General features: G+C 46.6%; 3 protein-coding genes across 3 annotated transcripts; 2 read left to right on the top strand and 1 right to left on the bottom strand.

The window, feature by feature from the left end:
- Positions 1-33,889: 33,889 nt before the first annotated feature.
- Positions 33,890-39,555, top strand: LYG1 (lysozyme g1; the record flags this gene model as incomplete). The annotated part of the gene is made up of 5 exons (XM_084901395.1): positions 33,890-33,932; positions 35,893-35,997; positions 37,129-37,322; positions 39,054-39,186; positions 39,374-39,555. 5 exons carry the CDS (start codon positions 33,890-33,892, stop codon positions 39,490-39,492), a joined length of 594 nt encoding a protein of 197 aa, XP_084757521.1. The 3' UTR covers positions 39,493-39,555.
- Positions 39,556-69,073: 29,518 nt separating this feature from the next.
- LYG2 (lysozyme g2) lies at positions 69,074-80,444 on the top strand (the record flags this gene model as incomplete). Its single annotated transcript, XM_084900369.1, has 5 exons — positions 69,074-69,116; positions 76,147-76,287; positions 77,483-77,679; positions 78,699-78,837; positions 80,117-80,444. The coding sequence occupies 5 exons, from the start codon at positions 69,074-69,076 to the stop codon at positions 80,233-80,235; spliced, it is 639 nt and encodes a 212-aa protein (XP_084756495.1). The 3' UTR covers positions 80,236-80,444.
- A 34,595-nt stretch (positions 80,445-115,039) lies between these two features.
- Positions 115,040-121,750, bottom strand: LOC311630929 (sulfotransferase 1C4-like). Its single transcript, XM_084900547.1, has 7 exons — positions 121,391-121,750; positions 120,607-120,732; positions 120,064-120,161; positions 119,293-119,419; positions 118,791-118,885; positions 116,187-116,367; positions 115,040-115,618 (listed from the first exon to the last, which is right to left on the bottom strand). Exons 1-7 carry the CDS (start codon positions 121,542-121,544, stop codon positions 115,512-115,514), a joined length of 888 nt encoding a protein of 295 aa, XP_084756673.1. The 5' UTR covers positions 121,545-121,750; the 3' UTR covers positions 115,040-115,511.
- Positions 121,751-143,818: the final 22,068 nt, after the last annotated feature.

The raw sequence follows: 143,818 nt of genomic DNA, 5'->3' as shown, positions 1-143,818 counted from the left end.
AAGGCCCAAATTCCTGGGTTAGAACTGCTAGGGCTACCCCATTGTTCTCATGGTCGAAGAGATTAAAGTCCCATGTCACATCTGGTAACCCAAGTGCTGGGGCCTCTAAGCTTTTCCTTTATCCTGCTGGGGGGGGGGGGGGGGGGGGGGCGCATACAATGGGTGCTTTCTCTTCTTCTTTTAAAGCTTCATAGAGGGGCTTGGCCAGATCTGAAAACCCTGGGATCCAGATTTGACAGAACCCTGCTGCTCCCAGGAATTCACAAATCTGCTGCCGGGTGCTAGGGACTGGGATGGCACATATTGCCTGCTTTCTTTCAGTCCCTAGCCTTCGTTTCCCTTGGGTGATTCTGAAACCTAGATACTTGACTTCCTTCTGACAAATCTGTGCCTTTTTCTTGGACACTCTATAACCTCTTTCAGTTAACAGTCCCAGGAGGGCTCGTGTGCCTTCCCAGCACTGAGCTCGTGTGGAACTGGCTAGTAGGAGGTCGTCTACATACTGGAGTAGAACACACCCCAAATCCTGTCCTGGGAACTTAGATAAATCAGATGCCAGTGCTCCAATAAAGAGAGTAGGGGAGTTTTTAAATCCTGTGGGAGTCTGGTCCAGGTGAACTCCTTGGCTCCTGTATTTGGGTTTTCCCACTCAAAAGCAAAAAGCGGCTGGCTGATGGGGGCTAATCAGAGGCAGAAAAAGGCATATTCAGATCTAGGCATGTAACAGCCCGTAAATCCTGCACTGGGCGGTAGTCATTAGTCCCAGGCTTTTTGACAGGCAAGGGGGGAGTATTCCATGGTGACTGGCATCTTTTAGGGAGTCCGCACTGAAGTTTCCGGTCTAAGTGGACCTGGATTCCTAGGCGTGCCTCCCTTGGAATTGGATATTGGCGGATTTTGACAGGCTGTGCCCCAGGCTTTAAGTCAATTAGTATGGGGGGGAGGGGGGGAGGAGACCATGGTCTTTGGCCAGGCCAGGGGGATTTCCTTCTGCCCAGACCAGTGGGAATTCTTCCTCTAATTCAGGCTCTAAAGGTGAGGCCTTTGACTGAGGGTCATAAAGTCTCCATTCTTCCTCCTGGGGCACTGCTAAGGACAGCATCATTGGAGAAGTCTCCCCCCTTAGGCGAAGCTGTGCTGAGCCATTTGGAGCAAAAGTCTGGCAAGTATAGGAATTCATGAGTTACTCAGTGGCTGCCAAGTTGGCATCAGTGAGGCTGGCAGAATGGTCTACGGGTCTGGTTTCCAGTAGCTCAAATAATGGTGACCTCCTTCCCTGAGAGAGGCTCTACTTTCCGAGTGACTACTGAGTGCTCCGCTCCTGTATCAACCATAAAGCCCACATCTAGCCCCCGATTTTCATTCTGACCTTGGGCTTGTGGAGGCCCAACTGAATAGAGCCAGGTCTGTCCTAGTCAGAGTCAGCTGCTGCCAGGCCAATAAGGTCTGCTTCAGGTGGGTCTGGTTGATGATGACTGGGTGGAAAAGGGGACTCTAATTTCTTGCTCTGCCGTTTGGGACATTCATTCTTCCAGTGCCCTGTTTCCTCATAATAGGCACACTGGTCCCGTCTGAGACTTGCTCTCCCTTTCCCTCCTGATCTGTCATCTTGCTTCCCTTTCTGGGCTGTCTGGGGGCCCAAACCTCTGAAAGCCGCTGCTATCACATTGGCCCTTCTTTGCATTCTCTTCTTCCTCTTTTGCTGTCCTGTCTCTGTTGATGAAAACCTTGTTGGCTATCTCCAGCAGTTCACTAGCATTTTTTCCTACAAACCCTTCCAGCTTCTGTAATTTTCTCCTGATATAAGGCTGGGCGTGGCCTACAAAGGCAGCATTTACCATGGTTTGAGTGTCCAGGGCCTCAGGGTTAAAGGGAGTGTAGATTCGGTATGCCTCACACAATCACTCATAGAAAGCTGCTGGGCTTTCGTCAGGCTTCTGGAAGACCTCAGAGATTTTAGCCATATTGGTGGGCTTCTTGGCTCTGGCCCTGACACCCTGGAGGAAAGCCAGCCGGTATCTTTTTAGCCTGGTCTTTCCGTCTTCTGAGTTTGGGGACCAGTTAGGTTCCTCATCGGGGAGGGCCTCCCTTGCCCATCTGTCTGTGTCTAATGTCCCTGCCTGCCTCTCCTTAGTCTGCTCCTGCCTTGCCTGCCTCTTCACTTCTGCTACTAAAACCTTACTCTCTTCCTTCTTGTATACACAGAACTGGACTCAAGGCGGCAAGGTCTGAGCAATTTCTAACCAGCTGTCTCTGTAGGGAAACTGATCTGGGTGTCCAGGATCTCCTGTGACTACATTCCACACCGCCCTGACCAATCCTTCATCTAAAGAGCCTTCTGAGGGCCAGCCAACCCCGAAGGCTGGCCATTCCACTTCACACAATTTCCTCAGTGTTTCAAAATTCATTTTAATTCTATAATCTCCATCAAATCCCTTTTTAAAATTTTTCAACATGCAATTGAGAACAGTGGGTTTACTCTGTCCCAACCCCATGATGATTGGTGGCGCAAGACACACAAGGGAGGGGGTGACCTGTTTTCACAGATCCTCACTCAGGTGCCTGCCTGGCCACGTCCCTTGGGAGCTTAGATTCGTCTTAGCTAAGGTGCACCCGTATAAACCCTGGGCCTGGTCACCTCCACGTGGGGGTGAGTCACCGTTATGCTGAGAGGGCAGGGCGAGGTGAGGATGGGCTCCTGACTCCACTGTGGGGCAGGGCGGAGTTATCCTCCATTCTGTGGCTGGACCCTAGCCTTCACCCAACCAATCAGAGTTATCCGAGGCAGTGACATCACCACCGACCTGAGTAAAACCCCTGGACTGGGCGAAATTCGCTCTCTCTTCCGCCATGCTGCCGGCGTGAGGGGACAGAGCCCATGCTAGCATGGAAAAGGCTCTTTTGTTTATTGCATTGGACTCGGCTCCCTGGTGGTCCTTGGGGATCCCGAAGTCTGGGCGTAACAATGCCATATGATGAATCCTGGATCCGCTGGTTGGGGCCCACTCGGACTGCGTAACCAGACATTCACTCAGAGCTTAAACAACAATCCACCCAATTCCTGATTTGCCTGAGGAAGCCGTGTGGCCTCCAGAGATCAAGCTCCCCCTTCCACTTATTCGAGTGGGCTGAACTGACGGGGCCCCCTACAGATTCTGTCTTCAGGTCCAGAAGTGTCTGTCCGCTCTCTCCAATGCTGCCAGAGTCCTGGGCTGAGGTCCGGGAGCGCCCAGAGTCCCCCGGTTTAATTCTGCTAAATCAGCAGAGAGGCGCCTTCCGGAGGCCTGTCCAATGCGGGCCCCCCCCCCCCCCCCGGCCCCCGCCCCAAACCCTGTCCATCCACCAGAAGCTAAAGGCAAAGCATGTCTTGATTTTCTGGGCCAATGCACCAAATTATGTTAGAGTTCCCAAACAATCAAACAACGCAGGAGGAGAGTTTGGAGATACCCACTTTATTCATCGCGCGATGGGCTTAGAGAAAATGAATTCAAATTCTAAGCAAGGCTATGAGCACAACTTCCCTTTTTATTGAAGAGACAGCCCTATGTGCACTTAGTGGTTATCTCGATACTGGCCTTGAAAACAATACAGTTCTATCCAATTAAAAGTGCACCTGGCATGGCATTGAGATTATGGGCATATCTAGTCTCCGGCCTACAAGGTCAGACAGCTAAGTTTATCTTCATCATTCTTCAAACAGGCTAAAGCAGACTAGAAAGCAACATTTTATCTAAGAAGAACAGCAGAAAATTCAAAACAGCAGTTTTTTACAAAATAGGGGTTTTCCTTCTCAGAGTAACTTGTCTTGCAGTTTGAACAGAGGGGCTGTTTGAATCAGAGGAGCTAACAATCTTGAGGTTTGATTACCAGGTACTTCTCATAAATTGTGGTGGGAGGCTGTAGCAAAGAAAAAGAAAGGCATTTCTGGTTTTGTCCTCAGAAATACCAATGGCGTTTGTTACAGAACTGGAACCAAAAACAAAACAAAACAAACAAAAAAACGCACAAAACCCATAAAATTGTGTCAAGCTACAAAAGATCTCGAAGTGTCAAAGTGAAACAGGAATTTTAGGGGTAAGATAGAACAGGTTTAGGAAATTTTAGAAATTAAGGGGACCATGGAGGAAGCACAGGGCTGCAGAGCAGCAGAAGGTGCATTTCCATAGAATGAGGGAGCTGGGAATAGCAAAAGGTATATATTTACAAAATAAAGAGAAGGATGCCCTTCATTCAAAGGGAGAAGAAGAAAGCCCAAAGGGAATAGGAAAACAATAAGGAAGGAGGGGGTAGAACCTCACATGTCCCATTGAGGTTCAACCTTTGAGCCCAGAGTTTCTATAGTAACCAGTCTAAGAGAACAGTGACCAATCAGTGATACCCAGGCACCAGGATCTGCAGCCTTTATAAGCCTCAGGGAGAAGGAACTCAGTGGGACCTTTTTCCCCTCCCCGCTGTTAGAGAGTGGGGATCTTTGAGCATGCTTTCTCCTAGTCGACTTGGCCATAAATCCCAGCTGCAACTAACAAAATAGCCTTACAAGACAGATCACTGTCAGCTTTCCTGATAACGGGATGCAGTTACTCCACCAGGTGCCAGGACCCTGTAAATGACATGCTGACTTTATCTAAGAAAAACTACTTTGTTTAAATTGTTTTAAAATTGTTTGCTCTGCAAAACAGGAGGTAGTGAATATGGGTTTAAATCCGGTCAGACACAAAGGGTCGGGCTGCTCTCTGGGCTGCATGGAGAGAGAGCAGTCCGCGGGCCGGTTATTAAAGAGCTCCCTAAATTTTTATTTGGTCTGGACTACAGCAGTTGTTTACTCACCTTCACTCCACACCCACGTGGGAGTCCATTCTCTTTCCCTCTCCCTATGTGGGAGTCTGCACTTGTTCTTCAATAAATTTCCACCTTTGCTATACTACTCTCTGTTCGTGGATTCACTCTTTGATTTTGGCGGACAAAGAATCCTGGTTCCAGTTCAAAAATTCTGTATCAAAAGCAATATTGAAAAAAAAGAATAAAGCCAGATGTATCACACTCCACAATTTTAAACTAAATTACAAAGATATCATAATATTAAAAACAGTATGGTATTGGCAGAAAAATAGACACATAGACCAATGAAAAAGAATAGAGAGCCCAGAAATAAACTCACACATATGTGTATGGAAAACTAATTTATGAAAAAGGAGCCCAAGAACAGAAAATGGAGAAAGAACAGTATATTCAATAAATGATGTTGAGCCTGGCCAGTGTGTCTCAGTGGTTGAGCATCAACCTATGAACCAGGTCACAGTTCAATTACCAGTTGGGGCAAATGCACAGATTGTGGGCTCGATCCCAGATGTGGGGTGTGCAGAAACAGCCGATCACCCCTAACTGCCCCCCTCTGCCAGCCTAGTCACCCCTAACTATCCTCCCCTGCTGGCCTAATTGCCCCCAACTGTCCTCCCTTTTAGGCCTGGTCCCTCCCAAATGCCCTCCCTGCTGGTCATCTTGTGGTGGCCATCTGTGTCCACATGGGGGTGTGGCCATCTTGTGTGTTGGAGTGACAGTCAATTTGCACATTACCTCTTTATTATATAGGATCATCTGTTTTGTTGCAGCAGTAAATCCTTCATGTTTGCCATGCCTCAGTTTGTTCCATATTTAAACTCCCTAGTCTATTTTTCCTACTTAGAAATTGACTCCTTTGCTTTTATTATAGAACTAGAGGCCTGGTGCACGAATTCGTGCACAGTGGGTCCCTCAGCCTGGCCTGGAGGATCAGGCAGAAACTGGCTCTCTGACATCCCCCAAGGGGTCCTGGATTGCGAGAGGGCACAGGCCAGGCCTAGGACCCCACCAGTGCATGAGAGGGCTCCAGGGCATATCCATCCTGTTTCACTCAGTCTGGATCGGCTGGACCCCAGCAGCAAGCTAACCTACTGGTCAAAGAGTCTTCCCCTGGTGGTCAGTGCACATCATAGTGAGCAGCTTTAGCATATTATTAACATATTATGCTTTGATTGGTTGAATGGCCAATTGGACAACTGTACACTTAGCATATTAGGCTTTTATTATATAGGATTTTATTCTATGTGAATACATAGTATTTCCATTTTGCTTCCTGGTAATTGCACTCAAAGAATATGATGTAATTGACTGTTATTTTAGGTTTGGAGCTTTGCCCTGACCTTTTTTTTTTTTTTTTTTTTTTTTTTTAATTTTTGATTTATTTCAGAAAGAGAGAGAGAGGACAGGGGAGAGAGAGAGAAACACCAATTTGTTGTTCCATCTATTTATGGATTCATTGGTTGATTATTTTTTTTTAAAGGTTTCTAATGATTTTTTAGAGAGAGAAGAAAGGAGAGGGAGAGAGAGGAACATTGATGAGAGAGAAACATCAGTCGGTTGCCTCCAGCACACACCCTACTGGGGATCAAGCCTGCAACCAGGGCATGTGCACTGAGAAGGAATTAAACCCATGACCTTTCAGTGCATGGACTATGTCCAACCAACTGAGCCACACCGGCTAAGACCATTGGTTGATTCTCGTATGTGCTCTACCTAGGATCGAACCTGAAACCTTGGTTTATCAGGACAACACTCAAACCAACTGAGCTATCCGGCCAGACAGGCCTCTCAACCAGTTCAGGAGCCAATGTTGCTCCTCAGTGTGGTCAGAGGCAGGCAGCACTGGCACCACTTGGGAGCTTGTGTGACGTGCAAATTCTGAAGCCCCAGCACAGACCAACTGAATCCGAACTTCAGAGGTGCAGCAAGCTGTGTTTCCACAAGGCTTCTGGGAGAGTCTTGTACCTGCCAGAGTGTGACTTACCCAACTGTGGAAGGACTTAGCCCTTTACTAAGAAAAGAATACCTACACTTTCAAAATGACAGTTTATATCATTTAAAAAAATCTCACCCTGGCCAGTGTGAGTCAGTGGTAAGAACATTGGCCCATGTACTGAAAGGTCAAGGGAACGTACCTGGGTTGCAGGTTTGATCCGTGGCCCTGGTTTGGGTGTGAGCTAGAGGCAACCAATCGATATGTCTCTCTTTCTCACACTGATGTCTCTCTCTCTCTCTCTCTCTCTCTCTTCTCTCTCTCTCTCTCTCTCTCTCTCTCTCTCTCTCTCTCTCTTTCTCTCGCTCTTTCTGTTTCTCTCTCTGTCTCTCTCTTTCTTCCCTCCTCCCCTCCCACTGTCTCTAAAAACCAATTGAAGTGTTTTTTCTGCTCGAGGCATTTTTTTCCCCTCACAGTAACTAGAAATTGACAGCTTTATCCAGATGTAAGTCACAAAGCACCTATTTAAAGTGTGTTTTCAATGGTTTTTAATATAGTCACAGGTATGTAAGCATGTGCAAGCATCTCCACAGCCAATCACCTCCAGTTGGTAGGAGCAGTTGGCTAGAGCATGGTGTTAAGAGTCAGAGGTCGTATCCAATCTTGACCAGAAAGAGTGTCAGGACTGATTCCCCCAGCCTGCCATGGTTATGAGGTGAAGAACTGTAGTGCTTGGGACATGTGTTTGCACAACTGCACATAACACTTATCTCGAATGCATTCAGAGAGCAGCAGAATTTGGTTGGGTGAAAACAACAAACAAATAACAAACAAAACTGCCTTCAAGCCACAAAAGGACACCAGCCCCCAATGTTGAAGGTTCCGGAGGGGGTCACAGAGGTGACTGAGCTGGTTAGAACCACAGATATTTACATTATGATTCATTAACAGTAGCAAAGTTACAGTTATGAAGTAGCAACGAGAATAATGTTATGGTTGGGGGTCACCACAACATGAGGAGCTGTATGAAAGGGTCGGGCATTAGGAAGGCTGAGGGCCACTGGTTTAGGCCCTTGCTTCTCTGGTCCTCATGATGAGCATCCACTACATCTGCCTGTCATTCAAGGAAGGCAACTTTGCTGATGTAATTCCTTGAACTTGGCTCATTTTGGACCGTACAGATATGGGCTAGCCTCCCATTTAAGATTACTATGATAAAATGAATGTTCTACAACAACATAGAAGATTATATATTTTTTTTTACTTAAGAATGTATGTTCCCTTATACTAAATCAATGAACTTGAGGGTGGGGACTAATTTTTCTCATGTTTTTTATTTCTTACTTTTATATGTAGGCCAATATTTAGAGTAAAAAAAAAAAAAAGAGCTAAAATACGTATTGAATTAGAGTTAAAAGAAAAAAACAGAAAACCTATGTAAATAGTTTTGTGGGGTCGAACCCTAGAGTCAAAAATAAGACAACTGGAGGCTGCTAATTGATTAAAAAAGCAGGCAAGGATTTACTGAGCTGGCGAGTACGGCCAGGAGAGCACCACACGCAGGTGGAGCCCACCCTCACAGGCACCGTCCCAGGTGGAGGCAGTTCTGTTAAAGGTCTAAACCACAAAAATTTTCCTTTGTTCTAAATTCTAAATTCTAAATGCTGGGCATTGGAATGTGGACCTATCTTGCGAAAGCAGATTGTACAAAAGCAGAACTGAGCAGGGTTAATAATCTCTGAAGGTCATCGATAGTCTCAACTCCTGGAGGCACTGAGTCAGTGGGAATCAGTCTACTGTGGTTCTGGTCCGCAGGCGCAGGAAAGTTACCTTTGTGATGTGGTATGGATTAACGAGAGTTTCCAGGTCTCAATCCGGGTGCTGATGTAACTGCCCTATTGTTTAAGCAAGTAAGTGAGTGCAGCAGCCAGAATAGCAGGGTTAAAATTGAAACAGCAGTTTTTACCTAAGTATGGTTGCTTCCAAATACTTCAAATAGTGATCTTCACATTGGCTTGGTATATAGCTGTGTGGTCATGGTCATATGTATATTTATATTTTACAAAGTATGCTCACATAAATTTTCCCACTTGGGCCTCAAAAGAGTGAGGTGATTAGGACAAAAATTATTACCCCATTTTGCAAATGAGGAAACCGAAATGCCAAGGAGTTAAATTATTTTCTCAGCTAGATATCTAGATCTGTACACTGGTCTCTGTAGGGGTGTGCGTTACATGGTCTAGAAGCTTCTTTCCTTTAAGTAGGCTAGGATTCTATTGCAGTCCAATCTTCAAAGCCGCCTGCAGAACAAATTTTACTTGACGCCAGAGCAACCGTGGCCAAAGCCTTCGAACAGCGCTTTAGCTAACGGCCCACTAATTAAACTATTATAGTAAAAGGAGGAGTCTGTTCAAATCAGGATTTTCAACCTCAGCACCACTGAGAGTTTGGAGCGGGTAATTCCCTGTTGCGGAGGCTGTCCTGTGGCTGGTAAGCTAGGTGCTCGGTAGGGTATGGGCCTTAGTTCCCACTCCCTTGGGACCAGGTCAGTAAGTAGAGAGGCTAAAAAAAAAAAAAAAAGCAACGCCCCGCTGAGAATGCAGACAGCTGCCCAGCAAACCTCTCAGACCAGAGCCGGAAAGACTCGCCCAGCCCCTCAACCCACCCCCTCCTCAAGCCCTATCCCTGTCATTTTATAGGAACAGTTTGATCATCTTTGCCAACTGTGGGGACACTGTGTACTGCCATTGAACATACTCCTTCCCAAACTTGTGTGTAAGAACATTACCAAAGTCTCAGGAGACAGACAACCAAAGGACTTTCTCAACCAAACAAAGGCCGAGAGACAGTTCTCGTAATGGCCGGAGCCTAACTGCTCAGTCACAGCCACTGAGACATACCCCGCCATCAGACCCGCAGCCCTGGGCCCTGCAGGGGTCTGAGACGGGCTCTTGGGAAGCTCGTTTTCTTATATTCCTTTCTGCCCAAACCTGTTCTGCCAGTTGACCCAGGTCTTGAATCTTTACATGATTGTTGTTGTTTTTTAAATTTTTTTTATTTATTGGGGTGACATTGGTTAATATAATCATATAAGTTTCAGCTAATATCATACTCTCTGATGAAAAGCTGAGAGCTTTTCCTCTAAGATCATTGTTAAGATGACGGAAAACTCACCTGTCAATTTGATTATTGTTTTTCCACTTACTCTGCTGTCCTCAAGGTGAGCGGCCCCCCTTCTTGGAGTGTGGTTAAGACTGCTCTGCTTTACTGAATGAAAACTCTTGTAGGCAGGACAGTTTGGGACTTTGATCAAAGAGAGAGGGGAGGCACAGCTGCCAGGGAGGGGGACAGAACGAGGGCAGGACCAGAGGAGACGGGAGAAAGCGAGGCTGCGTGAATATTTGGAAAGGGAGCTGGATATAGGGGTTGGTGGGCTGTACTGCTCAGGTGCTGAAGGTGGAAGGAGGTGGGGGGAGACTTGGAAAATACTCCTGCTGAGTGGCTCTCTCTCTTTAACCAAACTAGGAGATTCAGAAAGAAGTGGTAGTGGGATGGGGAGAGAAGAAAATGCATTTTGATGTGCATACACCAGAGGAATGGAAATAAAAAGAAATTAATCATTCACAGAGAAAGAAGAATGTAGACTTATGAAAACTAAGGGAGGAAATCTGGAAAAGAAAGATTTGATTAGCAGCTTTAAATGCTGCAAAGAAGTTAAAGGAGGGAAGAGGTGAAGGGCACTGGCAATCCTTGAGAGCAGGTCCAGCCCAACACGGAAAACCATGATCTGATGATGGGTTTTGATTAACTTATAAACTTACTTATATGAAGAGTCCAAAAGTAAATCACACTTATTTAATGCCTCATCATCATTGAAAAAAACATATATAATATGAAAGGACACCCTGCCAGTGTTGTTCAGTGGTTGTGTATTGACCTATGAACCAAGAGGTCATGGTTCAATTCCAGGTCAGGGCACATGCCTGGGTTTCGGGCTTTATCCCCAGTGGGGGAGTGTAGGAGGCAGCTAATCAATGATTCTCTCTCATCATTGATGTTTCTATCTTTTTTCCCCCCTCTTTCTTCCTTTCTAAAATCATTAAAAATATATATTTAAAAAAAATAGACATATAGATCTAGACTCATAGATCAATGGAATGGAAGAGAGAGCCCAGAAATAAACCCACACATAGACAGTCAACTAATATTTGACATGAAGCCAAAAATAGTTCATGGGGAAAGGATAGTCTCACCAACAAATGTGGGAAAACTGGAAAAACACACGCAGAAAAATAAAATTGTACTCTTATCTTACATCACTCACTAAAATAAACTAAAAATGGATTAAGGGCCTAAACAGAAGATGTGATGCAGTAAAACTTATAGAAAAAAACATAGGGAAGAATCTCCTTGATACTGGGGCAACGTTGTTAAAGGGCACAAACCTGCAGCCAGAAGATAACAAGTTCTGGAGACCCGATGCACAGAGACAGCACACCGGCATCACTTCAAAAATTACTACCAAACTGGGTACTGCCCTGGCCTGTTTGGCTCAGCGGATAGAGTGTGGGCATGCAGACTGAGGGGTCCCGGGTTCGATTCCAGTCAGGGGCACAAGCTCGGGTTGTGGGCTTGATCCCCAGTGTGGGGCGTGCAGGAGACAGCTGATCAACGATTCTCTATCATCATTGATGGTTCTATTTCTCTTTCCCCCTCCCCTCCTCTGAAATCAATGAAAATATATTAAAAAACAAAAACCTATTATAGATCTTGAATGTTCTCACCACAAAAGAGAAATGGTAATGGGATAGAGGTTTTAGCTAACACAAGGGTGATAATTAAATTGTAATACATGAATATATCAAGTCAACATGCACACCTTAAACTTACACAATGTTATGTGCCAATTGCATCTCAACTTCAACAACTTAGAAATACAGCCAAACCTTGCAGACATGCTGGCTTGGTCAAACCACTGCAACAAAGCAAGCCATAATCTGTTTGCTGGCGACGGGTCGTGCCTTCATTTGTGAAAAACACATCTGTGAAGCGTGATGAAGTGACATGCAATGAAAAGAGGTATGCCTGTAAAAAATAAAAATAACAAGAGTGGCAAACGGGGACAAGCCCCTTCCTCTCAGGCAAAGCCATGCTCCTAAAAAGATCTGAGACAAGATTTTGGCAAAAGATGGCCGAGAGCCAACAGAAACTCTGCAGCACTGGTTCTTAATCTCGGCCGCATGTCTCAGTTCCTGTCGCTGCTGTAAAAATGACCACAAGCGTGGTGGCCCCAAACAACCCAAGGGTTATTACCTTCCAGCTCCGGAGGTCAGAGCCTGACACGGGCTCACTGGGCCAACGTCAAAGGATCAGCAGGGCTGCTGTCCTTCCGAGGCTCTCAGAGGACCCATTCCCCTGCCTTTTCAGCTTCTGGCGGCTGCCCATTCCTCGGCTCCTGGCCCCTTCCTCCATCTTCAAAAGCATCAGTGGCAGGTGGAGGCACAGCGTGTCACTCTGCTGTGACTCTTCGGCCTCCCTTTCCACATGTAAAGGCCTGTGATTTCACGGGGCCCACCTGGATGACCCAGGCCAGTGTTTCCCAAACTTCTCTCATGATGAGAATCACCTGGTGGAGTTGTTGAACTACAGATCCCTGAATCCCAACTAAGAAGTGCTAAACTAGAATTTTTGGGAACATATAGGTAAAATTGTATGCTTAGAACACTAATTAAGTATACAATTTTACCTATATGTTCCCCAAAATTCTAGTTTAGCACTTCTTAGTTGGGATTCAGGAATCTGTAGTTCAACAACTCCACCAGGTGATTCTAATCATGAGAGAAGTTTGGGAAACACTGACCCAGGCTATTCTGCCTATTTTAAGGTCAGTTGATTAGCAACCTTAATTCCACCTGCTGACTGATTCCCTTCTGTGTCCCCCCAAATGTATTCACACTTATTATACACTAGAGGCCAGATGCACAAAATTTGTGCATGGGTAGGGTCCCTAGGCCTGGCCAGTGATCAGGGCTGATTTGTGAGGCAACCGGTGGGGCGAGCAGAGGGGCCCCCTGCTGGCACCCACCTTGGCAGACCTGGCATTGTCCGCTTACTGGTTCCACCCCCCGCTGCCGCCAGTCACTTCTCTCTGTGGGGCAACCAGCGGGGTGATCAGGGGCCCCCACTGGCACCCACCTTGGCTGGCCTGGGGCCTGTGGGCAGCTCCTGCGTTGAGTGTCTTCCCCCTGGTGGTCAGTGCATGTCATAGCGACTGGTCGTTCCACCGGTCATTCAACCATTTGGTCGATTTGCATATTAAGCTTTTGTTATATAGGATTATTAACTCCAATGGGTTAAATCTGAAAAGAAAGAAACATCAGTTGAGCTGTTAAAGTGTGCATACATTTTTGGGGACATCCTGTACATGCAGAAAGCAGGTCACAGGTTCTAGGATTTCAAGACGGGGACTGATTTATGAGGCTGTTGTTCTGCCTACCACACCCAGGGAGCTTCAAAAAGTACTGATGCCATGGCCCTGCCCCCAGAGATTCTCCAGGACCTCACTCATGGCTTACTGCAATCTTCATTTAGCTCATGGGCACCCAGGTTCCCCAGCTCCGTCTGTGAGAGCAGAAGGGGGATGCGTGTCTACACCAACACCACCCATGGGGACTGTGCTGTGTGGTCATGGGTCACCTCTAGAGGGCACATGCGTGTGGGGGCTGGGCAAGGAGACTGGTGAACTGGACCTCACACACCTACACTGACAGTGCAGGACAGGGACCGTGCCTGTCACTGGAGATCATCCAAGCCTTGAATGCAGCTACACACAATGTGCATGGGCCCTAGCAATAGAATAATAAGTAAGAAAATAAGCTGTCAATTTCCTGTTGGGAAATAATCTTGATGTGAAAAAAAAATCTTTCAAAAGCAAGGGAATGGAGGACTTTGCCTCCAGGTAGATGGAGACACACATTTCTCCCTCGTCTTCCCCCAAGTACAACAAGAACCTTGGTCCTGTTAACAACAACAAAAAAAAAACACACCGAAACCTGTTAACGAATTTTGTGAGTTTATTTGAGCCAAACTGTCGACATATGCCGGGAAGCAAAACCTCAACAAATTGAGGTAATGCTCTGGAGAATGGGGGGTTACACCTGTATTTATACATTGCAACCAAAGGAAGGGCTGTAGGTGGGTTACATGAAATCCACTGGTGATAGACTAGAGAGGCGGGAGAAAGCAAAGCGGGGAAACCTCTGAGATAGGGTAAAAAGAGAAATGATGAACATATGCTTCTTTTCCATAGATGGATACAGGATATTTAACATCATTAACAGTTGACAATTAACTTGATAACAATAACAATGAGGGATGGTGCCATTTGTTGTGCCCTGTAGGGTCCGGGGTAAAAAGTAAGTTCAAGTTACCCAGCCATTTCACAGATATGTTATTTTAGAGGCAAAAAGACAAATGGGCTCAGTAAAGATCTAAGGTGATCTTTGTCAGGGAAAATACTGGCCTAGGACATGATTACCCACTATAATAAGGTGACCAGACAGTCCCGATTTTTAACAATTTGTCCCGCTTCCCGCTTGGGACAAATTGTTAAAAATCGGGACTGTTCCACCAAAAGTGGGACATCTGGGCTTACACTATAACCTGTTTGTAGTTAAATATTTAATTTTCAGGCCATCTTTTGTGGTTATTTTAGGTCTCTGAGTTTGCACAACTGCCATGCAGGCCTTCCCTTGAACTAGTCAGATTAGCATGTGGTTCCTTTGGCCCACAGACCTTATATATTTTAAAAACATAAGAAACTGAAAGGGAGCGAGGGGAATCCGCCTGCTGGAGGCCTGAAGAATGATGCAGTGGAGAGTTCTCTGGCTTTGGGGTTTGGGGTTTCTGAAGCTGAAGAAGCCAGCAACCTGGAAACACAGGTCCAGACAAAACCTGCAGCAAAAGCCGGCCCTGTCCAACCAACGGATCAGGAAGGGGCAGACTAGCAAGACGGACAACCTACAATTACTGCTGACGCCAGCCAAACCCCTTTAGAAAAAAACTGGGCCTCACTGGCACCAGCAGAGAGGCTAGCCTAGGCTGGATGGAAAGCCTGGACTTCCACCCGGCCAGGCTGTGGCAGGTGCCCCAGTGCCTCCCACGGTGGTGTGTGTGTGTGTGTGTGTGTGTGTGTGTGTGTGTGTGTGTGTGTGTGTGTTGCGGGGCGGGAGCTGGGACTTCACAATGAGGCTAATGTGCTCCCTGCCCTCGCCGCAGGGTCCCTGGAGACTTCACCACCCCTGGCAGGAAGGAGCACCCTCTTTCTGACAGGTGATTCAGAGCAGGTCTAGAGGAGGATCAGGACTTTAACCACCACCCGCTGTAATGAGGCCGCCCCTACCTCAGTGTCAGGGGAGCCGCCGCGGGCACTCTTCCCTGTCCCAGGTAGGGCGATATCCGTGGAGACCGGCTTGGGAATCGGTGCTCCCTCCGCCCCTGCGATACAGCGGAAGTTTGCAGCTCCTTCCCACGGGTGTCTGTGGGGAGCCTGGCCTTTCATCCCCACCCGCTGTCCCCACGCAGCCCCCGCCCCTGTGGCAGCTGTGCCAGAGGAAGCCGCCAAAGGTCTCATAACATGATCCAGCTTTCACCTGAACACCACTCATCACACCAAGACTCCAAACCAACGAAAAGAGACACCAATCGATGCCAATATCCAGATGACAAAGGTGGTAGATTCATCTGACAAAGGTTTCTAAATTACAAGCACACTTGAAACAAATGAAAAAATAGACTCTCAGCAAATAAGAGAAAGTCTCAGCAAAAATATATCAAGCACTAAACGGACATTTTAGACTGGAATAATATAACTACACTGAAACAGGAATTTTGGGGTGAAAAAGACAGGTTTTAGGAAATTTTAGAAATTAGGGGACTGTGGAGGGAGGACGCACAGGGCTGCAGAGCAGCAGAAGGAACATTTCCATAGAATGGGGGAGCTGAAAAGCTGCAACAGGTGCATTTCCATAGAATGAGAGAGCTGGGACAGCAAAAGGTCTATGTTTACAGAATAAAGAGAAGGAAGCCCTTCAGCCAGAAGGAGAGGAAGAAAGCCCAAAGGGAACAGGAAAACAATGGGGAGGAGAACCTCACTTGTCCCATGTGAGGTTCAACCTTTGAGCCCAGGAGTTACTATAGTAACCAGACCAAGGGAATAGTGACCAATCAGAGGGGACATCAAGGCACCAGGATCTGCAGCCTTCATAAGCCGCAGGGAGAAGGAACTCAACGGGACCCTTTTCCCCTCCCCACGTGGGAGTCCATTCTGTGGGACTCTTTCCCTCTCCCCATGTGGAGTCTGTACTTGCTCTTTAATAAATCTCCACCTTTGCTGCACCACCTTCTGTCTGTGGATTCCTTCTTTAACTCTGGCAGACAAAGAATCCGGGTTCCAAAAATTCCACTTCAGCACTCATTTCTGTGCGTCCAGCGGGTCCCATAACACATTACTTTGGGATAACAATATGCATCTTGATCCGAGTGAAAGTTCGTTGAAAGCCAGCAGGTGGGAAGCCCCAGCTAGCCTTGACAGAGACTAGGCGGTTATTCTGACAGAGACTAGGCGGTTATTCCTTTTTCTTTCTTCTTCTTCTTCTTCTTCTTCTTCTTCTTCTTCTTCTTCTTCTTCTTCTTCTTCTTCTTCTTCTTCTTCTTCTTCTTTTTTTAAATATACATTTATTGATTTATTTTGAAAGAATAAAAATGTTTAAAAGCTGTCTGTGTTATCTCAACTACCCAAGGCCCCCCCCCCCGCCAGTGATGGGAACAGGACCCTTAAAGTTGTCTCAGGAAACAGCCCCAAGCAGGGAGTAAAGGGAGCAATGTTTGCTCCAACAAGATAAGAGAAACAGGTTAACAGAGTAAACTTTGCTTTGACAGTTAAGTGAAATAGGGTGTGAGATTACCAGACAGGACTATTGACTTAGCGCAAGCCCTGTCATAGAATATGTTATTAACGAGCCCAGCACCCCTTTTAGAATTCCTTTGTTCCCCTCTTCCCCTCCGTGTGTAACCCCTCCAGATATATGGTTTTTGCCTATATATACTTGTAAGATTTTTTGCTCGGGGCTCGACTCCTCTGCTCCTGCGTGAGTTACGAGTTGAGCCCCAGCGCGCTGGAATAAAAAGCCTCTTGCTGTTTGCATCAAGTGACGCCTCCTGTGGTTGATTGGGGTCGCCGTCTGTCCGTGGGACAGAGTGAGGGTCTCCCTCTGGGGGTCTTTCAATTTACAGAGAGGAAGAGAGAGGGATAGAGAGCTAGAAACATCGATAAGAGAGAATTATCGATCAGCTGCCTCTTGCACACCCCCAACTGGGGATGTGCCTGCAACCAAGGTACATGCCATTGACCTGAATCGAACCTGGGACCCTTCAGTCCACAGGCCAACGCTCTATCCACTGAGCCAAACTGGTTTCGGCTAGGCGGTTATTTCTCAGGGCAGTATCCCAAAGCATAGGACTTCCCTGGACCTGGCATTGGTGTCTCCATGGTCCAGAGTCCCCCCACCCCCACCCTGCCGCCCTGATCTGATTCAGATAATAGCCCCCAGGAGCTCCAGGCTCTTCCAGGGGGCCTCCGCTCTTCTCCATTCCCCAGGGAAAATCCCCAAGCTTGGGACACCTGCTCCCCTGCTCCCTCCCTGACCCGAGCCTCCAAGGGGCACATCATACTCCTGGGATCCCAGGCACCCCCTGAGGACATCACCTCTACACAACCAGCACACCATTGTTCTCCACACAACAACCAGCACACCATTGTTCTCCACACAACGAACAGCCCAGTGGCCTTGATAGGTGCTGGCTCCCCGTCATGGTGCTCCCCAGAGATCTCACTACATGTGAGAGAGGAACTCCGGTCCCTGAGGAATTACAGGACGTAAAATCGAAGGTAAAAAAAAATCTACCTGAGTGGACCATGGACCCCTGGCTGACTTGGTCTCCTAGACAAGTCGTTTCATTACTGAGGGTCATCAGCCTCCTCCTCTGTAAGGTGTGACGAATGATTACGCTCTCCCTCTCCCTCCACCCTCTCCCTCCACATCACAGGGTGTGACAACAGCACAGGTGAAAATGCTTTGTGTCCTGGGAAGTGATCCATAGCTGTGAGGTAGGACTGGATGATCCCCTGGGCGGATTCTCACACTTGGGATATTTTAGACAAATTGTGTGAGTCACAGCATCTGAGAGTTTTATTAGGTCCCAGTCTCACGCTTCCATGCTTGGGGACAATAAAGGATTTACTCAGGGTTTCCTCATCAGCGTGTTGCTGGCTGGCTGATGGATTTGGTGGAGTTTTACTGTCTATGTGTGAACGGTTTGGTGTTGGCTCTGGAGCAGCCAGCAAAGGCATCCCTCAGCCCAAAAGGAATTAGAAAAAATGTCCGCAGATACCCTTTTACTACCCAGAAGTGAGCTTCTTGAGGGCAGGGGCTATGTCTTACTTAACTTTTTATTCTTAGCACAGCCCAGTGGCTGGAGCACTGTGGACACTAAGTAAAACTCACTAATGAATGAAGAGGAATATTTTGGAAGGAATAAAGCTGTTTCTAGCTTCCTGAAATTCCCTTTCTCAATAGCCAGCCTAGGCATTTATTATTTGGTGTTTGTATTGTACTTTTTTGTTACAGGTGTCAATATTTTATTTCACAATTATTGGAGAAAGGGAATCATATGAATATTATTGGAAAATACACAAAAGCACCTATATTAGGTTCATAATTCAAATGCCCAATCATTATTTTTCTTTATATAAATTAGAAGTAATTTGAAACAAATGAAAGAACCACCTTCATTCACAGATGATCTCCCCAAAGTTTTCAGGCAAAAGTAATTTCAGGATCATGTAATTTAAGTTTCATGAAAATTGAAAAGTCTTTCATATATATATATATATATATATATATATATATATATATATTATATTTTTTTAATTTTTAATTTTTAAATTTCTTTATTGATTAAAGTATCACATTTTTGTCCTCAACCCCCCATACCAATCCCCCACCCCTCCCCACGAATGTCCCCACCCCCTCTATTGTCCTTGACCACTGGTTAGGCTCATGTGTGCACATAAGTCCTTTGGTTGATCTCTCCCTTTTATCCCCACCCTCCCTCTGAGGTTCAACAGTCTGACCCATGGCTCCTTATTTCTGGGTCTGTTCTTTCTTTCTTTTTTATTTTTTAAAATATATTTTATTTTCCTTTCTTTTTAAAAATAAATCTGTACGGTTCATATTATTACAAATGTTCCTCATTTCCCCCCCTCCATTGCTCCCCTCCACCAGGTTCCCACCCCACCCTCTGCCCTTTCCCTACTCCCCATTGTCCTCATCCATAGGTGCACAGTTTATGTTCCGTCTCTTCCCCCACCCCCCACTTCCCTTTTCCCCGAGAATCGTCAGTTCACTCCCCTTCCATACCTCATTATACCTCAGATTCTATTATATTCACCAGTTAATACTGTTCATCAGATTTTTTAATTCCCTTGGCTTTTAGATTCACTTGTTGACAGTTACGTATTTGTTGTTCATAATTTTTATCTTTATTTTCTTCCTCTTCCTAAAGAATTCCCTTCAGCAATTCATATAATTCTGGTTTGGCAGTGATGAACTCCTTTAGCTTTTTTTTATTTTTGAAGCTCTTTATTTGGCCTTTGATTCTGAGTGATAGCTTTGCTGGGTAGAGTATTTTTGGCTATAGGTTCTTGCTATTCATCACCTTGAATATTTCTTGCCATTCCCGTCTGGCCTGCATGATTTCTGTTGAGAAATCAGCTGACAATCGTATGGGTGCTCCTTTATAGGTAACTACCTGTTTTTCTCTTGCTGCTTTTAATATTCTCTCTTTGTCTTTTGCTCTTGGCATTTTAATTATGATGTGTCTTGGTGCGGTCCTCTTTGGATTCCTTTTGTTTGGGGTTCTGTGTGCTTCCTGGACTTGTAAGTCTAATTCTTTCACCAGGTGGGGGAAGTTTTCTGTCACTATTTCTTCCAATATGTTCTTGGTCTCTTGCTTTCTCTCTTCTTCTGGCACCCCAATAATTCTGATGTTCATTCACTTGTAGTTATCTCAGAGGTTTCTTACATTATCTTCAACTTTCTGGATTCTCTTTTCTTCTTGCTTCTGCGGAGGAGTGTCCTCTGGCTCTTTGTGTTCCAAATCTTTGACTTGATTCTTGAGATCTTACATTCTGTTTTTAGGATTCTGTATAATATTTTTTTATTTCAGACAATGTATTCTTTATTTCTATTTGATCCTTTTTCATATCCTCATAGGTCTTGTTTATTTTATCATCCTTTTCTAGGAAATTCTTGAAAAACCTTATAATCATGGTTTTGAACTCTATATCCAGTTGCTTTTTGTCCTCCATTTTTTTTTTTTTTTTTTTTTTTTTTTTTTGTGTGTGTGTGTGTGTGTGTGTGTGTGTGTGTGATCTGTTTCCTTGTCTTGGCATTTTCAAAGCTTCTCTGAATTGGTAGGGTGGCTTTGTGCACTACGGTGTTCTATATGGTTCAGTGTGTCAGCCTCCCAGTTACCTGAGGTGGACACTGTTGGTAGACCCCTTTGTGGACTGTGTGTACAGCCTTATAGTAGTTAAGTCTTTATTGTTGTTGTTATCACTGGGAGGAACTGACCTCCAGGCCAATTGGCTGTGAGGATCAGCTGTTTCTATGCTGGGAGACAGCTTTATTCGACTAGACTTGGAAAATTGCAAAAGCCTCTGTGCTCAGCTTGGATGGGGCAGAGTTTCAGGGTGGAGCCTACAGCCTTGTCTTCCTGTTAGCCCTGCCCTATGAGGTTCCTGATTCTCAGTGTTCTTCAGTGTCCTTTGGTACTCGATGCTTTGGTACTCACTAAAAGCACCTCTGAAAGAAAGGTGCCCTCGAGTTTTGCCCACTACCAGACAGTCTAGTCACTCCCCCAATGAGCCTGGAAGTGGGGTTCAGTGCAGTCTGGAGCTTTTGTCTACTTCCTGCTAGGGCAATCCAACGGCACAGTCAATAGTCTGTCCTCTGCACACATTCACATGCGCACCTCCGGGACTCTGCCTTTCGCTGCTCCCCTGAGTTTCCAACTTACAGCCTAGATTACCTCTGTATGAGCCTGGGTCCCCAGGGTCTCACCCAGAACTAGGGTTCAGTGCAGTCGCAACTGGGGTTCATCACAGTCCAGAGCTTTTTATCTCCTTCCCACTAGGGAACTCCAGCTAGGCACTCAGCCGCCCTCTCCTCTCCAATTCCGTCCTCTCCCCATGCATGCACCGTGTCTCCATACCTTAGGCTTTTACAGCTCCTCTGATTTTCCTTCTGGTTTTCTCTTTCCTTCTAGTTGTAGACTTTTCAGTTAGTCAACTTTCCTGTAGTTCTGGATAATGTCCATTTTGTATTTTAGTTGTATGCTTTGAAATTGTTGTGCGAGGCTGCAGTTAGGCATTTACCTATGCCACCATCTTGGTTTCTCTCTTAAAATATATTTTATTGATTTTTTACAGAGAGGAAGAGAGAGGGATAGAGAGTTAGAAACATCGATGAGAGAGAAACATTGATCAACTGCCTCCTGCACACCCCCTACTGGGGATGAGCCTGCAACCAAGGTACATTCCCTTGACCAGAATCAAACCTAGGACCCTTCAGTCCACAGGTCAATTCTCTATCCACTGAGCCAAACTGGTATTGGCTGGGTCTGTTCTTGTTCATCAGTCTATGTTGTTCACCATTTCTCTTAGATGAGTGAAATCATGTCCTACTAAAAATATACTTACAAGAATAAAAAATGAGACAAGTAATAATCATTATGCTGAAAGGCATATGAATCAGTCTGTAATGAGTTTCTTTCTTGGCCAACAGTTCTTTTGACACCCAATTTCAATTTCAAACAGTTCTTTATGTGTGCATGTCAGCAATGATATTTCAGTTCTGGGTGGTGGACAAATAAGGCAGGTCCAATCCTCTCTGGTTTGGTCCTGGGCAACCTGCAGTGATACACAGCTGCTGACTGCTATTATGGCAAGGTGTTGTCAGCATCTTCCATTTCTGGACTGCTTCTCTTCTGTCTTTATGGTTGGAGTAGTCCTGTCAATTCCTCTCTGTTGCCATAATCCACATGATCTCAGAGTTGCTTTCTGAAAATATACAAACATATTTTCGACCAAAAATTAATAAAGGAATATTTTCTATAAATTTGACTTGGGATCCTTTTTCATTTTTTGCCCAAATTATTTTCCTCTGGCTTGTTTTGACACCATGTGTGTTTTGCATGGGTGTCTTGCTATCAGTATTACAATTAATTTTCTAAAGTACAAATTTTCTAGATTTAATTTACTTACAGGATATTTTTCCTTACATGATATTCTTCTACTTTCCTCCTTTTTTTATTTAAATATTAGGAGGCTTTTGAAAATTTTATAATGTAGGCTTGATAGCTTTTAAATTTTAATTTTTTGCACTATAATATGACTGCTTTAGGTTAATTTCCTGTTGTGAGATTTTATCCTGAGATGAACTATCAACAAAAATTTTAGTTAACACTTTAGGAATAGCTTTTTGTTCAGTGCAATTAGTTTTTCTAAATATTCACTTATTTCAATTAACCAATTTAAATTAGCCTGAAAACTTGTCTATTATTTTACTGTCAAATTTATTACTCTAAAACAATCTTATTTTACCATGTAAATATTAGGGGAAAGGATTATTTGCCTTCTTGAGTAGGCTCTGAGCATTCCTGGTGGTAGGCTGGAATTAGATATTAAAAACCCACTTCCCCACAACATGTTTATAAGACAACTCAAACAAGTCTGGTTGTAGTGTGAGGGCAGCTGCTGTCAGCCAAGTATCTGTCTTTTACCTAGGTCCCAATTTGAGCTGGGCATGGGAAGTTAAGCAGCCATTGGGGCAGGAGACTCCCTCATCAGGGGTGAGGTTTCAGGCCCCTGCAAAGTTGGGGGGGGGTGAGGCTCTGGGCCCCACCTCATTGACCCCCAAGTTCTCTCCTGATGGCCCCTCTTCAACTATGCCTGTCTTAGGTTGTTCCTTCCCTGAGGAATCTTACCTGTCACTGGCTAACCAGCCATCCTCTGGGGCCAAGCAGGGTGATGTGAGGTTCAGTTCTGTCTCCTTGGTATCTGATGCCCCCATGGCCTCCATGTCCAGCTCCTGCATTAGTATCCCCTCAACCTGCGAATATATATATTTAATTGATTTATTATAGAGAGGAAGGAAGAGAGATAGTTAGAAACATTGATGAGAGAGAAACATTGATCAGCTGCCTCCTGCACACACCCTACTGGGGATGTGCCTGCAACCAAGGTACATGCCCTTGACCGGAATCAAACCTGGGACCCTTGAGTCTGCAGGCTGACTCTCTTTCCACTGAGCCAAACCAGTTTCGGCTCTCTTGTATATTTTATTAGGCATCAGAGAAAAGCCAATAAAAGACTCTAAGTTGGTATTAAATCATTGGTTTTAACACACAAGAGTGTTTCACAATTTAGGGACATGCCAAGCCAACAATAAAAGTAGGAATGAAAAATAGAGGATGTTTCTCAGAAAATAACAAACAGGTAGAGCCTCTCAATGAACTGGGCTTGGACAACTAAGACAAGTTAACTTCCTTTGAACTCAGAGTTTCTTGTGAGTAACGGTGATCCATCTATTTCTCTTCTTTCATCAACTCTCACAAGAAAAGCAGCACCACTGTGAATTGTCTTGGGAGCAACCAGCAGTATATATAAACCTGGCGCCATTCTCGTAGCCTTCCTTCTTTGACCTCAATGTAAACTGAGAAATGTGGTTTTCCCAATGAGAATGCTTGACTACATGCAGACTGCTCATTTCCAAGGAAGGCATCACACAATATGAAAAGAAATCCATAAATTATGTGTCCAAAGTATATAAAGAAATTGCATAGATTTATTTATTTTTTTTTGAAATATTTTGTTGATTTTTTTACAGAGAGGAAGGGAGAGAGATAGAGAGCTAGAAACGTCGATGAGAGAGAAACATCGACCAGCTGCCTCTTGCATACCCCCTACCGGGGATGTGCCCGCAACCAATGTACATGCCCCTGACCGGAATCGAACCTGGGACCTTTCAGTCCTCAGACCGACACTCTACCATTGAGCCAAACCGGCTTCGGCAAGAAATTGCATAGATTTAATTGTTTCAGGAGTGTCATAATCTGTGGTGAAGAGTGGTGATAAGGTTTATGTGACTGTAGGACTTTTCAAAGGAAAGAAGTTCTATAGGGGCATAGCGAGTGAGGTCCGTTTCTTCCTTTGCTCCCCCCAAAACACTAACAAGATCTTTCCAGGTTATGGAAACAGGAAAGCCCTCGTGAGCCTGCCCACCAAATGCGGGTAGTCACACTCAGGATCCACTGGGCACACACTGTGACACTGCACCCCAAGTCTGAGCTAGGGCCAGCCTCAGGGAGAGCCAGGTGAGCTGCCAAGGTTCTTCCCAGGAAACGTTACCAGATCTGCCCTATCCTGCCATCGAACACAGTGCTGCCAGGAGCATTCCTGGCCTCTGACGTGTGCAGGAGCACAGAACTTGGAACACTGGCACAGCTGACGCTCCTGTGAGCAGTCAGCAGCACTTCTCCAGGGGCCACTGCATGCCTGCGGCACACCCTGGAACTGAGAAATAAAAAACACACTCCCCACATTTCCAAACACTCCTATTTCAAAACAACAAAGCCCATTCCAGTGAGTGAAGTAGGAAAAAGTTTGTTTTGTTCTGTTTTGTTGTTGTTGTTGTTGTTTCACCAAAAGAAAAACTAAGTATAGTCATGAGCCACATAACAACATTTTGGTTAACAATGTACCATGAATATTATGGTGGTCCCATCTATAATAATAAAAGTGTAATATGCTAATTTAGATCAGACAGCCCAATGACCTTCCAAATGTCCTTCTGAATGAGGCAGTTAGGGGCAATCAGGCAGGCAGGCAGAAAGGTTAGGGGCAATCAGGAAAGCAGGCAGGTGAGCAGTTAGGAGCCGAGGGGTCTTGGATTGCCAGAGGTGCAGGCCAGGTTGAGGACTCCCCATCTTCCCCCTCACCCTATGCACAAATGTAATGCACCAGGGCTCTAGTAAGATTATAATGCAGCTGAAAAATCCCTCTTGCCTAGTGATATCATAGCACAAGGCATTACTCAGATGTTTGTAGTTATGCTGGAATAAACAAACCTACTGTGATGCTAGTCCTAGGAAAGGATAGCACATATAATTATGTACAGTACATAATATTTGATAATAAACAACTGCATCTGTTTATGTATTATCTATAATATTCTTTTTATCATTATTTTAGAGTGTATTTTCTTCTTATAAAAAACGTCTGCTGTAAGACAGTATACCATGCTATGCTAGTGGCCTTATACATCTCATCTTTACCCATTTCCTGATCGCATTATTTTCTCCTGTGCTTGATTTAAGCTTGTGTTGTTTTGTACAGTAACATGCTGTGCAGACTTGTATCCCAGGAGCAATAGTCTCTCCCACACAGCCTAGGTGATCAGTAGTCTAGACCAGTGGTCGGCAAACTCATTAGTCAACAGAGCCAAATATCAACAGTACAATGATTGAAATTTCTTCTGAGAGCCAAATTTTTCAACTTAAACTTCTAATGCCACTTCTTTAAAATAGACTCGTGGTATTTTGTGGAAGAGCCACACTCAAGGAGCCAAAGAGCCGCATGTGGCTCGTGAGCCATAGTTTGCCGACCACTGGTCTAGACCATGTAGGTGTGTGTAAGTGCACTCTGTGATGTTCGCGCAATGAAACTGCCTAATGATACATTTCTCGTAATGTAGCCACATTAAGTGGCACATGACTATATGCAAGAATTTTAGTGGTTTCCACAACAAAATATAGCAAATCAGTGGTGTCCAAAGCAAATAGGGATGACTCTTTTTTAGTTTCCTTTTCCTGATTTCTTTCCTTTTGCATGCCTCTTGGCATTTGTGGCCCAAACTGCCCGGGGGCGTTGGTCAAAAATGATTGAGGAATAACAAACATCTTGGTCCCTCTTCACTGGGAGGGCGGCCAGTGCCCTTGTTAGCAAGACGTGGGTAATTGCCACCTCGAAAAGTTCCACAAGAGATTTGTGTAAGAGTCTTGGGTGAGTAATTTGGAGGCTGTTAGATGAAAAAAAAGCATTGCAAATGTAAATTTATATCAGTCCTTTCTCCCTCTCTCCTCCACCCCCTCCCTTTCCTTCAGTGTGTGACTGGGTTCATATGTTTGTCACTGGATTAGAATGAGTTGGTAGAGCTGACTGGAGTTGGAAGGAGGAAGGCTGAAAGAATAGTAGAAATACCACTGAGTCTTTTAGAAGCATTATTTTATTTAATCCTTAAAACCTCCCTGTAAGGTAAGGGCATGATCCCACCTTAACAGCCAAGGAAACAGGCTCAAAGAAATCAACTTGCCCAAATCACCCAGAACCCAAGATTTCATCGTCCATGCTCTCAGTCTCTCTACCTCCCTTCCCCAACCAACCCTTCACATGAACTCAGGACACCACTCCCAGTCACCATTGAGACTTTGCTCCATTTCTTATTCCCTTGATGCATTTTCAAGCTCTTCCTCTGCCAAATCCCTCCCGTTGGTGTTCTTAGATGTTTACATAGTTGGCCTTGTAAAAACAAATAATAAACACCCCTCCCTTTGCCTCTACAGCCATGCACCAATAAACGATAGGGATACGCTTTGAAGAATGCGTCGTTGGGTGATTTTGTCATTGTTGTGCAAACCTCATAGAGAGCATTCACACAATCTACATGGTCCTACTACATGCCTGGGCTGTATGAGATAGCCTGCTGTTCCTGGGCAATAAGCATGTAAAGCAGGTACTGTGCAAAACAGCATGAGATTAAATCAAGCACAAGAGAAAATAATTCGATCAAGAAATGCTGTAAATATGAGATATATGAGGCTGCTGCCACCAAACATGGCAAAATGTTTTACAGCAAACTTATTTTATATGTAGAAAGAATACTCTTTGAGATAACAATAGAAAGTATAGTAAATACATAAACCAGCAACAGTCATTTATTATCAGTATCAAGTATTGTGGACTATACATAATTGCACATGCTATACTTTTATATGACTAGTAGCACACAGTTTTGTTTGTGATGCATCACCACAAACACGTGAGCAATGCATTGTGCTATGCTTTTGGGAAAGCTACAATGTCATTAAGTTATAGGAATTTTCCAGCTTCATTACAATCTTACTATTTGAAATTTGTGCATGAAATTTGTGCACTTGGAGGGGAGGGGCCCCTCAGCCCAGCCTGCACCATCTCACAGTTCAGGAGCCATCAGTTGGGCAGTTTTAGCATTGCCATGGAGGCAGGAGAGGCCCCCACTACTGCCTCTGTGCTTGCCAGCCATGAGCCCAGCTTCTGGTGCACTGACCACCAGGTGGCAGTTCTGAGTTCAGCATCTGGCCCCTGGTGGTCAATGTGCATCACAGTGATGGGTGGCTCTACCTTTTGATTGATTTGCATATTAGCCTTTATTATACAGGATGGGATTATAGTGTATCTTTGGTACCCGAAATCTAACTCCTTCCATTAAAATGTTCTTTACAAGGGTAGGAACCATGGGTGTCTGTTCAGTACTGTATTTTCCATTCCCAGGATCATACTTGACACAGAATATGCTCTCCATGACACTTTTGAATGAATGAATGAATGAATGAATGAACATTGGAAGCTCCAACAGCCCTTTCCCAGACCTTGCCCTCAATGCATCTCTTCTATCTAGTTGCTCTGAGTTATGTCTTTTTACAGTAAACCAATAACCTAGTAAGTGCAATGTTTCTCTGAATTCTGTGAGTTGCTCTAGCAAATTAATCAAACTCACGGAGGGCGTATTTGGAATCTCAGATCTATAGTCAGTTGGTCAGAAGCACGAGTGACAATCTGCTCTTGGGACTGCCATCTGAAGGAGGGGGCAGTCCTGTGGGACCGAGCCCTCAACCTGTGGGATCTGACGCTATCTCCAGGCAGATCCTGTCAGAATTGCTCGGTGCAACCACACTGGACTTGGTGTCGGAACTGTAGGGGCATCTGCCGCTCGTGTGGCTCCTGGGGCACGGCAGGGCATAGTGGTAGTTAGTCTCACTGACTTCCCAACACCTCCCCCAGCTCCCTGCTGGACCTTCACCAGGTCTTTGGAATGAAGGCTGTCCTGTGGGGTCTGACTGAAAAGCCAGAGGGCCTAGCTGGGAGCTGTTGCCAGGCCCTGTGCTGGCAGCCCAGCAGGGAGACCTGCCAGGACGCTGGCACGGGTGGATCAACCCTGGTGACGTGGCAAGTTTGCAGATGTGGCCGGGGCACCCCCAGGTTTCTTCCCACTGCAATACTTTCTAGTTGTCATGGGTGTGCTAGACCATAGTGGAAAATGAGGAGCAAGTGTTCCATTTCCTGGTGGGGATTAGGATTGTGATGCGGTACACCATTTCTCTACTTTTTATCCCAATTCTGCCAACCATAGAGACCAGCATTCTCACACCCACTGGGTCCCAAATGTAAAGTTCAGGCCCCTGGGTCTCCAGTCGGCATCTGCTCACAGGGGCCTCCATGGCCTCAGCGTCTCAGCCACGGGCAGAGAATGTGATGTCAAGTCAGTGACCTCCTACACGTCACGGGTACCCTTTAATTACTAATTAATTAATTCCACAAACACTTACTGAATACCTCTTATGTGCCAGTCAGGAGAAATGGGAAAACAGACTCAGTCCTTGTTCTCACATCATTTTCATACCGGGGGGGGGGGGGGGGGGGAGGGGGAGAGAAGAAAAAAAAAGACAAAAGCAAGTGTCATTGGTGCGGGGATGGAATTATCCTGAGGGCAGCGTGGAACATGAGGAAATCAACTCTACCCTGAACCCAGCGCTGGGAGACGCATCCAAATCCCGCTGGGTGAGGCTATAGAAATTCTTCACGCATTGACTGATCCAACACATGTTTCCTGAATACCCACATCATGCCAGGCGCTGGGCACTCGGTCATACGTGCTCAGGCAAGTTCACCGCTCAGCCTTACATTCCAGCTGTGCCTGGGTGGGGGTGGGGAGGAGGCACGGGGCGGGGAGACGTTATAAGAAGTTACTCATTTATCTCTAGTATGTGTCAGGCAGGGTGTTAGGTGCTGGGCTATAAAGAGGATGAGACACGGTCCCTGTCCCTCAGGGCTTTCGGCCTCAGGAAGAGCCCGTGGGAGGCAGAGAGCAAGAGGAGGGGCTGTGTTGGGGGAACATCCAGCAGGCAGAGTTGGGCTCACAAGTTGTGGTGATAAAGGGGTTCCCTCTTATTGATGAAACTCATCCCTGGGAAATCGGGTCAGGGTCCTTCCTGGAGCCCTCATATAAACCCTCCTGAAGCATTTATTGAGGCAGACAGTTAAGAACAAGCTGTGGCTACTGGGTTACATAAAAGAGCGTCATCCAGCCTCAGGTGTGGCTCCACTTGCCTGAAATACAGACCAAGGATAAGAGTTTCTGACACTCCAATTTCATCTCCCTTTCTCCCACCCACCCTTCCTCCCTCATTCCCTCCCTCTTTCCTTCCTTCTCTTCCTCCCTCCTCCTTTCTCTCTTTTCCCCCTTTCCTCCTTTCCTTCTTCCCTTTCTCCTTCCCTCATTCCCTCCTTCCCTCCTTCCCTCCCCTTCTTACCTAACTCCATTCCCAGAAACTGTTGGTCCTGAAAGTAACAAGGTGAACCTACAATTAGGATCTGCCCTCTGAGGTGTGGTAAGAAACTAATTGGTTAATGTTTGCAAAAACGCCAGGGCATTCTTGAATAGGTCTTCTATAAGTTCAAAGTATTCGTAATTACTACGATCGTTACTATAATTTGTTAGACTTAGCTATAAATCCTTTCACAATAGGATGAAGTCAACACTTAAAAGAGGAAGCAGGGCCGAGACTGTATATAAAGCGCCAGTGCCCTGCCTGCCTCTAAGGGCGAGAGCTAAGCGAAGACAGGTGAGTGTGCAAAGTCTGCAATTTGTGCTCAGGCTTATCTAGGACGGGAGGTCCCTCTAGGGTGATGGATGCATATGATTGTGTCTTTGCTGCTAAGGAAACTAGAAAAGCAGAAGTCAGATAAAACTAAGGAGTTTGCATGGAAAACACAAATTATGAAAGATTATGTGTGATAGCATAATTTTTTCCTGTCCATTACAATATCTATAACAATTTAGATTTGTTTTATGTCAGTATGTACTTTCAGGTTTCTGAGCATCTGCACAACAAAGGCTGGGGGGACGGAAACGTGTGTGCATTTAGCACAGCGGCACAGGCCTCATGGGTGTCTTTTCTGTTGATTCAAAGCCCAGGAGCTTATTGGTTATTTTGCCAGAGGGTCATCTCTCCCCCGCCCTCAGGCTCACTCCTGCGGGGGCGTTAACCCCATAAAGCTGAGGTGGTGGTTCTGTAACAGACTTGTTTTTTCTGGAAGCTGTGAAGGAACGAAGCCCAAGTGTCTAACAGCTTAAGCTTGACAGGGGAAGGGGAAGGACAGGCTCCGGGAGCCTTGGATGGAGCAGAGAGGCGTGGCCTCTTGGCCTTGACCTTTGTTGCCCAAGGGATATTCCGAGGTCAGTCCTGGACCCGGAGAGAAGCCTTCCCGGAGCCCTCAGCCTGGCAGTTGCCCATGGGCAAAGGGAGGAGGCGAGCAGCGGGCACAGGGGCCTCTGGGAGTGGGTGAGGGTGGTGGTGAAGGTCTCTCTCCACGGGGGAGGCTTTGCCTGCAGAGTGAAGAGAAGCAATCAAACCTCTGAGCTCTGGGCCCACGATCCAAGTTCAGTAAATTGTATGTTCACAGACCATGTGACATACAACTCTGCAAAAAGTGCCTTTAAAAGGAGTCTCTATTTTATTTTAAAACGTTAGATTTTTCTCAAGGATATGTGATTCTAGTGGCAGAGACATGTTATATTTGTGACTGTCATTGATATTTTTAATGAAGACTTAAAAGATATTTTAAAATATGTTTTTATTAGTTTTGAGACAGAGAGAGAGAGAGAGAGAGAGAGAGAGAGAGAGAGAGAGAGACAGATCAGTGTGAAAGATTAACATTGACCAGTTACCTCCCACTGCTAGAATGAACTTGCACCTGGGGATGTGCCTTGACTGGGAATCAAACTGGTGACCCTTCAGTGCATGGGACAACGCTCAAACAGCTGAGCCACACCAGCATGACCGTATTAATCTGAGGCCTGTGGTGCCTAGCTGTCTGTGAGGCAGTGGGCCGGGGTGTTGTGTGTGTGAGGAGCGAGCGGAAGGATGGGACGGTGGAAGGTACAGGACTAAGATGTGATAGAAAGGCCTGTCAGCGCACGGTGCGCAAGCAACAAGACAGGCGGCAGCAAACTCCGGCGGCGATGCAATGGCAACGAGGAGCAGGAGACCATGCCCGGTACGGACATCACAGCAGTCCTCAGCTCTGCAGGCTCAAGTGGGGCCACAGTGGGGCACAGCCACCTCATCTCCCAGAACCATGAGCAGGGCATCCCCACAATGCACACTGCAGGCTGCTGAGGCCCCCGCCCCCCGACCACGTGACTGTGGGTCCAGGTTTAGGGCGAAGATCTCGGAGAGAATTCATGGGACAAGAATGAGGGTCTCATGGTGGGGGAACTAAAGACCAAAGACCTTTATTCCTATTTTTCCCAAAACAGTTATTTAATGGAGGAAGAGCTGGTTTGTTATGTCTGACACACATAAATGATGCTGTGGGGGTTGCAGAGGATGAGGTGGAGAGAGCTGTGAACTTCAGCTGTGCCCGAGGGAGGCTCAGGCGTCAGTTTCCAGGGTGCCCAGCCGGCCTGCTGTTCCAGCTTGTTGTCACTGGCACGCTGTTTGTCACTGGTTTGCTCCCCAGGAAGAGAGGACGGGTGCCACGTGGGCACTGTGCTAGGTGGGCATCATGAGCCCTGCTGAGCCTTGGCCAGACATCTCCATACCGGTTTCCAGTGCTGGGAGCCACAGGGGTATTGACAGATTAGTCATAGGTAACTCCCCCAGCGACACCCCACAGTGCCCTGGCAATCCCTTCTCACCACGGATACTTCCCGGCTGCTGAGGAGCGGGGTCATGGAGCTGCTGGTGTCCACATGCCGAGTTCATGCCCACTGCTGCGTTTTGCTTTTTCCTGATGTGATCGGAGAAATGACAGAAAGGGACTCTGTGTTTCTAAGTAATTGTGTATTTACCTAGACTTTTCATTCCAGTGCTTGTTCAACAGACCTCTCCTCAGGCCTGGAGAATGAGGGACTCTCATGTCCCATTCGTCCACGTTGCTTCCCCAGAGGGAGTGCTGTTCTGTTGTTTCCTCTGTTTCCCCCAGAAAAGCAGCAAGCACTTTCTCTGCATGGTTCCTTCCACAAAGCCAGGAGGGACCTCTGTAAAGATGAGCTTTCTCTGAGCTTCTCCTCACAGAGTGGCTTTCTCCATTCTTTCTCCGGGACTGAGTGTCCTCTCTCGGCCAGAGCTGGGGGCTCGTGGTGCTGAATAAATGACTCCCGTTGGGTGATTGAGCAGAGGGTTCCTGCAGACCCAGCCAAAATGTCCAGCTCCCGTACCCTTTTGGGGTTGGGACTCAGCATGACATTCCCTGCTCAACTCCGGGGGGGTGAGGGGGGGTGGGTCAGGCAGAGCGTCTCAGTGTTGTGGGAAGAAGAATGAATGGTGTGTCTGAGGGCACACAACCCCTCCGTGGTAAGAGCCCTTAACTCAAATGTCTTCCTCATACTCCGTCTTTTTGGTTTTGAATTAAAAAAATCTCCCATTGAGCTGGCATTCAATGAGATAGCGTTTTCAGGTGGACAGTAATGGTTGGACTTACTAAGTGATCCTCCCACCAAAAAGTCTAGCACCCACCGCACAGTCTCTCCTTCGTCTTGAGACATAGGACTTAGTAATCTCTCTGGGTGTTTGCAAGGAACCACCCATAAGAACCACCTTGACACAAAAGAGATGAGAAAAGCACGATGAAAGTGACGAATGCCGCGTTTAAATGCACACTCTGACCTATAATGATAGTAATGATTCGAAATGACAGGTAGCCCGGCTCAGCGCCCTGGGGAGGCGATGGAACACCTGTGGTGGGAGGGGACGTGGGGCAGGTGGCTGCTCCGCCAGCACTCCCAGGGTCAGCCGCCACTCCCAGGGTCAGCGGCCACTCCCAGGGTCAGCAGCAAGCTACGCTGCTTGGCATTGGTGTAATTGCTTGGCAGCTGGTGGGGGAACCAGGCTCTGTGGACAGGTGAACGGTGATCAGAGGAAGGTTGGAAAGAAAGAAAGTGCACGAGAGCAAATGGGACGCAAGTGGCTGACGGTGACCAGTGTCAGGTCTCCCCTGCAGTGAGCACTTTGGAGTCCACTCCAGGGCCCTTGCCCAGGACCTGCCTGCAGGGGCTCAGCTTGTCTCTCCATCCCCCCGCCCGGGCTCGCTCCTGCCCGGGAGTTTTACAGAGTGGGAATGGCATCGCGGCTCCAGGTGCCCACGAGGGTCTGAGCCCCCAGGCGGGGCTTAGAGGAGGGTAATGTCTCCCAGCTCCTTCCGACAACCAAAGCAGAGAGTACGTGCCAAAGCTCCGAGGGAGTGCGGCCTTTCCGCTAACCGGAAGGAGGAGCCCAGTGAAGAGAAACACGGACACAGTTCTCTCCTTTCAGTCTTATCTTTGATAATAATGAGGCTATTGGGACCTGGCACGTGCGTCGAAGCTTGCCATTCGGGGTCGGAGGCTGGACACCAGGATCTGGCTGCGACCGAGGCGTCTTGGTCCCTGTGGGCCGAGCAGGGTTCTCGTCGTTTTAAGCCAATTGAGAGGATGGACGGAGCAGCGTCCTGCTGTTGCTTTTTGCATTATGACTCAAGTCATTGGTTTTTAGTTCAGACCTGGGGGAGCTTGCTCTCCTTTCCCCACTCCTTCCCATAGAAATGCTGCGTGCTGTTATGCCGATGGATACTTCCACATCTTCGAGCTAATTTGTATTTTAAAATCACTGTAGGACCTGTGGCGTCAGATCAGCGGTATGTCTGTGCTGTGGCTGCTTCTGGGCCTCCTGGTCCTCACCGGTGAGTGTTTCCTTTTCCCAAATGGCCGTGGAGCCCGGAGGGTCCGCACTGGGAGGGCAGCCGCTCTGGCCGCACAGGAGGCGGGTGGAGGGCTTCTCTGGAAGGTGGGGCGCTTGCCATTGATAAATGCTCATTGTTCCTCAGAAACCCTCCCGCCAAAAGTACTTGTTGAATTAATTAATAGGGCATATATTTCCATGGGAGGGTTGAGGCGGCTTACAACAATAAGACAAATATAACTCAGTCGAAAACCAGCATTGAGGGGGTAAGGGGGTGTGACTAAGCTAACCATCCAGGCAGACATAGTTGCAATGCTTGAATTTCAGATTTGGTCCTGTTTCCCTGTAGCTGGGCAGAAAGGGAAAAGTACATGGTTTTAGAGAAATAAAGGCAGGAAGCATGGTTCCTTAAGAAAAACAATTTCTTTTCTTGGCTCTAAGTCCTACAAATTTCTCAGATGAGTTAGTCTTACATTCATTCACTTACTTGTTGACCTAGACATTCAACACATACTTTTAAATTTCTAGAAGGCATTTTGGGAATACAATATAAGGAACTTGGAGGGACATGTAATGTGGTTAGGGAGCGACTAGGAAGCAGGGAGCAATGAATGACACAACTAGCTATTATGAAGGGTGTTTGACACCAGTTACAAAAGTAGGGTGTCCTTATTAAAAAATAAAAATGGGCACGTTGACTCATTTAGTTTTGAATATACTCACGAAACACCATGTCATTTCATTTTCTCATTTCTCTCAGATTATTCAGCAAACATTTTAAGAGTAGAAGTATGCACTCCAAAATGCTAGTATTCTCAGATTCAACCCCATAAAGGTCTTAAAAGAAAAGAGAACCTTAAACTACATTTAGTAAACATGCAGTACACATGTGATCATAAGCAATAGACCTGCACATCATTAAGATTTAACTATATAAGCTACTTTCAGGAAAGAATAAAACAAATCAAAAAAGAGTGATCTAACAAGAAGCCCTTACAGTAGGGGTGTCGAACTCAATCAGAGAAGGGGCCAAAATCTAAAATCCAGCCTAAATTGCGGGCTGAATGGTTTACTGACAATGTCATAAACTGACAATGTCATAAACTGACAGCGGAGTGCAGTGATGACAGCGCGGTGCGGGCCACATTGCAAGGCCTGGCGGGCTGGATTTGGCCCGTGGGCCTTGTGTTTGACACATGTGCCTTACAGGCTTATTACAGTGGGATGATCTCAAGGGCAATTTCTTGCCAACTGTAGGCATCTTATTACTGGCGTGTGTCTCCTCCTTCTGGTGTGCATGGTGAGCTCTCAGGAATGCCCTTCTCCTGAGTGGTCTTTGTGTAAAATTTCCCCTCCTCTTCAGTGCCGGGAATGAGGGGCAGTTAAACAAAGAGAGAATGAAGGGCTAAGAGAGAGGGAAGTGGAAGGAGGGAGCCCCAGGTGGGGACCAGGCCTCAGACCTCACCACATGCCCTCCCCCTCTGCGCCTTCAGCACCCACACAGGCGTGCACCGAGCGCAGGGAAGCCAGCTCCAAGTCGCACTTACCAGCAGTCCCTTTGCTTGGGGTCTGGGCTCAGGGCCCAGGGAGAACCAGGCTTCATATGTGTTTCTCCAGGACAAACACAGTATCTCACAGACCAACAGTGAGGGGCATGGGAGGGAGCAGCGCTGAGCATTCAGAGAAGAAGAACTAGCTTACAGGGACATTCTGATCTGACCCAAAACACCCACCCACTCAGCAGCTTTGGACAGTCCCTCTGCCTGCAGGCTGTGAGGTGAGGATTTAGTGCCGAGGAGGGTCTGTGATAATGTCCTTGTCACTGTACCTACTGTAAATTGCAGGAGGGTTCCACTGCGGGGTGAAGTTCTTGTTTATTCATGCCGCTGTATTCAGGGGTGGAAGGATGGCTGGAACTGCTCTAGCTCAATGTCTTAGGTTGAAATTCTCTCAATTTGTAGACTCATCTGAAAGTGGCAACTGGGGATGCTACGGAAACATCCGAACCCTCGACACCCCCGGGGCATCTTGTGGGATTGGAAGACGCCGAGGCCTGAACTACTGTGGTAGCTAGAATCTCATTGCCCACCTCACCCTCCTCCTCCTCTTCCTTCCTCTCAGAAAGTGATTCCTTCAGGCGAAGGTGGCTCCTACAGGCCTGCCCCTGCCCTGGTGCCCCACACCTGTGCCCCCATCATTCCCCACAGGTTGTGATCCTCTCAACATACCCTTTTGGTCCCCACTGTTTCCTGCAGTCCCACCCCACGGAGAGGTGGGAAGAGCACTGGACGTGGAGTCCAAAGACGTTGAGCGCTGGCTTGAAGTCCTTTAGTTTCCTGAGCCTCTGCTGAAGTGGGGATGACAGTACCTAATTGACAGTGCTGGTGTGACTCTGGGCAGTCGTGTGCAGGAGAGTGCTTTTGAAACCACAGAGTGCTTAGAGGTTAAGTGGCTGCCGGGGGAAGTGGGATTGGTTTTCACATTGTCCAGGGTTCTTGGCGTTTTTTGGGAGCACTGTAGGGTGGAAAGGAGCTAGGGTGAGCACACCTGTCAGCAAAGCTCTCCAAGGACTTCCGGAAGGGTGTGGGGGAATTCTTCCCTCACATCGTGTGCTTGTCATAGCTGAAGGGCATGCATTTAACCGCACAAGTCTGTTTGGATGCTTAGGATGGGCCAATGGGGCCTGAGCCCACGAGATTCTCCAGGAGGAGGCGAGCTGCCCTGGCTGAGGCGGTGGGGGCCACAAAGGACACTGCCTGAGGGGACGCCAACTCAGTTCAAAGGAGAATCGTGCCGAAACCGGTTTGGCTCAGTGGATAGAGCATCCGTCTGTGGACTGAAAGGTCCCGGGTTCGGTTCCGGTCAAGGGCATGTACCTTGGTTGTGGGCACATCCCCAGTAGGGGGTGTGCAAGAGGCAGCTGATCGATGATTCTCTCTTATCGATGTTTCTAACTCTCTATCCCTCTCTCTTCCTCTCTGTGAAAAATCAATAAAATATATATTAAAAAAAAAAAAGAGAGAGAGAGAATCGTAATCTCAGTTCCAGGAATGGCCACCAGAGGTCCCAGGCCCGAACATGAGCTTCTCAGTCCTGAGCTGATGCCCAGATGCTTGGCGTGTGTTTTCTCTCTCCGTGTGAGCTCCGGATTGGGCATAAGTGACACCACGCCACCCCTGCTTCTGTGTCCGCTGTAGGAGTCCGTGCCTCTGAGCGGCTGGCTGAGATCGACATGCCGTACCTCCTGCGATACCAGCCCGTCATGCGCACCATTGGCCAAAAGTACTGCGTGGATCCTGCCGTGATCGCGGGTGTCGTGTCCAGGGAGTATCCTGGCGGGAGCCTGCTGGTCCACGCGGGCAACGTGGATGACGGAGTCAGGGTGGTGCAGGTAACCCTCCGCGTGGCCGCCGGGCCGCGTGCACAGCGCCAAGAGGACACCTTGGGATTTGTGGTGCGGATGGTATCCCTGGGGCTCAGGGCACCATTTCTGCTTCATGTTGAGCCACAATTCCTTTCCAAGTAAGTTAGGCCGTGTCCAGGGTGTCATCACTGGTACCCCATTCTGGATTTCTGGTGAGATCTGCAAGAGAAATACCATAGATCCAATCCTTGCTCTGCTATTTTGTAACCACATGACTTGGACAAAGCATTTAGTCTCCCTGGGCCTCAGTTTCCTCACCTAGAAAATGCCATCCTCAGAATCGTTATGAAGATTCAATGAAATAATATGAAAAAGTAGATTCTCAGCAAATACAAATTCCTTTATCCCTGTCTTTCCACACAGTTCTTAGTTCTGAAGGTCACGTGCTTTTTAAAATGACTTTTTACTTATTGTTTTTGTTATATATATATATATATATATATATATATAGAGAGAGAGAGAGAGAGAGAGAGAGAGAGAGAGAGAGAGAGACATTGATTTGTTGTTCCACTTATTTATGCATTCATTGGTTGATTCTTGTATGTGCCCTGACCAGGGATCAAACCTGCAACCTTGACACATCTGGACAACACTCTAACCAACTGACCGACCCAGGGGTAGTGGGTGATGGCAGGGAGAGATGGGACCACTGTCTTTTCTATTGCATTTCACATTGCTATAGTTGCTGAGAAACCTGTAAGTAGTGCAGTCATTGTTTAAACTTTCAGGGAAACGTTTCCTCAATGAACTTTAAATTGGCTTCCCGTTAGTGCTCTGTATGACACCATACAATTTAAAAGTATCCAATACTCGGGTGAATGTGGGTGCATGGGAAAGTGAATGTGTGAGAAGGTTGCCATTGCTGTAAAGGCACAGGGCAGCCGGGAAACGCAGCCTGGGACCAAGGGGAGCCTGGGCGGTTGGGACTGCATCATTCCAGCCACCCTGCTCTGTCCCCTTTGTAAAACCTCCTTCTTGGGAAAAGGATGAGTCCATATCCTTTAAAAATATATATTTTATTGACTTTTTTTTTTACAGAGAGGAAGAGAGAGGGATAAGAGTTAGAAACATTGATGAGAGAAAATCCTTGACCAGCTGCCTCTTGCACACCCCTACTAGAGATGTGCCCACAGCCGAGGTACATGCCCTTGACCGGAATCGAACCTGGGATCCCTCAGTCCGCAGGCCGGCGCTCTATCCACTGAGCCACACCGGTTTCGGCAATCCTTTAAAGATGAAGAAAGAATTTCCCTGAGTCAGATACTTCTTTTGAATATGGTGAAACATATACGGAATGGTAACGAGGGGTGTGGGACAAAAGTTAGTGGCCCCTTTAGACCTTCGGATTGTCTGGAAGGATGATTACAAGTCCGGAGAGGAAACGCTTTCTGAGCGGTTGAGGGTTTGTGGTCGCCATGTTGAAAGAGGGCATCAGGCAGGAACCACCCTTCTGGTCAGCCTTGGCTTCCAGCCTGCCTCTTGCCAACGCAGTGAGGCAGCAGGCACCTGTCTGCTTCTTCCTTCCTTTTTCCAAATCTTGTCGCTTTACTGCTTGTCCCCAGGGCGACAGAGAGTGGCCTTTGTTCTTTTGCAGGAGGAGGCGGGAAAGAGAGGGGACATGAGAAAGCACTGACAGTAGGAAGCCACATCACCCGTGCATTTGGCTCACCCGGCTTCTCCTCCGCCCGCTCCCTCTAGGACACCGGCCACTACGTCCCCAGAACCTGGATCAGCGAGTCCCAGCTCTCCCAGATGACTGAGGTCCTGACTGTTAGAATCAAAGAAATCCAGAGGAGGTTCCCCACCTGGAGCCCCGACCAGTGCCTGAGAGGTAGGGGGAACCCAGGGCGGGCGCTTTCATGGCAGGGGGCAATGGGGACCAATGCAACGCACGTGCCAGACTCCCCCAGACTCTGCTTCCTGGCGAACGCGAGGAAAGGGAGTCAGAGTTGACTGCTGAGCACCCTGAAGCAATGAGGCGAGGGCTGTGGGTCAGCATGAACCTCTCGCCCTCGCAGGTGGGCTCTGTGCCTACATCGGAGGGCCCAGCTACGTCAGAAGCAGCCAGGACCTGGGCTGTGACTTCTGCAATGATGTCCTTGCACGAGCCAAATACTTCAAGAGACAGGGCTTCTAAGACTTCAGATCAACCCCACGGCATTCTCATGCATGAGTCCTCGTCTGTTCCACAGATAAAACCAGGCAATGCGCTTATAACTGAGAATCTAAGTTTGACCTGAAAGTTGTCAAAATAACATAACATAGATTAAAGAGGAGCGATTCTCTACATCTTGTGGTCTGATGTGTGTATGTGTAAGTTAAGGGTTGTGTCTCTTTAAATGTATTTCCATGCGGGTAAGCTGAATCCTTGGATTTCTGTGAATGAATCCCGCACCTCATTGACTAGTATGGCCAGATTTACCAAATAAATACCCAGACAGCTGCCCTGACAGGTGTCTCAGCTGGTTGGAGTGTCATTACATGCACCAAAAGGTTGTGGATTCAATTCCCAATCAGGGCACATACCTAAGTTGTCGATTCAATCCCCAGTTGGGGTGTGTACAGGAGGCAACTAATCAATGATTCTCTCTTTAAAATAATGAACAATGTTTAAAGGCATAGGTCCCATGCAATATTTGGAACACATTTGGGCATATAATATTCTACCTGGCAACTCTGTCATTGATTTCTCTGATAAAAATAATAGTTTCAAATTTAATTGAAAAATTTGATGAGGTAAAGGGTATGATGGTGGCCAGCCCCGTCTGCTGGGTGGATTTGTTTCGGGAGAGGCTCTTGGTAACCTTGCAGCATTATTTTATTTATTGCAGCATTATTTTAATCATTCGTCAGTCTCTCTGTCACCTAAGTTTACCTCCTTTCCTTTCCTGGACCACAGAACCTTCCACCCCAACTTCCCCCAGCTCAGTGGAACGATTCCCTTGCTGGGGGCACGCTCAGTGGTTTTCTGTTGAAGCTGCCTCAATGGTAATTTACCAACAGAGACATGAAGACCATGTTGGTAAATTATGTAAATCTAGGGGGTGTATTCTTTTTTTTTTTTTTAATAAGTTTTTATTTTTCATATTATTACAAATGTTCCTCCCCCCCCCCACCATTGCTCTCCTCCACTAGGTTCCCACCCCACCCTCTGCCCTTTCCCCACTCCCCATTGTCCTCATCCATAGGTGCACAGTTTATGTTCAGTCTCTTCCCACATTCCCCTCTCCCCTTTTCCCCAAGAATCATCAGTTCACTCCTCTTCCATACCTCTGATTCTATTATATTCAACAGTTAATATTGTTCATCAGATTTTTTTTTAATTTCCTTGGTTTTTAGATTCACTTGTTGATAGTTACGTATTTGTTGTTCATAATTTTTATCTTTATTTACTTTCTCTTCTGAAAGAACCCCCTTCAGCAATTCATATAATTCTGGTTTGGTGGTGATGAACTCCTTTAGCTTTTTTTTATTAGTGAAGCTCTTTATCTGGCCTTCGATTCTGAGTGATAGCTTTGCTGGGTAGCTTATTTTTGGCTGTAGGTTCTTGCTATTCATCACCTTGAATATTTCTTGCCATTCCCTTCTGGCCTGCATGGTTTCTTTTGAGAAGTCAGCTGACAATCGTATAGGTGCTCCTTTATAAGTTACTACCTTCTTTGCTCTTGCTTCTTTTAATATTCTCTCTTTATCTTTTGCTCTTGGAATTTTAATAATGATGTGTCTCGGTGTGGTCCTCTTTGGATTCCTTTTGTTTGGAGTTCTGTGCGCTTCCTGGACTTGTAAGTCTAATTCTTTCACCAGGTGGGGGAAGTTTTCTGTCACTATTTCTTTCAGTATGTTTTCGATATCTTGCTCTCTCTCATCTTCTGGGTCCCCCATAATTCTGATGTTGGTTCGCTTGAAGTTGTCCCAGAGGTTTCTTACATTATCTTCAATTTTCTGGATTCTCTTGCCTTCTAGCTTCTGTGGAGGAGTGTCTTCTGGCTCTTTATGTTCCAAATCTTTGACTTGATTCTTGCGGTCTTCCCTTCTGTTTTTAGGACTCTGTAAAATATTTTTTATTTCAGACAATGTATTCTTTATTTCTTGTTGATCCCTTATCATTTCTTGTTGACTCCTTATTAATTCTAGTTGATCTCTTTTCATATCCTCATAGGCCTTATCCATCTTTTCTAGGAAATTCTTGAAAAACCTTATAAGCGTAGATTTGAACTCTATATCCAGACGCTTTTTGTCCTCCATTTCTTTCGTTTGTGATCTATTTTGTTGTCGCATTTCGCAGTTACCCTTTTTTTGAAAAAATATATTTTATTGATTTTGTACAGAGAGGAAGGGAGAGAGATAGAGAGTTAGAAACATCGATGAGAGAGAATCATCGACCAGCTGCCTCTTGCACACCCCCTACTGGGGATATGCCCGCAACCAAGGTACATGCCCTTGACCAGAATCGAACCCGGGACCCTTTAGTCCCCAAGCTGATGCTCTATCCATTGAGCCAAACCGGTTTCGGCTAGGAGGTGTATTCTATAAAAGTAATTAATGTCCCATTCTATTCACTGTACAGTATCACTGCAGAGTGTCATTCTGGAACAATTATCCTTTTGAAGCAGAATTGTTTTGAAGCAACCAGTCTGTGCTCAGCGCTACTGTACATCAGAGTCTCTGCCTCAGGAGCGGCTTTAGTTGGGGACAACAGCCCATTACACGTGCACACAGGGCACGGACTCAGGGTGTGTACCCGGGGACAGTGTGAGGAGGTCACCTTCAGTGTCAGACGCCCAGGGAACCCGATTCTGACCACTGATGCCCTTGAACTTCTCCAGGGCCACTTCCTTCTTGGTCTCCCCACTCTCTGCCTTCCAAGACCCTCTCAAGGCTGAATCCAGTGGCACGGTTCCCACCGAGGAGAAATGACCGAGAAGACCTCATGAGCGCATTTCACTGGCACAAGGAAAAGAGACGGGCACTGGTTAGGAGCCCCCGGTGGGAACACTTGGGTGAATAAAGCCCTTCTGAAATCACACCCTGGGGCAGGCTCACGCAGCTCCCACTGGGAACACGTACACCAGTAAGACATACACAGTATGACTGTGGTGACGGTCATCCTGAGAAAACATTCGGTCCAGGAAGGCCAACAAGGAGCGCTGGGAACTCACAGGGGCAGCTCGGAGGGAGGCACAGGCACGCTAGGGGATTAACGAAACAGCTAGTAACCAGTCCTTGCCAGGCACCTCCTTGTTCACACAGAGATCCGGATATAGTGACACTTGGGCACAATAAGCTAATTTGAGAGGAGAGACGTGAAAATTGGTCTGGGTACTGAGGCCTGAGTTCCCAGAAGCGGTTGACTTGGTGCTGAATTGTCACACCAGCCCGGATGCACGATTCCATGGAACAGAAAAAGAGCTCCCAACCAGAGCTGTGAAGACACTTGCTCGGTCCCAGAGCTGGTGAAGGGCCGAAGTGAGTCCACACCCAGTGCCACATGCACATAATTTGATGATGATGATGAGTGTGTGTGAGGGCATGTGTGTGGTGGGGTTGATGGGTTTTCTGGGACATGGAACTTGCAAGGCTAAAATCAGGGAAGTTAAAGGGGAACTTCCTGAGCGAGTCCAGGTGAGTTGGCCACCTGAGCTGGACATATCCATTCCAGGAGGCATTTGAAAACTTGGAGGACAGTTTTCTCCCTCCTGCCCTCCCGCCTCACTTTTTTTTTTTTTTTTTTTGCCACAATGCTTGGGGTGAGTTGGACATCACTGGTATTTTGTGGTGGGGCAAAGGATGCTAAACCTTTTGCAGTTTGCACTGGGAAGGATGGTCCCACCGAGTGAAGAACATGCATGAAGGGATACACACATATATACATTTTAATGTACTATGAATGTAATGTACATTTTATAAACCTCCTCTCCAGTTAGCCTTTGTCAGCTTTACAACCTGGAAATATGTTCCTCTCCTCCCCTCCCCCCCCCCCCAAAAAAAAAAAAAGGTCAGGAAGCCATCCCTTTGAAATATAAACCTCTAGGAAGAAAGTGCCCCATGTCCCTGTTGCCGTGGCATCTGCTTCTTATAGAAATAGGATGTGTTTTTTTAGTAAATCCTCACTGGAGGATATGTTTTCCATTAATTTTTAGACAGAATGGAAGGGAACAGAGAGACAGAAATATTTTTTTTAATATATTTTATTAATTTTTCACAGAGAGGAATTGAGAGGGATAGAGAGTTACATCGACCAGCTGCCTCCTGCACACCCCCACTGGGGATGTGCCCGCAACCAAGGTACGTGCCCTTGACGGGAATTGAACCCGGGACCTTTTAGTCCGCATCTGACGCTCTAACCACTGAGCCAAACCGGTTTTGGCGAGACAGAAATATTGATGTGAGAGAGACACATTAATTGGTTACCTCCTGCATTGCCCTGACCCTGCAACCCAGGTGCATACCCTTTACTAGAATTGAATCCAGGTCCCTTCAGTCTGAGGGCCGATGCTCTATCCACTGAGCTCTACGGCTTTTCCTTAAATTTTAAAAATTAAGCTAATTTAAATGTATTTAGTCTCTGCTAATAGTTTTTTGATGAAACTTATTCTTTGTTTTCCTTTTGAAGTACTTCTGCTATTTATTTTATTTACTTATTAGAGGCCCAAATTCGAGCATGGGTGGGCCCCTCAGGGTGGCCTGCGGGGCTCTCGAAACCCAGAGTCCAACCGCCTCTGCCGGTCCCCCATCCCGGCCTCACTGTTCCTGCCGCGGCTCCCCCTGCCGCAGTGGCGCTGGCCGGCGTGAGCCGGTGTCTGACGCCCATCCTGAGGCGGTGGCTGGGATGCGGTGGCCGGGATGCGAGTGGCCCTCCAGGCAGGTGGTGGGATGCCCTTGCCAGCAGGGGATCCAGACCCATCCCACTGATGCTCCTGCAGGTTGTCCAGAGCCCCCTGGTGCCTGAAGGCCGCTTTTAGATTATTTCTTCCTTGCCGAGTGTCTACGGAGAGGAAGTGGCCACGGTGCCATGGAAACACCATCTTGAGTTTTCTCTGCACTCCTTTAGAATATATATATATATATATATATATATATATATATATATATATATATATTGATTTCAGAGAGGAAGGGAGAGGGAGAGATAGAAACATCAGTGATGAGAGAGAATCATTGATCGGCTGCCTTCTGCACACCCCCTACTAGGGATCGAGCCCACAACCTGGGCATGTGCCCTTGACTGGAATCGAACCTGGGACCTTTCAGCCCACAGGCCGATGCTCTGTCCACTGGGCCAAACCTGTACTCTTAAGTGTTTGAGGAGGCAAACAAAGAAATTATTGTTGCCCTGGTCAGTGTGGCTTGGTTGGTTGAGCATCATCCGGTGCACCAAAGAGTTGCTGGTTCGATTTCCTGTCAGGGCAGGCAATCCATGTTTCACATTCACATCACTGTTTCTCTTTCCCTTCCTCTCTCCATAAAAACAAATTAAAAAAGAAATTATTTATGTCCAGAGAAGATAATAATTTGTTCAAAGTCATAGAGCTAGTAACAAGCAGAATTGGAATTCAAACTGTGCTCTATTTGACTTCAAATCTCATTTTTTCAAATGACTGCATTAAACCTTCTCCTTTATAGTTTATGTATGTGGGCATATGTGAATGTGTATATGTGTCTATTTTTTAGCATATATCATATAATAAGTATGGGAATGCTACCATATTAATATCAAGATAAAATGGCAGGAAGTTTGTCCTGGCCAGTGTTGCTCAGTGGTTTTAGTGTCAGTCTGCTCACCAAAGAGTCTCAGGATTGAGTCCCAGTCAAGAGCATGTACCTGGGTGGCAGGTTCATTTCTGGCCCTGGTCAGGGCACATGTGGGAGGCAATCAATCAATGTGTTTCTCTCACATTGATGTCTCTCTCTCTCTCCCTCTCCCTTCATTTCCCCTTCCACTCTTTTCTAAAAAGCAATGGAAAAATATCCTTTGGTGATCACTAGCAAACAAAAAAATGGCAGGAAGTTTTCAGGATGTTTAAAAAAGTAAGTTGTGGTGAGAGTTGATTTCACATCTCCCAAGAAAGAGCCTTGCCTGAATTCTATAGATTGGGAATGTGTACATTTCCTCAAATTTTGTTTCACTTAGTTGTTGAGCCAGGCACTATGGTTGATGCTGGAAATTCAAAGAGAATTAAGTCATGATCCTTGCCATTAACTGGAGGTTTAGTAAGGGCGATATAGTAGTTATCTATAGCTGCATAACTTCACTGAATCACCTCTTAGTTCCTGTAGGCCGGACAGCTGACAGGGCTCAGTAGGGATGTCCAGTCTCTGTTTCATAGTGTCTGGGGCCTCGGTTGTATGTTCCCAGGACTGGACACACATCTGAAGTCTTCTCCACTCACACGTCTGGCCATTGGCTCGAGGCTGAGGGCCCAGCTGGGGTTATCCATAGAAACATCACCCTGTGGCCTCTCCGTGTGGCCTGCGCTTCCTCACAACGTGGTGACTGGTTCCGAGGACAAGCTTCTCACTGAGCCGGGGAAGCTGTATTGCCACCCATGACCCCGCCTTGGGAGCCGCAGTGTTACTTCTGCTGCGTTCTCTTGGTTGAGGCAGTTACAGGGGTCCACCCTGGTTTGAGAGGAGAAAATTGAACCTGACTTCTCGAAGCAGGAGTGTCAATGTCACACCATAAGAAGAGCACTGGGGATGGGATGTTCAATGGTGTGGCCATGTTTGGGAAATTCAGTCTGCTCCAGGAGGTGGCTTTGAGGAGTAATTTCTACACTATAATAGCGTTACTGTAGAGATTTCACTGCAGTAAAAATAATAAAAGTGGCTAATAGGCTCTAACATGTACCAGTATCTTATGTTATTTATCTTGTTCTTTTTTAAACAGCTTTATTGAGATATATTTCCAATATGATAAAATTCACCCATATAAAGGATATGATTCCATTATTATTATTTTTTTTTTTAGTATACTCACAGTTGTGTAACCACACCACTATCCAATTTCAGAACATTTCCAACACCCCAAAAAGGGACTCGGTAAACATCAGCAGTCACCCCCCCCTCCCCCCCCATTATCTCACTCTCCTAGCCCTGGCACCCACTGACCTACTTTATATCTCTGTTCGCTATTCTAGACATTCCATATAAATGAAATCATACAATGTTAGTCTTTGGTGACTGGCTTCTTTTATCTAGCAACAGTATGTTAAAGGTCCATCCCTGAGTATGTTACATAGTCCTCAAAGTGATCTGAGTTGCTGATTGCTGCTCATTTCTACGAAAATATGGGGTTCTCAAGAAAAGAGAAATAATCAGAAGAGAATGTTCAAAAGCTCTTACCTGCAACTATGCCCATGTTTATTTGACCTTTTATGATTCATGAAGAGTGAGCAGCACATGATACACATGCAGTGAGTATATGAGAGTGAGCAAGCCTTCCTGGTGGTTTTCAAAGTTCACCCTTCCACCTACAGAGTCACAATCTCCTGAGTTTTAATGCAGTCCTCATCCTCAGCCTGGCCTATTACATCAGAATTTCCAGGGGTGTTGTCCAAGCAATTGAATGTCAGAATTGTATTGATTGGTTGATGAGGAAATATATTTATGAACTTCCCAATTCCAGAGATATAAGAGGATATAGTATGAAAATCTTCCTCATTGCCATCCTCTATCCACTTAGCTCATCTCTCCAGAGGCAACCAATTCTTTTGCATTTTGTGGAGATATGTTCTACATATGAATAAGTATGCATATAATATTCTTATGGTTTACCAATTCCACCACAACCAGAGGCATAATATACACAATCTTATGTGCATTTTTTTTATTAAATTATTATCTGTGTACATATTTTAACATTGCCCCCCCTCCCATACATACCCTCCCTCCCCAGAGTTTTGTGTCCATTGGTTGTACTTATATGCATGTATACAAGTCCTTTGGTTGATCTCTTATCTCCCCCAGATCTCCCCGCTGTAATTTTACAGTCTGCTTGTTGCTTTACTGTCTTTATATCTATCTTTTGGTTTGTCAGTTTATAATGTTTTTTAATATCCATAAATGAGTGAGGCCATGTGGTATTTCTCTTTCATTGACTGGCTTATTTCACTCAGCATGATGTTCTCTAGTTATATCCAGGTTGCTGAAAATGATGAGAATTCCTTCTTTTTTATGGCAGCATAGTATTCCATTGTGTAGATGTACCACGGTTTTTTGATCCAATCATCTGCTGATGGGCACCTAGGCTGTTTCCAGATTCTAGCTATTGTAGATTGTGCTGCTATGAACATAGGGGTGCATATATCCTTTCTGATTGGTGTTTCTAGTTTCTTGGGATATATTCCTAGGAGTGGGATTACTGGGTCAAATGGGAGTTCCATTTTCAGTTTTTTGAGGAAACTCCACACTGTTCTCCACAGTGGTTGCACCAGTCTGCATTCCCACCAGCAATGCACAAGGGTTCCTTTTTCTCCACAACCTCGCCAACACTTGTCATTTGCTGATTTGTTGATGTTGGCCATTCTGACAGATGTGAGATGGTACCGCATTGTTGTTTTGATTTGCATCTCTCTGATAATTAGTGACTTTGAGCATGTTTTCATGTGCCTTTTGGCCTTCCTTCTGTCTTCTTTTGAAAATATTCTATTTAGGTCCATTGCCCATTTTTTAATTGGATCATTCATCTTCCTTTTATTTAGTTGTATAAGCTGTTTGTAGATGTTGGAGATTAAACCTTTATCAGTGGTAACATTTGCAAATATGTTCTCCCACTCAGTGGGCTTTCTTGTTGTTTTGTTGATGGTTTCTTTTGCTGTAAAAAAGCTTTTTATTTTGATGTAGTCCCATTTGTTTATTTTCTCTTTAGCTTCCATTGCCCTAGGGGCAGTATCAGTGAAAAGTTCTTTTGGCATACGTCTGAGATTTTGTTGCCTGTGGATGCTTCTAGTATTTTTATGGTTTCCCGTTTGATGTTTAAGTCCTGTATCCATTTTGAGTTTATTTTTGTGTATGGTGTAAGTTGGTGATCTAGTTTCATTCTTTTGCATGTATCTGTCCAATTTTCCCAACACCATTTATTGAAGAAACTGTCTTGACTCCATTGTATATTCGTGCCTCCTTTGTCAAATATTAATTGAGCATAGTGATTTGGGTTGATATCTGGGTTCTAGATTCGATTCCATTGATCTATATGTCTGTTTTTCTGCCAGTACCAGGCTGTTTTGAGAACAGTGGCTTTGTAATACAATTTGAAGTCTGGTATTGAGATCCCTCCTACTTTACTCTTCTTTCTCAGGATTGCTGTGGCTATTCGGGGTCTTTTATTGTTCCAAATGAACTTTTGGAGAGTTCTTTCTAGGTCAGTGAAATATGCCGTTGGTATTTTAATGGGGAGTGCATTGAACCTATAGATTGCTTTAGGAAGTATGGACATTTTGATGATGTTGATTCTACCAATCCATGAACATGGTATGTTCTTCCATCTATTTACATCTTCCTCTATCTCTTTTTTCAGTGTCGTGTAGTTTTCTGCGTATAGGTCCTTTACTTCTTTAGTTAAGTTTATTCCTAGGTATCTTAATTTTTTTGGTGTGATGGTAAATGGAATTGCTTTTTTAGTCTCTGTTTCTATAAATTCGCTGTTGGTGTATAGAAATGCCATAGATTTCTTGGCGTTAATTTTGTATCCTGCTACATTGCCAAATTCATTTATTAAGCCAATTAGTTTTTTAATGGAGTCTTTTGGGTTTTTTATATACAATATCATGTCGTCTGCAAATAAGGATAACTTTACTTCTTCTTTTCCAATTTGGATGCCTTTTATTTCCTCCTCTTGTCTAATTGCAATGGCTAGTACTTCCAGTACTATGTCAAAGAGGAGTGGCGATAGTGGGCATCCCTGTCTTGTTCCTGTTCTTAGAGGGAATTGTTTTAGTTTTTGCCCATTGAGTATGATGTTGGCTGTGGGTTTATCATATATAGCTTTTATTATGTTGAGGTATGATCCTTGTACTCCCACCTTGTTGAGAGTTTTTATCAGGAAAGGGTGCTGGATTTTATCAAATGCTTTTTCTGCATCAATTGATATGACTATATGATTTTTATCTTTCAACTTGTTTATGTGATGTATCACGTCTATTGATTTGCAGATATTGTACCAACCTTGCATTCCTGGAATAAATCCTACTTGGTCATGGTGTATGATCTTTGTGATGCTCTGCTGGAGCCGATTTGCTAGAATTTTGTTGAGGATTTTGGCATCTATGTTCATGAGGGATATTGGCCTGTAATTCTCTCTCATTGAGTTGTCTTTATCTGGTTTTGGTATTAGGGTGATGCTGGCTTCATAGAAGGAGTTTGGAAGTGTTCCTCTTGAATTTTTTGGAATAGTCTGAGGAGGATAGGTTTTAGTTCTTCCTTGATTGTTTGGTAGAACTCTCCTGTGAAGCCATCTGGCCCTGGGCTTTTGTTTGCTGGAAGCTTTTTGATGACTGTTTCAATTTCTTCCCAAGTCACTGCTCTATTGAGATTTTTAGATTCTTCCTGATTGAGTTTTGGAAGTTTGTATTTTTCTAGGAATATGTCCATTTCCTTCAGGTTGTTCAGTTTGTTGGAATAGAGTTGTTTGTAGTATTTTGTAACAATCCTTTGTATTTCGGCGGGGTCTGTTGTTATTTCACCTTTTTCGTTTCTGATTTTGTTTATTTGGGTCCTCTCTCTTTGTTTCTTGGTTAGCCTGGCTAGAGGTCCATCTATCTTGTTTATCCTTTCAAAGAACCAGCTCTTGGTTTTGTTGATCTTATGTATTGTTTCTTTGGTCTCTATGCCGTTTATCTATGCTCTGATTTTTGTTATTTCCTTCCTTCTGCTTACACTGGGCTTTTCTTGTTGTTCTTTTTCTAACTCTTTGAGTTGTAGAGTTAGATCATTTGTTACCATTTTTTTTCTAGTTTTTTTGCAATAGGCTTGTAGGGATATGAACTTCCCTCTCAAAACTGCTTTTGCTGTGTCCCATAGATTTTGGATAGTTGTGTTTTCATTGTCATTTGTTTCCAGGATGTTTTTAATTTCTTCCTTGATTTCTTTGGTAACCCAGTCCTTGTTTAATAGCATGCTGTTTAGTCTCCATGTGTTTGATTTCTTTGGATTTTTTTCATTGTAGTTAATTTTCAGTTTTATGCCACTATGATCTGAGAAGATGCTTGATATGATTTCTATCTTCTTGAATTTGAAGAGACTTTGCCTATGTCCCAAAATGTGGTCTATCTTTGAGAATGTCCCATGTGCCGTTGAGAAGAATGTATATTCTGTGGCTTTGGGGTGGAATGTTCTGAAGATGTCGATTAATTCCATCTGGTCTAGCGAGTCATTTAGGATTATTTCTTTGCTGACTTTTTGTTTAGATGATTTGTCAAAGGGTGACAGTGGGGTATAAAAATCTCCTACTATGATTGTATTGCTATTAATCTCTCCCTTAACGTCCTCCAGCAGTTTTTTTATATATTGGGGTGCTCCTGTATTGGGTGCATATATATTTACCAGGGTTATTTCTTCTTGTTGGATTGCTCCCTTTAGTATTATGAAGTGGCCTTCATTATCTCTTGTTATGTCCTTCACTCTGAGATCTAATTTGTCAGATATAAGTATTGCTACCCCAGCTTTTTTTTCACTTCCATTCGCCTGGAAAACCTTTTTCCATCCCTTCACCCTTAGTCTGTGTGCATCTTTTTTTCTGAGGTGGGTTTCTTGTAGACAACAGATATATGGGTCTTGTTTTCTTATCCAATCCGTTACCCTATGTCTTTTGATTGGAGCATTTAGTCCATTTACATTTAAAGTTATTATTGATAGATACTTATTTGACGCCATTTTTATTCTATACTCCTGTGTTCCTTCTTTGCTTTCTATTTCTTTAATTTTACAGTAGACCCTTTAGCATTTCTTGCATTGCTGGTTTGGTGGAGATAAATTCCCTTAGTCTGTTTTTGTCTGTGAAGCTCTTGATTTCACCTTCACTTTTGATTGATAGCCTTGCTGGGTACAGTATTCTTGGATTCAGACCCTTCCTTTGCATGACTTTGTATATTTCATCCCATTCCCTTCTGGCCTGATAAGTTTCTGTGGAGAAATCAGTTGCTAGTCTGATGGGGGTTCCTTTATATGTAACTTTCTGTCTCTCTCTGGCTGCTTTTAAAATTCTTTTTTTGTCGTTGGTATTTGCCAGCTTAATTATAATGTGCTTAGGGGTCAGTTTTCTGGGGTTCATTTTGCTTGGGACTCTGCGAGCATCTTGGATTTGTATGGGTTTTTTCTTCTTTATCTCAGGAAAGTTTTCTGTCATTATTTCTTGAAATACGTTTTCCACGTCTTCCTCAATTCCCTTTCCTTCTGGAACCCCTATTATTCTAATATTGTTTTGTTTTGTATTGTCCCAAAGTTCCCTTAGACTTTCCTCCTGTTTTTTAATTTTTTCCCCCCAGAAGCTGTTCTAATTGGGTATTTTTTTCCATCTTGTCTTCTAGCTCACTGATGCTGTCCTCTGCTTCTTCTAATCTACTCTTGATGCTTTCTATTGAGTTCTTTACAGTAGCAATGTCATTTTTCATTTCATCTTGGTTCTTCTTCATTTCCTCTTGGGTTTTACTCATATTGTCAAATTTGTCTTCCATTCTTTTTAGCCATCTTATGATCATTACTCTGAATTCTTGCTCTGGTAGGTTGCTTGACTCTATCTCGTTTACTATCTTTTCTGGTGAAGCCTGCTTTTCTTTCATTTGCGGACTGTTTTTTGGTCTCCCCATGATCTAGGATGTCTGGTTGTGTAGTTCTCTCTCTCCTGCTTTGATTTAAAGGCACAAAATACAACACAACCAGGTACAACACACAAGGCACTGAATAGAAATGTGTTTGCGATATTAATAACCACCAATAATGGTGACTAGAACCCAGCTAACAAAAACATACAATCAAACAAAAAACATAGGCAAATCAATCTTATAAAAAAAAACACAACTTCAGTATAGTTAACATTCAACATACAACTTCAAAGAGTTAGAGAGAAAGACTGTTTTTTTGTTTTGTTTTGTTTTTAGGACAACTGCAAGGGAGGTGTGAATGGGCTTGGAGCAGGTAGTTGGAAATTAGATATATACAAGTAGGGTGAAATTTTAGGAGGGGGTAGACAGAGGAATGGGGAAAATCTAGAGCAGGAAAGGGTTAAGATAAACGGGGTACCAAAGGAAAAGATCAGAAAGAGGGTGAAGACCTAAAGGTAGGGTTGAGATAGAATAAAGTGTTGGAGAAGGAAAGATAGATAAAGACTGTAGAACAGTAATCCTGAAATAAAAAAAAATATCTATATAATCAAATGAGATAAAAATAATAAAAATAAACAAAAGAAAATAAGATAAAAAGGTAAATTAATAGTAGAAATAATGTTGATTACATATACAATGTAATAATTATAAAGATAAAATCAAGTGAGGAAAAAGAAAAAAAATAGTTTCTTGAGTAAACGTTGCAAATAATGAAAACAAAAATAAAAACCAAAAATTTAAAAATTAAAAAAAAATAATAAAATTTTAAAAATTTAAATAGAATTTGCAGTAATGATGGTCATTCGCTTCCTCTATTATTATGATCCAGTCCTGATTTTTAGGCAGGTTTTGCTTTGTTTTTATTACACTAGAGTCAATTTGTGAATTAGCCTCTGGGGGCAGTGTTTCTGGGTTGACTTCCCAGACTCATCTCCAGCTGTTTTTTTTTTTTTTTTTTTTTTTTTTTTTTTTTTTTTTTTTTTTTTTTCCGTCCTCTCTGAAGCAGGAACTACGGAGGGGGGGAGGGGGCAGGTCCGAGCAACTGCAACCGAAACTCTCCGATATCCCTCCGAGCCAGATCCAAAAGTGTTGCTCTTTAGATATCTCCCCTGTTAGGAGCCCCGTCCACTTTCACGGGTGACACCCGCCCTACGGTGGGGGCTTCTACTTGTAATCACCGCCCTTGTCCTCCAGCCGCGAGCACTCTCCACCATCTCCCCACGAAATCTGACCTTTTCGCCGAGCAGTGGGGCACTTCAGTTCAGCCAGGTGTTCGCGCCGCCTGGGATCCGCGTTCTGAGGGTCACAGCTGCTTGGTGGTCGCTGTGGCTGTGGATATTCAGGCCTCTGACACGATCCTATCTTCCTCTCAAGATGGCGAGGTTTCTCCGTCCAAGCCGGTAGGTAGCTCCGGGCAGGGAAGTAGCCCGCGTGGGTGCTTCCCTGTGAGGGGTACCTCCGTCAGCGGCCCCCCAGCAGTTTCTTCTGGTGTTCGCTGTCTCCCAGCTTGCTAATAAACACTCACAGCACAAGACCATCAGTTGCTCTCTCTTTCTGCTTCCGGAGAGGGCTCAGAATCCGCCCATCTATTCTTCCACCATCTTATGTGCATTTTTATATCAAAATATAATTTATATAAAATGTTTATGAATATTTTAAATAGTAATAAAACGGGCACTTATCTCTCAGGTTAGAAACTGAAACATCATTTCTACACAAGAAGTTTTCACGGTGTTTCTCCTCCATCACCACCAGAGGGAGCTTGGACTGAATTTTTTTATTAGCTATTCTTTTGCTTTGCTTTTTACTTTTACCAATGATGTATGCATTCCCAGAAGATATATCATTTAGTTGGGCCTGCTTTTGAACTTTATATCAATGAAATAATTTTGTATACACTATTCAGTAGCGTTTTCATTCAGTGTTGTTTTGAGAAGCAAACAGATTGATGCTTATAGTTGAAATGTATGTCTTTTCCTTGTTGTCTGGTGTGATTTGTCACACAGCAACACCTACCTAGCTCCATCCAAATGCACATCTCCTGTTTCCTGCCTTCTGTCCCGTTCTCTCTGCTTTCTAACTAACTTAAGAAGAGGATGAGAGAGAGAGAGAGAGAGAGAGAGAGAGAGAGAGAGAGAGAGAGAAGATGCTTTAAACCCACCAGAGTTGCTAATACAAATTGAAATTTCCTCATCTGTAAAGTAAAAATACCTAGAAGCAGTAAAATGGAATTAAAATACCTTTAGGCATACCACCATATACCTGTCAGAATGGCTAGCATCGATATATCAATAGGTAGTAAGGGTTGGTGAGATTATGGAGAAAAGGTAACCCTAGTGCCTTGTTGGTGGAAATGCAGATTGGTGCAGTCACTGTGGAAAACAATGTGGTCCTGGCCAGTGTGTTCAGTGGTCAGAGCTTCGGACTGTACACCGAAGGGTCTTGGGTTTGATTCCCGATCAAGGGCATGTCCTAGGTTGCAGGTCTGATTCTTGGCCCCATTCGGGGTGCATGTAGGAGGCAATCAATCTCTCTCTCCCCTCCCTTTCTCCCACTCTGTCTAAAATCAATGGAAAAAATACCCTCAAGTGAGGATTAACAAAAATCAAAACAAACAAAACCTAGAATGTTCTTCAGGAGACCACAGTCCTCTAGTGACCCAGGAGTAACTCTTTAAAAAAAAAAAATCTTTATTGTTCAGATTATTATAGTTGTTCCTCTTATTCCCCCCCGCCCCCATAGTTCCCCTCCACCCGGTTCCCATCCCACCCTCTGCCCTTACCCCTCATTGTCCTCATCTATAGGTGTATGATTTTTGTCCAGTCTCTTCCCGCACCCCACCCCCGCACTCCTTTCCTCCCGAGTATTGTCAGTCCACTTCCTTTCTATGCCCCTGATTCTATTATATTCACCAGTTTATTCTGTTCATCAGATTTTTGAAAAATAAATCTTTATTGTTCATATTATTACAAATGTTCCTCATTTCCCCCCCCTCCATTGCTCCCCTCCACCAGGTCCCCACCCCACCCTCTGCCCTTTCCCCACCCCCCATTGTCCTCATCCATAGGTGCACAGTTTATGTTCAGTCTCTTCCCACACCCCCCACTCCCTTTTTCCCTGTGAATTGTCAGTTCACTCCCCTTCCATACTTCTGATTTTATTATATTCACCAGTTAATATTGTTCATCAGATTTCTTAATTCTCTTGGTTATTATTTTTTAATATATTTTATTGATTTTTTACAGAGAGGAAGATAGAGGGATAGAGAGTTAGAAACATCAATGAGAGAGAATCATCGATCAGCTGCCTCTTGCACACCCCCTACTGGGGATGTGCCCGCAACCAAGGTACATGCCCTTGACCGGAATTGAACCTGGGACCCTTCAGTCCACAGGCCGATGTTTTATCCACTGAACCAAACTGGTTTTGGTAATTACCTTGGTTTTTAGATTCACTTGTTGATAATTACGTGTTTATTGTTCATAATTTTTATCTTTATTTTCTTCCTCTTCCTAAAGAATTCCCTTCAGCAATTCATATAATTCTGGTTTGGCAGTGATGAACTCCTTTAGCTTTTTTTTATTTGTGAAGCCCTTTATCTGGCCTTCGATTCAGAGTGATAACTTTGCTGGGTAGAGTATTTTTGGCTGTAGGTTCTTGCTATTCATCACCTTGAATATTTCTTGCCATTCCCATCTGGCCTGCATGGTTTCTGTTGAGAAATCAGCTGGAAATCATATGGGTGCTCCTTTATAGGTAAGTACCTGCTTTTCTCTTGCTGCTTTTAATATTCTCTCTTTGTCTTTTGCTCTTGGCATTTTAATTATGATGTGTCTTGGTGTGGTCCTCTTTGGATTCCTTTTGTTTGGGGTTCTGTGTGCTTCCTGGACTTGTAAGTCTAATTCTTTCACCATGTGGAGGAAGTTTTCTGTCACTATTTCTTCCGGTATCTTTTCGATATCTTGCTCTCTGTCATCTTCTGAGACCCCCATAATACTGATGTTGGTTTGCTTGAAGTTGTCCCAGAGGTTTCTTACATTATCTTCAACTTTCTGGATTCTTTTATCTTCTTGCTTCTGTGGAGGAGTGTCTTCTGGTTCTTTTTGTTCTAAATCTTTTACTTGATTCTTGCGATCTTCCTTTCTGTCTTTAGGACTCTGTATAATATTTTTTTTATTTCAGACAATGTATTATTTATTTCTAGTTGATCCCTTATTATTTCTATTTGATCCCTTTTCATATCCTCATAGGTCTTGTTAATTTTATTGGCCTTTTCTAGGAAATTCTTGAAAAACCTTATAAGCATGGTTTTGAACTCTATATCCAGTCTCTTTTTGTCTTCCATTTCCTTCATTTGTGATCTGTTTGTCTCGGCATTTTCACAGCTTTTGGTAGCCTTAAAAGTCTCTGTGTTCAGCTTGGATGAGGCCGAGTTTCAGGGTAGAGCCTACAGCCTTGGCTTCTGTCAGCCCTGCCCTATGAGGTTCCTGAGTCTGTGTTCCTCAGGGTCCTTCGGTACTCACTGCAAGCACCTCTGAGAGAAAGGTGCCCTTGAGTTTCACCCACTACCAAACAGTCTAGGCTCTCCCCCAATGAGCCCGGAACTGGGGTTCAGTTCAGTTGGAAGTGGGGTTCCGAGCAGTCTGGAGCTTTTGTCTCCTTCCCACCAGGGCAATCCAGTAGCACAGTCAACTGCCCGTTCTCTGCGCACAATGTGTGCGCCTCTGGGACTGCCTTTCACCGCTCCCCTGAGGTTCCGCCTTACAGCCCATACTCCCTCCTTATGTGTCTGGATCCCCAGGGTCTCGCCCAGAACTGGGGTTCAGTGCTGTTGGAACTGGGGTTCAGCACAGTCCGGAGCTTTTATCTCCTTTCCGCTAGGGAATGCCAGCCAGGCACTCAGCCTCCCCCTTCTCTCCAGCTCTGTCCTCTCCACGCATGCAGTGTGTCTCCGTACCTTAGGCTTTTACAGCTCCTCTGATTTTCCTTTTGGTTTTCTCTTTCCTTCTAGTTGTAGAATTTCCAGTCAGTCGACTTTCCTGTAGTTCTGGGTAATGTCCATTTTGTATTTTAGTTGTATTTTATTGAAATTGTTGTGTGAGGCTGCAGTTAGTTGTTTACCTATGCCGCCATCTTGGTTTCTCCCCTGTTCATCAGAATTTTTATTCACTTGATTTTTAGATTCACTTGTTGATAGATATGTATTTGTTGTTCATAATTTCTATCTTTACCTTTTTCTCTTCTTCCTCTTCTTAAAGAATACCTTTCAGCATTTCATGTAATACTGGTTTGGCGATGATGAACTCCTTTAGCTTTTTCTTATCTGAGAAGCTCTTTATTTGACCTTCAATTCTGAATGATAGCTTTGCTGGGTAAAGTAATCTTGGTTGTAGGTTCTTGTTATTCATCACTTTGAATATTTCTTGCCCTCCCTTCTTGCCTGCATAGTTTCTGTTGAGAAATCAGCTGACAATCAGATGGGTGCTTCCTTGTAGGTAAGTACCTGCCTTTCTCTTGCTGCTTATAATATTCTCTCTCTGCCTTTTGCTCTTGGTATTTTAATTATGATGTGTCTTGGTGTGGTCCTCTTTGGATTCCTTTTGTTTGGGGTTCTCTGCACTTTCTGGACTTGTAAGTCTATTTCATTCACTAGGTGGGAGAAATTTTCAGTCATTATTTTTTCAAATAGGTTTTCAATATCTTACTCTCCCTCTTCTTCTGGCACCCCCATAATTCTGATGTTGGTATGCTTGAAGTTGTCCCAGAGGCTCCTTACACTATCTTCATATTTTGGGATTCTTTTTTCTTTTCTGGTTGGGTGTTCTTCGTATTTTAAATTTTGACTTGATTCTTGTGATCTTTTAGTCTTCTATTGGATCTCTGGATATTATTCTTTATTTCAGTCAGTGTATGTTTAATTTCTAGTTGGTTCTTTTTCATATGCTCAAGGATCTCACTAAATTTATCTGCAGTTTCTAGAAAGTTCTTGAAAAACTTATAACCGTGATTTTGAACTCTATATCCAGTTGTTTGTTTTCCTCCATTTCTGTCATTTGTGACCTGTTTCTTTGTCTCCACATTTTGGCTGCTTCCCTGTGTTAATAGAGTGGCTTTTTGTACTAGGTGTCTTATAGGACCCAGTGGCTCAGCCTCCCCAGTTACCTGAGGTGGACACTCTTGGTGCACCCCTTTGTGGGCTATGTGCAGAGTCTTGTTGTGGTTAAGCTTTAATTGTTGTTGATATCACTGGAAGAAATTGACCTCCAGGTCAATTGGCTGTGAGAATCAGCTGTGTCTATGATGGGAGAACTTCTGTGCTGGAGACACACTTATGGGGCAAGACTTTCTTCAGAGGGGCTTTGGTACTCATTGAGTCTGCCCCCTGAGTGTGTCTCTTATGGATCTGAGGAGTTGTAATCTGGATGATCCCACTCTAACCACTGGGTACACTGGCTCTTGGATCTCTAAGGAGGTGCTAATTTAGCCTCTGCCTGAGGCCACCCAGCAGGAGCTATGGAGATATCTTCAGATTTCTCTTCTTTGTTTGGGGTTTGGAGGTGCCCAGATGAGGCTCAGTTGTGAAGCAATGCAAGCTGCTGTGAAGCCTTGGGGTTTCTTTTGGAAGTTCTGGGTCTCTCTGACCCAGCTGCGGTTTGTTAGGTAATTTTAGATTGTGAAGGGCCAGGCCATTCATATGAAAAAGCCTCTGTGCACAACTTGGGTGGGGCAGGGTCTCAGGGAATCAACAGGGCAGAGCAAACAGCTCTAGCTAATCCTCAGCCCTGCCCTAAGAGGCCCCGGGTCTCAGGGTCTCTCGGTAATCACTGCAAGCACCTCTGAGAGAAAGCCACTCTTGAGTTCCATCTGATGCCAGACAGTCCAGTTTCTCCCCGTATGAGTCTGGGTCCCCAAATTCTCACCGGGAACTGGAGTTCAGAGCAGTTGGGAGCTGTGTCTCCCTCCCGATTGAGACAGTCACATACTCAGTTGTAAGCCCTCTCTGTGCACATGCCTCCGTACCTCTGCACTTCACTTCCGCACTTACTCGGAGTCTCAGTGTGCTTTTTTCTCTCCTTCTAGTTGTAGAATTTCCACTCAGCCAGCCTTTCTGTGGTTCTAGATGATGTCCATTTTGTCTTTTAGTTGCAGTTTTAAAGTGGTTGCTTGAGGCAGCAATTTCAGGTGTTTACCTATGCTGCCATCTTGGTTTCTCTGCCCAGGAGCAACTCTTGATGGTCTTCCCTTGAGACTCAGAAACCCTCTGTGTCTGCGTCAACAGCTACCACTTCTAACAGCCAGTAGATTTTTCTGGATAACCTCTGGGCTCCTCTCTGCTAGCTCACTTGGCTGCCATGTGGTTCTGCTTGCTGCCTTCTCTCCGTGTCTTTCTGCTTCTGGCTGTGGTACTGCATCCTCTGCTCTCTGTCTGTCTTCAAAAGTCTTACAGTGGCATTTCATGGATTGATCTCTGGGACAAGCACTCCTGGAATTTTCCAAACTCGCTTTTTCTCCTGGTCCATGGAAATAGTTCTTAGAGATTTATCCCCTTATGCTTTCTCTCTTCATTTCTGGTCCATGAACATTTATAAATACCCGTGGTGTGCCAGCTACTATGCCAAGAACAGGTGTAAAGGCGAACATGACAGAACATCAATCAACAGACTGGGAGAGATCATCCAGAGAGAGATCATTGGAATTCAATGATGTATTAGTTTTCTAGAACTGCTGAAAAAGTTACCATACTTTGGAGGATTAAAAAAAAAACAACACAGAAATTAATCTCTTACAGTTCTGGAGGCTAAAAGTCCGAATCAAAGTGTCAACAGGGTTATGCTCCCTCAAACTTCTGGCAATTGCCTGCAACCCTTGGCAGTCCTTGGCTTGTGGACACATCACTCCAATCTCCTCTTCCATCACATGGTACACCCTGTATTAGTCCCTGCGTCTTCAGGACACCAGTCATTGGATTGAGGATCCAGTAGGGTCTCATCATAACGCAATTACATCTGTCTATATTACAACCCTGCAGTCCAGCCTCAGAGAGTGTTGATAACTTTTCAAATGGATAATTACTTTATAGATAACTTGACGTTGAACATATTAGTGTGTTTGTGCTCATGTCTATACCAGTGGACAGGAAATTCATTAGTCAACAGAGCCAAATATCAACAGTACAACGATTGAAATATCTTTTGAGAGTCAAATTTTTAAATTTAAACTTCTTCTAATGTCACTTCTTCAAAATAGACTTGCCCAGGCCATGGTATTTTGTGGAAGAGCCACATTCAAGAGCCAAAGAGCCGCATCTTGCTCGAGAGCTGCAGTTTGCTGACCACTGGTCTATCTGGAGAAGTAACAGGAAGCAAAGATGTACTTCTCATTTTATTTCTTTTTTCTTTTTTTTAAAAGCCTCATCTGAGGATAGTTTTCCATTGATTTTCAGGGAGAGTGGGAGAGAGAGGGAAAGACACAGAGGAACATTGATGTGAGAGAAACACATCGACTGGTTCCTCCTGTACCAGCCTCTACCAGGGCCTGGGCCAGGGAGGAGCCTGCAACCGAGGTACGAAGTTTGTGCCCTTGACTGGGATCAAACTAGGTCGATGCTCTATCCATTGAGCCAAACTCGGTAGGGCCTCCCATTTTCTTTTTTTCTATCACAGATACAATTTTCCCAGAGAACTGTGAATAAGAGTTCTGGAGTCTGGTAAAATGAAGAAAGTTGGGCTGTGATAAATGCAACAGAACAAGAATTGCTGTAGAATGCTGTTTTGGGCAGAGTTACTCACTCTGTCCAAGTTGGCACCTTCCCTGTTGGCCTTGGCACTCTTCAGAGGCAAAGGCAGCAGACTGCTGCTCCAGGCTGTTGCAGGGTGGCATGAGGTCCTGAGGCCAGTTCCCTGTTTTCATGAATAGTCAGTTCTCCAATCCCAGGGCTGTTAGGATGTCCCACAAAGCAGCCAGGGTCCCGGGAATGCCTGTGGCATTCTCACCCCTGTGCCAGCCTCGGGAACCCCCTGAGGTTGTCAACATGGAGGGTTACTGCCATAGCTGTCACTCATGGGGCACCTCCTCCCCTCAACCCTCAACCTACAGTTCTTCCATCTGTAAATGCCCCTGATCATCCTTTGTAAATGCCCCTGATCATCCCACCCTCCTGGTCACCTTCTGAGGTGAGGCCCCAGGCGCTGCGATTGTGCAGATGCCCCGGCAGCTTTCACACAACCCCGGCACAGTCAGGCTCGGCTGCTCTTAAAGAATGTGTGTCTTCAAAATCCTAAAGAAGTCAAAAATAGCAACTCATCCTGATAACTGCATTAATACATAGTTTTTGTAGAATGCTTGAAAATTCCTGAAAGGTACCGACACCCATCAGTCATTTAATATTTTGTTTTATATTGTGCAGTGATTTTCTTTATTTTTCATGTAATTAACAAAAGACAAGAACGCAGACTACAGTGTATTGAAAATTTCCATTCTTTAAAACGAGAAAGAGACACATGATCTACTGGAAAATGATCAAAAGATATGAGAGGTCGTTCAGAAAGACACCCCGCCTCCGCGGGAAAAGAGAGCGCTTCCACCCAACTGAAAAGCCGGGCTCCAGCAGAGGCTGCGGAGCGTGGAGCGCCAGGAACACAGGCCCGCTAGCGAGGGTAAATGAGGTGCCGCTGCTTTGAAGCACATTTTATAACATCTGGTAGAGCTGAAGATGCAGTTCAGTTTATTTTCCATGATTGCTATACACATGTTTACAACAAAATTGGAAATATTCATGAATACCATCAAACAACCTGCTTAGGTAAAGAGCCTAACAATGTATCATGAATATTTCTCTGTTGTTAAACAAGGAAACACTATTTTTAAACGGCCTCTCCCTGAGGCTCCTAACCCATGCTTCCTCTGGCCACCCTGGGGTGGGTGTGCAAAGGGGCCCTGGCCTCATGCAAGGGGCGCCACGCCTGCCCCCTCCTCACTGCCAGGGTGAGTGTGGTAGAGCTCCATACCCCGCAGGCCTAGCTCATTCCTCTCACCATCCACTCCCCACCCCAAATGGTCCCCTGCCTTGATTCTGCTCGTGTACTAAGGACAGAGCAGGAGAGATCTGTAGAGGTTCCAGGTTTCCTTTGAAATGAAAACTCAAGAGGGCAGAGAACAGGAAGTGTGCAGGCGGGGTCTGGCCAGGCCGGGGATGCAGGCCATAGCTCCCGGAGCTCCTGTGGAACATACTGTTTGCTGCAGCCCTGGATGGAGTAAGAGATACGGTGGAGGAAGGGTGAGGTGGCCCAAGGGTCAGAGACACTCCACCTTCAGACCTCACTCTGTATCGCAGGCCTGAAGGGTTCTAGCCCTCTGCTTTCTCCCTTTGTATACTTGGGTTATTGAGTCAAAACCTAGGGTTTTGGCTCCAGCCTGTGTGGCTCAGTTGGTTGTCCCATGTGCCAAGAGGTCACTGGTTCGATTCCCCAGTCAGGACACATTGCCAGGATTGTGAGGCTTGATCCCCAGTAGGTGGGCATACAGGAGGCAACCAATAGATATTTCTCTCTCTCTCATCCTCTCCCTTCCTCTCTCTCTAAAATCGCTGAAAGCATATTAAATGAAAAACAAAACAAAACAAAACAAAAAAACCCTAACATTTTGGTGCCTCTAACCATTTATCAACTTCAACCTCAGCCAGTTGTATCTGGACCCCAGTCATCTTCTTGGCTCTCCTGTCAGTTATCTTTCATTCCCCAGAGTGGCTTCTCCACATTTTCTCCATTTCTCTGTGCCTCTAATTACAAGTAATTTTTACTCTTAGCAAATGATTCAACCTCCTGTTTCACAAGTCCCAGATTGCGTGAGGGTGGTTCTTGGGTGATGCACCCTGGAATCGGGCTCCCTCCTCTCTGGTTGTGGGTGCATCACCAGAGAACCTCAGCTGCCAAGTCACCGCAGCTTGGCAGCTCCTGGGTTGAGCATCTGCCCCCTGGTGGTCAGTGCACATCATAGCTACCGGTTGTAGCGTCTGCCCTCTGGGGGTCATTGCATGTCATAGCTACCAGTCGGATAGGTGGACAGTTGCTTAGGCTTAGATAGATAGATAGATAGATAGATAGATAGATAGATAGATACCACGATTGTTATCACATTCCCCTGCTGATGACTATTTGGAGTGTTTTCAATATCAGGCATTAGGAATAAATTGGGTTACTATAAACATTCATGTGCAAGTCTTTTGTGAAACACTCCCCACCCCCCCTCATTTCTCCTGGATAAATACCCAGGAATAGAATTGTTAGGTCACAGGATAGTTGCATGCTTACTTTGATAAGAAACTGCTAAATAGTTCTCTAAACAGTGCAACCAGGAACGTGTGAGAGTTCCATTTGCTTCATATTCTCACCAACATCTGATATAGCCAGTCTTTGGTTTTAGTCTTCTTAGAGAGTGTGACATGCTATGTCATTGTGGTTTTAATTTGTATTTCCCTCATGTCTAATTATGCTCAGCACCTTTTCATAGCTTTCCCACCATTTGTGTATCTACTTTTTTGACATGTTGGTTAAATATTTGACACTGGACAACCAGTGTCGCCACTGTAAGAGGTGTCATCAGCAGGCTCTGGCATTCACCCACCATATAATAGACTAAACCCAAGACGAGACAAGCACTCAGCAGTTGTCCAGGCACTGGGATATCTTGAGGTGAAATAAACATTCTAGCAAAATTTTGTGGAAGGGCATGCCCCCCCTTTTTAAAAAAAAAAAAATTATTTTTATTGATTTCAGAGAGGAAGAGAGAGGGAGAAAAAGATAGAAACATCAATGATGAGAGAGAACCATTGATTGGCTGCCTGCCTACTGGGGACCAAGTCTGCAAACTTGGCATGTGCCCTTGACCGGAGTCAAAGCTGGGACCTTTCAGTCCGCAGGTCGACACTCTATCCACTGAGCCAAACCAGCTAGGGCAAGGGCTAGCCTCTCCCCGGCCATTGTTACCGAAGTGCCTGGCCATGTATTCTTCGGCAGCTCCCTCATTCTCTGGGTTGCTAAGAGGCAAGGCGAGGAGATGCTTGGCTGCGTGTGGCTATTTCTGTTGTTGCCCCTTTTCTCGCCCCACCAGGCAGGTGGCAGCATCCCAGCATAGCCCTCCTCACCCTGCCCTATGTCCTTCGCCCGGAGTGAGGCTTCACTTGTCACTTCCTGTCCTGTAAGTCAGCTCTTCGTTGTTTTTCCTGGAGCCCCATGGATAAATAAACAAGCAGATAAATCAGCAAGACTCTAAGCCGTCAGGACCTGAGTGCAACCCCATTATAATAATAACTGGCATCTGAATGAAGCCTTGCAGTTTATAACATGTCTGTACATATATAATTTATCTTAATCTTCAAAACAAAGTCACGGGCATCATAATCATCTCCGTTTTGCAGATGAGGCAAACCAAGGCTCAGAGAGATTAAATGGACTGCCATCACTGAGGTGCTCGGTGGCAGGCGGTGCAGCACAGTAATGACTCCCCTGGTCTGTGACCACACTCAGCCCCAGACTAGGAGAACTGAAACCAGAACCTGGGTCTGGGAGTCTCCTGACAACTAGGGTTTAAAAGGAATCTTGATTTGAAATTTATTCTATTTCCCAGCCATTTACATTATTTGAGGAAATTTTGAGGCTACTCTGGACTCATGCAAAGTTAAAATGTTTTATTGGCAATGCTCATATCTCCCATGACACACCCAGCCTGATGGCGATCTGTAACCATGTCTGAGACAAACAAGCAAGCAAACAACACCTCTTTCTTTAAAAAAAAAAAAAATACATTTTTACTGATTTCAGAGAGGAAGGGAGAGGGAGAGAGATAGAAACATCAATAATGAGAGGATTATTGATTGGCTGCCTCCTGTATGCCCCACACTGGGGATTGTGCCCACAACCTGGGCATGTGCCCTCACAGGGAATCAAACTATAATCTCCTGGTTCATAGGTCGAGGCTCAACCACTAAGCCACGCCGGCCGGGTAAACAACACCTCTTTCTTATGGTTGTTAACAGTATGAAATGATTGATAACTAAAGTCTCGAACTTAAATGCCAGGTCTACTATTCCACCTGAAAGAGAGGGAAGTCAGAGGGACATTCACAGGATGACTTGCACAGCTCTTGTGATTTTGATGAGAAGTAAAATGCAGTCCAAGTTTCCATGAAAAAACAGTAACGCAGACTCAATCTGTACTCAAGCCCCTGTTCCACTTCCCATATTCATTCCTCGTCTGGGTCCAGGACACGCTGAACTCCTCAGTAGACTGTTGGAGCCAGAGGAGACCGTAGAGGTGGTCTGCTCTCTCCAGGTTTTTAATTCTATGGACAGAGAAGTGAGGCCCACCCTGGCGACCTGCCCGAGGTCCCTCAGCTGGGCAGTGGCAGATCTGAGACTGCGAGCTGGGTCTCCAGACGCCCAGGCCAGGTCCTTCCTGCTGCACCCTGTTTCGGTGAGACTGACCCAGACAAGTTGTGTTTGTGGAAGCTGCATACCTCTTGGCTGAAGGTCTATGGCTGAGGCTCTTTCCTTGTCAGGGATGATGGGGTCCTCACCACTAGGGCCAGGAATCACAAAAGGATTATGACTCACCAGAGGCTACCAGACAATTGCTATATTTAAAAGCCTTAGAGGCAGACAGCTGATTGGAGGGGGTAGGAGACACAGAGGACTGGTCATAGAGTTTCATTTGTACAGCAAGCATCTCTCTTGCATATGGACTGCGTTTTTATCTGGGGAACTTGGGGGACTGATGGAGATGATAGCAGGTGACAAGGTCCCCTCAAGCCCCTCCTGGCAACGTCAGCAAACTCACATGCATAGTCACTCTGTACTCCTGGGAGGAGACGGAACCATTCAGGAAATGACTTTTAGATGTAAACTAATTCCTGAGATGCTGATGTGATGGTGCCCACACTTACCTCACTGGGCCAGCAGACTGCAGTAGGTGAGAGTTAGGCTTTAGAGGGCAACAAACCAGGGTTCAGACGCAGGCCATTCCCACTGTCCCACCGGGTAGACTGCACCCGTCAATGCATGCGAGCTACCTTGTTATTGATGGGAAAGATAGAAAGGGACAAAAGCCACTGTGGGTTCAGTTGGCTCACATTCATTGGTGTTTAAAAATTATAACAGCACCTACAAACCCCGGAATGATGGAAAATATGTGTGATTGAAATTACTCATTCAGACAAGTCAATGCTTTCTGTGAAAATGGATGGAATTGAACCTGTTGCAATAATTACTCTGCAGTTGTTGGTCTAAATTGCTGGTATATTGGGTATAGTGAAGGGGCCTGGATTGGGGGATCTTACAGACCTGGGTTCAAATCAGGCTTGGCCCTGCCCTGATAGTGCCATCTTTGGCAAGTTACTGAACTCTGAGTCTCAGCTTCCGCATCTCTAAAATAAGGGATAATGCCGAAACTGGTTTGGCTCAGTGGTAGAGCGTTGGTCTGCGGACTGAAAGGTCCCAGGTTCGATTCTGGTCAGGGGCATGTATGTTGGTTGCGGGCACATCCCCGGTAGGGGGTGTGCAAGAGGCAGCTGGTCGATGTTTCTCTCTCATCAACGTTTCTAGCTCTCTAGGTCTCTCACTTCCTCTCTGTAAAAAATCAATAAAATATAAAATAAGGGATAATGCTTATCTCACATGCTTGTTGGAGGAGTAAGTAATATTATATCCATAGGAATGTGTATATTCTCATAATTTGGGCAAAGCTTGATCATCTACATCAGTTTGAAACAATTACTTAAGTGGCAAAGGGCCCAGACAGTAAGACTTTTATACCAAAAGAACGTTCAGATAATCCCACTGCCTGAGAACAGCAGAGGAATACAGTATCATCACACTCAGCAGTACTTTCAATGTTTTACTATTATTTTTATTCTCTAGGACACCTATGGACAGCTCAGCCTCTTCCTAGAATTTTTCTCTAACAATTCTTTCTCCACTCTTTCTTCTCCCTGGACTGGGGTGGGCCATGAGCACAGCATCAATATCATGCTGCCATTGTCACAGGTGAAAGCACATGTGTTCCTGAGCGCTACCTTGGAGCAGCTGGACTCGTGTAAAACCCTTTATAAAAGGGCAATCTGTTCTGCAGACAGAAAGACAGGAGGGCAGGAGGAAATGCAAAGAGGGAGTTCAGAGAGCCACTTTGTGAGGGAATGTGCCCCTAGGAGAGGTGGTTGACTCATTGCCAGGGAGCCCGGAAAGTAGTTTGACTCAGGGTCTTTTCTTTCTTTTTCTTTTTTTTCTTTTTTAAAAATTATTTTTAAAAATACATTTTTATTGGTTTTACACAGAGAGGAATTGAGAGGGATAGAGAGTTAAGAACGTCGATGAGAGAGAAACATCGACCAGCTGCCTCTTGCACACCCTCCACTGGGGATGTGCCCACAATCAAGGTATGTGCCCTTGACCAGAATCAAACCTGGGACCTTTCAGTCCGCAGGCTGACACTCTATCCACTGAGCCAAACCGGTTTCAGCTGGCTCAGGGTCCTTATTTCCCCTGCTCCGTCTCCTGCTCAGTCTCCCTCAGACCTCTTTTCACTCAGAGGGTGTGTGGAAGGACTGTCTCATCTCAGAAATGTCTCAGCTTGTGCAAGCACCCAGGTCCCACCCCGTCCTCCCCCGTGGGAAATGTGCTCTGCCCGTTTCAGAACGTTCCTTGCCTTTCCTGTCCCTGGGCTGCACGGTGTGCTTTAGCTCTGCCTTTGGACAAGCATGAAGAAGGACACTCCATCCTTGAAGAAATTTCCATCCCTGGCCAAATACCATTCCCCTTTTCCTTAGAGTTTGGGAATGAGGCTACTGCCTGACTTGGTACTGATCTCCCAAGAGCTAGCCGCTCTTGGATCTCCTTGTTGGAGGTAAAATGGGGTAAGGCCGAGGCCAAGTTCACATATGGAGTTTATGTGATATATTGGTGTGGGGATCATATGATGATGAAATGAAGAATGAAGAGCAGGAGCTGAGCATTTCCAGTAAACTAATCCAGGAATATGAGTTGTTAGCATTTCCTGTTTAGTTATCTTTTTTAGGCTAATTATCTGTTTCTTGTTCTCAAATTTAGAAGTTGCTTGCTTAGCACAATTTTAGATATCCAGAAACAATCCACCAAATATAATTTCCAGTACAACCTGGGGGTTCTTTAGATTATTTAATTAATAGTGGTTAATAAAAGCTTTAAATCCTTTTATTAAAAGGGTCACCTAAGTCCAGAGTACTATTATAATTAGGTTTAATGAGGTCAGTGGTTTAAGAGAGGGCTTTAAGCCATATATAAGGCTCCTCCAGTGAGCAGTGGAACAGGATGAAGGTAGGAAGAGGCAGGTGAGTCTACATGCTGGCGTGGAGAAGTTCCTCACAGCGGTAGAGCCGCACTCAAGTCCACTCGGATTGGCGCCAGTTGCTCAGTGATCTGCTGGGGAATGGATTCCGGAATTGTTAAGCCTGTGCTTCAGGACAAAAGCCACCACTTTGTAAAAGATTGACGTGCAGGTTGCTGTTGAACACAGAGGCTGTAAACAGAGAGGGGACATTTGCTCTGCTGACCCCAGACGGCTGGCATTAAACCAGGTCAGTGCCAGCCTTCTCGGGGCAGCTGCCTTTTGAATAAAACTAAGAGTAGAGTCGATAGAGAAAGGAATGGAGCACAGCAAACCTGAGTCAGAATCTCTAATTCTTCTCTCAGTGGTTTCTCTGAGAATAACGTATTGGAACTAGAAAAAGGGTATTGAATTAGGAATGACTCTAAACCTTTAAAAAATCAAAGAAGTTCTATTTGAGGAACTTTCAAGTTTTAAAATTAACCAGTTTTTTTGTTTTTGTTTTTTGTTTTCAAATTGTACCAGGTGCTGTAGGATAAGATTCACCACCATGTTATCCTCTGTCCTGTTTGGGGGACTCGTGGCCCTCATTGGTGAGTAAGTCATCAGTGACACTGAGCATTGTCTGCAGGATGTCCAGGAAAACATCCAGCACGGTCATGAACTTGAGGGCAGCGCCTTCATGCAGTGGAGTGAGCTCTCCTCCGACAGCCTGGCCATTAAGCAGCTGCTTATTGTTTCAATTCCAAGTGTGTCCTGCTTGCCAAGCAGGTGAAGGTGGGATCAGTGGGAATTTATCAGACAGTGCTTTGGGAAGCAAGGCACCTGGAGAGAAACTGATCAAGGCGCTGAATAAGAAATAAAAATTAAGTGAGCATATATAGAAAAAGTTCACCTGGAGGAGTTTAAGAGGAAGAGTTCACATCTAGTCAGGATATTGAAACTACCAGTAGAAAGGCTTTTTTTTAAAGTGGGGGTCGTGATAGTGAAGAATGCTTGGTGTTTAAATCGCTGGATTTAAAGTAAGGTCACAGAGGCAGAAATGCATGGAAAGTGTTTGGGATGCAGTAAGCAGGTCAGTGTAACCAGAAGAGAGATTTCCGTGGGGAAGGCAGGAACTGTAGACTGGTGAGGTGGTAAGGGACTGTGAAGACTTTAGCTTGAAAAAAATGAAAAGCTGTTGTAAACAATGTTCAAGTTGCCTTTAATTAATAAATTAAATTGAGAAGAAAGTGTTTCTAAAGTGTTTAACTATAAATCTAAAAAATGTTCGTGTTTAATTCTAAATTTGGAAAAAAAATGATGCTACTGAGAAGCAACAAGGTCCAGTTACTTATGGTCAAAGGCAGGGGAATATAGCTCTACATTTTTACTCCTTTAATGGCCAGGTGGGAGCAGAGTTATAGAGCCAGTAGACTAATTATGAGCTACCCACACAAGCTGTGCTTAACCTGTATAATTAAGAAGGGCCTAAGGCATTTCGATGCTGCACAGGTAGTGCAAGGCCAATGTCATATTCCAATCACCTTAAAGCAGTGGTTCCCAAACGTCCCTATGCAGAAGAGTCTGCTGGGGACAAAGAACGTGCAGGTTCTTTATCCTTATACCTAGATTCTGGCTCAACAGACCTTCTATGAGGAGCCTGAGATAGGCTTTAAACACACACACACACACACACACACACACACACACACACACACACACACATATAACAAGGAACACTTTATTGCTGTCATCCTGGGAACCTCCAAGAGCTTTAGGAGCTCTGTTGAGGAAGAGCAAATATATACATTTCTTTTAGATCACAACAATCACAAGACTTTTATGATTTTTTCCTGAATCACTCAGTACTAAGATGACTTAAAAATGAGTGGGTTTATTTTCATGGTCCCGACACCTGTGGGACTCTGGAGCAGGCACTGTGGGCAGCACTGCGTCTGGTGCCTTGTATCTGCCTCCTGAAGTCCTGTTCACCATCTTCAGGGCTCAGCTTCTGGAGAAGCTGAAGGAATGCTTAGAAGGGTATGTTCCCAGGAAGAATGAGAGAGGTGTGGAGTCCAGGCTGGCGACATCAAATCTCGGTCCATCTTGTTCTGGCTTCAGAGAAATAAGGCAGTTGCTAATGAGATTGGTGCCATTGTGTGCAGTTTCTGTCTCTTGAACTTTCTCATGTCAGAGCTCTTGTTCCTGGTCTTGTTTTTACTCTACAGGCACATTGGGTTCTCATTTTCTCTGGACATGGAATCTGCATCTTTGATTTTGAAGCCAAATTTGGACTCTTGACTCTGGAACCCAATCTCCTTAGCAAGTGACTCTTTGGAATCAATCCCAGGAAAAGGGTAGTTGGCAATGCCATGATGAAGATGTGTAATCAGCAGGAAGTGTAACTGGTACAACACAAACTTCTCCACAAGGTCATCTTGGTCTTGGTTTGCTTCTAAGTCCTCTTCGGATTTTTTTATTTTCTGGACTCGGTGCCTATATCTTTTATCTTCAAATCTGGATTCTAGACTCTTCAGTGTTGATTTCTAAAACATATGTTGGTTTGGTACCATATCCTGGGTAAAGTTTTTGACTGGATGCTTTGATGAGGATTTCCAATTGATCTGTGAATTGGATGCAGCTTCATCTACAATTAATTGCTATGGTGTGGTTTGGAGAGTTGCCTTGGGCCATGTTGGAAGCAAGTCTTGAAATCTCAGCCTTCAACCAGACCAAGATATGCATTTTTAAAAATATATCTTTATTGTTGAAAGTATTACAGATGTTCCCCTCTTTTTCCTCATTGACCCCTCCATCCTTCATGCCTTCACCACACAATTGTCTGTGTTCATGGCTTATACATATATGCATGTAAAGTTTTTGGTTCATCCTCTCCACCCACCCACCCCTGCCTTCCCTTTGAGATTCATCAGTCTGTTCCATGCTTTTATGTGTTTGGACCTATTTTGTTCATTAGATTCCACATGAGTGAGATTGTGTGATACTTGTCTTTCTCTGACTGGCTTAACATAATACTCTCCAGGTCCCTCCATGCTATCTCAAAGGGTAAGAGATCTTTTTTTAATAGCTGCATAGTATTCCATGGTGTAAAAGTACCATAGTTTTTTTTTATCCACTCATAAACTGGTGGACATTTAGGCTGTTTCCAGATCTTGGCTATTGTAAGTTGCATAGCTATGAACATAGGGGTGCATACATTCTTTCTGATTGGTGTTTCAGATTTCTTGAGATATATTCCTAGAAATGGGATTACTGGATCAAATGGCAGTTCCATATTCCATTATTTGAGAAAACCCCATACTGTTTTCCATAATGGCTGCACCAATCTGTATTCTCACCAGCAGTATACTAGGGTTCCACATCCTTGTCAGCACTTATCATTTGTTGATGCTAACCATTCTGTCAGGTGTGAGGTGATACCTCATTGTCATTTTAATTTGCATCTCTCTGATAATTAGTGATTTTGAGCATTCTTTTCATACATATAGATACCTCTTGGCCATCTGTATGTCCACTTTGGAGAAGTGTCTATTTAGGTCCTTTACCATTGGATTATTTGTATTCTTTTTGTTATGTTGTATGAATTCCTTATATGTTTTGGATATTTGCACCTTATCAGATGTCAATGATACCTTACCAGATGTATCATTGACAATATGTTCTCCCATACAGTGACTCTTTTGTCATTTTATTGATGTCTTCTTTTGCTGTGCAGAAGCTTTTTATTTTGATGTAGTCCCATTTATTTATTTTCTCCTTTGTTTTTCTTGTCCTAGGAGATGTAGCTACAAATATATTGCTACAACAGATGTCTGAGATTTTTGCTGCTTATGGTTTCTTTTAAGATTTTTATGATTTCATGACTTACATTTAGACCTTTTATCCATTTTGAGTTTATTTTTGTTTATGGTGTAAGTTAATGGTCTAGTTTCATTTTTTTTTTTTTTTTGCATGTCTTTGTCCAGTTTTCTCAACACTATTTATTGAAGAGGCTGTCTTGACTTCATTGTGTGCCTTACCTCCTTTGTCAAATATTAATTGAGCATAATGGTTTGGATCAATCTCTGGGTTCTCTGTTCTGTCCCATTGATCTATTGTATATGCCTGTTCTTGTGCCAGCTCCAGGCCATTTTGATTACAGTGGCTTTTTAGTATAAATTGATATCTGGTATTGTGATCCCTCCAACTTTGTTCTTCTTTCTCAAGATTGCTGTGTACAATATCTGTCATCTGAAAATAATGAGAGTTTTACTTCCTCCTTTTCAATTTAGATGTCTTTTATGTTTCCTTCTCTGATCACTGTGGCTCAGACTTCCAATACTATGTTGAATAAGTGGTGAAAGCAGACATCCCTATCTTGTTCCTGTTCTTAGGGAAAATGGCTTTAGTTTTTGCCCATTGAGTATGATGTGGGCTGTAGATTTGTCATATATGGTCTTTATTATGTTGAGGTATGATCCCTCTATTCTAAGGTGACCAGATGTTCCGCTTTTGGCGGGACAGTCCCGATTTTAAACAATTTGTCCCTCAGCGTTTTGAAAAAGTCCCGATTTTAGCAAAGAATGCACGACAAGCTAGGAAATGGCAGGAGAACGAGAAGGGAATATATAGTTTTCGGCGGCCATGTGGCTATTTAGCCAGGATATGAGTATTATATTGTTTTGTTAATTTTATAATGTTAAACTTTAATAATAACAAATAATTGTTGAGAACTGATTATCGAGAACTGCTTATCAAAGTTCGAATTGTTGATCAGTTGTTAGTAGCATGGTGCATGAAATTCATGGGGGAGAGGAGTTCCTTCAGCCAAGCCTGCATCCTCTCCAATTGATAATCCCTTGGGGGATGTCCAACTGCTGGTTTAGGCCCAATTCCTCTTGCAATCTGGGACTGCTGGCTGCCTGATTGCCCCTAACTGCCTCTGCCTGCCTGCCTGATCAACCCTAACCTCTCTGCCTGTATGCCTAATCACCCCTAACCTCTCTGCCTGCTTGCCTGATCTTGGCCCCAACTGCCCTCTCTTGCCATCCTGATCTCACCCACAACTGCCCTCCTCTGCTGGCCAATTTGATTTTGATTGGTTGGTTTATATGCCAGTCAGCATAAAAGGCTCCGCCTACTAGGCAGCCATTGGCTCCTCGTGACCTGGATTTGATTCTAATTGGTCGGTTTCTATGCCAGTCAGCATGTCTGGGCCTATCAATGGGGCCTGATCAGAAAGGCAGGGCTGATCAGGAGCCCTGATGGAGGCCTGGAGAGAAATGGAGGCGCGGCTGCTGGCCAAGCCAGAGAGAAAGAGAGAGGCAAGTGCTGATCAACAGCTGCCACAAAAGCTACAGATCAGACCCTGTTTCTCTCTTCAGGCCTCTCTCTGACCCTGATTCGCAGCCCCCTCATCTGTCAGTAATGGGTCACTGTGCCTGCAGCTGTAGCAGTCAGTGCTGGGTCATCATGGCAACCCAGCGCTGACTGCAGGACTGGCTTCCAGTTGGTCGAGCCTCCACGTCATTGTGGATGTGACAGATCCAGGGTTTTTATATATTAGGATAAGTACTTATTTATTGCCATTTTTAAATTCTTTTTTTTTAATCTTTTTTTTCCTCTTTTTTTCCCCCCAAATATATTTTATTGATTTTTTACAGAGAGGAAGGGATAGAGATAGAGAGCCAGAAACGTTAATGAGAAACATCGACCAGCCGCCTCCTGCACACCCCCCACTGGGAATGTGCCCGCAACCAACATACATGCCCTTGGCCGGAATGGAACCCAGGACCGTTCAGTTTGCAGACCGATGCTCTACCACTGAGCCAAACCGGTTTTAGCTCTTTTTAAAAATATATATATTTTATTGATTTTTTACAGAGAGGAAGAGAGAGGGATCGATCAGCTGCCTTCTGCACACCCCCTACTGGGGATGTGCTCGCAACCAAGGTACAGGCCCTTGACCGGAATCGAACCTGGGACCTTTCAGTCCACAGGCCGACACTCTATCCACTGAGCCAAACCGGTTTCGGCCATTTTTAAATTCTTTATGCCTACATTTCTCTTTCTCTTATTTTTATATCTTATTATTATTACAGTAGCCCTTTAACATTTCTTACAGGGATGGTTTGGTGGTGACAAACTTTAGTCTGCACTCCCAGCCCCCACACCTCAATTGTACATGTGATCTGTGTCATAGGAATTCATCCATTTAGTCACTCACATATATTTCCCATACACATTGTAGTCACAGGATGCTACACTGAGGGTGGTGTGGAAAGCCAAGATGATGGTTCCTGCTCTCTGTATCAGCGGAATCCATACTGCTCAGAGAGGCTTACCGACTTTGCCAGTTCTGCTGCTTTCATGAGCTATAATAGATAGCTTTCTTAGTGTCCAGAGTTTACTTGCTAGTTCACTGTTGGACTGTGGGTCCATTTACAATTCCCTTTTTGCCTGTATGTAGATGTGAGAGAGCAAACCGTGACTGTATTTTTCTTTTTAAAAATTAAGTAGTTTTAAAAACTTAGTTTTTAGAGTTGCTTTGGTTTCCTTTTAAAATAAATATTGGTAATGATGAGCTCCATTGTTTGTGTGCCAAATTCTGAGTCTCTCTACACTGTCAAGTTTATCAGAACTAGGCTGATGGCCTATGGTGAATGGATTAAATCCACCTCTCTATTGAAAGCACATTTATAACACCAAGTGAAAAAACAGGTTTTTTTTACATCAAACATTTTAAGAAATATAATTTCCTACAACAAATATTTATAGTCTGAAGATACAACTCAATAATCCTAGAAACTATTGGAATAAAATTTTCAACTTACAGAAAAGCTCTTTATCTCCTTTAGTAAATAGATTTGAACAGTCTCGGGATGTAAAATATAGCAGAGGGAATATAGTAAAGAATCTTGTAATAACTATGTATGGTGTCAGAAGGGTACTAGATTTATCAGGTGATCATTTGGTACATTATATAAATATCTAACCACTATGCTGTACACCTGAAACTAATATAATATTGTATATCAACTGCAATTAAAAAATTAAAAAATGTTTTTAAAAAAATAAACAAAACTTAAAACTAACTAAATAGAATTGGATGGAAACTCACTTCATATGACAAAAAAAAGAAAGTAAAAATAGATTTAAGTTACATTTTTATGGTAATTTAAAATTTATTTCTAATCAGATCTAGATAGAAACTCAACTGCTTAGCAACATGGTATAAAAACAAATACTTTATGTTAATGGTATCCTTTTTTCTTCTCTCACTAAACAAAGTCTATTGTTATCCCAATGCTCACATCCACAGAAGTATTTGTGTCAGAAGTACCTTAAAATTTATCTCAAAGTTCCAGCTTAAAATATATTCTGCCTGATCTAGATTGCACCAAATGGTTTGGAAGTCTTGCACAATGTTTAGAATTGTGTTTTATTATACTTTTTGAGGTTGGAGTAGAGTGGGAAGGGGAAATCTTCCGTTTTGTCTGATGAGCCATTCTAGGTCCTGAGGAGATCCTTGGGGAGAACTAAGTCTATGGCTTTTTCTTAGGTTTAATAATGGCCATTTTAGCAACTCAAGCAATATTTTCTCGCAGACTCCATGTGAGTTATCCCTTTCCCCCTCTCTAGGTGCTTCTAGGGGCTCTTATCCTTTTCGTTACTCGGTGGGCCCTTACCTGCATCCCTACCTGAACCGCGGCTGCTATGGCAACATCATGACCATGGAGACTCCTGGCACTGCCTGTGATGTAACCAGGTTGATTAACTGCGGTAAGTGAAAAGCAAAGCAAACATCTGGCTTGACCCCTTTCATCATTTTCAGATTCTTCCTTAGAAAAATAGCTCCATTTTGAAAAGGTGTAATCGTCGTTATAGTATTAATATCAAAATTAAAAATGAGAAGAAAACAAAATTCTGACCAACCGAACATACCCCCCCCCCCACCATTATTTCCAAACTTGTCCAGATGTTTATTTCTACATACTGAAATGATTGCCTAAATCAATTATTAAGTTCTGGCTTTGTCTTTTTGTTTGCTGTTGTGTTGCTGCATGTTAGAGCAGGAACATGTTAAGCAAGCCTCTTATTCTTTGTATGTCCTCACTTTTGTAACTCTTGCAAAAGTCTTCTTCCTGTTATCTCAGTGCCAGAGCATCAGAGCCGGAAGCAACAAGGTCAGCTAATTCTCCCTTCCCAATTTACAGATCAGAAACCGAGGCTCAGCAAAGGGGAGATTTCCGCAGGGCTTGGAGCTGAGTAGTGACAGACCAGACTCAAACTTGGGTTGGCTGACTTCTAAACTAAGGATCTCCCCAATGCAGAAGTGTGGCAGGAAAGAGAAAAACGAGGGAGGGAAACAGACATGGTATCTGTCTGAGGTTGTGGACCTTTCTGTGTTTATAGAATCAAAGATCAAAACATGTCCTAGTGCCCTGGCCGGTATGCTCAGTGGTTGGAGCATTGGCCTGCACCCCAAGAAGTGGCAGCTCAGGTCCTACTCATGGGCATGTACCTGGGTGCAGGTTAGATCCCCACCACGGTCAGGGTGTGCAGGAGGCAATGTCAGTGTGTGTCTCACACTGATGTTCCTCTTCTCTTTCTCTCTCTCTCTCTCTCTCTCTCTCTCTCTCTCTCTCTCTCTCTCTCTCTCTCTCTCTTCTCTCTCTCTCTCTCTCTCTCTCTCTCTCTCTCTCTCTCTCTCTCTCTCTGTCTCTCTCTCCTCCTTTTTCTCTCTCCCCTTCCTTCTTCCCTCCTACTCTTCTCTAAAACTCAATGGGAAAAATATCCTCAGGTAAGGATTAACAAAACAAAACAAAACAAAACAAAAACAAACACAAAGAAAACACCATATCTTAGAATGACTATCTCAAGCTGTGAGGTGCAGTCATGGGCTAGGCTAACTTATCAAACTCTGAAAAGAGTTCTTTCTGGATTACAGGAGACAGTTTATTTTCCATCCACTTAGGGATCCGTGGTTCTGAAATGTTTGCTGAAATGGATTTGAGGGCCTTAAAGCCTTACCAGACTCTGATCAAAGAAGTTGGGCGGAGGCATTGCGTGGACCCCGCCCTCATTGCAGCCATCATCTCCAGAGAAAGCCACGGCGGAGCTGTCCTGCAGGACGGCTGGGACCACCGGGGAGTGAAGTTCGGCCTGATGCAGGTACTTAGCCGGGAGCTTTCCGTTCGCCCCGCTTCACCCCTCCCTGCAGAAGCTCAACTCAAACTGCACGCTGCTGGCCGTATCGCGAGGCTTCAAAACACCCTGGTGCTGTAGCACAATTTGTACTGTGACTCCTGTAACACAGCTTTGGTGTTTCATTTGAGATTTATCAGTTCTTGGATAACTATAAGAAAGTATCATATCAGTTTCATAACTACAGTGTGCAGTAATATACAATGTACTTAAATTGAGAAAGTCTTATAAAGGGCATTTATACTGGGGTTCATGAAGTAGTCAATTCATCCATGTGGATCAAAACACTGTGATTAAACCCCACATAACCCAACTTGTTCCTTCTTCATTTTTAAAAAATATATTTTTATTGATTTCAGAGAGTAAGGGAGAGGAAGAGATAGAAACATCAATGATGAGAGAGATAGAAACATCGATAATGAGAGAGAACCACTGATCAGCTGTCTCCTGCATGCCCCTACTGGGGATCGAGCCCACAACCCAGGCATGTGCCCTTGACCAGAATGAACCTGGGCCCTTCAGTTCGCAGGCTGATGCACCACCCACTGAGCCAAACTGGCTAGGGCCCAACTTGTTCTTTAGACAAATTGGAAGAAGATCCAAATGATCTGGATATCTGTTTTCAGGTTCAACTTTATATGACCTGTAGAAACCCAGACTCTCAGCCTCACAGTTAGAAACAAATTTGTATTTTGACTGCAAACATGTAGACTTTGGGAGCTAATTGTTTGAATAACTTTTCCATTTATGTATGTATGTATGTGTGTCTATTACAGGGCTAACTAAAACTGGGCCACGCCCACTCCTCCCAAATCTTACTTTGCTTCTCTGACTGTTTCTATGAAAGAAAGCACTGCAGAGTTGAGTACGTGGGGGGGAAAGGACAGGGAAGGCCAGTGAACTTGAGCAGAAAAGGGAGAACCCAGGAACAGCAGAAAAACGTGTTTCTTCATTCAAATGCTCCCACTGCTGTTTGAATTTTCTAGCTTGATAAAAAAATGTATTACCCTGTGGGCACCTGGGACAGCAAAGAGCACCTTCTGCAGGCTGTTGGGATTCTGACGGACAGAATTAAGGCAATCCAGAGGAAATTCCCCATGTGGAGTGTGGACCAACACCTCAAAGGTAGGCCGGATTGTGGTGCTTTGTTTAAAAGCTGAGTGAGACCCCTGCAGACCAGATGTATGGTGGCCGCGTGGGGAGTGTGCCCACCGGTCAGTGTGGCCCGGGAGGAGCTGAGGAAAGTGCTCTCAGAACGCCTGCATTACTGGCGGTCTTCCTTCCCCGCTTTCCTTTCCCTCCTGCCAGATGTTGGGGCTCTGATTATACCTCCTGTTGGCTATCGAGCCATTGAGTGATGCATTGAAAGTGAATGCAGTAGTTTAAAAGAGCATGTCTGCCTTTGTCTGGTAGGTTTCTTTCCTGATGCAAGAATTAACCAATTTCTGAATCGTCTGAACAAAATTTTGTTCCGTGAGCTTTCCCAGTGACACCAGGGCTTTAGGTACCAGGCGTTGTCCAAGTGGAGATCCGTGCCTGGCTGGTCACAGGCCACGCCCCAGGCGGAATTAAGTCACTAGGTTCCACTAGAAATTTGCTCTTTTTTCCCACCCTTTCTGTCTCTGTGAAAGGCACCATCATATATCCAGTCATCTCTAGTATTTTCTGAGGCTCTCTGGTTCCTTCTCTCTTCACATCCAGCCATACCAATTCTTAAGTCTATCTCCTATGTACGCATGGTGTGTACCTACCAGTACTTCTCTCCTTCCACAGGTGGTGGCCTAATTTAGAATAAACAGTTTCTATTTTCTATTTCAAGGTCCTTTAAGGCAGGGATCAGAGGCCTTTTTCTCTGGATGTAAGAGTGGAGCACACTTATAATAAACACATAAATAACTATTAAAGGTTATAGGTTTAATATACATATGCACAGACATGAGTATTATACACATACCCTTACCAGGAAATGATTATCTCTGGGTAGCATCGTGCACTCTGGGTAGCAGGGTGGCACTCATCCTGGCAGTAGGTGCTTAAAAATGTTTGTTGAATGAATAAATGAGTGGATTATTAAATGACTGAGAAAATATAATGAGCATTCTCAGACTGAAGATTTGCCAGGAATCTACTCTTGTAGACCTGAACTACATAAGAAGCAAATCTGACTTCTTAAGCAAGAAAAATAAAAGTATTTTAAAAAGAGATAGAAGGAAAGCTACTTGGGTTTTCCCCAGTGGTTTTTGAGGTAGCACGTCCTTTAGGAGGGGAGGGAGGGAAGGACCATGAGGGTCTGGGACTGCATGCTTTGGAAGATTTGCCTGGAGGGCTGACATCCTGGGAATGGTCATATCTTATTTTTGCTGAAAGATAATATTTCAATCTGAACCTCTGTGTTTCATTTCAGGTGGTATCTTGGCCTTTAAGTCAGGAATCGAAGCTGTTGCCACCCCCATGGACATAGAGACTGACTTGGTCAATGATATTCTTGCCCGAGCTCAGTTCTATAGGAGACACGGCTTCTAGGCAAAGCACTGCACATGGGCCAGGCTGGCAGTGCTCAGTGCCGCCTTCACAGGGTTTGCTACGATGTGTTGTGCCAACATTGGCAGAGGAATGGTTGCAACTATGACAGCAAATTCACTTCACAATTTTTAAAATACAAATAAGCATTAAAAAAATAAAACTTGCCCAGTTCTCAACATGGTTCCTATGAAATGTGCCTAGCCACATTCATCATTGTTTGCAGTAAAAGTGAACATCTTGGTAAGTGATGTCCATCTACTTCAGAGGGGCCTCATTTGAGCCCATGATGTCAATGCCCACCGACTCTCTGCTGACAGAACCGCTAACAGAAGGGAGTCTGACCTGAGCCTTTGTCCTTTTCCCAGTATCAGCCTGAGCCACTAGGGCTTTGCTTGTGAGAAATGCCGGAATCAGAAGCCAGTCAGCCTGTGAGACAATGGAGGAGCTTGGGATGAAATTCTAGCTCCGGGGTACCTAGAGCTGGAGGGAGGAAGCTGGCCTTCCTCGAGGGATGTATACAGTATCCCTCAGACCCACACCAACCCCTGGGGGGTTCTTCCTTTTGTTTGCTGCAGATCCAGGAACCGGCTTCTTTTCTTCCACTTTCAGTAGTTTCTGCCACACACTCTTCTTTTTATTTCTTTAAAAAATTTTTTTATATTGATTTTAGAGAGGAAGGGAGAGGGAGAGAAAGACAGAAACATCATTGATGAGAATTATGAATCTGCTGCCTCCTGCACACCCTCTACTGGAGATTGAGCCTGCAACCCTGGCATATGCCCTTGTCCAGAATCAAACCTGGGACCCTCAGTCTGTAGGCTGATCCTCTATCCATTGAGCCAAACCAGCTAGGGCCATGCACTCTTTTAAGGGGTTGGCTCCCCATAAAATATGGCTAGAGATAAACAATAGGGCCCAAATTAGTTATGGTTTTAAGGTTGCCAGCAAAAGTTAATTTTGGAAAATGTAATCAATAAAAGGAAATTATTGGAAGGCTATCAGGAGACTCATAGGACCAATGAGAAAGTCGTGGACATGAAGAGAAACCAGGCAACTCGGGTTTGTAGCAGGAACTGGTTGACCATACTTGATAGCATTCCTCTGCGTGAATTAGCATCCTCTCGGCCTCAGGGTTGTTTTGAAGGTTAAAGGAGAGAGTGTGTGAGAAACCACTCAGCAATCATTGGGCATCATGGTGGCAGCACAACCAGAGTGAGAGGCCTTGGCAGCCAAGGGCTAATGGGTACACAGGATTCCTGGGAGAAGGACCTGGGAAGATAAAAGATAGAGTGATTGACAGCAATAGTCCCCCTTGCCAGCCTGACTGGGGTTTAGCCTGTGACACAGGCCTTAGTTTCCCTACCTGCTGAGTACAAAAGAAAGTGGAACTATCAGTCACTTCTTTTTAGCTGCCACTTTAATGTTTATTTATATTGAACTTAAAATCCCCTCTTGTTGTGAAATAATACACATACAGAAGAGTGTATGTAATAACAAAACTGTCTGGCAAAATAAGCTGCCAGCAGTGTCAACGAAGACTGGCCACAGAACAGAAGAGATTTGCAACAAAAGTCAGTCTTTTATTGTAGTCGACTGCATCCATTTCTTTCTTTCTTTCTTTCTTTCTTTCTTTCTTTCTTTCTTTCTTTCTTTCTTTCTTTCTTTCTTTTTAATATATTTTATTGATTTTTTTACAGAGAGGAAGGGAGAAGGATAGAGAGTTAGAAACATTGATGAGAGAAAAACATCGACCAGCTGCCTCTTGCACACCCCCTATCGGGGATGTGCCCGCAACCAATGTACATGCCCTTGGCCGGAATCGAACCTGGGACCTTTCAGTCCGCAGACCGACGCTTTACCACTAAGCCAAACCGGTTTTGGCCCATTTATTTCTTTATATTTTTTTACCTAAAGTGATATTTTTATTGGTTTTTGTAAAGTGTCATCAATATTTTACTCCAAGTCTCATAAAGAAAAAACTACTAAACATTCATGGAAAACTAAGGGGTTTTGTTAAATTATGTGTCCATTATTTAATTTTCCCCCTTGATTTCCCTTCAATTTTTAAATTGTGCTAAAACACACATAACATAAAACTTACAATTGTAACCATTTTAAGTGTACAGTTCAATGGTATTAAAAACAGTCATAATGTTGTACAACTACCATCACCATCTATCTTCATAGCTCTTCTAACCTTGTAAAATCTCAGCCCATTAAACAATAACCCCCATTGCCTACTCCCCTCAGCTCCTAGCAATTCACAGTAATTAAAAAAAATCTATCTACACTAATAAAAGAGAAACACACAAATTGACTATCACTTTGCTACACTACCAGCCAATCTGGAGTGAGTATGCAAATTATCCAACAAACATGGCAATGCCCATAGTGATGCTGGGGCTGCTGGGGGCTGGATCAGAGAAACAAACTCCCAGAGGGGCCTGGAACCCAGCAGCCCCAAGGCCTGCTACTGTGGTGCTGGAACTGCTGGGGGCCAGATCGGAGCTGCAAATCCACAGGGGATCCTGGCACCCAGCAGCCCTAATCCCACCACCACATCTGCTGAGATAAAGCACAAGCGCATAAGCCCTGGTCAGAACCCAGGATGCTACTGTGGGCTCCCCTTCCAAGATAGGGAAACCTGAGAATAACCTGCATTTTTAGGACAAGGTGGCATCTATACTAATAAAAGGGTAATATGCTAATTAGACTGAACATCTTCTGGACGATCTTCCAGACATCCTTCCAGTCAAAACCATGTTGGAGGGACCAAGGCAGAGGAGATTAGAGGCTATCAGGCAGGCAGGGGAGAGCAGTTAGGGGGATCAGGCCAGCAGGGGAGAGTAGTAGGCTTGCAGGCAGGTGATCGGTTAGGAGCCAGAGGTCCTGAGGGGTCCCAGGTTGAAGAGAGTGCAAGCTGAGCTGAGGGGACCCTCTTCTGTGCATGAATGTTGTGCACTGGGCCTCTAGTTTATTAAATAAAACACTATTTTGTGACCTTGTAATAATACAAATAATCTATTTTATCATTCAAAATAAAAAAGTAATCTATTTTATCATTTAAAATAAAAAAGTAAATAGTGATTTTTGAAAGTAAGAGTTGACATATGAATGAAGCTCTATAGATTCTGGTGCACACACACAGTAGACCCTGAAAATATAAATTCCCTCCTTTATTTTTTATCCTTACCCAAAGATATGGATATGTTTATTGATTTGAGAGAGAGAGAGAGAGAGAGAGAGAGAGAGAGAGAGAGAGAGACTGATGTGAGAAACATTAATCAGTTGCCTCCCATACAAGTCCCAGCTGGGATCAAACCCACAACCTGGGTATGTACCCTGATGGGGAATTGAACTTGCAACCTTTTTGGTGTACAGGATATTGCTCCAACCAATTGAGTTACCCGGCCAGGACAATTTATGTTTACCTAATGTCAAATAACTTGAGCATCTTTTCATGTGCTATTTGCCCATCCACTTATAATTTACTAGTGGCTGGTGCATAGATTGGTGCACACTGAAAGGAAATTAATTAGAAGAAATATTTCAATATTGCTATTCACCCTTTCTCTATAATAGAAGTGTTAATTAACCAAATTCATGATCAACAACGGCATATTGAAACACATGTGTGTGATTGGCACCAGAGAGCTTTATATGTATCGCACATATGTGAGTCAACTTAGCCTTTTTTTTTTTTAAATATATTTTATTGATTTTTTACAGAGAGGAGGAGAGAGGGATAGAGAGCTAGAAATGTCGATGAGAGAGAAACATCGACCAGCTGCCTCTTGCACACCCCCTACTGGGGATATGCCCACAACCAAAGTACATGCCCTTGACCGGAATCGAACCTGGGACCTTTCAGTCCGCAGACCAATGCTCTACCACTGAGCCAAACCGGTTTCGGCAACTTAGCCTTTTATAAATATAAAATAAACTTGCTTAATTAGACCTACTTTCTGATTTAGCTAAACTTTTTCCAGCCCAGTGAAGTACCCCAACTTTTCTTTCAGGTAATTGCCAGCAACACAGCAGTAAATATCAACACAAAGCAGGTTATTATCTACACTAACGAAAGAGAAACATGCAAATTGACCATCCCTCCACTACACCCACCAGCCAATCAGGAGCAAGTATGCAAATTAATCCAACAAAGATGGCGGTGGCCACAGAGCTGGAGCAAGCAGGAAGCTAGGGTTTCCCCCGGCAACAGAGGAAGCCAAGCTAACCACCCACCCTGACCACCACTCAAGGAGTGGCTGGGGGCCTGGGTTGCTAGGGGGCGTGGCCAACCTGAAAACAGTCCTCAGCCCCCACCCAGGCTAGCCAGACACCCCAGCCGGACCCTCCACCCTGAAGGGGGTGTGGCCAGCCTGAAAACGGCCCTCAGCCCCTTACCCAGGCTGGCCAGGCACCCCAGCAGGGACCCCCACCTTGAAGGGGGTGTGGCCAGCCTAAAAATAGCCCTCAGCCCCTCACCCAGGCTGGCCATGCCCCCCCAACAGGGACCCTCACCCCATGGCGGTGGCTGGCCTGCAAGCTACCACAGATCCCCCACACAGGCCACCCCACACCCCAAGGAAACCCCCACCCAGATCCAGGACATGAGTTAGAGGTCGATTCAGGGTAAGTAAAGCAAAGCCCACACCCCTTCAGACCTGATCTGCTTTCAGTGTCCCCACCAAACTGTACATCAGCACCGTGGACAGAGCCCACTCTCCTTCACCAGCCACATCCAATCCATCACCAGTCCTGTTGGTTTTACCTCTCTCATCCCTACCTCCACCTCCCTCATCTAAGTCAGTGTTTTTCAACCTTTTTTGGGCAAAGGCACACTTGTTTCATGAAAAAAATCACGAGGCACACCACCATTAGAAAATGTTAAAAAAAATTAACTCTGTGCCTATATTGACTATATATAAAGTAATTCTCTTGAATAGGAATCAAATAAACACAAAGAAAGTATTTTATAATTACTTTATTATGAAATATTAAGTAACAAAATAGTGAAAAATTATAAAATTCTTGTCTTGTCTGCACCTACGGCACACCAGGCAACATCTCACGGCACACTAGTGTGCCGCGGAACAGCGGTTGAAAAACGCTGAATTAGACCATACATCCTTCCGGACGAAGCTGGGGCTGGAAGGAAGCCATCCAGGTCCCAGATGCCAGAGGGAAGGCAGGTGCTGGCAGCAGGAAGGAAGGCCTACCATTCCACGAATTTCCGTGCATCGGGCCTCTAGTATGTTCACATTCATTGAAAAAAGGATACTTGGGTGTTCATTATAAACACTGGTACTGTTTGATTTTTAACTTTTCAAAGCAATGGCGGTAAGAAGGGATTACAGAATATCACACAACCCCAGACTACTTCTTCTGCTGTTTCCTCGGAGACATAAAACAATATTGGGGTCTGCAGCGCCTTCTAACCAAGGTGAGAGTTCAGAAGGAAGAAGCCAAGTTCAAGAAATCATAAACCACACTTCCCAGAGGTGCTCTTAACTGGAAAACCAGTGTATGTGGTCGCTGGCCATCATGGGATGTGGAATATCGGGCCCAGGCCCATCCTCTGCTTGACAGATGGGAACTCAGAGGCCCAGAGAAGGAAAGCACCTGAGGGGAGGAGCTTGGAGAACCTCAGCAAACCTCCCATTTCAGAGTAGGTCCTGCAGGTGGCTCCCTACATCCATCTAAGGGTCCAGGTGTCAGGATCGAGGTCCCTACGTGGACTCAAAACAAAAATGTACATGTCCATCAACAGACACGGGATGTATCCAGCCGCTGACTGAGGGCCCCCCCACCATGCAGCCAGAGAAGCCTCAGCAGCTTCACAGAACAACGAGGCCCTGACTGCCCCGAGGAAGGGCCACATCGCAGGCGTCCAGGGCAGGGAGCGGTGGTGGACACAATGCTCAGCCCAAAGAACAAACAGGCGTCCGCTATTTGTTGCACGCGGAACTCCCCCTGCACTGGCCTTCTTTTCCTACTGGCTCCATCATGGGGTGAACTTGTGCTTCATGTAAGGACTCCAGTCTGATGTAAAAAATGAACCACTGCGCCCCAACATTTAGTTTAAAAAGACTCAGGTGAAAAAGAGCTTGGCTGTTGAGCAAGTACACAAGGGCTGTGTGGCACTGACGCAAAGCTGACCCGCAGGCAGCGGGAGGCAGCATGCGGCTCTGCTCCAGGCTCAGCTTTCCTCCAGGCCTCTCACCCGTGGGGGTGTCTGTGCTGGAGCTAGTGCCCCCGGCCCCCACCAGCCTTTCTCCTTTAAAAGCAGAGACTGAGTGCGGCCTTCTCCCAAGGCCCTGTCCCTTCCCGGCAACTCCCTCACTGAGCCCTCGGTCACCTGGGCATCACTGCCCGCCTCTCAGGGCTGCCGGGCCCGCCTTCCTGCCCCAGAGCAGCTGAGCCGTGTGTCCGCTGTCTGATGCAGAGGAGTCACTGGGGAGAACGGAGCTCTCGGCCCCAGGAGAACTAGGGGAAGGTGCTCCTTTCCTACATCACTCCGCGTGCTCTGTAGCCCAGGGTTCCCGTGGGAGGGCGCGTCAGCATCCCCACAGGCTTGCTCAGAAGGAGGCAGGACCTCCACAGCAGGTCTTGGGGGGTCTGTTTAGAGACGCAGACCCAGATGGTTGCTGACAAGTTCCCAGGTTCTGCTGCTGCTGCTGGGCTGGGAACCCCCTTTGAGAACCACCGCTCCAGCCAACTCATTCCCAGTGAGACAGGAAGGACATAAGACTCAACATCCGGGAACTTCTGAAAATACAGAATCCTGGCCCTAACCCCAGGGGCCACCAAGCAGCAGGCCAGGAGGAGGCCGGAGACCCTGGCTGAACACTGGCGCCCAGTCTGAGCCTGGCCATGCTGCTTCTCACCCTCCTGTCCTCTGAAAAAGGTCAAGGAAAAGTCTCCCCAGGTTTTCAGAGGCAAAACTTGAGCTTCTTAAATAGCTGGACCTGTTCAAGAGGGGCCTCTGGTGTTCCCAAGTGCCTGCCCTGATGCCTCAGAAGAGGACAGCCAGGGTGGCAGAAGCATAGCCTGGCAAACAAGACCCAGGCTGGCTCCTGTGACTTTGCATGTCTCGCTGAAAAGCCACGGGCAGAGGGATCCCACTCTCCGTGGGGGTGGCCTCTCACCCTCCCTGGTCAGAGTAAGGAATGACTGTCTGGCTTGGTCCAAGCCCTCACAACAAGGGGACACTGGGTGGTACTTCTGTTGGAAAACTTTCTTGACTGTCGCTTCACAACAATGAGCGGTTATGCTCACGCTGTCATGTCAGGAGGGAGGGAAAAGGCAGAACATGAAAGGCAGGGTGTGAAACACAAGTCCCCATGCAAACACTGGGAGGAAACACTAGAACCGCTCACAGTGACTGTCTTTCAGTGGTGGGATTCTGGGTGGTTCTTATTCTTACTACATGTTTTCCTAGCTGTTTATAAAAAGCACATATTACTTATATGACCAGAACTTAACTTTATTTTCCAATAAATGAGAAGGAAATACACAGCACAACCCTGCCCGCACCTACCTGTGTCAGCCCAGAGGCAAGTGCCTGCGGTTTTCTCCACGTGAGCAGGTCTGAGGCAGGGGCGCCCTGCGGCCCTTAGCAAGTGCTGCAGCAAATATTTACTCTGGGCCCCGGGGCTGAGGCTTCCCGGCACCCCTGCCTGCCCTCAAAGGCTGCCAGTGCAGAAGCCGGGCCAGGAGGCAGGTCCTTCCTTCTCCCTGCGATCCTCTCTGGGCCCTGACGGTGGACTGGCCGTCTTTTCCTTCCTGCGACGGTTCCGTGTTCTGGAGCGCTACCAGGTGCCCAAGAGCAGCAAACTGCCTGCAATTCCACATGGCCCAGCCCCCTTGGCCAGCCCAGAGCTGAGGGCAGGGCAGCGGACCGCCATCAGCTGCACTCTCCTGGGCCAGCGAGACCAGGGAAGGCATGCGCATGGCCACATAGCTTGCCCCGGAGCCTGCCTGCTCCCTGCTGCTCACAGAGAGCCTGAGGAACCTCCCCCTCCCTACACCCCCCCCCCCCAGACCTTCATCGCTGCCACAGGGAGAGGTGATGCCCTGAGGTGGGAGGGCTGCCTGTCAAGGGTCCCACGTTGGCATCTCTGTGGCTTTGATTCCTGTGGAAGCAGGACAACAGGCCTCCATCCCAGCAACTGGGGCAAGTGCTGCCAGTGACAGACGTGGACAGGGCCGCCTCCACCTCAACGCCCGTTCCCGTCTCCTGCCCATAACCCCCCCGACGGGAAACTCAGCTGCGCATCACTCCACTCAGGTGCTATTTCCTCCAAGAAGACTCCCAGCTGCTCCCACGCAGCCTGAGTTAGGAGACCTGTCTGTTGAACTGTTGGCACCATCTGCCTCCCTGGCACTTAGCACACAGCAGCAAAAGCACCGGCTTACCATGAATGGTGCCTGCAGCCAGGAACCAAGGTCCCTCAAAACCAGACCCAAGTCCAATGGCAGCACCACCCCTTCCCCCTGTCCGTTGCTGTCACAAGGGCAGCCCTAGCTGAATCCCACCAGCCTACAGCATGCCTGGGCCTGAGTGTGGCTCCCCTCAGACCAAGAAATGAGGTCACTTCAGCCCCATCATCTGAGCTCCCCCAGGCCCCGCCCAGAGGCTGCTCAGAGTCACGTGCTGTGCTGCCAACAGGCCATGGAATGAGCACAGCTGCCAGCTGGGAACAGGGCCAGGGGCAGAGGCTGCCCAAGATCTCAGTGAAACCACAGAATAAACACTCACATGTTGGACAGTGGGTGTTTCTTCAACATATATATATATTTCATTTATTTCAGAGTGGAAGATAGAAACATCAAAGATGAGAGAAAATCATTCCTCAACTGCCTTTGTATGCCCCAACTGGAGACTGAGCCTACAACCTGAGCCACACAAGCTGGGCCGGGGAGTGGTTCTTAAACCACGTTCCCTGAGGTCCCAGGAACTCACAGATATGCCCTGGAGGGAAAAGTGGGGGTTGAGCAGAGGACACTATGATCCCCCAACCCCCGATCAATCAGAGTTATGGGGCTTCACCTGAGATCTTAAGAAAACTCATATGGAGACACAAGTGTCAGTGCTCAGAAGTGTGAAAATCAGGGCCCAGGTGACAGGTTCAGTCCATATGGCGTCCGTCCTGATCATATAAAGACCATAAAGATCAGAGACTTCACCCCACCTTCCCAAGGCCTGGGTGGGGATTTTTTTTTTTAATATTTATTTTATTGATTTTTTACAGAGAGGGAAGGGAGAAGGATAGAGAGCTAAAAACATCGATGAGTCAGAAACATCATTTAGCTGCCTCCTGCACACTCCCCACGGGGGATGTGCCCGCAAGCCCTTGATCAGAATCAAACCTGGGACCCTTGAGTCCGCAGGCCGACGCTCTATCGACTGAGCCAAACCGGTCAGGGCCTGGGTGGGGATTTTAACAGCCCTTCGCCATCAGGTCCTCCTGCACGGACTATCTGAATGAGATATGGTGACCATGACAAGTGGACACTCTGCACGCTGAACTCCAGTGCTGCCGTCCGCACCCTGGGGGCTCGTCCATTACAGTCCTGACCCAACATAATCCTCTGTGGTCCCATACCTCCTTCAGCCCCTTGAAGTGCTGCTGTACAAAGACTCGCTGAGCTGCAGACAATAACCAGGTCAGCGCGCCCCTCCCAGAACCCATTCCAGCCACTCCCCACGAGACTGGTGCTTGGGGCCACAGTGCAGACTCATCTCTGGGGCCCTCACAACACCAGACCCAATGCCATGCACACCGCTCAAAGGACATCTGCTGGACAAGTAAAGCAATGCAACCTCTGTCCCTTCTCACAATGCAGGGGGAGAGGGATAAAGGGTGCAAGTGAGAAAGCCCAAGTGTCAGCGAGCAGCTGCCTCACCGTGAACACCGTCTCCTCTGGGCTTCCTGCAGGAAACCTTTGGAGTGAGGACACTGCCAGGAGCACGGACGTCCTGGGAACAGAGGCCGCCCTTACCTGGTAGAAGGTCTTGATGTGTCTGACCAGGATGCTCAAGTTCTCAATGCGAAGGTTCACATCGTTGTTCATGTGCTGGTGGAAGTGCTGATTAGGCCTGGGGTCTCTAGGGGAGGAAACAGGAGACTGGAAACAGAATCTCCCAGCATTTGCCTCACCTCCCTTCCCAGCGCTGGGCAGCCTTCTCTGAGCCCAGGTCAGTGTGAGGCTGAAACCAGTGTGCTCCACTCAAACCCAAAATCTTCATCTGCCGAGCCATGGACCTTAGACAGTACACATCCCTCCCAACTATAAGACAAGCCCTCCTCAGGCCCTTAATCAATGTCATTTCCACTCCCACTCCCAGCTGTTCCCACAAACCACCACCAAATGCAGGGCAGACCCAAAAGGTTACACTGTATGAAAATCGACAACCCACCCCACAATATAGTTAAAGATTAAGAGAGTTAGGAAATGAACACGCCAAAATATATGAACCATCAAGAAAGAAAAAGGGGAAACATGGCACATTTTCTGACTTAAATCAATAAAAATCATTAATGTTCTACTTCACACGGGTTCCCCTCCTCTGTCACCAGCCTGGGTCTCGGGATGGTCCTGAGATTTTACATTCTAGGGACACAATTCCACCTGGACAAGCCGACATCATGGTCTGTGACACTATATGGTGTACAACGCCACCTAGGAGCCATGCTAACAGGAGAGACTCAAGCAATTCATGAGGGAACCCCCAAAGCCTATTGACTTCCACTCTCCAGCAAAAGTCAGATCTGGTCGTGATGAAACCAGAATTCTCAATCAAGTGACTTATAACTTCACTCACTGATATGTGTTCAGTGTATTTCTCAGAATTCTCAGGCTCAAACAGGTTTCCTATCTGAAGAGACTCAACAGGAGGCCTCAGCTGCCGCCTCTCCTGCTTTTCATAACCAAGCCCTCCCCCACAGTTACTGTCCCAGCACACAGGGAGGGGGATGATTCAAAGGAGGGCTGTCTTCATGGTTCATGAGGGCGCTGAGCCTCCTGGGAGCCGGTCTGATGGGAGAGAGGCAGGCCTCTTCCTCTTTCTGCAGTAACCTGCCCCCTCCATAATGAAGGGGCGATTGGAGAGTTATGGAAATCGATCTCAATGCCATTTGGCTCACTTGAAGCCACAAAATTGACAAATAGGAAAAAAATGTACAAGTCAACATTTCAAATGTCACTGAAAGTACAATTTAAAAACCACCACCACCATCACCACAAGGTGTTTGCAATTCAACCCGGACACCAGCAGCTGAGGTGGAGAGGAGGACACCTTGGCTGGGGCTGGGAAGCCCCGACTGCCGTTTTGGGAGCAGGACTGAATGTCTGCAGAAAGTCTGTGAATGAGATGCGGTGTCTGTCAAGACCGAATTGAAATCTTTCCCTGGCAAAGGAAGGCCCGATTAAGTCACATGGGACCTCCCCAGGAGAGGCAGCAGCCAACGGGCCTCAGCTCGCTGCACCTGAAAAGCACTCCAAGCACTGGAGTAGGGGCCTGGGTCTGACCCTCTGCTTCTCCCACCAGCTCTGAAGGCAGCACTAGCAGAAACTACGCTCCACAAGAGCCCTGGCATTTAGTACCTGAGCAATCAGACTAATTATCATGATCATTAACCAATACTCCCTCCTTTAAGGCTCTCAGGGCAGAGAAAGGTTATTAGGAACCAAATCCAAACAAAACAACTAAGGAAAGTCTATCCCACTCTGCTCAGGATGGGAACCCCCTTCTCTCCTGCTGTGGGAAAAACAGAGCAACTGCTGACTCCAACCTGGGCCAAATCAAAATGGTGTCCACTCCCACAAGTACATGCACACCAGCACAGGCATGTGGGTACACGGGCACACATGTATGCACACCCACCCACTGGGAGGCCAGGGCTCAGAGACCACCGCAGTCTTCTTCAGTTGCCCAGGTGCGGGCACCTGAGCCCCTGCCAGCCTCCTGGTGGCTCTGAGGTGTTAGGTAACACGCCCCTTATCTGGGCCCCAGCAAGCCAGTTAGCATATTGCTGCTCTTTCCTCAGGTCCTATCAGCCTGGGGAGAGTTGATCCAAACAGGTGAACAGCACGCAGTTGGAGCTCCCAGAATGGACAGTAAAGCAGAACAGCCTTCCCTGCTGGTGAGTTACATTTCTCCACTTGGCAGGAGTGAAAACACAGGCTTAGCTTCAGTGTTGTGTCGGATGTGGGGATAGGACTTGGGTCCCAGAGTCCAGTTCTGTCCTAGAACTCACTGGGACAAGGCTAACGCTGTGAGTTATAATCTAGGAGACTAAGAATGTGGAAGAAAGACTGAAGAAACACAAAAACAATTCTTACTGGCTGCCTCAAGTCCTTCCTGGATCAGGAGGGTATACACATGAGTGAGTAACTGACACTAACACCTTTCACGTTGCAGGCGCTGTGCTACATGCTCACACATCATCGCATCTAATCCTCCCTACCATCTCTTTTTTAAAAAATATATTTTATTGATTTTGTACAGAGAGGAAGGGAGAGAGACATAGAGCCAGAAACATCGATCAGCTGCCTCCTGCACACCCCCTACTGGGGACATGCCCGCAACCAAGGTACATGCCCTTGACTAGAACTGAACCCGGGACTCTTCAGTCCCCAAGCCGACACTCTATCCACTGAGCCAAACCAGTCTCTGCCTCACTACCATCTCTTAAGGGGGGCAGTGCACTTCCCACTTCATAGATGAGCAAACTGAGGTGGTGAGTGCCACACCCAGCATCAGGCAGCCAGGATGAGATACCTGGACTTCAGTCCCCGCTGGCTCCCTATGTGTGGACATGGGCTGGGGTTTTTTTTTTTTTTTTTTTTTTTTTTTTTATTTGAGGGGATTTCATGCATATATCATAAGTTACATCTTGATGAGCTTTTAAAAATTAAACATACTCCAGTCATTAGGTAGGAAACCTCTACCCTCCCAGTTCTCCTGCACCCTTTTCCAGTCAATCCCCACCCCCACTACTGGCCAGGACCTGTCTATGCCTCGGGACAATCCATGAAAACTCATTTTCGTCAGTGTTCTCAGAGAAGTGCTGCCAAAGCTAACAGATTTGTCGTTTATATTAAGCAAACACAGGGTTGGTAAGATCGGTAAGATTGATAGGGCTTTTGAAAACAAACAAACATTAGAAATGAAACTTCTACCTCTCCCACAGCCTGATAGCACATGACGTATTAAAACAAAAGGAGCTATGTTCTTGGGAAATTTCTCAAAACAGATCTTTTTAGGTAAGTCTACTTAAACCACTTCCTTTTTAAAAATTTTAAAATATATATATTTTATTTATTTTTTACAAAAAGGAAGGGAGAGGGATAGAGAGTTAGAAACATCAATGGCAGAGAAATATCCATCAGCTGCCTCCTGCACACCCCTTACTGGGGATGTGCCTGCAACCAAGGTACATGCCCTTGATCGGAATCGAACCTGGGGCCCTTCAGTCTGCATGCCGATGCTCTATCAACTGACCCAAACTGGTAGGACTAAATCACTTTCTGACTATGCCAAAGCTAACTCCTCCTGCGTGTGCCACAAATGAAGCTGATTCTCATTAGCCAAAGGGTTTGTGTCCAAGTCGGACAGCTTAGTTGCAGGTGAGAAGGTGAGCATAAGGGGCTGGTCCACAGAGAACGCTAGGATGTTCCCTTTCCTTCAAGTGCCCGAGAACCACACCGACACTAAGTTCCAACCTCTCTCCTGCCATCTCTGAGTTAAGAACAGTCAGAGTAGGAGCCTCCGTGGGGCGGGCTGTCAGTCAGACAGGCTCTGCAGAATTCAGCAGCAGGAGAGGATGTGGCCCCCAGGCCCTGTTTCAGAGGCTCCAGGTCAGCCCCTCAGCATTCTGACACCCTGTGCCTCTCCTCACACAGTGGCTTTCAATCCAGGACCTGAGAAGCCACTCACTATGGAGCAACTGAACGTGGAAGATGAGTGAAAGAGCTCAGAAACAGGGCCCTACCCAGGAGTGAACCCTCAGTCACTCTCACTGCTCCCGACCCTCCCGACACTTCCTGTGGCCAGACACTGTCCGTTACAGTTCCATGACCCCCCAAGTTTTAATTTTAAATTTCATTGTTTAAACCACATTAATACCTGAGTTTGAAGTTAACTGAACCATCTACACCAAGTGCTTGACAGTCCTTCAGTTCCAAAAATCCTTCATCAAACAAACTGCCACCCACTGTCCTGCAGTTCTTCATCCCCAACGAATGGCAGCAAAAGGGCCCGGATGCTGAGGTAGCACTGGCGCAGGAGAAACGCTCCCACAGCAACCCCGGTTCCTTCGTTTCTACACCCTCAGTCACACCTTCTGGGCATCAGTGTGTGCTTGGCCTGGGAGGACAACTCACATTTCCATCATGACCTGGTTCAGCATGATGCCATCCACCAAGTGCACGTACATGTCCTCATCCTTGCCGCTTGTGACTGGGCTCAAAGTTTTCACCTGCGAGGAGGGGGTGCGGGCAGAAAGGCAGAAAATGTCTCCATGGCAACAGCGGGCAGGACCCCTGTGGGCTGAAGGGCCACCCAGCGCCCACCCTCGCTTCAGTTGGCACCAAGCCCACCTTTCCCCAGGGCCCGTCTCCCTGCCCTGATCGCGGCTCCAGATGGGAGACAGCAGGAGGCAAACTTTCTCGCCACTGTTCTCCAGCGTCACAGGACAGGGAAAAGGAAAAATAAAAGGAGCTTTCAGGCATTTCTCATGTCTCTGATCTATTGGAGTCACCGTGCCCATCCCATCCGGTACACGTTCCCACTCAGACACCCCAATCCTCACCGGCCACCACCATCCACCAGTGGTCTCGGGTTCAAACACTAAACCAGGATATTTGGGGGAGTGAGTGCTTTTCCGCAGTGGTTCAGCCACATGGGCCGGGTGACCCCTCAGTCCCTGTCCGCTCTGGGACCGGCAGCCTGGCGCGCTGGCAGGAGCAGGTGAGCCCACCTCAGTCCTGCACTGGTGCCTGGGCTGCAGAGTAGGAAACCCCTTAGGCCCCAGACCAGGACCCCGCCTCCAGCTTGGAGACCTGTGAAGACCCCCGAGTCCCAGGACTGCCAGGGCCGGGGGGGGGGGGGGGGTGTCTGTGGAGACCCCAGGAGGCGGGAGGGAGCCAGGCCACCAGCCATGGGACAGGGAGGCAGGTGCACTCACCCACGCCACCAGCGGCTCTGAAGAAGCGCTCCATGAGCTCCCGGACAGTACTGTCCATCCTCAGGCTGTGTCCACGGTTCATCGCTGCGCACACCGGCTCTGGGCCCACAGTCTCTGTGTCCAGCAGCTCAGCACCACGCACTGCCAACGGCTCCTCACCCCACATTCCAAACGGCCCCTCACCCCACATTCCAAACGGCTCCTCACCCCACATTCCAAATGGCTCCTCACCCCACATTCTAAACAGCTCCTCACCCCACATTCCAAACGGCCCCTCACCCCACATTCTAATCGGTTCTTGAGCCTATATTCCTAATGGCTCTGAGTCCCATATTCCAAAGGGCTCTGGCAGGGAACACAGCTGGGTTGGGGGCTGTGGCAGCTCCTGAACAATGGTAAGTGCTTCAGAATACACCAAAATTATGACACATTCTCTATGAAATTTAACATCTCTCTGGGCCCATAAAATATAAGGAAATATAAAGGGTCTATATCTACATCCTATGTAATTATAAATGTAAGTTAATCACTTAAACATAATTTTGCCAATCTCCATCTTAAATTATTTTTTTTTCTACCAGCCAAATTGCAGAAATTTGATCAGTTCCTTTGAAGTAACCATTCATTCATTTTCTTTAGTTAAACCCTACCTAGTAGCTCAGCTTGGGAGTTCTCCTCCCCATCAACAGTGAAAGGAGATGCTCCAGTTAGTAGTTCATACATTACAACACCTAAACCCACCAGTCAACTGCCTAAAAAAAAAATTTGATAGAATATTAACAAGTAATTTAGAAGAAAGAAAAATGAACAAAATTAAGCTGCACATTTGGGAAATATTTTAACATAAAGATCCTGAACATAGCTTTCTGAGCAAGGAATATTAAACTAGCACATGCAAGAAAGACATTTAGAGAACAGATATGCAGGTATGTCAGAACAAAATTTAAATATTTAGGCTGTCAATCAATGAACTAATTATTTTCTAAACTAGTAATGATTTTCTTTTGGTTAACTAAAAATTTTATTTTGTTTAAAATAAATTTAAAAATTTTAAGTAAATGAAATCTTTGGACTTATGATAGAGGGGGACAAAGTATCAATGAGCATTTTTATTAACTATCCAGCTCAATATTACAAATTACTTAAAGTCCAAGAACAAAAATGGAAAAAAATACTACCTAAAGGTGTTATTTTTTTCCTAACCACCTAAACCAATTCCACTTATAGAATCTACCACAAATCTAATAGCCTTCATTTGTGGGAAGCATGATGAGATTTAAAATAATGCAAAACAAAATGTGATCTAAACAGGAAACAAATTTATAAATGTAGTGACCTGAACTGAGAACACAGCATATTACATATAATTTAGAGATTCTTGATATGTTGAAAATTACTTCTTTTATAATTATGCAAAACAGGATTTGAATAACGGTTGACTGCATGAGCTTATGCCAATGAAATATTAACTGGATGCTAAAATTTTAAACTCTCTGCTTCCAAATTTCAGGGCCAGGGTTTCAGAGAAATGCAGAAAAACTTATGAGTCTTGAACTGTTTTAAAGAAAACACGTAACAGTGACATAGAAGACAGGAAGAAATCACAGAAGAGTGCGTGCAAGCCAGGCACAATGAACAGCACCTTGCATACTTCAGAGCTCAAACGCCTCAAGGCGATCCATCAACTCCCATTGACTTAGGTAAACTCTGGACCTCTAGAAGGCAGAAATTCTAGGGCTATTATAAAGTTTTCTTTCCTAAAAACCAGATCCCGGGTTCCAGGCCCTGAAGGTTGTTGGTTTGATTCCCAGTCAGGCCACACATCTAGGCTGTGGTTCAATCCCCAGTCAGGGTACAAACAGGAGACAACCAGTCAATGTTTCTCTATCACCCCATTGACTTTCCCCCAGCCTCCCCTACCCACTGTCACATTCCCTCATCCCATCTCCCCCCATAGTGTTTGTGTCCATTTGCACTTGTATGCATGCATACAAGTCCTTTGGCGGATCTCTTCCCCCTCCCCAACACTCCCCAGCCTTCCCGCTGAAACCTGACAGTCTGTTCGGTGCTTTATTGCCTCTGTATCTATCTTTTGGTTCATCAGATGATAATGTTCTTTATTTTCCATAAATGAGTGAGATCATGTGGTATTTTTCTTTCATTGCCTGGCTTATTTCATTAACATAATGCTCTCCAGGCCCGTCCATGCTGCTGCAAATGGTAAGAATTCCTTCTTTTATATTTTTTTATTTTTCCATTTTTTAAGGTATTACATGTGTACATATCTACCCATTGCCCCCCCCACCCCATTTCCATACATGCCCTCACCCCCCAGTGTCTTGCATCCATTGGTTATGCTTATATGCATGCATACAAGTCTTTCAGTTGATCTCTTATATCCCCATCTTTCCCTACCTTCCCGCTGGAATTTGACAGTCTGTTTGATGCTATACTGCCTCTATATCTATCTTTTTGTTCATCAGTTTATAATGTTCTTTATTATCTGTAAATGAGTGAGATCATGTGTTATTTTTCTTTCATTGAGTGGCTTATTTCACTTAGCAAAATGCTCACCAGTTCCATCCAGGTTGCTGCAAATGCTAATAATTCCTTCTTTTTTATAGCAGCATAGTATTCCATTGTGTAGATGTACCATAGTTTTCTGATCCACTCATCTGCTGATGGGCACCTAGGCTGTTTCCAAATCTTAGATATTGTAAATTGTGCTGATATGAACATAGGGGTGCACATATCCTTTCTGATTGGTGTTTCCAGTTTCTTAGGATATATTCCTAGGAGTGGGATCACTGGGTCAAATGGGATTTCCATTTTTAGTTTTTTGAGGAAACTTCGTACCATCCTCCACAGTGGCTGCACCAGTCTGCATTCCCACCAGCGGTGTATGAGGGTTCCTTTTTGTTGGTATACTCGCCAGCACTTGTCATCTGTTGATTTGTTGATGATAGCCATTATGACAGGTGTGAGATGGTACTGCATTGTCATTTTGATTTGCATCTCTCAGATAATTAGTGACTTTGAGCATGTTTTCATGTGTCTCTTGGCCTTCCTTCTGTCTTCTTTTAAAAAGATTCTATTTAGGTCTGTTGCCCATTTTTTTATTGGATCATTTATTTTCCTTTTATTAAGTTGTATACATTCCCTGTAGATGTTACAGATTAAACTTATATCAGTGATAACATTTGCAAATATGCTCTCCCATACAGTGGGCTTTCTTATTGTTTTGTTGATGATTTTTTTTTTTTTCCTGTACAAAAGCTTTTTATTTTGATGTAGCCCCATTTGTTTATTTTCTCTTTAGTTTCCATTGCCCTAGCAGTATCAGGGAAGGAACTGCTTCGGCATGTGTCTGAGATTTCTCTGCCTATGGATTCTTCTGATGTTTTTATGATTTCCTATCTTACGTTTAAGTTCTTTATCCATTTTGAGTTTATTTTTGTGTATGGTGTAAGTTGGTGGTCTAGTTTCATTTTTACTGCATATATCGTCCAATTATCCCACCACCATTTATTAAAGGGACTGTCTTAACTCTATTGTATGTTCATGCCTCCTTTGTTAAATATTAATTGAGCATAGTGGTTTGGGTCGATATCTGGGTTCTCTATTCTATTCCATTGGCCTATATGTCTGTTCTTGTGCCAGTATCAGGCTGTTTTGATAACAGTGGCTTTGTAATACAGCTTGAAATATGGCATTAAGATCTCTCCTACTTTATTCTTCTTTCTCAGGATTGCTGTGGCTATTCAAGGTCTTTTTTTTTTTTTTTTATCCCATTTGAATTTTTGGAGAGTTCTTTCTAGGTCTGTGAAATGTGCCATTGGTATTTAATGGGGAGTGCATTGAATCTATAGATTGCTTTGGACAGTATGGACATTGTAATGATGTTTATTCTACCAATCCATGAACATGGTATGGGTCTTTTGAATACACAAATGAAATTATTTAATAAAATCAAATTTTAAATTTATTTGATGTCTTCAAAATAAAATAGAGGGCAGAACAGAGGGCAGGGCAGAGGGCCCTGGTCTGCCCTCTGCCCTGCCCTCTGCCCTGCCCTCTGTCCTGCCCTGCCCTGCATAGCATTTACATAGCATTTAAAAATAGTTCATTTTACTGAAGTTATTTAAGCAATACATTCATTTGATGGGATTTCAACACAAATCTGCAGAGACCTGATTTTATTTTAAAGTGACTCAAGAGCAATTCAGTGACTGACCCCAAGGGCTTCGTGCCGCACTCTCAATTCCGTGAGGACCTTCCTACCCCCACGGAACTGGAGTTTAATGGGCGCAGCATCCGGAGAGCTCACGGCTGGGGCACAGGATTCAGGGGATGCCATCAGCTGAAGCACCACAACGGCTTCCCTGGAACCAGTCAGATCTGGTGTCCTTCCTGCCATGAGTGAAGGTTAAGAGAGAAGTGGGCCATTAACTTCTTGTGTTAATGCCCAGTGGATGCCTGGCCTGCTGCAGGTGGTCAGATCTATGGCTTTAACTACTTCTCCCTGAAATTCTGTCCCAGCCAGAACCATCTGGTGTGGAGGATCCCGGGCTCACCACGGAGCGGGAGGAGGTGGGAGACACCAGAAAACTCTGGATCCTCATGGGGCACGAGCAGGCGCCCGGACCCCTCACACTGTGCAGGGAGGAGCCGTGGTGAGGATGAAATAACACCCTGACTGCAGAAGGCCGGCTCCCTAAGCAGCTGGTGGCCGCAGAGCCGCCTGCCCTCTGCTCTGCCCTGCCCTTTGCTCTGCCCTCTGGCCTGCCCTGCCCTCTGCCCTGCCCTCTGCCCTGGTCTGCCCTCTGCCCTGCCCTCTGCCCTGCCCTCTGCCCTGCCCTGCCCTCTGTCCTGCCCTGCTCTCTGCTCTGCCCTCTGCCCTGCCCTCTGTCCTGCCCTGCTTTCCGTCCTGCCCTGCCCTCTGCCCTGCCCTCTGCCCTGCCCTTTGCTCTGCCCTCTGGCCTGCCCTGCCCTCTGCCCTGCCCTCTGCCCTGGTCTGCCCTCTGCCCTGCCCTCTGCCCTGCCCTCTGCCCTGCCCTGCCCTCTGTCCTGCCCTCTGCCCTGCCCTGCCCTCTGTCCTGCCCTCTGTCCTGCCCTCTGCCCTGCCCTGCCCTCTGCCCTGCCCTGCCCTCTGCCCTGCTCTCTGCCCTGCCCTGCCCTCTGCCCTCCCCTCTTCCCTGCCCTCTGTCCTGCCCTGCCCTCTTCCCTGCCCTCTGTCCTGCCCTCTGCCCTGCCCTGCCCTCTGCCCTGCCCTCTGTCCTGCCCTCCCCTCTGCCCTGCCCTCTGTCCTGCCCTGCCCTCTGCCCTGCCCTGCCCTCTGCCCTGCCCTCTGCCCTGCCCTCTGTCCTGCCTTGCCCTCTGACCTGGCCTGCCCTCTGCTCTGCCCTGCCCTGCCCTCTGCCCTGCCCTGCCCTCCGCCCTGCCCTCTGCCCTCCGCCCTGTCCTCTGCCCTGCCCTCTGCCCTGCCCTGCCCTCTGCCCTGCCCTCTGCCCTCCGCCCTGCCCTCTGCCCTCCGCCCTGCCCTCCGCCATGCCCTCTGCCCTCCGCCCTGCCCTCTGCCCTGCCCTCTGCCCTCCGCCCTGCCCTCTGCCCTCCGCCCAGCCCTCCCTCCGCCTTGCCCTCTGCCCTGCCCTCTGCCCTGCCCTGTCCTCTGCCCTGCCCTCTGCCCTGCCCTCTGCCCTGTCCTCTGCCCTGCCCTCTGCCCTGTCCTCTGCCCTGCCCTCTGCCCTGCCCTCTGTCCTGCCCTCTGCCCTGTCCTGCCCTCTGCCCTGCCCTCTGCCCTGCCCTCCGCCCTGCCCTCCGCCCTGCCCTCTGCCCTGCCCTGCCCTCTGTCCTGCCCTCTGCCCTGCCCTGCCCTGCCCTCTGCCCTGCCCTCTGCCCTGGCCTGCCCTCTGGCCTGCCCTCTGCCCTGGCCTGTCCTGCCCTCTGCCCTGCCCTGCCCTGCCCTCTGCTCTGCCCTCTGCCCTGCCCTGCCCTCTGCCCTGCCCTGGCCACCCTCAGGGGACGGGAAGGGACTACCTGCAATGAGCTCTCCTCGCAGAGGTCCCAGCGCGGACTCCTCACCGCGGGCTTAGCATCTCCAGGGCCCTGTCCGGCCTGCAGCCCTCCGTGCACAGGCCCTGCCCGCCTCGTGCTGCCTGAGGCCACGTGCACTGAAAGCCAGCACCTTCCAGAAGCACAGGCTCTAACTTCCGGCAGGGGCGGGACTTCCTGGTGGAGGCTGGGGCAGGGAGGGGCGGTGGCGCCCCTGCAGGCGAAGGGCGGCCACCCCGGAAGCGCGCAGCCGCAGTGCGTCTCCTCTCAGAGCCGGTCCACCCAGGAGGCGGTGAGTGTGGGGACGTGTTCTCACTTCCATTCAGGCGGGCCTGGCTTTTCACAGGCTCATTGGCTCTTAGTAAGGTGACCAGACGTCCTGCTTTTGGCGGGACAGTCCCGATTTCTAACAATTTGTCCCGCGTCCCGCGCGGCGTTTTAAAAAGTCCGGATCTTTTTAAAAAATTCTTTTAAATTTTTTTCAAATGCCGCGGGACGCGGGACACATTGTTAGAAATCGGGACTATCCCGCCAAAAGCAGGACGTCTGGTCACCTTACTCTTAGGGAATATCTACTTTATATCTTATTATAATAATAAAGTATGACTTGCAAAATACTGTCTTGGAAATTCTGGCTTAGTAGTCCAAAGCTGAATTCCAAAGGTGTTTCTTCTTTTCTGCTGTAAGAGTCCCAGTCACACACATTCCTCTTGTGTGAAAGGAAAGCACCCCTTCCCTGCCATGCAGATGGGTGCCTGGGGGTGGTGAGAGGTGGTCGTACACACAGAAATGAAAAGATAAAGGCACCTGAGCATCGACGGTACCACTGCCATTCGGCAATGTCTTCAAGGAAAAAGGTTATAGTTCACTTTCTCCCTGTACTTTCTCAGGGTGTGTAGCACATAGTAGGTGGACATGTGAGGTGACCAACTTGTCCCACCGTCTGGCTCTTTGGTCTTTGGCCAGAACAACTACTGGGTTCCAGAAGGTTAGAGAAATGGTTGACTGGTATAAAAGAAAGAAAGATCTGCTCTTTAATAAAATCTTGTATTCATAGTTTCACACTGTAAGTCATTGCACCATGTGAGAAACGCCAGGACAGAGGCCTGAGGGAGGGTTTATCTTCTAGTAATTTTCAATGGAAGGACATCTGTGCCATGGTCCTGGCTCAAAGCAGTGGCTCAATGCGATGGAGATGTCCCTCAGGAGACAAGGGGTTGTGCCCTAGACCTCACCAGAGAGACGTCTCAGATGTCCCCACCACTAGACTGGGGCGCTCAGTGTTGGGGCTGTGTCACTGGCACCTGCCTCATAACATAAATTCCGTCCTGGCAGTCCTCTGGGAGTTACACCCTTTTTTGTTTGCTTCACAACCAGAGCCACACTCCCCCTGGCACATAGAGCGCCGCGGTGTCCAGCCCCCTCTCTGACCTCATCTCCGGAGGCTCCAGACACTCTGACCTTATCTGCTTCCTTGTGCACATCGAGCAGAGGCTTCTTACAGCCAGCTCCCCCTTTGGAGTGGGTTGATGCTCCTCTCAGCTCTTGACCTCTTGGTTACATCCCAACCTTTGGGTCTCAGTTTATGCGTGCTCTTCTCAGAGTGACTTTTCTGGTCCTCGCAGTTTCATAGACACCCCATGGATTTTCTCACAGGACCCCATGCTTTTATTTTGTGGCCTTGTCACACTCTGTTCACATGCTCTACTAGTTTCATATCTGCTCTACCTTGTAGACTTTGAAGGTGGTGTCTGGCTCTGTTTTATTCCCGGCTGTGCCCTACAATGTAGCAAACATCAGGCATCACTGAAAATGGATCAACTGGATGCAGAACCCATGGGCTGAATTAGTGAATGAATAAACTGATGATTTAAGAATTATGGTGTCCACAAGAAAAAAATATAACTGTGTGGTCATGGATACTAACTAGATTTACTGTGGTGGTCACTTTGCAATATATGCAATATCAAATCATTAAGTTGTATACCCCAAATTAATATAATGTTACATATCTAATACATCTCAATTGTTAAAAAAAGGAAAACAGTATGAGGATGTTGATAATATTATTTAAATTATTGATAGTACAGGATTAGAATGTTTTACATTCAATTAAAATATTTTATTATATTTTTACATTATAAAAAATAATGTAGAATCACTGCAAAAAATCAAACTAAACAAGAAGATACACTAGTATACAAGCAGTTAATAATCCCTCTCCTTCATACTCACCAATATTAATAGGTTTTGTGTGTGGATATTATTCCAGATTTTTACATAAATATATATGTTTTTCTTCTTTCATACATATTTGTGCATGTGAAGATTTATATACTTGTATAAGCAGTTTTTCTTCTATAAGTGAAAAATGGGAGGCTATTTTACACATACTTGGTAACTTGCTTTTTCCACTTACTACTTTTTCTACTTAATAACATATCATGGCCATCTCTCCAGTTCAATACACACACATCTCTTTATTTTAAAGAGGTACATAATATTTCATAGCATAGACACCATAGTTCTTCATCTAATTTCCTGTTGATGAAATGGGAGTTGTTTCCAGGGTGTTACCGTTACAAATAACTATACAGTAAATCTCCTTATGTAATTTGTGCTTATTCACTAGATTCTCAAAGCATGTGGGAAAAGCATGGGCATTTTTAAATAGATTCTGCCAGACTTTTCTAGGAGGGAATTGACACCCCCGGCAGCAATGTGCGACTGAGTCCAATTTCCTCTGTCTCAACTAAGAATAGATATCGTAGTTTCTAAAACTGTTTTCCAATCTCCGCTTCCTTGTGGCTGAGGCTTACAGGTAGTCATCCTCCTTCTGGAGTCTTGAGGCCTGAGAACAGAGAGTAGATCCCCTTCTTTCTGACGGGTTGCACAGGGATCTTGGCTTGAACACTTGGGGATCAGGAGGCGGTGAGGAGTGGGGGGAGGAAGGAAATGGGCTGAGGACGTGAACATGGACGTAAAGGCTGTGTAAGGAGTCTGCCTTTGAGTGGCCGTGAGGATACGCAACTAGCCAAACACAGGTCTGGATCAAGGGGGAGTTTGTGCATGCTGAGCTACTTAAAGAAAATGTGTCGTGTTGAAACCGGTTTGGCTCACTGGATAGAGCGTCGGCCTGCGGACTGAAAGGTCCCAGGTTCGATTCCGGTCAAGGGCATGTACCTTGGTTGTGGGCACATCCCCAGTAGGGGGTGTACAAGAGGCAGCTGATCGATGATTCTCTCTCATTGATGTTTCTAACTCCCTATCCCTCTCTCTTTCTCTCTGTAAAAAATCAATAAAATATATTGTAAAAAAAAGAAAAGGAAAATGTGTCTTAATGACCAAATACTTCAGTGTGTCTCTAAAAAGTGAGGGCAGTTCCTCACCTAACTGCAACACCATTGTCACACTCACCAGTTTTCAATGAGTCTTTCATGTCATCTAATAGTCCGTCCAAATACAATAAATCCAGAGACACAGAAGCATGGAACAGATGCGGAATGTCAGAGGGGGTGGGAGTGGATGGGTGGGTGGGAAGAGATCATCCAAAGAACTTGTATCATATATGCATAACCCATGGACACAGATAATAGGGTGGTGGAGGCCGGGGCTGCGGGGCAGGGGCAGGCTGTAAAGGGGTCAATGGGAGAAAAAAGGGGAAACCAATAATACTTCCAACAATAAAGATTTAAAAATAATAGCCAGCCCACCTTTATATTTTCAGACTTTTAATTGAGAGAGTAGGTTTTAAGGAACACACTCAAAGCAGGGAAAGCACTGGAGATACAGGGGAGAGGGACTGAAGAAGGGGAGAGTAGGCTGGGGGGAAAGCAGGTGGTGTGTATGTCCCATTCAGCCAGCTCTGCCGCCAGGTTGCCAGCCCACCCCATCCCTCTCTGTGACTTTGCTGCCCAGGTCTCCCCTCTGGTCCAGGTCCATGTGAGGGGGGAGTGAGGAGAGAGCGCTCCAGGGCCACACAGGGTAGGGGGAGCCTGGTCACGCTCCTCCAGGAACTACTCCAGGGTGACCCCCGTCTGCTCCTGGGGCACAGGGACCCCCAGGCCTGGTGCTGGGCCACACCCCTCTTCTGGGTGCCTCCTGGTGGAGAGGCCCATCTGGGTGGCGGGTCCTTCTGGTGGCTGAGGGTACTGTGTCCTGGCATCGTGGGGCAGGACAGAGTGCTGTGTCCCTCTGGGCATCAGGTCCTCACTGCGGAAGCTCTCGGGCCTGCGGTGGAGCAGGCCGTGTAGGAGAAACCTGGTGTGAGGGTGAGGGCACACAGAGGGACACACGTCAGTCTCTCACTCTCGCTCACCTGCCTCCGGTGGGCTGTGCTGCCTCCTGCTCACAGAACACAGGGAGCCCTGCTGGGGCACCAGAGCACACTTCTCCCAGGCTGGCTTTGGGGGTGTCAGGACATGCTGGCATTCCCTACAAGTTCACGCTGGGGTTTAAAAACAAAATAAGGTGGGAGGAAAGTGCAGAGCTTCTGCTAGAGCTGAGATTAGCAACAGCTGTGAGGCCCCACAGCCCTTGGGACAGCGCAGACAGACCATCTTCTGCACCATTAACAAGCTTACACACCATAAAGCAGGGGTCCTCAAACTTTTTAAAGTGGGGGCCAGATCACGGTCCCTCAGAGAGCTGGAGGGCCGGACTATATGAACTACTAATTCCTACTGTAACACCTTGGCTGCGCTCACTGCCCAAAAAACCTGGCGGGCAGGATCAGACTCCCCTGGGGGCTGCATGTGGCCCGCGGGCCGTAGTTTGAAGACCCCTGCTATAGAGGAATCACACTCACCCCGTGTCCTCTGACCACGATGGACCGGAACTCCCCACGCTGTCCCCATCTGGAAGCTGCAGGAACTCAGGCTCGGAGGATGGGTAGCTCACACAGGCACCCAGAGCTGGTCAGAGAGGAGAAGGGACCTGACCCCAAATCCAAGAAAACTCCCAGGCCTGAGCCTGTAACTGAATGACGTGCCCTGTGAGGCCAACCCATCAAGCTTTGAAGAATTGCTAATTGTCTTCTTTAAATCACACAAATCTCACCAAGCCCACAGCGGAGATCCAGGGCACTGGACAGTGCCCAGAAGGAGGCTGACTTACCTTTCAGGCCGCCAGGTGAGCGGTCACTGGCAGCATCCCTGCGGCTCTCTAAGCTGCCTGGCCAGGACCCTGAGAGGAGAGGACCACCCTGGACCAAAGGGCCGCTGACCCAGTCTAGCCCAGACTACACCATCCAGTCTGCACAGAGGACAGAGCAGAGCGATTCTGCCACAGCTCGGGCAGCGCCCTCAGAGGGACAGACCCGTGTTCTGGAGACGCCCCAGGAGGGGTCCCGCCTCCCCTGAGTGCCAGGCCCCGTGCCCAGTGGGCATGGGCTGTGCGGGATGACAGCCTGTGCTTCTGTGTCTGTGAGGTCTGGGGCTGGGGCTCAGTGTTGTTAACAGAGGAAATTTCACGCAGAATTCCGGTAGAGACCAAACAGGGCGGCTCTGGGAAAGGAAGGGTTGGAGGGATGGGGAGCCCACCCTTAAGACACATGGAGCTTCTAGAACATGTGGAAACACGCTGCCTAGACCCTGGTGAGGGTGGGAGCCAGGACAGGGCAGTGTGCACCCACTAGTGCACAATGAAGCCTGAGCTGGCTTCAGGGGCCATTCGCCTCGGGCGGGGGGAGGGGGGTGCTGGGGCCTCAGGAGGAAAGAATGTGCTGGCTTTCCATGGATGTTTGCTGTCCTTCAGCTCCTTCTCCTTTTGTCTCAAGTTGACAGCTGCCCCAAAGGGAAAAGAAACGGACCTCACGGTGACAAGTATGGGGCAGCCGCCCTCCTGGCTGCGGTGTGCGCCTGCCTGAGGGTGTCTAGGGCAGCCCTCCCTGCCCCCCGGGATCAGAGGGGGAGCACCTGCTGCAGGGAAGGCGGCACCATCCGGCTAGGGCAGAGGGTCCCTCCCAGGCCTGCACACCGCCCCTCCTGTCCACGCTCCCAGCACACGCAGTCCCAAGGCCCCACCCCGTGTACCATCAGGGCTTGTCCCACTGCACAGTCACAGCTGGGGACCCGTCCTCCCTGCACACAGCTGAGCTGAACTGCACTGAGAACCGGGCACACTAGGAGCAGCTCTGCCTTCGCCCCACCAAGCAGTCTGCTCTGGACTCACTGGGCACAGGGCACCCAGTTCCCCAGGCCTGGCGCGCTCCCCAAATAGCAGGCCTCAGAAAAAGCCCGTCAGCAGCGGGGCGGGGGAGCCAAAAAGTGCTTGGCAGACTGTCAAATTACAGCCGGGAGGGTAGGGAGATCTGGGGGAGATAATAGATCAACCGAAGGACTTGTATACATGCATATAAGTACAACCAATGGACACAAAACTCTGGGGAGGGAGGGTATGTATGGGGGGGGGATTGTTAAAATATGTACACAGATAATAATTTAATAAAAATAAAAAAGTGCTTGGTTTCTGTGAAGAGCACAGAAGCAGAACAAGCTTCCTCTTTGAGAAGGAAAACCTTGAACAGAAGCATCCACCTTCCCCTTTAATACAGTTCCTCATGTTGTGGACCCCCAACCATAATCACAAACATAGACCGAAATTTCATTAGCTGAGTTGGCTGATTCCCTCTCTGACAGAGAAAAACAGAAAGAAAGAAGGAAGGAAGGAAGGAAGGAAGGAAGGAAGGAAGGAAGGAAGGAAGGAAGGAAGGAAGGAAGGAAGGAAGGAAGGAAGGAAAGAAAGGAGAAAGATGGGAAAAAGGAGAGCCCAGGAGCTGCTTGGGGGTTATTGCAGTCTGCCAGAGCACCTAGCCTTACTATACACAATTAGGCTTCTCCCTAAAGTGGGGTTTGCCCTCCCTTTAAACAAATTAAACAACAGAAAGAGGAAAAAAATGCTCTCTTGTGTACAACCAGATGGTACAAAGTAGCTTTCACTTCACACAGACTCTCACACTTACTTTATACACCTGACTATCTGAGTTTTCTACCAGACATTTACTCAGAGTTTAAACAGTCCACCGATTCCTGATTAAGCTCCCCCTTCCACACACTTGGGTGCACCTGGCTGACAGGGGCCCCTACCTTACCAATTCTGTTGACAGCTCCAGAAGTATCCGTCCACGCTCTCCAAATGCCAGCCGGGTGCTGGGCTGATGTCCAGAGCACTTAGGGTCCCCTGGTTCAATTCTGATAAATCAGCAAAACGCACCTCCCGAAGGCCTGTCTGGCACCCCCAGGCCTCAAACCCGGTCCACTCTCCGGAGGCCAAAAAGGCCAAAAAGGTTCACTCACCAGAGGCCAAAAAAGCCAAATATGGGAAATCAAAAGTTATTTCCCATATTTCAGGGAACCATTAATGTTACAGAAGACTGGAGAAGAACCAAGCAATGCTTGGAGAGATGGCATTACATATTATTATTATTATTATTATTATTATTATTATTATTATTACATATGGGCCAAGAGAAAACTGTATTTCAAATTCTGGGCCCCAACATGGAGGAACTTTCCCTATTTATGTTTTTACCTTCTTTGTCTCCCAAATATGGGGTGTTTCCGGTCCCCTTTGTAAGTTCTTAAAGAGCCCTGTGTGCTGTGGCTTTGCGACCGCAACCAAAGGCTTGGCCTGGTGCCAGCACTACTAACTTCATCTGGAGAAGATTCATGGCCTCTCTGGAATGGGAGTATCGGGTCTAGTAATAATGTCGTTTTTAAACATTCGTTTAAAATCTTGCTTGGTGTTGACTTGTATTGACATAACCTTCAAACACGTGGTATCTACAGAACGTGTGAAGTGCAATTAACAAGTTTTGCTTGAAAAAGTTTGTGTTTGGTTTGGTTTTTGTTGCAGAACTAGGGCTAAGAAGATGGCGGATGAAGAGCATATTCGGCACTGCATGCTTTACGAGTTCCAATTAGGAAGAAAAGCAAGTGAGGTTGCAAAAAACATCTGTAGTGCTCTTGGTCAAGATGCAGTTAGCACCAGAAAATGCCAGCATTGGTTTGAGAAATTTCGCGAGGGAAATTTTTCATTAGATGACAAGGGTGGTCGAGGCCGTGTGTCCAATTTTGATCAAGAAGCTCTTCAAGCTCTTTTGGTGCAAAATCCTCAAATTACTCAACAAGAGTTTGCGACAACTTTAAATTGTTCACAAAAAACAATTTCCAATCAATTGCGTGCACTTGGCAAAGTCCAAAAGTTTGGAAAATGGGTTCCTCATGAGTTGACCGACAACAACCGTAATCAAAGAGTCACAATTTGCAGTTCGCTCCTCTCTCGTCAAAACCGTTTGCTGTTTTTAGAGCAAATTGTTACCGGAGATGAAGAGTGGGTGCTGTATGTTAATTTGAAAAGGCGGCCTCAATGGTTGGACAAAAATGAGGCTCTGCAGCCCACGCCAAAACCTGACTTGCATGCAAAAAAAGTGATGTTGTGTGTTTGGTGGAATTTTAAAGGAATTCTTCATTATGAACTTTTACCATCTAACCAAACCATTACAAGTGCAGTGTATAGTGCCCAATTGGAAAGGTTAGCCCAAGCTTTAAGAGAAAAAGAACCCGCGCTGATTAATCGGAAGGGCGTAATTCTTCACCACGATAACGCACGACCGCATACTGCAAGAATCACTGCTGAAAAACTGCGCCAGTTGGAATGGGAAGTTCTCCCTCAACCTGCATATTCTCCTGATATTGCCCCTTCCGATTACCATTTGTTTCGTTCTTTGCAAAACTTTCTTCTTGGAAAAAAATTTAGTAATGAAGAATGCCTCAAAAATGCATTGACCGAATTTTTTGCATCAAAATCACAAGAATTTTACAACAGAGGGATTAAAATGCTTCCTGAGCGTTGGGCACAAGTAGTAGAAAACAACGGCTACTATATTGTTGATTAAATTTTGTTGTATTGTTTAAATAAATTCAATTTTAAAAAAGGTATTATAAAACGACATTAATTATTACTAGGCCTAATAGTCTTATTTTCCTTATTATTTAAGCAAACAAGCATTTACAGAAGCCAAAATAGCAGGGTTAAATTTCAAACAGCAGTTTTTGTATAAGATAGATGCTTCCACAGGGTGTCAGTTTGCCTGGACGCGGACCGCAGGGCTGGCTGGACTGGCAGGGGACCCTGGGAAGACGGGCCGCCCTGCTGGCAGCGTGGGGTCGGCCAGGGGAACAGCTGCGGACACCAGGCCTTGGATGAGCTTCCTCGATCGATGGTAACCTGTGCTCATTGCAGTAGGTACATCGTGGCTGGAGGAGGCGCCGCTGTCTAGGACATGGGACTCAGTCGCTGGAAGCCCGCACTTGGTCTAGTGCCGGGGGCTGCCTGGCAAGTTGAACCGGGCTGAGGTAGGGAGGTGGGATTTAAGAAAAGAAAGAAAGACAGAAGAGCGGGGTCGGGAGGACTACAAGTCATTGAGGAACTGTAGCAAGTTTATTCACTGCGTAATGCTTTTTATACACAAGGCACTAATTAGGAGGTCTGTCCAGAGGAGTGTATTCTTTGTTCCTCTTAATCTCTAAAGGAGAGATAGAACTGAAGGACAAATTCTTAGTGCAGTAAATCTCAGTAAGTAGTTACAGACTTCTTGGCAAGCCATGAAAGGTTGCTCTCATTCTCCTGATAGTAGCCATCCAAACAAGTCAGGGAAAAATGCAAGGACCTTGTCAGCTTACATCCTGTCACCAACAGTCTAGTTTCCAGCCTGCAGGACTGTGGGAGCACAGAGTTCTGGCTCCGGAGCCCCCAGCGGTGTTGCTCTGTGATGCAGCCCTGAGAGACTCGTCCAGGGCCGCATCTGGTTAAGGTGGGCGTTTGGTAACTGGGTCTGGTATCCGATTTGGTCTCCCCTGGCAGAGAGCCTGCCGAGTAGGCAGCTCAGGCATAACTGCAGAGGTTACTTTTTCCATCACAAAACATGTTTTCTATTAAACAGACAAGCCTGCAATCTAAATTTCTCTCCCATATGCAAGCATATAAAGTAACCTAGGAACATGATTAGAATGAAACTACAGGCAGGTATGCAATGGGGAGAAGTCCCTCTCCCTTTACGCTTTACCCCCTTCCCCTCCCCGCCTCACAGGCAGCCCCGAGGACAGGCCACGCCCACCCTGCAGGGAAGGGTTTCATTCCTGTGTCAGAACAGAAGAGATCAAACCAAGCAGAGGGCTGCCCCTCGGGCCCCTTCATCTCTGCAGACCTTTCCGTCACCCACGGAGACCCACTCTGCCCTGGGACAAGCACACCACTGGGTGCACAGGCTGGGGGTTCAGGGTGGGTCTCTCCCAGGCCATCCCAGGCGGCTGCCAGGCTCTGTGAACCCTGCCTGGCATCTCCTTCTGAGGGGGCTGCAGGCTGGCTGCCAGCAGCTGAAGAAACTTAAATGGTTATATTCCAAAAGGGGGGCGAGGAGGAAGAGGTCCTTCCCTCTGAGCCCACAGGGTCTTTCCAGCTAGCCAGGCCAGCTAACCAGAGTGTCCTGAGCTTCCCCAGGCGGTGGTGATGCTGGGAAAGCGCCCTGGGTGTGGCCAGGGGCCAGCAGGACCCTCTCCTGGTGAGAGGACCGGAAGCCCCGCCTGGGGGGGGGGGGGGGAGGTACAGGCGTGTGGGACCAGTGAGATGGGCAGACGTGTGTAGGCACGTGTATAGGCGTTTTTGTAGGGAGAGTGATGTGGAGGGTGTTCACCCAAAACTCACAAACACTTGTCTTTATTTGTTAATATATTTGTATTGATTTAAGAGGGAGAAGGAGAGAGAGAAACATCAACCATGCAAGAGAATCCTTGACCAGCTGCCTCCTGCACTGCCCCTCCCCAGCCCCCCCAGCACAACACACGCACACACACGCTCATCGCAGGAGCTTCCCCCTGGTGGTCAGTGTGCTCCCACAGCCAACCTCCTGCAGCCCCTCTGCCCAGCTGGCTAACCTCCACGGCCCCTCCGCACTGCCTGTTGGCCTCCTCGACCAGCCAGCCAACATTCTACTGTCCCTTCCCTCTGCCAGCCAGTCCCCCCTCCCCCTGATAGGCCCTGATCGGGGGGCCAGTTGGCCAACCTACCAGGGTCCCTTCCCCTGGCCGGCGGCCCTGTCCTCCCCCTCTCCCCCCAATGGACCTCAATTGCCATCCAGGCCGAGTTTCCCCACCCGTGCACAAATTTGTGTGCCGGGCCTCTAGTCCATCTGTATAAAAGGCTAATATGCTAAGTGTCCTTCCCACCTTCCAACTGCTCACTGTGATGCACACTGACCACCAGGGGGCAGATGCTCAATGCAGGAGCTGCCATGACACACACAGAGAAATGACACTGTGGGCCTGGCACCCAGAAAGCAACACTCAGCTTCCCCCAAGTGAGGACACATGCCCTGCTACTACCCTGGAGTGACAGCCCACCAAATCACAACCAATGCTGCCAAGACTCCATGGTGCAAAATGCAGCCTATAGCCCAGCCCAGAAATGGTCGCTGTGAGTGCCAGGTAATGACATCAGGTAGCAACGCCCAGCTTCCTCTCCCTAGCAACTAGCTTCCTTGGCGTTTCTAAGAACACAGGTGGAAACATTTCACACTTTAACCAAATATCTGTGAAGTGTTTTCCCGTACTTCATCTCATTTGATCCTCACAAAAGTCCTGGAGTAGGTAGATAGGAGACTCAGTGGAAACCCATTTTCTTTTCATTAGTTAGAAAATGGAGATTTAGAAAGCTTAGAAACTTGACCCGACTGAAAAGAAGTAAGAAATGATGGACCTTGAAAATGACTTCAGGTTTTCTCACTGCTCAGAATATAGTTAGACACTGTTACAGTTAAATACATTACCCTTTGTTCTCCCTGTGTGATCTACAATAATAATCTGCATTGTGTTGGTATTTACTGCTGTGTTGATGACAATTACCTGAAAAAGAAGTTGAGATGCTTCACTGAGCTGGAGAAAGTTTAGCTACATCAGAAAGCAGGTCTAATGAAGCAAGTTAATTCTATGTCTATAAAAGGCTAAGTTGACTCATGCATGCGCGATACATATAAAGCTCTTGCTGGCGCCATTCAGGTGTGTGTTTCCATCTGTCATTGTCGATCATATGTTTGGTTGACACTTCTATTTTAGAGAAAAGGTGAATAGTGATATTAAATTATTTCTTCCAATTAATTTTCTTTCAATGTGCAGGAATTTGTGCACCAGTCACTAGTGTTTTATAAAACGCACTATCCAAACAATAGGCCCTGTTACATGTGCTCCTGAGCCCTGGAAACCTGGCTGGTGTGAGTGAGGAGCTAAAGTTTAAATGTTAGTTAATTAAATAGCCACGTGTGGTTAGTCCCACCTTATGGCACAGCTAGCTACAGATGAGAGCCGTTAGAGGGCTCCTTAGGATAGAAACAGTTGGCTTTTCAGAATTTTCTTGAATGAAATGTTCTTCCAGTTCCTTATTTCTGTGCAGGGTATGTGCTGTTTGGTGTGCAGTGAGGCATATTATCCCTATCTTGAAGAAAAATACACAGAGGAAATTTAAACAAGCACAGTAAAGACAACATAGACAGAAAGTGACAGCACAATATGCTTTAACATTAATAAAAAGGTGAATTATACCAAGTGTAGAGGAGTCAGAGGGACAGTCTCTTCAGGAGCCCGAGGCGTGGGGGCTGGGCACGCTGCCCGTGTGCAGGGCACAGAGAAGGAGGGCATTCTCAGTGGAGGCCCAGGACAGTGAAGCCAGTAGTTTAGGAACCTGACAGGTGTGAGCAGGCTCAGTGGGAGGCTGACTGGCTGCAGTACGGGGCGGTTTGGAAAATGGGATCACCTGTGTCACACACAGTTACAGCTGCCTCTGAGTTCATGGCTGAAAAGCTGGATGCAGCTCTCAGGCAGGGAAACGTGGGCATTATTGAAAAACGCAGCCCTAGGGGAATGTAATCAGTTCCACTGTAGGAGCAGAGCCCTGGCAGGTGTGATGAGCAGAGAAACGCGGCAGGAGCCCACAGTCTCCTAGACGGGAAGCACAGGTTCTGGCGGGAGGAGGCCATGGAGGGGGCAGCATGGAGGGCACGCGGCACGTGGTGCAGCGTGTGAGAAGGCGACTGTGGATGCACTCGGAGCGTCAGAATAAGGTGGGCTGAACAGTAGCACTTTGGGTGGAAGCGAGTCCAGCCAAGTTTCCAGGTGTAGTGGCGAGAGATGGGGAGGAAGGAGTTCTAGCCTGAGCCCTGGGGTGACCTGGAGACGTTAGGGGGAATCAGCCACTGCAGGAATTGGTTGCTGTTTACACATTTCAGTGCGGCATTAAAATTGAGCTTGGCCCTGGCCAGGTATCCCAGGTGGCAAGAGCATTGTCCCCATTATGCCAAGGTTGCAGGTTCGATCCCCAGTCAGTGCACATACAAGAAGCGGCCAATGGATACATAAGTAGAACAGCAAGTTGATGTTTATCTCCCCCAACCCTCTAAAATCAATCAATAAAAAAAACCCTACCTTTAACCAACACTTCATCTGAAAACTTGAGTGTGTTTTATGTGAGGACTGGAGCAATTTTTTAAAATATATTTTATTGATTTTTTTACAGAGAGGAAGGGAGAGAGATAGAGAGCTAGAAGCGTCGATGAGAGAGAAACATCGACCAGCTGCCTCTTGCACACCCCCAACAGGGGATGTGCCCGCAACCAATGTACATGCCCTTGACTGGAATCGAACCTGGGACCTTTCAGTCCGCAGACCGACGCTCTACCACTGAGCCAAACCAGCTTTGGCAGACTGGAGCATTTTTAATGTTAGCCAGCTCATGACCTGTAAGCTTCAGCAGAATGATCATTAGCACCGGTGTCACGTGTGTAACTAGTTTATTGAACCTCCTCCCGACAGTTCCCATCCCACCGTCCCCAGTCGCTGCTGCTTTCCTTTGTAGAGTGAGCGAAAGCAAACATGACAGACAACTGGTCTGAGAACCCGGGCCCAATGCCGTGTGTCTGGGGAATGGAACTTCTATCGGTTGTTGCCCAGTGAGCTGGGTAATAAACTAAAACTCTTTCTCTTTCTAGAACTGGAAAGTTAGACTTGTCCCAGCCATTTTCCGCTGATAGTCTTCATCAAACCGCTCGTTCTGAGCCACGGTGAAGTGATTCTTCCAGTCTCCGACGGTCCCTGAAAGAGGTGTGGGAGTCAGAGCCACTCAGGACTGTGCTCTCTGCCCTGCTCTTGTGTGCGGTGTCCACTCGCCCTGCAGGGGGCAGGGCTTTCCTCCGGCCAGCCTGTCCCTTCCCGTCCAAGGGAAGAGGACGTCTGTCTGGTTGTGGGGCCAGGAGAGCCTGCTGCCCCACATTGTGGTGGGGGTGGGGGTGGGGGTGGGAGTGGGGGTGGGGGCCTAACATTAAAACCGCAGGCCTGGGGGCTTTGCTGTCTTTTCCCTGCCCTCTTGTATGTCAGGCAGCATCGTGCTATCTATGCTTTGCTCGATTGGACTGAAGTCGGCATTTCCACCTTATCATCTGGAACTCTGGAGGGGAGTGAGATAAGGCAGTGGGTTTTGACACTAAACCTTACTCTCTAGTTGTGGCTAAACGTTGGTTTCATTTCATCTGTGATCTCTTAAATACTCCTTCCCCAGCATCATTTATTATGGACCTTGTTTTTCTTATCCATGGAAACCGCCCCACAGGCCCTGGGGTCCTTGCAGTTCTTTTAGGGTCATGACCAACAGAGAGAGAACCACCTTTCCTCATGAACGGAGAGACCGAGTGGTCCATGACCTCAGCGGGGACTGCCGTGTAGTTTGCCATGGGATTTTGCTTCATGACATCAAACGAAGTGTGATGGACAATTTTATCTAGGATGTTGTCATCCAGCTTTTTTCCAATAAATTCTCCCAGCTTCCGGATTTCATGCTTTGGGTTCTGTGATCAGAGTGAAAAGAAACATGAAAATTTGATATAAAATAGTTTTTAAAGTATTGCATTGAATTAATAACATTGATAAGTAACAAAATAAAAAATAATCTTGGCCGACACCGGTTTGGCTCAGTGGATAGAGCGTCGGCCTACGGACTGAGGGGTCCCAGGTTTGATTCTGGTCGAGGGCATGTGCCTTGGTTGCGGGCACATCCTTAGTGGGGGCTGTGCAGGAGGCGGCTGGTCGATGTTTCTCTCTCATCGATGTTTCTAGCTCTCTATCCCTCTCTCTTCCTCTCTGTAAAAAATCAATAAAATATATATTTAAAAATAAATAAATAAATAATCTTGCCTCACAAATGCTCAACTTTCCAGAAATGACTCATTTTAATACGGTGACACAGATTTTTAAAAATGAACTATAATTATTAAGCTTTTCCTGCTCCAAGATGGAAGCACCACTGAGGATGATGTGCAGTGTCTCGGGAAAGCTACACTTAAACTTATTTCCAGATGTCCTGTTCGGGTAGTTACTGGAGGGTCTTGGTCAGCCACGTGTCCGGCAGGAGAGTCCGTAACCGAGTGATGAGAACGAAGGTACTGCAGAGGCACGAGGCAGGCGGTGAGGCCTGACCAGGGGGCACAGCCGCTAGCTCTGCCTTTGACAGAAACGCGCCCAGACATTGGTGTGGATGGAGTGGAGTCGTCTCCTGTTACACTCAGGAGGCGACTGAGAGGTGCCCGGCTGAGGACTCCGGGCCCAGTCCCTCCACCTGGTGCATGGGTGTCTCAGTGCCTAAGGGAGCCACTGTTCTCTCATCATAGGGCCGCAAAGAGATGTGGCCGTGGGATATACCTGTTTTTAGAAGGAGTGAGGGAGGGCAAGTGGAGGAATGTACCCCACAATGGTATCTTCTGTTTTATGATGAGCTTCTGCTTTAAAAGGTTGGATGTTTAATTTGCCCAGGCTGGGGACTCAGTGATTAGAGCCCCTCCCTGTGAACTGAAGAGTCACGGGTTTGATTCTGCTCAGGGGCACGTACCTCAGTTGCAGGCTGGATCCCTGGCCCAAGTCAAGGCAGGTGTGGGAAGCAGCCAGTCCACCATGTGTCTCTCACATCGATGTTTCTCTCTTTCTCCCTCTCCCTTCCACCGTCTCAGAAAGCCAATGGGGCAGGTGGGGGGGGAGGGGGGGACACAACAACATACACTTGGGTGAGGATTAACAACAAAAACAAAAAGTGCTTAATTTAATTGGCCTCCTACAGACTAGGGATCGGCAAAAGTGCTGAAAACTGTGAGCTTTGTGTGACTGCATTCAGGGAACATTCCAGAATATGACCACAGAACATGTAAAAGGGTTTAGGAACTCTGAGGTTAGACTACCTGTGTATTAGAATACTAGAAATGTAGTAAGTTATTTGTTTTTAAAAAGCATAGAGTGCAATTTAAAACAAAACAGAATAAGAATATAGGCACGGGAACAAACTGGGGTTAACAGGGGCAGGGCTGGGAGGAGGGGGGAGGGGTCGGAGGCACAGACTCCCAGCTGTCCGCTCAGTCAGTCGAGTGGCTGTGGTTAATGATACTGTGCTGCATACCTGAAAGTCGGGGAGCGAGATCTTAAAAGTTCCAACCACAGGAAATAGTTATAACTCTATTTGGTGCAGATGTTAAGTAGACTTACTGTGGTGCTCATTTTGCAAGGAGTACAAATATCAAGTCATCCTGCTGTATACCTGAAACTAACACTATGTTACAAATCAGTGATCTCAATTAAAAACATAGAAAACGATGCTGTTTTTCACTCTCCCTATTTTGTATCTGGTAATAAAGCCAGAATTTGAATTCAATAATTCTGACTCTAAGTCATTAGTGTTTTCCCATTATACCATCATTTCTTAAACTGTTGTGTAGTTAAATTGGCCAAAACCGATTTGGCTCAGTGGATAGAGCGTCGGCCTGCGGACTGAAAGGTCCCAGGTTCAATTCCCGTCAGGGGCATGTGCCTTGGTTGTGGGCACATCCCCGGTGGGGGGTGTGCAGGAGGCAGCTGACTGATGATTCTCTCTCATCGATGTTTCTAACTCTATCCCTCTCTCTTCCTCTCTGTAAAAAATCAATAAAATATATTTTTTTAAAAACAAACTGTTGTTGAAATTGATGTTCCTCTATGAAAAAAAGTGTTTTAGAAAAGCATTTCCCTCCTAAGCAGAATGTAAAATAGATGTGCTGGAAGGCAGGCGAGGACCAGCAGCAGGAGCTGCAGGCGATGTGCGAGGCGGGAGCCAGGACAGCGGGCATTGCTCACGGGCAGCTATCCAGTGAAATGAAGCCATTCTTGCTCCCTTTCACTCTGCGAGGCCCTGAGGCGGCCCCCCACTGTGATGTAATATTTCCTGGTCAAATAGAAACCTGCTGCCCCTCACCGTCTTCAGGTCCTCGTAGAAGAGGTAGAGGATGCGGTGTTGGTCTCTGGCTTCCCACCATCCTTTCACGTGGTCGTGCCATGAGCCCCAGCACACTGCAAGACAGGGCGATGGCAGGGCGTGGGATGGGGGAAAGGGCATGGGATGGGGCCAGGGGAATGGGACGGGGGACAGGGTGTGGGACGGGGGACAGGGTGTGGGACAGGGCCAGGGGAATGGGACAGAAGACAAGGTGTGGGACAGGGTCAGGGGAATGGGACGGGGGACAGGGTGTGGGGCAGGGCCAGGGGAATGGGACTGGGGATAGGGCGTGGGACTGGGCCAGGGAATGAGGTGGGGCCAGGGGTCCCTCTCACCAGCTGACACCCCACGGAGGAGAGAGCTCCCAGTGTCAGGTGGTGATCCCCTCACATCCAAGAAGGCAGGCCCAAGGGTCCTCAGAAAATGGCCCTTTTGATGGTGTTTGAGGCTTAGAAAGGGGTTCAGAGCAGAAGGTTCATACCTTTCCCAGTCAGAAAGCTCTCAAAATACTCTTCCCAGGTCCCTGGGGCCGGAAGCGCTTTATTCATCCTGTGGAAATGGTAGTAAGACACCAGGTTGTCCTTGGGGTTTCTTGCCACATAGATTATCTGGGAAGGGGGGAGAGAAATAGCCGTGAGGCCGCCGCGTGGTGGTTATCGCCCACGAGCTGCGTCCTTCCGGACGGGGCTGCTGATCCCGGGGAGGCGGGTGAGGGGAGATGGAAAGCTCATGGCCGTCTGCACGCGGTTGTGGTGAAGAGGTGAGCCCTTTAATCTGTTAACTGAGCGGGACCTATAAATACGTCAAACGTAAACAATATCGGCAATGGGTAGGATGTATGAAAACGTCCTGGAAATATATGTTGCGCCCTGAGAGGGACGGTATATATTTTTTGTAATTTTTATAATTGTTTGTAAAATTTATAATTTTTTAATTCGATGTTACCATTTTTTTTGTTGGTATTCTTTTCTATTTTTTTGTAATTTTGTATTTTCCTTTGTGCTTTATATATAAATAAACTAAAAAAAATATATCATTTATTTTAATTAAGTATAAATAAATAAAAATAATAATATGAAATTATATCCTCCGGGTGTGATGTACTGGCACGTCCTAGTGAAAGAGTACGCGCCCATTATAGGTTGCGTAATTAAAAAGGGAACTCCCCAGTTAACAGGTTATGAAGTGAAGTGCTTTCAGAGGAAATAGAGTGAAGACCAGAGCATAACTCAGAGCTCCTGATGCCGTTTACCTTACAGTTTTTCTCCAGGAAAGACGGAGGCAGCAATTGGAAGGGAAGGTGTGTTTTCAGGATCCGTGGCGAGGGCATCGCATTAGCTTGTTCCAAGCCTGTAAAATGATTTTGATCAGTTCCCACTATTGTTCTCTGTGTGCAAAACACTGCTGCGTTCATTGTTACCACCTAAGAGCCAACTGGCAAGGTAAGGCAGCTCTGTGCTCTGACCTGTGAATTAATGTTCTGGCTTGAACAGTGTCTAACCAAGCCAAACGAATAAGAACCCAAAAAACCCAAACCTGTTGACCAGGAAGTCCTCCTGGTGGAGTAAAATTAATGTCTAATTGAAGGATCAAAATGTACCTTCCGTACAAGCAGGGACTCATTAGAAGAGGTGGCTGGAGTACAGCATTGGCCTGATACAGTTTTTTAAAAAGACAGAGTCACAAAACCCATCATTACTTGTGCGAATGTCTGGAGTTGTGAGAGGCTATTTGACAGTCAGCATTCTGAGTCTTCGTTTAGGAGTGCAATCAAGTGAGGTTATTCCACACTCACCCGATCCTATGGACGGGATGATCCATTCGATGAAAGGAAACCGCACGTGAGTAGGTGCTCTCTGAGTTCTGTCAACATCACCGTCATTTAGTATCAAGTCCACTATCTCCTGAGTCCACGTTGTCCCTTGTTCAGCAGGAGGTGAGATGAGTAGACCGTTAGTGTACTATACCCTTAAGATGGTCAAGTGCTTGTTAGACATCTGTGTGCATTGTGAAGCCAGGTTTACGATGGAATTGAGAAAACATCATTCTTTATACCTTCTTTTAGCATAGTATGATTTTTATGAAAAGGCTACAGGGTGAAGTAGACTTGTGTGTGCAGTTCATTGTTTCCTGCCTCAGCCATTCCCTGCGAGCTGTCCTGTTGGCTGAGCTGCACTTTCCTCAAGAAGAACAGCCCTCCGACCCTGCCTGCAGGTTCTGAGGCTGCCGAGCCGGTCTGCAGTGCAGAACCACAGTCCCCTAATCGTCCCCCAATCAGCCTGGGCCCTTTCCCGCTCGCTCACACAGAGGGGCATTGTACACCGCCCACACAGAAGGCCTGCCTTGGGAACAAAGCAATCAACAAGTCTAGAGCCCATGTGTTCCTTGCTGAGGAGGTAAAAAGAAACATGCGTCACTGGGAGAATTAAACACTTAAATCTTGTTTCAGTTTCACTTTCCACAGCCGTTTGCTGTAGCCCTCACTGCCCAGCCAGCAGCCCTCCACTCAAACCCCATCATCTCTTTATTTCCCTGTAAATGCACTTCCCACCCCCTCCCTGCACCCCCGCTCCGCCCACCTGCTTTAGGGTAGGTGCAGATGAGCAGGTCGTCGGGCCTGGCCTGGAAGTCCCAGATCTGGTCCCAGCTGTCACAGGTGGGTTTGGGTTGAAGGATTCCCTTCACATAGTCCACAGCTATGCGCTCTGTCCGTTCACATTTCAGCTCCTCCATTCTGTTCGGGTGTCAGGAGCCGGAGTGCTGTTCCCGCAGGCTGCGGGCTCTGTCAGCACAGAGCTGTGGTCTGATACCCTCCTGGGAGCCTGTGTGCTGAGCGGGGAGAGCTGCTGGCCTGCTGGTCCCGCCAAGAGCCAGGCCTGTTGTTTGGGACTTTGTACTCAGGCACCTCCTGGCCTCGGCCCTTCCCCAAATGCAACACCCGGGCCTCACCAATCCGGAGCGCTGGGAGCTGCTGGCCCTGCCCTCCACTTCCTGGCCTCGACCCTCCCCCGACTTGCAACACCCTGGGCCTGGCCAGTCCGCCAATCCAGAGCGCTGGGTGCTGCTGGCCCTGCCCTCTGGCATCAGTGAAGCAAGGGTCAGTGCCAGGGCTCATGTGTCATCTCTGTGCTCACAGAATAAGGCACAGATGCCCCCGCTGTTTCTGGAAGGTCTGCGCTGCGGGAAGAGTTGGAGAGGATCTGCCTGTGGGATTACAGCCCTGAGCGGCTTCCCCGGTGGCTGGAGGGCAGGTTCTGGCTGTGACCAAGGTCCTGCATGGGACCCTCCCGGCCCAGAAACCTAAAGGCTCCGCTCTGGGTTTTAAAGAATAAAACAGACCGGCCTGTGAGAGAAGGCTCCTTTCTGCTGGAGGCCGTTTAGTGTTCATACCAACAGCCGTCTTTCAGGGCTCTAAGAACAGTTTGTCTCAAAAGCAAACGAGTGGCAGGGGGGTTGTGTTAGGACCCATCTGCTTCCTCTTCTTGGGGTTCACGCCCCAGGCTCCTTTCCCTCACAGCCTCCGGTTTGTCTGGGCTCCCGGCTCCTCTCCTGGGAGCAGCCTGGCTCCTGCGGGAGCTGCTTTCCTCCTCCCTCCCGGCCCGCCCTCTTCCTGCTGACCAGCTACCAGAGGCTCCTCTCCACTGCTCCTTGCAATGCTGAGTGCTACTGGTCGCCAACCAACTTCCCTGCCTTCCTGTGATGCAGCGGAACAGACATCTCTGCTCCTGTTTCTTTTCCTTACACAGAGATCCTAACCTTTGGGAGTTCCTGTGGTTGGAGTGCCCTTGGTTATTCATAAGGAGGCCATTCCACCACACCTGGGCGTATGCTAATTAGGGGGGCGGGGCCCTGGGATAGTCTCCGCCGAGCTGGAGCCAGAGGGCTGGCCACACCAGGAAGACAGCCATGATGAGGGTGGGAACTTTTTCAGGCCCATCCCCAACCTACAGGGAGGGGAGAGGGGATAAGGCCCCAAGAAAGCTCTGGCCACTGAAGCATCAGTGGGTGATGAGCACGTCATGTTCTTGGGTGGGGGGCGGGGGAAGCGACATGCCCAGTGCCATGGGGAAAGGGCCCCTCTCTGCCCCCCTCCCCAGACCTTGAACTATGCACCTCCCCACTGGACTGCTCCGGACCGCATCCTCATGGTAAAGCTGTGAGCATGGCGCCTTCTGTGAGCCCTGCGATCCTGCTGGTGGGTTAGTGAACTAGGGGGTCACGGGAACTCCCACATGGAGGGCTGGTTGGTCATCGGTGTGGGTGAGCCTGGGCTGGCTAGCACCACAGACGGGCAGTCTGTGAGCAACTGTCCTTGGCGTGTTGGGTCTGCACACCGGCAGGTAGTCGTTGCCGACTGAATGGAATTAGGACCCTGGTTGGCGTTGGGGATTGCTGTTGGCATCCCAACAACCCTCAATGGCTCTCAGAATCCATTGTCCCCAGAAATCAGGAAGTTCTGTTCTTGCTTAAGTCCTCCCCCAAACCTTCACAAGCTCCCATGAAGGCCTTCGTGCAGAGGCCTCCCTGTACCCAGGCTAAGCCTCACCCACTGCCTCTCACAGGGCAGCCCCAAGGCCATGCCTGCCTGGCACCAGCTCCCTCTGGGGTTGCAGACACCACATCTCTCCTGGCATGCTCATTGGCTCTGCAGGTCGCGCATGTTGAGTTCTTTGGCTTCCTTCTCGACTGCTCTAATGTATTCCCGCCACGCCCCCTCTCTGAGAGGCCCCCCTGAACTCAGGTCCCCGTGCAGGTCCCACCTCCTTCCCTTCGACGTGGCTGTGTGAGTGGGCATGGCACTCGCTTATTACAGTCTACTAGGTTCAGTCGTGCAGCATTATACAGTCCAGCTGCGTTGCACACACTCCAAAGTCCAGCTCCCTTTTGTTACCATACAGTTGGCCCTTTACATGTTTCACCCTCTCGCACCCTAGCCCCAGCCCCAGCCCTAGGCCCAGCCCCTGATCTGTTGTCTGTGAGTTTGTTCATTTGTCTTTGGTTTCCTTTTAAAAAGTATACCACGAATGAGTGAGATCATATAACATTTGCTTTTCTTTTTGTAATTTATCTTTATTGTTGAAAGTATTGTAGATTTCCCTTTGATTATTTTTTCACCATTGACCCCCTTTAACCCGCACCTACACTTACCAGGCCTTCACCACTCTATTGTCTGTCCATGGACTATGCATACCTCTATATATAAAAAGCTAAGTGTCCATCCATCCAACTGACCACCAGGGGGCAGATGCATCATGCAGGAGCTGTCATGACCCACAATGCCCATCTTACCTAATAATAGACAAACATGTGAATTGACCACAACTCTGCTACACCCACAGCCAATCAGAGTGAGTATGCAAATTACAAGCCCAAAGATGGCAGCCACCCAGCTGCTTCAGACGCTGAGTGGCCAGGCAGGACAGGACACCATCCTTTGAGAGGATGGGGGGTGAAGGGATCTACAGGAGCAGAGTGCCACAGCAAAGACAATACTGCAGACTCTGGAGTCTGCAGCAAAGATGAAGATGGCAGACTTGGGCCAGAGCGAAGGCCTGGGTCCCAGGTGGAGGAAAACCGGTGCTGAAAGCCAAGGGAAGGAAGGCCTCTAGTTTTAAAATAAACAGCACCACGGACCTGGTGCTGACAACCAACACTCAGCTTCTCCCAAGTGTGACACAGGCCCCGCCACCACCCTGGAGCAACACCCCACCAAATGGAAGGTGACACTGCTAAGACCCCATGGCACAAAATACTGCCCAGAGCCCACCCGCACTCAGAAACGGTCACTGTGGGTGCCAGGTAACAACGTCAAGTAGCAATGCCTGGCTTCCTCTCCCTAGCGACTAACCTCCTTGCATTTTCTTCAGCCCAGGAATATGACTTCCTTTATAGGCAGGTGGGTGCAAACATTTTACAGTTCAATCAATGTCTGTGAAGCATTTTCACATGAGTCATCTCATTTGATCCTCACAGAAGTCCTGGAGTAGGTAAATAGGAGACTATGGAATACTATTTTATTTTCATTAGCCAGAAAATGGAAATTTAGAAAGTTCAGAAACTTGACCTAACTGAAGAGATGTAAGAAATGGTGGACCTTGAAAGTGACTTCATGTTTTCTCACTGCATAGAATATAGTCAAACACTGCTACAGTTAAATATTTTACCCTTTGTTCTCGGTGTGTGATCTACAATAATAACCTGCTTTGTGTTGATATTTACTGCTGTGTTGCTGACAATTACCTGAAAGAGAAGTTGGGGTGCTTTCCTCGGCTGGAAAAGTTTTAGCTACATCTCAAAGCAGGTCTAATGAAGCAAGTTTATTCTATGTCTATACAAGGCTAAGTTGACTTGCACATGTGCGGTACATACAAAGCTCTCACTAGTGCCAATCACATGTGTGTTTCAATCTGTCATTGTCAATTGTGAATTTGGTTGACACTTCTATTATAGAGAAAGGGTGAATAGCGATATTAAAATACTTCTAATTAATTTCCTTTCTTTTTAAAAAAATATATTTTATTGATTTTTTACCGAGAGGAAGGGAGAGAGAGATAGAGAGCTAGAAACATCGATGAGAGAGAAACATTGACCAGCTGCCTCTTGCACACTCTCTACCGGGGATGTGCCCGCAACCAATGTACATGCCCTTGACCGAAATCGAACCTGGGACCTTTCAGTCTGCAGACCGACGCTCTACCACTGAGCCAAACCAGCTTTGGCATAATTTCCTTTCAATGTGCATGAATCTGTGCACCAGGACACTAGTATGACTATAATATCATTACCCAACCACCCCACTCCAGCCTTCCCTCTGAGGTTTGAGGGTCTATTCTGTGCTTCTATGTCTCTGGATCTGTTTTGTTCATCATTTTATTTTGTTTATTAGATTCCACATTTGAGTGAGATTGCGTAATACTTGACTTTTTCTGACTGGCTTATTTCGCTCAGCATAATGCTCTCCAGGCTCCTCCATGCTGTTGCAAATGGTAAGAGTGCTTTCTCACAGCTGGATAGTACTGCACCTCCTGGTGGGAATCATGAAACATGAAACAGACTGAACCCCGGAGAAGATAACATTCATTTCTTTCTTGGGAGAGGTCAGAGCACTGCCTTCTGTGTCCCTCTCCTGATGTTTTAAAAACCAAGCATGTGAGAATGTGTGTTGCAACTCCAAGTGTATGTTGACATAGTCCTTAGTGACATGGGACTAGGTGCCCAAAACTTGAGTTCTCATGTTGGGTTTCATAAATTGGAAGTGCTTATGCTGCCCATCATGAAGCCCAGAGTCAGCGAGAAGACGAAAGTGGGAACAGACTTACAGGTCTCTGTTCTCCAAGCCCCTGGATGGCAGGGCCTGTGTCTATTTGCCCCTCTAGCACTGCATCCACAATGTCACTTTTGCCTTGTTAATGAAAGTGTCATCTTGGGCTGGTGTCCTGTCCCTCTGAGTGACCTGCCTCGGCACCCCTGGCTTAGCAGCCTCAGAGCCACTCCATCCACGGCCCAAGGAGCCCTGGCAGAGGAGGCCGCAGCACTTTCCAGGTGTGGCTCAGAGACGAGAACAGAACCGGTGGAGACCCTCCCCCTGCCTGAGGGAGGTTCTGCATGTGCTGCTGGTCTGCTCTGACTCCTGGAGGGTTCAGGTCCACTTCCTGGCGAATGTGACCCCCAGCAGAGACCGTAGTGGAACCTGACTCCCTCTCTCTGAGAGCAGCTTCTATGCCCATTTTAGCTTAAAATTTGAAATTCTGTAATTAGAAGCGGAAACAAATTTTACTGCCTGTACAGATTTGTGATTAGATTTTGCAAAGAACTCAGTCATTCACCACAGAGGAGGACCCTAATGTCACTCTCCCTGGGAAGTGAGAGCAGGCTGTGCCTATGTCTCAGGGAGAACATCTCATTGGCAGACTCCGTTCCCTGACAACCTGTGACCTCAGGCCAACCAGACCATGCCGCATCCCAGACACAGCTAGACAGGACCAGACACATGATGAGTATTGAACAAAATGAAATCCAAGGAAGGTAGGCAGGGTGACATCTCAGACCTAACTTTTCATGCTCCCTTGTCTTCTGTCAAGAGCACCATTTGCCTGCAATGCATTTGTGGCCAGTCTAACTGGCCTTGCCTAATTTAAAAAAATATTTTTTTACTGATTTCAGAGAGGAAAGGAGAGGGAGAGGGAGATAGAAACATCAATGATGAGAATCACTGATTGGCTGCCTCCTACACACCCCTGATGTCAGAACAGCCCAGCAGGAGCCCAGCATAAGCACCGCAGAGCTCGTGGTCTACTGGTGCTGAGTCTGGGCAGAGCTGGCAGGGGGTGTTGGGAGCTGGAGAAGCCAGGAGAGGCTGTGGGTGTATAAGGATGAGTCATTATTGCTGAAGCCAGTGGCTGTGGGTGTATAAGGATGAGTCATTATTGCTGAAGCCAGTGGCCTCATAGCCATCAGACAGAACAGTCCAAACAGTCAAGTCCATGCAGGCAGGCAGCGGACACTGGCTGGTGAACATCCCTCTTCCTCATAAATCAGCATCCATCCCTGAACCCACAGCTTTAGCAGGGCAGCCGCTCGCTGCCTCCTAGACTCACCTCCTCATGTCATAGGGCACCCACCCAGCTGCTCTCTCCAGCAGGCTTCTCCTCACTCCATCCCAGCTGCTCCCTCCAGCAGACTTCTCCTCACTCCATCCCAGCTGCTCTCTCCAGCAGGCTTCTTCTCACCCCATCCCAGCTGCTCTCTCCAGCAGGCTTCTTCTCATTCCAGCCAACTAGATTGGTCAGTACCCACTATTTACACAAAGAAGGCTTCGTGCCAACAGTGAGGTCAATCACATTGGCCACAGAAGGGCACAGTGTACCGTGTGTCCTTGCACCCGCTCATGGTATGTTGGTCTGATGAGGATTCCCAGGCTTAAAGTCCTGAACATCTCGTTGAGGCGCATGCCCAGTGCGGCCTGTGGCAATTGTGGTGTATTGACAACAAGGCATCTGTGCTCCACTGGCCTTGACTATCCAGGGACCTGGCATGATTCCCATACCAGGCATGTGCCCTGACTGGGAATTGGACCGTGACCTCCTGGTCAACACTCAAATCACTGAGCCACACTGACTAGGCCTAATATTTTTTAAAATAAATTTATCAACCAGGTAATATTTTGGCATTAAGAATTAATTTCTCTAAAATTAATTTCTCTTTAATTTCTCTAAAATGAATGTCTGTTTATACCTATTGTAGGTATACCTACTCTACCCCTTCAAGTTGGGAGGTTACCAGGATTAATTAAGTAATCGCTTAATTTAATTACATATTGAACCTGTGCAAGGCTCTGCCCAGCTTGGAAATCGCCTGCTGGCTTCTTCCATCCGATGGCAGAGCTGAGCCCGTGCACACGTCCGGCTTTCCCGAGCCCCTCTGAGCGCTCTGGCTCCAGCCCCGCCATCCTGGCAGTTAAGCCTCTGGGTGCTGCCTCCGCTCCTACCACACGGCTGATTGGGGGTATGGGGGGCAGGCTGGTCAAGGTCTCTCCTGGGCATTGTCAGTCTGTCGTGAGAATGGCCCATAAAGCTAACTAGAGAGAAGCCGGAAAAGGGGCAAGAAGGTTCTCTTAGTGCCTGTGTGTGGCCTCTGAGAGTTCTGAGACAACAGCAACACAAATAAGGCAGACACGGCCCCGCCATTTTACTCAGGGATTAGAGCATGGCTGCGGGCTCAGGGTTTCTGGTGCAATTCCAGACAAGGGCACTTACCTCATTGCAAGTTCCATCCTCGGCCCGGTTAGGGCAAGTGCAGGAGGCAACCAATCGAAGTGTCTCTCACACATTGTGTTTCCCTTTGTCCCTTCTGCCGTCCACCATCTAAAAATCAAGGGGGGGGGGGGGGATATCCTTGGGTGAGGATTACCCAGAATAAAAAAGAATTAAGAGGGGTGGGGGGGGGGGGGAGGGAAGCTTGACAAAAATGAACCTAAAAGCTTTACTTCTCTCAATGGACTGGAATTAAAATTAATGAAAACTTTCTCTTTCGCCTTAGCTCCTAATTCGCCCAGCCTGGATTCTGACCAGCCCTGGGGACTTTTCATTAGCCTTTGTTTGGGTGTAGGTATCTCTTGCTATACACGGTGCCTTTGGAACTCCTACTGAACTTGCAGGCGGAGGTGAAGCCTGTGGAGCTGTGCATCCTGGGAAGGGAGTGCAGGTGCCTGCTGGGTGCTGAGCCCACAGGACAGGGGAGTGACTCTCCCGCAGAGGGAGGGCTCGGTGGGAGACTGAGAGGTTGGACAGGGGTCAGAGTTCCTGCAGATGAGAGGCCTCCGTGCGATCCGTGGTGATCAGGTCAGCTCAGGGTTCAGGACACACATGGCTGAACGTGAGGACGTCCACCTTTGTGATCTTGGCAACACCACCTGGGCCGCAGAGCTGGTATGCTCCCCTCCTCCCTCCCACCCCCACCCCCACCCCCACCCCCGTCTCTGAGCGTCCCACACCTGCACACACTTTGTTATGGGTGGAATTAGGACTCAGGTGGCTTGGAGAGTCCCGTTTCTTTTCCTGTTTACTAATGAGCTTTTCCTTCTCTGTTTACCGGTTTTTCTTACCTTTTGTTTCTCTGGAACCGCCTGGTCATGGCAGGTGCAGGTGTCCCGCCCAAGCCCTGGGGTGCTTCCTAGTGGATGCAGGCCCAGCCCAGCGACTGGCTGGCCGCAGGTGCCTTGCTCATGCTCAGGCCCCAGCCTCCTGCCCCTCTGCCACCCAGAGTGAAATAGGCCCCTTCGCTTCCCACCCCGGGCCGCAGCCTCCAGGCAGAACAGCTGCTGCAGGCCCAGCCTCCCTCTCTCTCCCCCAGTTATTTCCCTGACCACACTCCTGTGTAATCCTTCCCCTTGGTCATGCTTCCTCCTTCCTGCTAATCGCGTGTCCAGGAGCCCTGACCTCTGCTCCTGCTTCTAGGGCAGCGTTTTTCAACCGCTGTTCCGCGGCACACTAGTGTGCCTCGAGATGTTGCCTGGTGTGCCGTAGGTGCAGACAAGACAAGAATTTTATAATTTTTCACTATTTTGTTTACTTAATATTTCATAATAAAGTAATTATAAAATACTTTCTTTGTGTTTATTTGATTCCTATTCAAGAGAATTACTTTATATATAGTCAATATAGGCACAGAGTTAAATTTTTTAACATTTTCTAATGGTGGTGTGCCTCGTGATTTTTTTCATGAAACAAGTGTGCCTTTGCCCAAAAAAGGTTGAAAAACACTGTTCTAGGGAATCTACTTGAGAAACAAACTGGTGCACCTAACGCTTGCAGGGAAAATGGATGCTTCAAAGTAAAACACATTTCCCCTCAAATTCCCGATATTAGCCACAGCTTTTGAGCTTTATGAGAGCATGAGTGACTAATGTGTCTCATTTGTTTAAAATTAACTGGTGACTGCTATGGAAAGAGACCTAGCACTGTTACAGAGAACTGGAATACATCAAGTAATACTCAGAGAGTTTGGAATCACACTTTATTATTATTATTACGTACAGGCCCAGAGAAAAATGCCTTTCAAATTCTGGGCAAAGCTACAAGCAAAACTTATCTTTTCATTAAAGAGCCAGCCCTCTGTGTACTTAGTGGTTATCTGGCTGCTAGCCTTGAAAATAACACAGTTCAATCCAGTTAAAAAATACACCTGGCATGGCATTGAGAGCATGGGTGTATCTAGTCTCTGGCCTACAAGGTCAGACGGCTAAGTTTATCTTCCTCATTATTCAAGAGGCTAGAAAGTAAAGTTATTATTTTTTTAGAATAAGAGGCCGTCTAAAAAAATAGAGAATTCCAAACAGTAGTTTTACAAAATAGGGGTTAACCTTCTCAGCATGTGGCCAAGGGGGTTGGGGGGGTGGGGGGAGATCTGCAGTCCTCTCTCCTGAATGCCGCCCCTGCCCCTTTTGGCCTTTGCTGTTGAAGAACTACTCCCCTGGGCCTTGAATGGTTGCTGGGCCTTCGTGAACCTCTGAATGATGTGACCTTGTGAGGTTTTAGAAACACAGTTGACCCTTAACACAAGGGTCAGGGCGCCAACCGCTGAGCAAACACCTGCATTGACTCCTGATCTCTCCAAGCCACCTCCCAGTCACCTGCTGTTGACGGGAGCCTTACCAGCCTTACCAATGACAAACAGTCAAGTAATGCACGTTTTGTATGTTCCATGTTACAGCCTGTGTTCTTCCAATAAAGTGAGTTAGAGGAAAATGTTATTAACCAGGTAACTGCTATACGTCCAAAACAGAAACCACCCCACTGAATCTGCAGACACTTATGGCGTACAAAGCGTTAAGGAAAGCACAAGGAAGATGTTTTATAAAAAGATGGGTATACATGGACCTGCCCAGGTCACACCAGGTTTGCTACAAGGTCACCTGTAAATGGTTGAGCAGGCAGCCTGCGGGGCGGTGACGGGGAGAGGACCTGCGGTTGGTCTGGCTGCAGCACTAGAGGCCAGGCCAGGGCTGCCGGGAGATGCCCCGTCACGTCCCTGGTTTCCTATTTCTGTGGCTCCTTCCCACGCGGCTTTTTCTTTATTGAAACTATTGAAATGGGAGTTTCTAGGCGTGAAAAAGACAGGTTTAAGAACTTTCAGAAATCATAGAAGTTAAGGGGACCATCACAAAAATACAGGGCTGCAAAGGAGCAGAAAGAGTATTCCCATAGAATGGGGAAGCTGAAAAGCTGTATCAGGTGCATTTCCATACAATGAGGGAGCTGGGAACAGCTGAAGGTCTATATTTACAGAATAAAGGGAAGGAGCCCCCCATCCAGGAGGAGAAGAAAGCCCAGGGGGATAGGAAAACAATGGGGAAGGAGCATGAGAACCTCAATTGTCCCGTAAGGTTCCACCTTTGACCTCAGAAGTTACTATAGTAACCAGTCCAAGGAAATTGTGACCAATCAGGGGAGATATCAAGACAAAAGGGAAAAGGGACTCAATGGGACTCTTCCCCTCCCCACAGGAGTCTGTGCTGTGAGTCTCTCCCCTCCCCATTTGTTCTTCAGTAATTTCCACCTTTGCTTTACCACCTTCCATCTGGGGATTCATTCTTCGACTCCATGGACAAAGAGCCCAGGAACCATCCTGCCCAGGGGGACTCCGCCTGTTCCAGTCCAAACTCCCGCTTCTCTAACACCCAGTGCCCCCCTCAGCCCAGGAAGTGAGCACCGCAGTGAAGGAGTTAGAGCCGAATTAGGTAGAGAAGTGGGGGTGGGAGAGGCGGAATGGGCTGAAACAAACGGAAAATGTGTTTTGCAGGAAACAGGGTGAGAAAAACATGAGGGATAGCAGAAACACAGGGTGCTTTGAAACAAGGATGTTTTTCTTGCAAGTGACTAACAATGTTGCAAAAAGGCCAGGAACCAATCAGAGAGCAGCAGAGAGCAGCTGACACTAAGTCTGGGGGAAGCCCATATGAATCTCCCTCGGGAAGATAAGATCGCGGGACAATTCCTGCTCACAGTTCCCATATCAACAGTTTGTTTGAAATACAGTCAGCTAGGCCCACGCTACAGTTCTAGCCATTATGGGAAGGGAGCTATAGGAATGGAATCTGTTGTTTAATAAGCTATGCACATAAAGGCTCAGCGGCCGTCCAACCAGCGGTAGCTATGCCGCACTGACCACCTGGGGGCAGACCTCAAAGCAGGAGCTGCCGAGCTGCAGTGACTTGGCAGCGGTGTTTCTCGGGTGACGCACCCCAGAACCAGAGAGGAGAGGCCTGATTTCTCGCAGGGCCATGCAATCCCACCCTCAGCCGTGGGTTATGTTGTTATTAGGGCACTGTCGGCCCTGAATCTGGTTACTGCTGAGCTGTGGTGACGGTAGACACCCTTGGAGCTGCGGGGACACCCCAGGTGCGCTGGCCAGGGAGGGACCACGGGAGGTTGGCCCCAGGGCGTGTCCAGCCCATCTCACCCAGTCCCATCCCACTGGCCACCTTCTAACTAATTTCCTTTCAATGTGCGTGAATCCATGCACCGGCCACTAGTTCACTGTGTTAGCTGTAGAAACGCGATTGTTCTTGCAGATCCTGGAGCACTGGAGCACGTGCTGCAAGAAGACAGGCAGGGCTCTAAACATAAGGCATCGGAAGCCCAGGGCAGCTGTCCTCAGAGAAGAAGATACATTTCAAATGCAAGTCAAAGGCAAGGCCTGTCTCAAGGGAGATCGCATTCTGGGCCCATCTTTGCAGGTTCCAGGGCTCATCTTTGCGGGTTCCTGGGCTTTCTTTGCGGGTTCCCGGGCCCATCTTTGCAAGGAGGATGGTGGAGAACAGGCCCTGGGACTCACTAGTGTTAGACTTTCCCCACCTTCTAACCCTATGGGAGGGGCTGGTTTGAAATGAAATGTCAGAGCGGCTTCTTTCATTGTATTACGCTTGCTGCTCTCTCGGATTGAGGGCCATCTGAGTAAAACACTACAAAGATCCAGCTTTGTCTCTTCGCATTGACTCACTCAGGTAGCGAGGGCAGCAGGCCTCCCTGTCCGGTCACTGCTGCCGCACCTTCCTGGGGGAAGGAGCCTTGTTTGTCACCTTCTGATGCTTCCCATTTCCCAGCATGAGTAAGGCACTCAGTACTTGTCTGTCATCCAGTGAATGGAGTTGGTCTTTTCCTAGGTAGGATTGTATTATACTTTTCAATTCAAATTATAACAGAAGATGGGAAGAGGCTATGTAGACGGAACAAATTCTTAAATATATATTGCATATTACATGCTGTGTATTGAGGCTAATCTGAACACTCACAACCTGCAGAGAGAAGAGGGAGATGCTGGATATTGGTGCTGGGTAAATGCAGTCACACTGGGCTCATCCAAATGAGCAAATCAGACTTGAAGAGTAAGAATGTCCCGGGCATTGCTCACAGCCCTCCCGGAGGTCGGAAGCCACCGGCGGCCTGGGGAGCAGCGTGCTCCTCTGCCTCACAGAGCCGGGGGAGCAGGCCTCATTCCCACGCTCTGGTTTCTGGAGCCCCATGCAAAACGACAGCGAGGTGCCAGCCATGTTCTTTCCAACGTGCTCCTTACCCTGCTTGTTCTGAGCTTCAGTGAACTGACTTTTACAAACCCCCAGGATTTTTGAGAAGAGCAGTGTAAGTAATATTTTCATGAATTTTGATCATTTTTTGTTTTGGTAATCCCTTTCCTCCCAGTACTTACATTTCTCCCATAACAGCTCATCGTCCTGCTGCATTGAATGAGAAGTGCAGCTACTGGTCATACTCCCCAGGGCACAGTGAGGCCCTTGTAAGCAGGGAGCTGTGCTCTGAGCACTGGGGAGGAGCTGCAACCCAGGTCCTGGTTCTCTTACTCTCGGCTTTGCACCCTGACCTCTCTCACCCACAGGCCTTTGTGGCCCCCCAGGACACCGCACAGTCTATTTAAGTTCACTGAATCTCGTTTTCTTGTCTTCTCTTTCCAGATCACTGAGCACTGGTGTAAGTGGCTACCTCCTCAGAGTAGCTTTATTTAGGCAGAATTCATAGTTGAATACTCTTTTCCAACCTGAATTATCATTGCTGTTAACATAGGAATAAATTCAAGCAATCTATACTAATAAAGGGATAATATGTTATTAGATTAGATGTCTTCTGGACGTCCTTTCTGGCGTTTTTCTAGACAAAGCCACAGTGGCTGCAGAGGCTGAGGGCCAGCAGCCATGGCGGCTGTGAGGGCCAGTCCAGCGCCGAGGTCCCTTTTGCAGAGGCCACGAGAGAAGGTGCCACAGGAGAAGGCAGAAGGAAGAATGTTAGTTAGGCATTTAGGGGGATCAGGCCAGGAGGGGAGAGCAGTTAGGCAGTTAGGGGGATCAGGCCAGGAGAGGAGAGCATTTAGGGGCATCAGGCAGGCAGACAGGTGAGCAGTTATGAGCCAGTGGTTCCAGATTGTGAGAGGGATCCCAGATTTGAGAGAGTGCAAGCTGGAGGACACCCCCCCACACACACACACACCATGTATTAATTTCATGTGCTGGGCCTCTAGTCTAGCTATATAAAGGCTAATATGCTAAGTGTCCTTCCCACCTTCGCACTGGTCCAGTCTCTATGACAACTTGCTTTATAGCCAAGTGGAAACACTTTATACTTTAACCAAACGTCTGAAGCATTTTCCCGTGCCTCATCTCATTTGATCTTCACAGAATTCCTGGAGTAGGTAGATAGGAAACTTGGTGGAATCCTATTTTCTCTTCATAAGCTGGAAAATGGAGATTTAGAAAGCTTAGAAACTTGACCCAACTGAAGAGATGTAAGAAATGGTGGATGTTGAAAATGACTTCAGGTTTTCTCACTGCACAGAATATAGTCAGACACTGCTACTGTTAAATTGTTTATCCTTTGTTCTCCTTGCACGATCCACAATAATAATCTGCGTTGTGTTGATGTTTACTGCCGAGTTGCTGACAATTACCTGAAAGAGAAGTTGGGTGCTTCACTGGCCTGGAAAAAGTTTAGCTAAGTCAGAAAGCAGGTCTAATGAAGCAAGTTTACTCTCTCTATATAAAAGTCTAAGTTGACTCACGTGTATGTGTGATACATATAAAGCTCTTACTGGCACCAATCGCATGTCTATGTTTCCATCTGTCATTGTTGATAGTGAATTTGGTTGACACTTCTATTATAGAGAAAGAGCGAACAGCGATATTAAAATACTTCTTCTAATTCATTTCCTTTCGATGTGCATGAATTGGTGTACTAGGCCACTAGTATAAAGGAATGGTAGGGTTGCTTAACTTTGGCTTATACTTATGCAATAGAGTACTCATTCATAGCTTCAATAACTAAAAGTGGTCAGAGAGAACATAGAAAGTGATTTCTCTCCTGATTGCTCCATGCTATCTGATTCATTTAAGCTAAGCATGTCAAACTCACAGCCTGCGGGCCACATGTGGCCCACAATGAATATTTTTGTGGCCCAGCTAATATATATAAGGTATGTAAAAAATGTTTTAATAAAAATGTAGTAACTTAATTTTTACAATATTCTGTTATTCATAACTAGGAGCCTAGTGCACGAATCCATGCACCTTGAACAGTGGCCACAAGGCTGCGGGGGCACATGGGCGGGTCTTGGCCCATCCTCTGCACCCCTACCTGGCCCCTCCCACTGCAGCCCAGGTCCCCTGTCTGCCACAGCCCCACTCCTGCCTCCACCTCTCACACCCATGATGGCGCTGGCACCACTCACACCTGAAGCCAACACCAGCAGCAGGTGCGAGTGGTGGCTGCCAGGCCCAATAGCCCTTCAGGAGCAGAGGGAGGTGGAGAAGCCCTCAGGGGTGATCAGGGCTGGCAGCCGCTGCTCACACCCATTGATGACACTGAGCGATTGGGGCTGGCGCTGGGGGCCAGCAGCGGGTGCAAGTGGGGCTGGTACCAGCAGCAGGTGTGAGCACTGGGAAGGACATGGGACACAGGAGCAAAGAATTTTCAGTAACCACCAGATGCTGGCCCAGATGACAGCGACCAGCACCCAGTCTTGGTCTGGCACCCCCACAAACCTGCTCCACCATCCCGTCACAGCTGGCACCCCCCATGTTGGGCACATTTCCCCTGGTGGTCAGTGCACATCATAGAAACCTGTTGTTTGTTCCTCTGTTTGTATATTAACCTTTTATTATATAGGACTAGAGGCCCGGTGCATGAAATTCGTGCATGGGGGGTGTCCTTCAGCCCAACCTGAACCCTCTCCAATCTAGGACCCATCAGGGAATGTCCTAAACTGGCAGTTGGGCATCCCTCTCATAATCCGGGACTGTTGGCTCCCAAGCTTGCCTGCCTGCTAGCCTGATCACCCCCTAACCACTCCCCTATCAGCCTAATCGACGCCTAACTGCTCCCCTGCTAACCTGGTCGCCTCTAAGTGCACCTAAAGGCCTCTGCCTCGGCCCCCTACCACCGTGGCTTTGTCTGAAAGGATGTCCAGATGATTGTCAAAAGATGTCTGGTCTAATTAACATTTTACCCTTTTATTAGTATAGATAACATATATGCACCTAGAAAGTTATATTATTTTACACACTTTAAATTATACAGTACATTCAACCCCTTTTACCCTGTTTTTGGGTTTTTTTTCTAAATGTATCTTACTGATTTTTTTTTTCACAGAGAGCAAGGGAGAGGAATAGAAGTTAGAAACATCGATGAGAGAGAAACATCAATCAGCTGCCTCCTGCACACTCCCAACTGGGGATGTACCCCCAACCAAGGTATATGCCCTTTATTGGAATCAAACCTGGGACCCTTCAGTCCACAGACCAATGCTCTATCCACTGAACCAAACTGGTTAGGGCTCCCCCCACACTTCTTTTTTTTCCTTTTCTTTTTAGATTATCCACATTTGTAGATATGGCATTAATTTATTTTCCATTGATTTTTGTGAGAGTGGAAGGGAGATGGATAGAAAGAGAGAAACATCAATGTAGGAAACATCCCTTCAATTGCCTTCCTTAGGAGCCCTGATCAGGGATCCAACTTGAAACCCAGGAATGTGCCAGTATTGTTCCCTGACCTGGAATCGAACCTGCAACCTTTCGGTGCACAGGACCACGTTCACACTCACCCAACCAATCCACTGTTACTCAATTTCTGGAATTTTATTTCAACTGATTTTCGCAAAGTCTGTGGTTTAGGTAATATTCACATTTTGCTGATGAGGAAAAAAACAAAACAAAACAAAACAAAACCTCTTTGTTTTGAGACAGTTATCTTCCTTCATTGCTACATTTTCCTGCCAGCCCTGGAAAGGCTCTTGAGAGCGGTTTCTCTGGGTATCTAGAGTCAGAAGCATTCTCCTCACTTCTCCCCTCTCCAAAGCCTCCTCTGCACTGGTACTGAGACTGTCCTGAAGGGCGCAGAGGCTAGGTAACAGAGACAAAGACAGGATTTGGACCACTGGGGCCACTGTATTCACCCTTCCTCTCCATGCTGGAGAAGGCTGGGCCAGCAACTTCCAGCAGCAGGAGCTTCTGGATAGGCTAGGCTTGCGGCGCTAGCTCTTTCAACACGGTAAAGTGCTTCAGTCTCTCCCTCTTAAGAGCTGCTGTCGCCCCCGAGGTGATAGGGCTGCCCTGAAAGTCCTCTGTGCGCCTCCCGTCAGCGATGGAACTGCTATTTTTAGATAATTTAAACACCCCAGTGCTGAGGTAAGACTTTGCTTCTTGATTCTGACTCTGCTTCTCGACTGTAGGACATGTACAAAAAAATCCTTAGACATGCTTTGACTTTCCCTCCTGCCAGTGGCCTTAAATTCTGCACGTACACACCCCTCCCCCCAGCTAGGTGTGGGCACCACATTGGCTGGAGAGCGTCAGTGGCCAGGACATTTCTCTGTGTTATCTTAGGTTCCTGCATCTTTGCTGAGTTGGCTGTTCTGATTGCTTTGCTCCCATGCACCCTTACCCCTGTCAACTTTGGGCCTTGAAAATATCTTGGTTCTCAGGTTTAGCTCAGGTGGTGTTTGGGAGGGTCTCAGACTGCCTGTGTTGTTGTTGTTGTTTTTAAAATATACTTCTATTGATTTCAGAGAAGAAGGGAGGAGAGAGGCATAGAAACATCAATGATGAGAGAGTATCATTGATCAGCTGCCTCCTGCACACCCCTCACTGGGGACTGAGCCAGTAACCCAGGCATGTGCCCTTGGCCAGAATTGAATCTGGGACCCTTCAGTCCACAGGCTGATGCTCTATCCACTGAGCCAAGCTGGCTTGCCTATGTTTTGACAGCAGTTCCGGAGACCGAGCAGGTCATGATGGTATTGTGATTGCTAAATCCCTCCTCTCGGGTCCTTTTTTAACGGGAATTAAGTTGTCCTGATGTGACACTCATTCGGTTTAGGATTCACCCATTAGGACATAACATATTTGCATGGAACAGCTTTTGCGTGGAGGATACCTGTGAGGGGGGAAATCATCGGTGAAAGGAACCAATGGTGGATTTGGAACCCCCAGATAGGGACCTCGCTCACTCCCCACATGTCTCCCCTATCCCCTGGGGTCCGGAGTGAGGCCAAAAAGCCGAAGAGCCAAGGGGGGCAGAACGTCTTCACTACTCCCCTGGCTTGGAAGCTCCCAGGGAGGTCCAGAGGGCTGTGCCGGAAGGCAAATCTCTGACATGGGCCACGGTTTATGGATAGAGACACTGGAAGGATGACCATTTGGAATCAATAAGGACTGGGACTCACTGCATATGTTGCGGAGCCAGGGAGGAGCCTGAGTTTCCTGAGCCACGAAGAAGAATGGGGGGCACCCCCAAGAGCGTTCGCCCCACCCGGGTTTCAAGGCACCATATGTAAGGTTTGAGGCCAGGAAACTGGAGTCGGAGACCACCAAGACATATTAAAGGAAGGTTTATTCCCCGGTAATGAGCAGGACTCATTATGGAGGTAGAGAAACCAGGATTAATGATGATTTATTTATTTTAGCCCTTTGTATTTAGTACGTCTCTATTAAAAATCTACGTTTCTATGAAAATGGAAGCTTTTTTTTTTTTTTTTTTGCAGTCCACATACACTTAAACCTTGTTTATCTGGTCTGTGTAACGTACTCCTGCATTTCCAGGGGGCAGTGTGCACTTTCATTTGTGGTTCCTTTGTTTTCTCTGGGAAACAAGCCACATGGCCAGCCCTCTGCCTGCTCTGGCCTTAAAGAACCCACCTCAGAAAATGTTGGGCCTAGGGATTCACTTAAATGTCAGGGAACCTTTTTAAGAATTGAGCATGGATACATCACTTTTTCACAGTGGTGAAATGGAAATTTTAGCATCATTGATGTCCTTGGTCCTGGGGTTCCTTTTCATGACATCGAATGAAGTGTTATAAACAACGTAATTTAAAACCTCACTCCCCGTTCATGGCCCTTAGGACTGAGCACAGTTCTCAGCCGCAGGCAGGCGGCCCTGCATGGTCTGGTTCAGCGGGCTCCAAAGTCCTCCTGCGCCCTCCTCTGCAGCAGTGCTGTTTGGCTAAGGTGACCAGATTTTAACATTGATAAAGCGGGACACCATTGATCTGGGGGGGAGGGGGTTCTTGATTAAAAATTTGGTCTATATGGAGCAACAAAAATTTTCATAGAATGCAAAAATAGTATTGTAATATATTTTTTTAATTTCAATATAAGTACAATTTACAAATATAATAAATAAAAATTATGTATAGTTGTGTCACTTTCAAGGCCGTCGCTAGACTTTATGCTGCCACTATAAAATAGAAATAATACGAGTACTGTCTGCTAAATTCAAGAAAATTTATGTATTTATGAAATAAATATATAAATTACCTAAATTATCTGAATAGCTGATTTGTAATATCACTTGTTTAACTAGCTTCCTAGCCCGCAGTATGATGTGTATCGTCTGAGAGACAGTTACAAAATGTTTTCATCGTTGCCAGTCCCCAAAAATGCCATTGTTCATTAAGTCCAAACAATGGTGGTCGAATTCTAACAACTGATCAACAATGCGAACTTTGATAAGCTGTTCTCAATAATCAGTTCTCAACAATTATTTGTTATCATTAAAGTTTAACATTATAAAATTAACAGAAATAATATAAGACTCATATCCTGGCTAAATAGCCACATGGCCGCCGAAACCATATATTCCCTTCCCATTCTCCCGCTGTTCCCTAACTTGTCAAGCATTCTTTCCAAAAATCAGAACTTCTTTAAAATACCTCGGGACACGGGACAAATTGTTAAAAATCGGGATGCCTGGCCACCTTATGTTTGGCGATTCTCATCTCCGTGGCCATTGCTTTCAGGGTGTCCTTCTCTGCCCTCCTCTCTTAATCCAGGAACTTTACCGACAGGCATCACAAGGCCTGTGCCTCCCCTCTAATCGCATGCACATGCGCAGGTGTGGCTTTGACAGACGTGAAGATGCGGCTGCCTGCAGAGCCTCGGGGTTTGTGATCACTGAAATGGAAAAGCCTTTATTCTAGATGTTGGAGGGTTTTAGAGGCCTATGTTCATTCTCACTTCATTCACTTTTTCTTGCCATCTTCTTTCATTGCTCTGAATTTCATATATTTATGACAAATTTGTTCTCAACACATACCACTCTTCTAAGCTACATGCTTATCTATCGACACCTGAATGCCCTTTGGGCATTTCAAATGGAATGGATTAAAAATTAAATTCATATTCAGAGAAACTTGCTCTTCCTCCTCCATTCACTGTTTTCATTAATTGTACCACTGAAACAGGAATTTTTGGGGTGAAACAGACAGGCTTTAGGAAATTTTAGACATTAAGGGGACCATGGAGGAAGCATAGGGCTGCAGAGCAGCAGAAGGTATATTTCTATAGAATAGGGGAGCTGAAAAGCTGCAACAGGTGCATTTCCATAGAATGAGGGAGCTGGGACAGCAAAAGGTCTATATTTACAAAATAAAGGGAAAGAAGCCCTTCAGCTAGAAGGAGAGGAAGAAAGCCCAAAAGGAATAGGAAAACAAAGGGGAAAGAGGGGGAGAACCTCTTGTGTCCCAAGTGAGGTTCAACCTTTGGACCTCAGGAATTCTAAGGTAACCAGTCTAAGGGAATAGTGACCAATCAGAGGGGACATCAAGGCACCGGGATCTGCAGCCTTTATAAGCCACAGGGAGAAGGAACTCAGCGGGACCCTTCCCCCCTCCCCATGTCAGAGTCCATTCTGTGGGTCTCTTTCCCTCTCCCCGCATGGGAGTCTGTATTTGTTCTTCAATAAATCTCCACCTTTGCTGTACCACCTTCTGTCCGCAGATTCACTGTTCAATTCCAGTGGTCAAAGAATTCGGGTTCCAGTCCAAAAATTCTATTTTACCACTATCAAACTATTAAAATCAAGAAATCATACTAGATGCTTTTTTTTTTTTCCTAACACTTCCTTGATTAAGTCTGTAGATTCTAACTGTTCTTTACATTTGGAATTCATCTTCTCACTGTCCATATTTAATGTTCTAAATTTATTTTTAATATATTTTTATTGATTTTACACAGAGAGGAATTGAGAGGGATAGAGAGTTACAAACGTCGATCAGAGAGATACATCGACCAGCTGCCTCTTGCACACCCCCCACTGGGGATGTGCCCGCAACCAATGTACATGCCCTTGACCGGAATCGAACCTGGGACCTTTCAGTCCGCAGGCCGACGCTCTACCACTGAGCCAAACCGGCTTCGGCCTCTCTTTCGTTCTTAATTAAGTACATTTTCATTGATTTCCCAGAGGAAGAGAGTGGGAGACAGACAGAAACATCATCGGTGAGAGTCAATTACCAGTGGGCTGCTGCCCCCTACTGGGGATCAAGCCCACGACCTGGGCCTGCCTATACCCTTGACTGGAATTGAACCCGGAATCCTAAGGTGCCCAGGCCTGGCCAACATCGACTCTACCCACTGACTGAGCCAAACTGGCCAGTGTCACACCTACTTCTTTTACTTAGCTGGGTGCAGGATAGATAGTTAACTAACAGGCAACAATACACATGATAACAATAACAATGAAGGAATCTGCCGAGACCGGTTTGGCTCAATGGATAGAGCGTCGGCTTGGGGACTGAAGGGTCCCAGGGTTCGATTTAGGTCAAGGGCATGTACCTTGGTTGCGGGCATATCCCCAGTAGGGGGTGTGCAAGAGGCAGCTGATCGATGACTCTCTCTCATCGATGTTTCTAACTATCTCTCTCCCTTCCTCTCTGTACAAAATCAATAAAATAAAATAAAAAATTGAAAAAAAAATAAAAAAAAAATAATGAAGGAATCTATGGTCTCTGTCCTGGTGCACAGGCGCATTTAGTTGTGTTTGTGAGTATGAGGGGTGGGGGGAGGGGGAGGGGGGGGAAAGAGCGAAAGCGCGAGAGCGGGGGAGTGGTGGAGGGAGCACGAGACTACCCACCAGAACTGCTCTTAGTTATAGGCTCCCTTCAGACCATCCCTGTGCTCACTTTAGGCCTTTTCGTTTTCAACTCCGCAGTGCAGGCCTTCCCTGAGGTCGTCAGGTCAGCTAGCACATAGGCCCCTTTTCGTCCACAGTTGTGTGGGAATAAACAAGTCATCTTTTCTGTCAAAGAAGGGAGTTTAGGCGGCCTCCATTTTGGCTGCAGGCACTCGGCAGCCACCTTTTTTTTGAAATGTCAAAGGTCAACCCCTCCCTTTTATCCTGTCACCATTTATTTTTTTTATTTATACAAATTCACACTTTATTTACGTCGAAATAAACTGTACAAAATTGAGTTTCTTCACCAAAAATAACAGTGATATTTTCTGTCCTCTTCCAAGATAAACTACAAAACACATTTTTTTGTAGGTTGTCTAGGCCTCCCTTACAGATCAGGACGACGCGACAGTGGATGTAATCGTGAAAAAAGACAGACTGAAACAGACAGATCTGTTGTCGATGGCGGATAGGATAGCCGTGGCCTCTGATCCTGTCTTGACCTGTGAAACAGAAGTGTTCGACATATACCTGCTAAAAAGCTTACGGAGGTGAAGGAACGTAAACAGCAACCCCCAGATGTGGGTAGGTGGAACAATGGCGGGTTCTTCCTTCAATGCTTAATGGTAACTTGTCTAAGGTCATCGAATAAAGACAAAATCAAGGCCGAAATCTTTGTCTGGAATTTCTTTCTCTCTCACGTTTCTTTCCCTTTCTGGTAATGTAACTGTTCGTTACAGATTTTTTCCTAGTATACTTGAAACTCCGGCTATTCAAGAGTTTATACTTGAAACTCCGTCTATGCCCTAACTGGTTTGGCTCGGTGGATAGAGTGTCAGCCTGCGGACTGAAAGGTCCCAGGTTTGATTCCGGTCAAGGGCATGTACCTTGGTTCGGGCACGTCCCCAGTAGGGGGTGTGCAGCTGATCAATGATGTTTCTCTCTCATCGATGTTTCTAACTCTCTATCCCTCTCCCTTCCTCTCTGTAAAAAAAAAAAAAAAAAAAAAAAAAATCAATAAAATATATTTTTTTAAAGAAAGGTTAGTCATGGCCT

The sequence above is a fragment of the Pipistrellus hanaki genome, assembly GCF_964339955.1.
Source record: "Pipistrellus hanaki genome assembly, chromosome: 12".
NCBI lineage: Eukaryota > Metazoa > Chordata > Mammalia > Chiroptera > Vespertilionidae > Pipistrellus > Pipistrellus hanaki.
This window is presented reverse-complemented; position numbering and strand designations above follow the sequence as displayed.

What these genes read in the sequence shown, in the direction of transcription:
- LOC311630929 (XM_084900547.1), bottom strand. Translation starts at nt 121,544, where the DNA reads ATGGAGGAGCTGAAATGTGAACGGACAGAGCGCATAGCTGTGGACTAT. An exon ending in TCCTGGAGAAAAACTGTAAG is followed by an intron (nt 119,420 to 120,063) that starts GTAAACGGCATC and finishes CCCCCTTCCCAG; the next exon opens with ATAATCTATGTGGCAAGAAA. An exon ending in GAGCTTTCTGACTGGGAAAG is followed by an intron (nt 118,886 to 119,292) that starts GTATGAACCTTC and finishes CCTGTCTTGCAG; the next exon opens with TGTGCTGGGGCTCATGGCAC.